This window comes from Panthera onca, chromosome C2, assembly GCF_046562875.1.
Source record: "Panthera onca isolate mPanOnc1 chromosome C2, mPanOnc1 haplotype 2, whole genome shotgun sequence".
In the NCBI taxonomy this organism is placed as follows: domain Eukaryota; kingdom Metazoa; phylum Chordata; class Mammalia; order Carnivora; family Felidae; genus Panthera; species Panthera onca.
In genome coordinates this window covers 10,896,030-11,038,563 of record NC_138347.1, presented here as the reverse complement: position 1 = coordinate 11,038,563, position 142,534 = coordinate 10,896,030, and the positions used below count along the sequence as shown (strand labels likewise).

The window sequence follows — 142,534 nt, the reverse complement described above, 5'->3', positions numbered from 1 at the left end:
TACTTTGTCACCGCAGTCCTAGTGGGCTAAGACAGTGACATACGCATGTGTCAACATGAACAGTCCTGACCTGTCTTCAACAATCACATCCTGAAAGGTCTGTAAACAACACAACGGCAGTTCGCCTCAAACTTGCGCTCTTCCTGGCCTCTCAGGGGCTGTGATGCTAGGGGGAGAATTCCAGAACGAAAACCTACAACCTGAGTGTTTATGATCTGGTGTGGGGACCAGGGTAAATGCACCCTTGTTCTATGTGCCAGACTCTGCCTGGGGACAAAGATCAGAGACCAGAGGAGGCTTGGACCAGGTGCTGGGGATGTGGAGCCACTTTGTCCTTAAGATGAGCTGGTTGAGGCACCTCGGGGGCTCGGTCGGTTAAGCGTTTGACTTTGGCTCAGGTCATGATCTCATGGTTTGTGAGTTTGAGCCCCGCATCGTGCTCTGTGCTGACAGCTCAGAGCCTGGAGCCTGCTTCGGATTCTGTATCTCCCTCTGTCTCTGTCCCTCCCCCGTTCTCTCTCTCTGTCTCTATCTCTCTCAAATAAGCATTAAGAAGAAGAAGAAGAAGAAGAAGAAGAAGAAGAAGAAGAAGAAGAAGAAAGGATGAGCTGGACTTGGTCGATGGTAGAGAAAGGGTGTCTGGGAGGCCACAAAACCCTGTGGGGCTCCAGGAGTCCCCGGACACAGACAGGAAAACCTTGGGCAGCCCCAGAGTGAAGCAGGCCTGGGGACTTATCGCCGGGGTAGATTTCCCAAGGCTTCTGCTGAGAGCTTCCTGAGGCTAAGAACTGGACATTGTGACTCCATTCATGAGGTCCGGGGGGAGGCACTGAGTCTCACTGATGTTTCTTTCCTCGCCTGTGGCCTCTGTAGGAGCTCAGCCTGGAGCTCACCCCAGAGTGAACAGTTTGTGGCCCTAAGCACATCACTGACAGTTTCAAAGATCGCTGATGCAAAGATTGAGGCAATTTATTTTAATTGGAAACCTCTAGATGCATTTCCGGCGCTGATATTCCCCAGATGACCCCGTTGGTGGACTGGAAGCTAAACAAGAAAATGTGTGTGTTTCAGAAAACCTGATGATTTGAGTTTCAGACAAGCCCCCTCCCCGAGTTCTGCATGTGTTAATGTGCAGATGAAAGGCCCCGGGTGACTTGGATCTACAGAAACTGTCAATTCTAAAAGGCCTTCTTTTGGTCTTAAAAGGTGTCCTTGAAATTACTCCCAGGTTTTGGCCCCAACTGACTTTGCAGTCAAATATAATTGGCGGAGTTTAGAGCACAGCTGTGTGGATTTTGAAGCTGCCTTTGAGAGTTCCCTGCTGGCGAGTGATCTCAATGGCGACACGTATAGAGATACCAGCCAGAGTACAAGAGGAAGGGAAATGGGGTGCCTTTTGGAAGACGGTGTCACAAGGGAGCCCAGGCAGCACAGGAACCTGGAGCTGGTTCCACGCAGCCAGGCCAGATCTGCAGGGCTCAGATTGTTCTCCTCTCCCCCGGCCCCACACCTTCCAGCACCTTCGACGAGCACCTGTCTCTGCAGATGGCTGGAGGGCTAGAGGTGTCTGTGGCCACGAGTGGAGAAAGCTAAGTGCCAGGTGGCCATAGACTTTCAATGCCACGAAGAGACCTGCTGGTGGCACGTTATTCCACACGCTGGCTTTGATGCCCTGTCAGCACCTCAGCGTCAAAGTCATCAAACTTGGACACATATTCTCTTCCCCCAGGTGGCTTTTTCTCCTGCATTCCTTGTTCCATCAATAACGCCACCAGCTTCCTGGCCACGTGCTCAGAAAGGCTGGGCTCCTCTTGCATGTGTCCCGAGTCACTGAACCGCTGTCCTGTTCCAGATCCCACCCTCCCACTCCGTCTCCTCCCTTCTAGCTCACTCCCTACTGCCTCTCTGTTGGAGACTCTCCAGCCTTCTAACTGGTTTCCTCACCTCTCATTTCTCCTCCGAGTCTACCAGTTCTCGATTTCCATATGCGTTCAAATCTTGGAGGTTTTTAACGTACTGATTCCTGGGCCCCTTCCTTAGAGACTCTGATTGTGGTTGTGGGACATGGCCTGAGGATCTGACATGTATTCTGACCTGTTCCTGAGGGATTCTGATCTAGTTGGCAGGGCACCACATTTTGAGAAGTTCTGCTTTTACCTTTTGGGCCCTGGTGGTCAGGGAAGTCTTCCTGTGGCCTGTCATGAGGCCACTCCTCAGCTCAAAACTACCTAAGGCCCCCAGTGGCTCAAGCACAACCTTCTGGGGCAGGCTTTCAGAGCCTCCCGTGTATCCACCCCCAAAAGATGTCTGGCTTCATTTCCCACTCTCCCCATGAACTATGTCATCTAACTCAGTGGATTTCAAACTTTTTAAGAGAATCAATTAGGGGCACCTGGGTGGCTCAGTTGGTTGAGGGACCAACTCTTGATTTCAGCTCAGGTGGTGATCCCAGAGTTATGGGATCAAGCCCCACGTTAAGCCCCATGTCAAGCTCCGTGCTGAAAGCGGAGCCTGCTTGGGATGCTCTCCTTCTCTCCATCTGCCCCTCTTCCCCACTCACGCTCACTCTCTTACTTTCTCTCTCCAAAAAAAAAAAAAAGAGAGAGAGAGAGAGAGAGAATCAATTAAAATGACTATGTAATTAGTGCAGAGTCAGTGTTCAATATGAAATTCTAACTCTAACCTACAAGTGGAAAAGGGACCAAAGATTTTTTTTTTTTAATTATAGAGGGCACATATGTAAAATTAGGAAAATTCAATTTTTTACTGTGTTTGGGGAAGAGAATAGTACTGGAATTCTTCAAATTTATGTGAGTAGTACTTGGGCCTCATTCTTAGGGTAGTGCAAATCTGGGGTGTAGAGTTTGGGGCCTAACTAACCCAGGCTATTTGTTTTTGTGTCTCGTGTCAACCAAGAATGTGGCGGTGAGCCAGGTGGCAGTGCAGGGCTTTGGAAAGACACTTCAAACTATTCCTTCTGCCCCCAACACTCAGGTTATGATGGGCCTCAGGCCTACGGTGGACCATTAGTAGATGACAGTGGTTAACACAGAAGCAGTTCATGGCTCCAAATTATCCTCTCAGCTTCCATTCTCTCTCAGATTCAATCTGTTCTTCATAAAATCTAGAATTAACTTCTGAATCAAGAATCTTATTGAAACACTTCCCTGCAATAGTCTTCCTTTGACTCTCCACTACCCACTGGTTTTGGGGTAGGGTCCACCCCCTAGGTGAGGCCCTTTATGGCTTCCTCATTGACCATTTCCCTCAAAAATATCCTAAATGCTACAGCCACGCAGAACTGTTTGTTCTCAACTTTGGATGCCTTCATGCCTCAGAACATCCTTTTTTCCTTCTGCGTGGAGGGTTCTTTCTTTTTCTTCTTTGCAACCATCTTCTTTTTCTTTAGTACTCAACTGAAATATAACCACCTATGAGAAGCCTTTTCAATTTCCTTCAGAGAAATTAAAATGCTTTTTCCCCTTGGCTTCTATGGTACTCCCTGTGTACCCCCACCACAGAGTTCTGTAAATAAATATTTGTGTTAATATTGCTTTCTCCCGTAAGTTAATACCTCCTCGGTATTCAGGACTTGGCCCAAATGTCATTTCTTCAAATACCTAGGTCTAAGTAAGGCTCCATTTTTTGCTAAGCTCTTTCATAGACCTGAATATTTCCTTATGGGTCCATATCTCTGTAACTTTATGTTCATGAGTGAGATTACCTGTTTAGTACCTCTCACCCCTCTAGACTATAAGCATCAAGAGGGCAGATACTGGATTTGTCAATGAATCCTCAGTAGGTATCACAGTATGGTTGGCACATAGTAGGAGCTCAATAAATAGTCTTTAATGAAAGAATGAATGGTTGAAGAGCTCCTCCTCTGGGTACCAAGGGAATTAGCAAATCCCTTCTTCTGGAGCTACCTTCCTCATTAGATGGAGTCTTTTTGGTTATAGTTTTTTAAAATAAGTTTCATCATAAAGGGTTTATTGGAAGGTTCCTTGTCATGTCGTGTGATTCAGGGAGGAGTTGAAAAGTCAACCCAAAGAAGATGGGAACTAGGCTGCCCTACTGATGTCAACCCCAGGAGTTACTAGGCCTTTCCTGCAGAACATTGCTATTAATGTGGTTAGTTTCCATCTCCTGGTGTCTGTTACCCTCATTCAAATTCCAAATTCCCAGAATAAAGAAGTTGATTGGCCCATTTAAGTGAGGGATGGGTCCTCTTCCCCAGTCAGCTCTGCAAGTTCATGCGGTATAAACAGGGCGACCAGTACACCATTTCTGGAGTTCCCAGAGAAAAGAGGGATCCCCATGAGTAAAGGACAGAGTTACTGAAGCAGGTGTTCACTTTGGTCTTCTGATTCATCTCTAATATTGTTTCTTCTCTCCTTCTCCTCACTCCCTTACGTGATGTATATTGGCGGTAGCAGAGTCCCTAGGGTACAGAACTGGAAGAAATGACCATGACGGAATGAAGGGGAAGAATGAACATCAGTTGGAGTTTGGAAACCCTCTGAACAGTGCACCTTGAGCATTACTTTCTGTGTCAGGTTAAGATAATGGTAGCTCCTATAAAACCGATACCAAGAATGTACTAGGGCTTAAACACCATAGAAACTTCTTTCTTGCTCTCCTACAATCTCACATACATTCCTGATCTGTTGGTACCTCTTTTCCAAGAAGTGACTCAGGGACCCAAGCTCCTTCCATGTTGTGGTTTGTCCATATTCAGTTTACAGAAGCTTGCCAAGGCCACTGCATATGTCGTGTCAGTGGAGTGAGAAGCGTGAGGAGAATTGGACCTGGAAATGATACCCAACACTCCCGCTCACAGTCAGTCCATGGACTAGAACTTCGTCACGTGCCACATCCAATTCCAAGGGAGGCTGGGGATTGGAGTGAGTCTGTGAGCTCCTGAAGAAAAAGAATTCAGTTTGAGAAGCTCCTAGTCCATCTGCTAACTGTTATCTGGACATGACTTTGTTTTTTCTCCTGGAGAGTGGATGAGTGTGCCTTTGTGCCTCTGTGTTCTGCAGCGTGCTACCCAGGGTCATATCAGGATGCACAGGAAGACTGGTATGTGTCGGTGTTTGGCAGTTAAGGTGTGGACCTTCTGGGGACTTGTCCAGCTACATGGTGATTTCCCTCTTTCTAGAAATTGTCCCCTTAATCTATAAGATTGGTCCCCATTTGTCTTGCTGATACTACATGACCATAATTGGTTGGCATAGGATTAGACACCCGACTGGCCAATCAAAGCCTCTCATTTGGGAATTTGAAATTAGATCAGAGACTCAATCTTGGAGGTTGGCTGTGGAGTCATCTTCATAGCAACCTCTTGGGTGAAGACCCTCAACCCCCTGTAGGGAAGGCCCTGAACGGGCTGGACCCTGGCTTTCCCATGGCAAGCTGCTCATGGCTCCCTTGCCTGGAGGGATCTCTACCATCAAAACTTTTTTTTTTTTGTCTGAGTAATTCAAATTGGTGGCTACTTCTCGCAACCAAAATAATTTTAATCAGTAAAGAAATTTAATTTTTATCTTGGACAAATCACTTTAACAGCCATGGATTTCTCTGGGTGCCTAGGTGGCTCAGTCAGTTGAGTGTCCAACTCTTGGTTTTGGCTCAGGTCATGAGCTCATGGTTCGTAGGTTCAAACCCCATGTGGGGCCCAGTGCTGGCAGCATGGAGCCTGCTTGGGATTCTCTCTCTCCCTCTCTTTCTGCCCCTCCCCTGCTCACTCTCTCTGTCTCTCTCTCAAAATAAATTATCTTTAAAAGAAAACAGCCACAGATTTCTCATTTGTAAGTTGAAGATAATTTTTATCTGCCCTGCTTATCCAGACTTTTTTTTTAATTAATTAATTAATTTTGAGAGAGCGAGGGACCACAAGCAGGGGAGGGGCAGAGAGAAGGAGAATCAGAATCCTAAGCAGCTTCTGCATCATCAGCACAGAGCCTGATACGCCACTTGAACTCATGAACCATGAGATTATGACCTGAGCCAAGACCAAGAGTTGGATGCTCAACTGACTGAGCCACCCAGGAGCCCCTCTCAGGACTTTTAAATGGAATAAACTGAAAACCCATACAAATATAAGTGGGGCTATTTGTCTATAGCAGGCAGAGTTTTAAGAGCTTTTTTCCATGTACGAAAGAGAAGGTTTTCTTTCTTTTTTAACCTTACTTTAATTGCTTTATGGTCAATTTCTCTCACATGCAGGAAATCACCATAGTTAGAGGTTTACTTTTCTTTTCTTTTGCTAGATACTTAATACTTTGATTATTTCTGACACTGAAATTACCCATGCTTTGTCTTTGCCAAACCAAAACCAATTTTTGCATTATTATTGCTGTTTGGAGCTGTATTAAAAAATGCTGTTTGAGAGTCTGAATTGGACAGTTATTCTCAACCCATCACACCCAATGTCCTCTTTTTATGCTACCTCTCATACCGCTGTACTTTTCCAGAATGAAATTATATTAGTTTGTATAACAAATGAACTGGGGGGGCTGCCATAACAAAGTATCATAGACCTCACAGCTTAAATATCAGAAAGTTTTTTCTCATAGTCCTGAAGACAGGAAGTCAAAGACCAAGATGTCAACAGGGTTGATTCCTTCTAAGGGCCTTGAGGGAAGGGTCTGTTCCAGGCCCTCTTCCTTCACGTATAGCTGGCCATCTTCTCCCTGTGTCTCTTTATATTGTCTTCCTTCTATGCATGCCTGTGTCCAAATTTCCCCTTTCAATAAGGGCACCAGTCATATTGGATTAGAACCCACCCTGATGACCTAATTATAATTTGATTCTTTCCATAAAGACCTTATTTCCAAATAAATTTGTATTCTGAGGTTCTGGAGGTTAGAACTTCAACATAGGAATTTGGATGCTTGTAGGGGGAGGTGACACAATTCAGCCCATAACAGAAATGAATCTAATCTCTGTACATGCATTGTATTATATTTTTTTATTTTTTTTAATGTTTATTTTTGAGAGAGAGAGAGAGAGCACAAGAGAGGGAGGGGCAGAGAGAGAGGGAGACAGAGGATCCAAAGTAGGCTCCATGCTGTTAGCACAGAGCCTGATGCAGGGCTCAAACCCACAAACTATGAGATCATGACCCAACCCAAAGCCAGATGCTTCACCAACGGAGCCACCCAGACACCCTGCATACATGCATTATATTTTCAATGGTCAACATAGGGGTGCCTGGGTGGCTCAGTTGGTAAGCATCCAACTCTTGGTTTTGGCTCAGGTCATGATCTCACGGTCATGGAATTGAGCCCTGTGTCAGGCTCCACACTGAGGATGGAGCCTGCTTGGGATTCTCTCTCTCCTCTCACTCTGCCCCTCCCCTGCTCACACACTCTCTTTCTAAATAAATAAATAAACATGAAAAAAATTAAATGATCAATATAATGCTCTGACTTAAAAAGATATGGGAAGTAATTTATAGCAAGATAGTATGTTTCCACAGATAAATGCTCAGGCAGGAGTAAGGTAGAAAATGTAATGCTCAAGTCAGATTCTTGGGTGTCTGCACAGCCTTTCTATGAAAGCAGCAGATAAGAATGCAGCCTGCCGCAGGTGAGCTGTGCTGGCAACTCAAATACCATGGGGCACTGTCATTGGTGACATGGTGTCCCAAATAGTGACTGACTATTTACAAAGTACAGTCTTCCCTCAATTTATATGGGAGTCTCATTCCAGGGAATTCAGCATATTTAGAACCTTGCAAGAAATACTTTGTGTTTTTTTTTATCTATGGGAAGCTCTGGTGGAACATTTGGAAGTTGGCAGGATGTGGGATAACTCTTTACTGCAGGGGACTGTCCCAGGCATTGCAGAATGTTGAGTATTCTTGGCTTCCACCAAATAAATATCAGTGGGACACCCCTGGCCATTGAGACAAAAGTACCATACAAAGTTTTACAATAGTTGACACACTGAGAACTGTGAGAGGAGAGAGAACTTCAAATAGCCCAAGGAGAGTTATTGCCAAGGTGAGGGATGAGAGGCAATGGGGTGCACCATGTGCCATGCTGAAGGAACCATGTCTGTTTCCAACCAGACACTGGCATCCCTGATCAAGAGGGGCAGGACAGAAAACATCAACCAGTGCTCTCCTATCTGTGATCTTGTATGCCTGATTGCAACTTGGAAGTCCCAACTCTTCTTTATTACAGTAGTATGTTCAGGGCCCAGCCTAGTGCTTGGCACATAGCAGGCACCCAATGTTTGCTGGGTATTGTTGAATGGCATTCTTTTTTTTTTTAAGTTTATTTATTTATTTATTTATTTAGTGTGTGTGTGTGTGTGTAAGAGAGAGAGAGAAAGAGGGAGCGAGGGAGGAGCAGAGAGAGAGGGAGAGAGGGAATCCCAAGCAGACCCCGAGCTGTCAGCACAGAACCTGACATGGGGTTCAATCTCAGGAACTGTGAGATCATGATCTGAGCCGAGATCAAGAGTCAGACGCTTAGCCAACTGAGCCACCTGGATGCCCCTGAATGCAATTCTTAAAGTAGAGTTGGATGAGTCGATGTGAGAAAATTCACATATGTATTTTATGTTTGTTCATTTACATATGCATTCGAACAGTTGTTGAACTATGAGTTGACATGGTGTTAATTCCTGGAAAAACCCACCAGCAAGAGACAGTCCCTGATTTTAGCGTGTGCAGTCTAATGAGGGAGAGAGACCCATATGCAGGTCCATTCCAATATGGCGCCAGTCAAGTGTTACATATGGTGGGAACCTGAAAAGAGGGGTGCTCCACCCAGGATGGGGTGAAGGGTGGGATAAGGGAATTCTGGTAATTATCAGGGGTGACTGAGGGTGCCCCAGGGAGTGATGTGCTGCTGGGCTACTACTTTCTTTCTCAGTAGGGACAGAAGATAGTGGGGAAATAGAAAGGGAACCCCAGTTTTGCAGATAGAAGATAGGTCATGGGATAAGGAGCTAGAGATGCCACTTGTGCCCCATTACAGGTCCTGGTCCCCCCCAAACTTCACCCCACACCTGGAATTCTCAGAGCCTCTTCACTCCAGTTACACCCTCTTTCCTCTTCTTTTGTCACTCTTCCTAACTCTGTTTTCTGGTGTAAGCTCTGCCTTGAGCAGAAGACGACAAATATATTCAAGGGTGGTGGATTCTGGGGGCTCAGTCTGGCCTAGACTTTGAAGAAACCAATCCTTTTGGAAGTAGCAACAGGCTCCTGGCCCCCCAGAACAATCCCCCAGGCCCATCTCTCTGGAGCTCCTACCCATAAAGGTGCTGTCACAATGTCCTCTACCTCTGCTGCCCATCCCCCTCCCATCTGTCCTCTCCTAACTTGTCCATGCTCCCAGCTGGGTTCACCATCATGGTGTTTTCATCCATGTCCAACCTTCTGAGAAGCAGCTCTGGATTCCGGCTAAAATATGGGGATGGAGACATGCTTAAATGAACTCCTAATGGCAACAAGAAGAATTGAATTAAACAAAAAAGCTTCTGAGTGGGGTCCAGAGCCTCAATAAAACATCTTTGTGCTGGAATTCGGAAGAAGACTTTGATGAAGGAATGATGAAGGGAACAAATGGGAAAAACGTGGTCCCTGCTCACCCTCTGTGAGTCTGAAGGCAGCGGAAACACTTCCAGGCATCATTTCTAGCCAAGGAAAGAGGCTAAGCAGTTTTCTGGAGCCAAAGACTGCCAGGAGTAATAAGAAAACCCTTTAAGTGAGCTTTCTCCATCTGTTTAGTTTCTCATGCTGAAAAAAGAAGAAAAAATATAAATAAATGATTCAGAGAAATGTCATATGCAATTACCTCCACCAGGGAAAAATAAACAAGACTTCACTTCATTAGGAAGATTCTCACATGGAAGATTCTGGTGGTCTTCCACATGATGAGCTTCCAAAGTTTGGTTGCTCAGACTCAACTTCCGCCCAAACTTGACTCCAGCAGCCAGGGTGATCCAGTGCACTGGACATCTCCCAGTCTGCTCAATCAAATTGTCCAGAGATGAAATCCAGTTGAAGGGAGTATCTGGGTAGACTGGAAGATGAGGGGTCAATAAGGCCCTGGCCTGTCAAATATGGTGGTAGGATGGTGGGAGCTTACTCTGTGAGCACTCACACCAGCCTTCCATTGTTTTTACCACCAGTTGTGCTAACCAACTGCCAATGGTGCTAACCAATGGCTTCCTTGGGATCATTGAGAGCAAATTACAGCATGGCCCTACTTGGCAAACACAGTAATGTGCCATGCCCTTGGGGCTGACTCTGCCCAACAACATCAGAACAGGAGAAAGTCAATTTGGACCTTTAACTTTAAAATTGATTTAACTTTAAAATAGCAAGAGTGTTTGCTCTTAGCCTGCAGCTAGCCTTGTAAGTCTCCAGCAGGGCCAGGAAAGCTGGTCATTCAACAATGCTCATAAAAGCAATGTCCTTCTAAAATTCTCTCTGCAGAGCACTGAGCCCAGGGTCTTATGTGCTCGGATCTTCAGTGAGCAAGATTCATAGAAGGTGAGTGGTAAGTAGAGACTGCTTCTGTACAGAGATCTCTGTCCCTACTGACATCTGAGCAGATGACCACACCCCCAGGTTTTCAGAAAAAACCAAGGCCATGTACACCAGCAACCTCAACTTTTCTGTTCCATGTATCTTGGTTTCTTGAAAGCTTTCCCTCCTTCTCCCCCCACCCCAACCCATTCTCTTTTATCTCAGAGAAAGCAAGAAGGGTGTATATCTTCATCTCTCGGCACATGAGACCCTAACCTCCGTCTTGGTCACATCTACTCCTTTCCCATTTGGAATCTTTCTCCAATAACTTATTTTACTTCTTAAATTTCTCCTTCTCTGCTGCCTTCTTCATCCTTGTCTACAAATGTCTTTGGCTTTCCTTCACACCTTAAATTTGGCTTGTCTAAAAATGCGGTTATTCTGTACTTCACAAAACCCACCCATCCTCCCAGTGGGAGACCATTCTCCCAAGCAGCTGAGACCAAACTTTGGAGTGATTTTTGATTCATCTGCCTTCCTTGTGTAACTCTTGCATTCAGTCCTTCTTTTCCATTATCACTGCAACAAACCCAGTTCAGACCCTTACTGTGTCACATTGGGCATAGAAATAAAGATGGCTGTTTCTTAAGGGTTTGTTATCTGCCGTGCACCAGGCTCCCTGCTTTATATGCATGAGCTCCCTCTTCACACCAATGTTATGAAGCACCTGCTATTATCCACTTTTTTCAAGTGGGCAAACTGAGGCTTAAGTAACTTACCCAGGGTCAGTATAGCTGACAAATGGAAGAGTCGGAATTCACAGGCAGGTCTGGTGGCCCCACAGCTTGAGTTCTGAACTGTGATGCTAGGCTCACAATTGTGGTTGACTCTTCGAAGGTCTCACAAACACACAGGGCTTCCTGTGCTTCCTCTAGTCTACCTTCTTCCTTGTTACCAGAGTGATCTCCCTAATGTGCCACTGGGAATGCGTCTTCCCCTGCTCACAATTTCTCACTGGCTCTTCACTGCCTGCAGGATACAGTCCAAACCCCTTAGCTTGATAGTCAAAGTCCCAGCCCCACCTGGAGGCTTACACCTGCCCTTATTCTCTCCTTGTAGCTCTTTTTACTGCCATCTTCTCTTGGCTCCAAAGTCCAGTGCAAATGTGACCTCCTCCATGGAACGTTTTCTGGCCACACTAACTGGAGCGGTTATTGTCTTTGCTTAAACTCACCTTGTGCTTTATTTGGGCCCCTTTCATGGTGCTCGTGATCTAGACTAATTCACAGTACCATGATTTGCATACTGCTTTATTATATTCTTGAGGTCAGGGATATGTCTGGGTTTTCAAAAAAAATTTTTTTTAAATATATTTATTTATTTTGAGAGGGAGAAAGACAATGCATGCATGTCGGGGAGGAGCAGAGACAGGGAGAGACAGAATTCCAAGCAGGCTCCGGGCTGTCAGTGCAGAGCCAGATGGAGGGCTCAAACCCACGAACCGTGCGTGAGATCATGACCTGAGCCGAGATCAAGAGTCAGAGGCTTAACTGACTGAGCCACTAAGGCACCCCATATGTCTGTTTATTTTGGCAACCCTTACAACATCTGTCAAAATGTCACACAAAGGGAAGGTATTACTTAAGGTAACACTGGCTGCTGTGATAGCTACCCCGCAAATATTGGTGGCTTGACACAATGAACATTTATTTCTGAATCTTGTAAAGTTCAGTTGACGATGAGGGGTGGGAATGGCGCTGTGCTCCACATGGTCATTCTGGGGGAAAGAGACCCCTCCATCTTCAACATGTGGCTTCCAACTTTGCTCTGGGCACTGACAGCCAGATGACAGATGTAGTAACAGAGAATAAAGGGAGAAAGATGGCAGGTGTCGGGGGTGGGGGGCGGGTTGCATGGCCCGGGCCTGGAAGTGACACATTCCATTCGCTGAAACTCAGTCTCGTGGCCATAGAAGCCATAAAGAAGATAGGAGATTAGGCATTGTGTGCTAGGAAGGAGAAGAAATGGGGTGGGACGGTAGCTATCCAGGTTATATTTGTGAAATGAATAATTAATACGTTGCTATGTATTTATCAGGGAAGTGGGTTAAGAATGATGGTCTCTAAAGCACGACACACACACTCCAGCGTGCACAAGGTGATCTATTGGGACAAGGAGAAGGATATTAGAGCATCTTTTTAAAAATCTAAAATAATAAGAAGGAACTTCAGCATCGCTGACATTCAGCCTGTGAAATGACGCTGGTGCCTCCATTTGGTCCTGGTGTCGGATCTTCCCGTGTCCCATCCAACGTGCGAGAGTCATCTTGAGGGAAGAGTAGACTTCCCCTGTATGCGCAGGCTGACAGCAGACCCTGCATTCATTCATTCATTTTAGCCCAGGGAGGTCTGACAAATGCAAATCATGTGAGCTAAGTCGAGTGGCTTTATGGCTTATATTATCTTGTTTTTAACGAAACCGGTCCTCACAAAGTGAACAAGTGGCTTTCAATGTACTTCCAGATTAATCGCCGGGTGCAGATAATACTGGTGATAAAAGCAGTGGTGAACCATTAGAAAAATGTCAAGGTTGACCCTCCGATGCAAGCCCTTTGGCGGCCACAGTATGAGGCAAAACATTGATAATCTAATCAGTTCTGGCAATGAGTGACCCCCTCCTCCGCAAATTTGAAAGGCCCACAAAAACTGCTTGAAATAGGAATTACGTCATCTACCATTAACAATGAAATCCAAGCTAAATGGATATTGTAACCGGGGTATCAACTGAAGCTCGTACGAAGCCAAAACTATGTGCGAAACATTTAAAAAACTTATTATCTGGAATATCAAGTAAATGTCTACAATTTGTTTTGAATGTTCAGAGCGATTTACTTAATCCATTGCTTTGCAAACATCACAATAAATTTAATGATAAACATTTGGAAGCCCCTAAAGCCTTATTTAAGTTTCTTATCGAATGGTCACTTTCTTATTCAATAGTAAATGGGGAAAAAAAGCTACGTACTATGGAGGAAACACTTGTGACTCCCGTTGTGGGGACAACTGCGGAACAATAATGCCCGGAACACAAACCGGCAAGCAAATGAAAATGTGTTCCTTTGTCGGCACACACGCTTGGAAGGTGCCTTGAAAACATCACTGAAGATTTAACGGAATAAGTACCGGGAGAAATTAGACAGTGTGGGAGGCTTACTCTGCAGTTGGGTTGAAGTACAGATGCTTCTAACATGTCTCAGCCTCCAGAATTCCCCAGTTCTACTCAGTAATGAAATACATCCAGGACGACTTTCTCCGTGAACGTCTAGAGAAAGGTGGCCTGGAGAAGATATTGTTAATGCGAAGTGACTTCTGTAACCAGAACAATGTTGTAGGAGACGACAGCATCAGTGTCACGCTTGATGAGGCAGCTCATTTGACCCGCATATAAAAGGAATCCCAGGGGAGCCCTATGGAGACAGATCCGAAGGTGATTTTCATTTACTACTTCCTTCACAGGCAGGCGAGCCCTAGGAAGGGGTTGTTGCTGCCTTGAAGGAAGAGTTTTAGAGGATGGCACTGATGAAGCTAATTTTCAAAACAAAATATAGCAGTTAAACACACACACACACACACACACACACACACACACAGGAGCGCCTGGGTGGCTCAGTCAGTTAAGATCATGGTCATGATCTCATGGGTTGTGAGTTCAAGCCCCGCCTCGGGCTCTGCACTGACAGTGTGGAGCCTGTTTGGGATTCTCTCTCTGCCCCTCTGCCACTCACTCTCCTTCTCTCTCTGTCAAAACAAATAGATAAAAACTTTAAAAAGCACGCAAAAAGGCTTTAAAATACGAGAGACAAGGGGCGCCTGTGGGTGGCTCAGTGGGTTGAGCATCCGACTTCCACTCAGGTCATGATCTTGAGGTTCGTGAGTTTGAGCCCTGGGTGGGGCTCTGTGCTGACAGCTCAGAGCCTGGATCTTGCTTTGGGTTCTGTGTCTCCCTCTCTCTCTGCCCCTCATCCACTCATGCTGACTCTCGCGTGCTCTCTCTCTCTCTCAAAAAAAAAAAAAAAACATTAAAAAATTAAAAAATAAAGAAATAAAATATGTGAGGTTCTTTGGACCATTCTGTAATGGAAGGGGGAGTATTATGAACATGTTTTGTATTGCACAGAGGTTACTGGTTATCTTTCATAAAATAACTTAGAAGTATTTGTACAACTTAGAGAGGAGGCATCCGGTTGCTTTGACCATAAGATTAGTGTTGCAAATTCAGGCGGTTTTCTGCAGCCTGTGGCTCTCAGTGGTTTGTTATCTGGCAGAGATTTCTGAAGCAATAAATCAACATAATCTCTAAAGGTAAAGATGATACTTTACCTTCGAGTAAGAAAGTTACCGATTCTCCAGAGTAAATCATGCTATGGAGAAAGCAGTTTGAAAACAGATGTTTGGAAATATTCCAGGACTGTGTAGTATTGTTGTTGAAAATGATGTGTTCACTATAAAAACTCCTATCTGCACATTTTTTAATAATGGAAACTTTTATTTAACCTGTTCCAAAATCTTCCAGAGGTAGTATTTCAGTGAGCTTTTAACCTGTTGGTTTAAAATATTAAAAAGCCAATGCCTTCTGTTTAGATTGCAGGAAAATTCTATTACGTCAGTTAAAACTAGTGCCATTTCAAGAAAGACGTCATGGTTGGGGGGAAGGAGGAAACAGTGAGCATCCTGACACAGTAAAGTACGAACAGACACACACACCTTCCATTTGGTTCTCTCAGATTGGAGCAGTAACTTTTTTTAGCCATGCCAGCCAGTAAAACCGTGCCTCTAAAGACGGGCTTTGTTGGCGTGCCTGGGCGGCTCAGCCAGCTGAGCACCAACTCTGGCTCAGGTCATGATCTCATGGTTCGTGAGTTCGAGCCCCACATCGGGCTCTGTGCTGACAGTACAGAGCCTACTTTGGATCCTGTATCCCCCTCTCTTTCAGCCCCTCTCCTGCTTCCTCTATTTCTCTCTCTCAAAAATAAATAAAACTTTTTTAAAAAACAGGCTTTGTTGTTTCACAAAGTATAAAGCTAAGTCTTTCAAAACTAATGAAGTATATTATTCACCTCTCTCTCATTAAAGATATATTTTTAAGTGTCCTTCACTGTTGGTCCATATTCTATGAGAGACGAAGGGCAATGCTTCATTCAGTTTCTAAAAGTCTTCTAAACATGTGACCATGACTCTTCCTGGCATCGCTCATCAGGTGACACAGGGTCACGAGCAATAGCAGTTTCTGAGTGATTGGAGGAATTCGAATGATGATTGGGGTTCAAATCGAGATAAGAAGGTGTCATTTAAAAAAAGGCACCCATTGGGGAAAAAAAACTCACTAAAGGGTAAAAAAAAAAGAAATTGCACATCCATTGGACCTTGAAAATGGTCAATTACATGCTTTGTTGAATGAATGAATTTGTATCTTGGCAAAAATAAAGACCTGGGCCCAGACTAAGGTATACCAATGGAGCAAGGGAATTTCTTTACATGTTTTCCATTTTTTACTTCTTTGTCTCATGCTTAGTCATGGTGTGTGTGTTTTAGTTCTGTATGTCAAGTCTCTCTTGTCCAATGTAGTCATGAAGGGTACTAGAAGGAGGGTAATATGATATTAGGATAACTCAATGAATTGTAGAATTTTAGATCTCAGGCAAAATTAGAAATGACCTAGCCCTGATGAGTGCTTTCCAAGATTAAATCCTTACAAGTTTTCAAAAAAAATGAAAACTAAAGATGATGTTCATGTGTGAGCAAAAAAATAAAATAAAATATAGAATAAAAAAATAAAGCCATCCATTGGAACTAGAGTGTATTGTGCTAAGCGAAATAAGTCCCTCAGAGAAAGACAGATATCATATGATTACATTCATATGTGGAATTTGAGAAACCCAACAGATGAACATAGGCAAAGGGAAGGAAAAATAAGATAAAAACAGAGGCAGGCAAACCATAAGAGACTCTTAAATACAGAGAAGAAACTGAGAGTTGCTAGAGGGGTGGTGGATGGGGGATGGGCTAGATGAACGATGGGCATTAAAGAGGGTACTTTTTAGGATGTGCACTGGGTGTTACATGTAAGCGATGAATCACTGGGTTCTACTCCTGAAGCCAAGACCACACTGTATGTTATCTAACTTGAGTTAAAAAAAAAAAAAAAAGCCATCCACTGTTTTACCTGTGCTGAATTAGCATTTGAATAATGCCTGGATTGGTAGATGAGGTGGTTAAGGGGAAAAACTCAGCAATGCCTCCTTCACCCATTCAACATTGTTTTTAATGCTTATTTATTTTTGAGAGAGAGAGAAAGAGGAAGGGACAAAGAGAGAGAGACTGAGACAGAATCCAAAGCAGACTCCAAGCTCTGAGTTGTCAGCGCAGAGCTCCACACGGGGCTCAAACTCACGAACCCTGAGATCATGACCTGAGCCAAAGTCTGTTGCTTAACTAACTGAGCCACTCAGGGGTCCCCACCCATTCAACATTTATTGGTTCTCCGCCACCTAAGCAGACACTGCAGGTACAAAGACACCTAAGTCAAGGGCCTGCCCTCAAAGAACACAGAGCCCAGGTTCCACAGGTGACTGAACTTGACAGTTATGCCACCATTCTGGCGACTAAGTGTCTTGTCTCCTCCCCATTCCCCGCCCCGGCCCCGCCTGCCTTTTCTCAGTGAAGATTCTTTGGGAAAATGGCATAACTCCATCTCTCTTCCAGTTCCTGCTGTTGTATTCTTGGTTTCCTGAGAAGAGCTAGAGAAAGTTCTGTCGTTCTAGATCTGGAAACTTTGCCCTAACTCATTGAGGATCTTCTGATACTTCAGTTAGTCCCATATGCTTTCAACCTGCATCTTTTTATAATCTGGGGATTTGTATTTCCTGGCTCTTTTGTCATTTTGCTCACAGTTCCTTATTAAAATCCCAGCCTGAAGCTGTTGACGGCTCCCTCTTATCTTTCTCTGGTAGGAAAATAGGGTGACACATTCAATTGACATTAAGGGGCATGATAATACACAACTGTGATTTATGAGCAATGACTGTGTTCTTGGTAGCGAGCTGAGCCCTTTTACACACATTATTTAGTTTTTTTTAAGGTTTATTCATTTTCCAGAGACAGAGAGACAGAGTGTGAGCGGGGGAAGGGCAGAGAGAGAGGGAGACACAGAATCCGAAACAGGCTCCAGGCTCGGAGCTGTCAGCACAGAGCCCGACACGGGGCCCGAACTCATGGACGGTGAGATCATGACCTGAGCTGAATCGGAAGTTCAACCGACTGAGCCACCCGGGTGCCCCTATATACATTATTAAATTTAATCTTCACTTTGACCTTTGGACCTCACTGGGAAAACTTCAGCTCAGAGAGTTATCTTCTAGCCCAAAATTACGCAGCTGGAAAGTCATAGCCTATGTCTGTGGGACTCCAAAACCCACAGTCTAACCACAATACTACCCCATCTTTCCTCTTCAATGACACACCAGTCTTAACATGTAACACTTACATTAGCTAAATCAGCCAACAAATACTGTCATTAAGAGGTGCTTCCAGAATTCCCTCCCATCCAACTGATGGGTCTCAGTTTTGCAATTCAAATGTTCAGGAAAATAGGCCTCAGTTTTACAAACTCTGCCCTTGACATTACTGTTAGACCCCAAGGGGCTGTGGCCCCCTCTCCATCTACTTGTTCCCATTTCCCTGTATACCCTTTGCTCTGGCCACACCAATCTATTTTCATTGCTGAGTTGGGCCACGCCACTCCTTGATGTCCAGGCTCTACAGTGGCAGAACTTGCTGTCTCTAGCACACTCCATTTTCTTCCTCACCTGTTTCTTGAACCCTTTTCATCCTCAAGACCTAGCTCAAGGGCCCTGTCCTCTCTGAGAATGTCCCAGAGACTGATTCCATCCAGTTGTCAGTACAGTGGCCCATCCTTCTCTGTGACCCCACATCTCTGTTAGAATACACTGCCCATGGTGCAGCCGCTCTGGAAAGCAGTGTGGAGGTTCCTCAGAAAATTAAAAATAGACCTACCCTATGACCCAGCAATAGCACTGCTAGGAATTTACCCAAGGGATACAGGAGTACTGATGCATAGGGGCACTTGTACCCCAATGTTTATAGCAGCACTCTCAACAATAGCCAAATTATGGAAAGAGACTAAATGTCCATCAACTGATGAATGGATAAAGAAATTGTGGTTTATATACACAATGGAATACTACGTGGCAATGAGAAAGAATGAAATATGGCCTTTTGTAGCAATGTGGATTGAACTGGAGAGTGTGATGCTAAGTGAAATAAGCCATACAGAGAAAGACAGATACCATATGGTTTCACTCTTATGTGGATCCTGAGAAACTTAACAGAAACCCATGGGGGAAGGGAAGAAAAAAAAAAAAAAAAAAAGAGGTTAGAGTGGGAGAGAGCCAAAGCATAAGAGACTGTTAAAAACTGAGAACAAACTGAGGGTTGATGGGGGGTGGGAGGGAGGGGAGGGTGGGTGATGGGTATTGAGGAGGGCACCTTTTGGGATGAGCACTGGGTGTTGTATGGAAACCAATTTGACAATAAACTTCATATATTGAAAGAAAAAAAAAAAAAAGAATACACTGCCCATCACCCTGCTATACAGAGACTGGCTGTGCCTGTTCAGCATTTCATTCCCAGTGCCTACCTAGCACGGTATCTGGGCCTGACAGGTAATCAGTGTCATTTGAATGAATGAATGGAAAGTACGAAATGGGGGCAGGGATGGAAGAATCTGGGAAGTCTCCTGGCCACCTCTGTGGCTGGAATGGCTATGTTTCCAGAACTTTGCACAAACACTCAAGTATAATTCAGCCAGCCAGGGTGAGTGGTGTGGCTTGGAAGAAGGAGAAGAAGAGGAGAGAGATCTTCCCCAAGCATCCGCCCAGTGTTGAGACCCCCCACAACTTGGCCTGGTCCCCTAAGCTCAACCCAAAGCCAGGAATTCCAGAAAACATCCTAGTCCTCTCTATGTGGCTTCAGACCAAAACAACAAGACGGTTGGTTGTTTTTAGGATCTGGGACAGTGGGAAAAAATACAGGAGAAAAGTGAGCTGATCACACACCTAAAAGTAACGGTTGCCTGGGGCAGAATGGCAAGCTCATTGCTCGTAAAGCAAAATACTGTGGGCAAGAACCACAACGGTGGGGCGCCTGGGTGGCTCAGCTGGTTAAACGTCCGACTTCGGCTCAGGTCATGATCTCACAGTTCGTGGGTTCGAGACCTGTGTTCAGCTCTGTGCTGACAGCTCAGAGCCTGGAGCCTGCTTGGGATTCTGTCTACCTCTCTCTCTGCCCCTCCCCCTCTCACATGCATTCTCTCTCTCTCTCTCTCTCTCTCTCTCTCAAAAATAAACATAAAAAAAAAAAAAAACAAGAAGTGCAGAAAGCAGGGAGTATTAGGTTCCTACTGCTGCTGTAACAAATGATCACAAACTCAGTGCTTAACACAACATCAGTGTATTGCCTTACAGTTCTGGAGTTCAAAACTCCAGAATCAGTTTCACTAGGCTAAATGTAAGGTGTTGGTAGGGCTGCATTTCTTCTGGAGGCACCAGGGGAGAATCTGTTTCCTTCCCTTTTCCAGCTTGCAAGGGCTGCCCACATTCCTAGGTTCATGGCCTCTTCTCCATCTTCAAATTGTATCAGTCCTTTTCTGCTTCTACCCTTATATATTCTCTCTCTCATTCTGATCCTTCTGCCTTTCTCTTATTAGGACCCCTTTGATTATATTGGGCCCACTGGTATTATCTTGGAGAATCTCCCCATCTTAGGATCATTCATGTAATCCCATCTGCAAATTCTCTTTACCATGTAGGTAACATTTTTGTTCCCATAGTTGCCTGGGATTAGGATGTGGACATCATCAAGGGACCATTATTTAGCCAATCACGGGGGTAGGTTCAGGAGTTTGTGTTCTAGTTCCCCAAATAACTTTTTTAACTTTTTTTTTTTTTTTTTTTTTTTTTTAGTAAAAGTAAGAACAGACTAACAAAATGAATACAGCCCTCCATATAAAAGAAAACAAATCAGGAGCTCCTGGGTGGCTCAGTTGGTTAAACCTCTGACTCTTGGTTTCAGCTCAGGTCATGATCTCACAGCTTCACGTGTTCGAGCCCCACTCTGTGCTGACAATGCGTAGCCTGCTTGGGATTCTCTCTCTCTCTCCCTCTTTCTCTGCCTGTCCCCTACTTGCGCTGTCTCTGTCTCTCTCACAGTAAATAAACTTTTAAAAAAATTTAAAAAACAAAAGAAAATATATCAGTTAAATATTTATTTTGGCTTACTTCTGAACAAAGCAGAGAAAAATTCACTTAATGTATAAATAATAAAACTAACATTGGTTGAACTGCAACTTTTCCATTGACTAGCTGTGACCTTGGGTGAGTTATTTAATTTTTCTAATCCTAGATTTTCTACTGAAACAGAAATACCGATACCTACTTTCCCCGTTAAAAAATGAGAGGTTTTATGACCATACAAAACATAAAGAATAATCCCATTCCTTCAACCCTACTATGTCTTAATTCCACTAATAAAAAAATATAAAAATGCATATCCATTTGACCCAAAAGTCAGAGATGCATACAAAAACGTAGAGGGCCTAGCCAACTTCATGACTTGGCCAGAACTACAGCAGATATACTCAGTGAGATTGAACACAAAATAGGAGCATTCTCAAGAACATTTCCTGATATTTTGGGGCACCTGGGTGGCTCAGTCAGTTAAATGTATGACTTTGGCTCAGGTCATGATCTCACAGTTTGTGAATTCAGGCTGTGCACTGTCATTGCAGAGCCTGAAGCCTGCTTTGGATTCTGTGACTCCCTCTCTCTCTGCCCCTACTCACGCTTATGCTCTCTCTCTCTCTGTCTCTGTCTCTCTGTCTGTCTCTCAAAAATAAACATTAAAAAAAAAATTTTAATAAAAAATAAAAAATTTATTTCCAGCTTTATTGAGATATAGTAGCATATAGCATCATGTAAATTTAAGGTGCACAGTGAGTCGACTTGATATACTGCAAATAATTACCACCACAGCATTAACACTTCCATCATGGCACATAATCAGCATTGCATTTTTGTGGTGAGGACATTTAAGACCTCCTCTTTTCGCAACTTTCAAGTATGTAATTATTATCTATAATCACCATGCTCTACATTCAAGTTCCAGAACTCAGACATAGTCTAACGATATAGGTTTGTGCACTCTGGCCAACATCTCCCCATTTCCCCCACCTCCAGCCCCAGGTACCAACCATTCCACTCTGTTTCTGCAGGTATGCCTCTTTTAGATTCTACATATAAGTGAGATCATACAGTATTTGTCTTTCTCTGTCTAACTTATCTCACTTAACATGATTTAGGAGTCGGTGGCTATCCACAGAGAAGACTCACGCGAACCTAGGGAGCTGGGAATGGTGAGCGTAGGTTTGCCGGCTGGAGAGGTCATGGTGGGCACGACCATATTCTGACCAAGGTTGTGAAGCACCTGGTGGAGCACGGAACTCATAGATATTTCCATTGGGGTTTGGTGGTCTCAGAAAAAGCAAATACGTCGAGGGAGGATGCCTGGGAAAGCCCATTGGCTGGCAGCCTACTGAGATCCTGACATGGTATCTCACGGAGATGCTTAAGCCCAGGACATTCCTTGCATTGTTGTTCCGATTCTTCTCTGGATCCACATTTCACATGGAGCCTATCTTCTGTGGCCTGTTACCGAGCATCTTGGTCCCCAGGGGAGACATCCGCCAACGGCAGAGGGGTGGCATTGTGGAGGAGGGTGGGCCCAGCCGTGGGCAGGCGAGAACACACATCCCCGCGTGGGCTCTGAACATTTGTCCTCCCCCTCCTGTCATCTCCTGTCACTTCGTGCCTCTCCCTTGGAGAACAGTGCTTTGTACATAGTGATTAGTCATTGTTAAATAACTGAAAGGCTTCTGGAAAAATTAGGATTTTAAAGTAATTTAGTGGAAAAATAATAAATAAACCCAATGGTTATTATTCTTTAAAGAGATGGTATGAATAAAACTCAGACTGTCAAACACTAAACATTCAGAGGAGGCCTTTCCATAGAAAGAGGGGGGGGTGACAAGGGCAGAGACAGTCGCTTATCTCCCCTGTTCACGTTCCTCTAACTCAGCCTTGACTGAGCCTTATTATCACCCAGAGAATGTTTAAAAAATACCAATGCCAGGGACGCTTCCCAGACCAATTCAGTTGGAATCTCTGGACATGAGCCAGGGCATTGAGATTTTATTTGAAAGCTCCCTGGAATCATCTAATGCCTGGTCAGTGGTGAGAACACAGATGCTTGTATTCCAGCCTCCCAGGGAATGAGCTTCCAGAATTGGATTCCCAGTCCCCAGGGGGCCACATCTCCATGATGTTTACTGCTTGGTCTAGCCCACCAGGCAGATACCCGGTCTGCCCCTGTTTCTTACCCATCAGGTCTTGTGTATCAATCAGTGCTTGAGGAACAGCCTAGAAGACTCCATATCCATGCCCAGGATGGTCAGGAGAGAGAACGGACTCCTGGTGGAGTTGTCAAAGGAGGTACCTCATTTCCCAGGGACAGGTCACCTGGCAGCTGGCCTTTCCTGGCATCAGTGATCCTTGGGAACCAGTCCCCGCGTCTGCCTGATCAGAAGGAGTTTGTACCAGGAGGCTTCTTACTCACCTAATGCTTTTCTCTTCGTCCTGTTTCCCACACTGACCATTTCCCAACCCTGTCCCAATGAGCTCTCACCCTGCATGACCCCTATACCTCTTGCAGCTGTCCTGAGCTCTGCCTTAGACAAAAAGACTCAGATTCAGATTAGCTTTCTGGATTCAGGGTTCTTCACTTCCTGGACCCGAGTTTAACTCCTTGTGTGGAGTCCTCTGACCCTGGGGGTCTGCCTGTCTTCCAGTTCTAGTTCTCTACAACCCTCTCATTCTCCCTGCTGCCCAAGCCTTGCTCATGACAATTATTTTTCTCAATTGCCTCATGCAAGGTTTCTGCGGGGAACCAAATCTGGTCCCCATAAATGTGCGGTGAGCTTTAAACAAATATTCACAGTGGCATTACAATAACAGCCACCAGATACAGCTCCAAGGGAATGGGTGGAAACTCAGAATGGATGAGAATGTGGTTTCTAGCATCAGTCTTTTAAGTGCATAAGTATCTTGGTGAGTGGTAAAAGAACCCCAGTTATTTATTTTACTTCTCCCTCAGCTCAAGTTGAAGACTTTTTGCCTATAAACCATGAAGATGTAAATTACTGTGGCCATTTTGTGGGCTTCCCTATTATAAAAACCACTTGTTTTCATGGTGGTTCCACATTATGTTATTTTGAAATTTTAGGTGAGAAACTCGATAAACTCCCAGGATTCTTTTTTAGGCAAGTGGTATTTTGCCAAGCTTGGGAACATCAGTCAGTCCCTACATTTGAGCAAACTATAGAAGGCCAATCTTGAGTGCATCTCAACGTCCACCCCTACATGTTCTTGTTGCCAGAAGCTAGAAGCTGCAGGGGGTCTGGACACCGTGTGGGGAAGGGTTTTCAAGGGAACCGGCCCTGGGAGCAAACCTTAGATTCTTGCCACTCAAAATGTGGTCCGAGGACCAGTCGCATCAGATTCACCTGCGAAACTGTTAGAAACGCAGAATCTCAGGCTCCACCCAGATCCATTCAGATCCAATCCGCAGGTTAACAAGATCCCCGGGTGGCTTGTGTGCACATGTAGGGCTTGAGAAGCAGTGTTCTCAGCCTTTTCCTGGCCCCTTCTTCCTCTCCCCCTGAATTTTACTATCCTCTGCCAAAGAAGCATTTGGTCCCAATTGCCCCTTTCACCTAAAAGCTAAGAAGACGGTAGTGATTTGATGTCACCTGGGTTTCAGGTTGTAGCCTTGTCTGCTGGGGGAGGTATCTGTGCTGAGACACCGGAAAGCGGGTGGGTGCAGGTTGGGCAGGCTTTCAGTAGGTATGCCTGGGAAGTATGTCCTTCAGCAGAGGTCATTGTCATCACGGGTGAATAAAGAAGATGTCAGCCTTCCCCTTCTAGCACCCCACATTTGTGAGAACTTTGGCATGAATCCTCTGTCCCCTGCTTGCTCCCATCCCCTGCACCCGCAATGCAGAGGAACCGGGTCAAAGTTTCTTAACTTATCAAGGCTCAGTTCCTTCTTCCCCTGTTGGTGTAGCGGGCATTACCCAAACCCTTCTTATCCCAGAATTGTTTACAACAAAACTGACTGTTCACAAAATTTGTTTCTCCACCCACTTGAATGGCTTGATATTTCCTTACTTCACTCCTTGGTAGTTCCTCTTCCAGGAGAAAGATGGTGGTGGACAGGGTGGGGAAGGGATAAAGGAAAGGTAAGTAAGACTTAGTTTGGGCTTATTTGAGAGGTTCAGATAAGTCAGCAAAAACAGTCCCCTGCACCCCAAGTGGCCCTTGTTCTTATATAGTTTGCACAATCAAGAATACCATACATGACATGGACAAAGCTTTGGGAGTTCTTCAGATTTTCTCCATGCCCACTTTACCAGTGATCAAATGAGGCAGGCACAATGGCTCTCACCTGAATGAGGGAGGGGATTTTTTTTTTAATGCCAATGCCCAGGCTCCTTACAGACCTGTTAGGTGGGATCTTTGGGGGTAAGGGCAGGCAATGATATTTCTTTTACAAGCTCCACAGATAATTCTAAGAGATGGCCAGGGCTGAGAACCTCTGGGCTAATACAATAGTCAAGAGCAATGGTTCTCAAACTTCAGTGTGCATCAGAATTGTTCAGAAGACTGTGGGCTCAAGATGTTTGCACTTTTTCTATATGGTTTTGACAACCTCTGCACCCATAACATAGGGTGTAATGTAATCACATTTTATGAGCCCCAAATCAGGACATGTGGTCATACAAGTATGGATGACTGTGGGCAGGTTGTTTGACTTCAGTTTCATCATTAAGATTATTGCCTTTCCATCACCGTAACCACAATACCAGATAACAAAGACTTCTTATTCCTCATTAATCACTTAGGAATGTTCTGTTAACCTTAATCCTTGGAATCATTATTTTTAAGGAACTTCCAATTTTTTATTAAAAAGTAAAATATATTAAGTGTGGAAAATATAGATGTGAAAGAGAAGTAAGCAAAATAAAATCATCCATCCATTAAAAAAAAAAAAAGATGTTTACGCTTTTAACAAATTCCCAGGTGATGCTCAGGCTGCTGGCCCTTGTTCTGAGACCAAGTTTGAGAACTATTGCTCAAGAGATCTAAGAGGAAATCTTAGTCATACTGCCAATTCACCATAAATATGAATAATCATTATGTCTTCTCTTTGCCTTGATGTTCTGCAACAGGGGTAGGCAAACATCTTCAAGTAAGGGCCATTTAATAAATATTTCTAGACTTGTGGGCCATACAGTCTCTGTTGTAACTACTCAACTCTGCTACTATAGCACAAAAGTAGCCATAAATGATATGTAAACAAATGGCGTGGCTGTGTTCCCTTAAAATTGTATGTAGGTGGCAGGCAGGATTTGGTCCATGGGCCAAACTGCTGACCCTTGGTCCACAGTTTTACTGCCAAGATATCGAAGTGAGGATTTTTTTTTAAGTAGTCTTTACACCCAGCACAGAGTCCAGTGTGGGGCTTGAACTCAAGACCCTGAGATCAAGACCTCAGCTGAGATCGAGTGGGGCACTTAACCAACTGAGCCACCCAGTTGCCCCTAAGTGAGGATTTTTTTTTAATTATCTGATTTGGTGTTCTTTAGGCCTTCTGAATCTGAAGGTTGATGTCTTTCATTGGTTCTGCGAAATTCATGGTTATTACCTTTTAAAATCCTGCTTTTTCCACATCATTCCTGTTACCTATTCATGCAACTCTCACCTGGTAAAGTTAGATCTTCCTCCTTCATCCTCGTCCTCTTAACCACTTTTATATTTTTTACCTGTTTCTCTGTGCTGTATCCACACTGACTTTCCATTTCTGACAGTACTTTTTGGCTCCTTATGAAACCTGCCTGATGTATTTTGATGCCTATTAATCCTCACCTTACATTCAATCCCCTTATTTATTTCTTTAAGTATTTTTACATAAACTGATGTCACATTCTCTGCTGGTATTTCCAGTAGCTGCAATCTTTGCAGGTCTGATTCTATGGTTTATGATTTCTCTTGATTTTCATTAATGGTGGCTTACTTTTTCATGAGTTTGGTGAATTTTGATCCTGAGCTCATATTTCTTAAAATCTTTCCTGTGATGATTCTTTGAGGTGTTACATTTGCTTCTTTCAGGGGCACGGGGGTAGTCCCAACATGTTATCACGTGAAATAAATTGCTGGCTTTAGAGCTAGCCAAGCAGTATGAATTTTGGCTCACTATTAGAAATTCTTGGGAGACATTTTTCTTTCCTCCTGCAACCAAAGGGTCCCTCAGAGGGGCAGGTTCTTTTGCCCTGGTTCAGTTCTTCAGCATATTGTTCTTTAGCGGTCCTGGCTTTATGTGAGGGGTCTCCCAGTCCCCTCCTCACCCTGCCTGTCCCTGGTACCTGCATGACGCATTAAAGCCTGGACTAGGTCACCAAGAAATGGCCATGCCCCCACAGTTAATCACTGCCTCCAGCATCAGTTCTCCTCTCTGGATTCGTGCTTTCTCAAGATTTCTGATCTCTTAGGAATGCCTTGTTCTGATGCTGGTTCAGCTGTGCTTTAAATATATATATATATTTTGGGCGCCTGGGTGGCGCAGTCGGTTAAGCGTCCGACTTCAGCCAGGTCACGATCTCGCGGTCAGTGAGTTCGAGCCCCGCGTCAGGCTCTGGGTTGATGGCTCGGAGCCTGGAGCCTGTTTCCGATTCTGTCTCCCTCTCTCTCTGACCCTCCCCCGTTCATGCTCTGTCTCTCTCTGTCCCCAAAAAAATAAAATAAAAAACGTTGAAAAATAAATATATATATATATTTTTTAATTAATAGCATCTCCAGCATTTTAAGCAGGCTGTTTAGTGGTGGTGTCACTGTATTACCAGAGACATCAGAGACAACTTCCTCATCTCTAAATGGAGAAACGAACAGAACCAGGACTCGATACACTTTTTTATTTTTTTATTTATTTTTTATTTTTTTTACAATTTTTTTTTAATGTTTATTTATTTTTGAGACAGAGAGAGACAGAGCATGAATGGGGGAAGGACAGAGAGAGAGAGAGGGAGACACAGAATCGGAAGCAGGCTCCAGGCTCTGAGCCATCAGCCCAGAGCCCGACTCGGGGCTCGAACTCACGGACCGCGAGATTGTGACCTGAGCTGAAGTCGGAGCTTAACCGACTGAGCCACCCAGGCGCCCCTCGATACACTTTTTTAAATGAATGAATCAGTCATTTTTATATTGTTCTCTGCATTCTTAGAGTTATACTGTCATCAGGCTACTGTGCAAGCTGAGAACAGACTAATGAAATGTTTCTCAGATTAGACCAAGTTAATAATATGAATCTATTTCATAAAAATTTTTTGAAAGGTACCGTATGGAATTTGTGGACTCATCATTTGTGGCTTTGAGTTTCCCTGTGTGATTCAGAAGGCCCACATCAGATTGCAACGTGTCCTTTTGCTGAGGCATCAATATGAACCGACTACGCCATGGGGTTTGTACTGGGGACAAATCTTTCGGCTTCATGAATGTGCCTAGATTACCCTCCCACCCACTGACAGCCTCGTCCTAGGGCAGCGTATTGACCTCCTCTCCTTGACTAACGCTACAGAGTAAGTCTTTTGAATTATAAAGCAACAAGAAGTTATTTTTGTGTATGTGAAAAATGGCCACCAAGTAAAAGCTCGACGTTTTGTAAAAGTTGGGAGGCAGTTAGACTGTGGTGCGCAAGGATGTGCAGGAAGCACTTAACTCCCGATGGAAATGTGATTCGGGAAGACGCCAGGAGCCTGTACAAATTTTCCACATTCTTGAGTTGGGGAATTCTGGAAGAAGCAAGAGTGCCATCCCATGAGGATTTCAAGTGCCTACTGCATATTAATAAATAGTTTTGTGGAAAATAAAGTCAAGCAGAAATGCTAAGTTTAAAAAGAGCCCGTACACTTTGGCATTTTCTTACCCACGATCCAGCAACCAAGCTTCCTGGTGTTTACCCGAATGAGTTGAAAACTTCTGTCCACACACAAACCTGCACATGAGTGTTTATAGCAACTTTATTCAGAAGTGCCAAAACTTGGAAATAACTAAGATGTCCTTCAGTCGGGGATTGGAGAAACTATGGTCCATGGGACAATGGAATATTATTCAGCAATAAAAAGAAATGAGCTATCAAGCCATGAAAAGACAGGGAGGAGAGTTAAATTCAGCAAATTATTATGTGAAAGAAGCCCATCTGAAAAGGCTATGGACTGTACAATTCCAACCATATGACATTCTGGAGAAGCATAACTATGGAGACTGGAAAAAAAGCAGGGGATGCCAGGGCTTGGATCAGGGAGAGAGATGAATGGGTAGAGCACAGAAGATTCTTGGGGCAGCGAAACTACTCTGTGTGATATTCTAATGGTGGATACCTGTGATGTACATTTGTCAAAACTCATAGAATGCGTAACACCAAGAGTGAACCCTAACGTAAATTATGGGCCTTGAGTGATAATGATGTGTCCCTGTTGGTTCATTGATTCTAACAAATGTGCCACTCTGGTGCCAGATTTGATAACGGGAGAGGCTGTGCATATGTAGGGACAAGGGCTACATGAAAATTCTCTGAACTTTCTGCTCAGTTTTGCTGCGAATGTAAAACTTCTCTTAAAAATAAAACTTATCAATTAAAAAAAAAAAAAAGAAAAAAAACGAGACCACAAGCCTGGGACATCGCTTCTGTGAAGGATGAGGGGGAACAAGAAGAGAACTCAGGCCATATGGCATTTCCTGCCTCCCCAAGAATGGCCAGGGTGCCTTTCTGGGAAAGCTGATGCGTTGGACAGAGATCTGCACCCCTGGGAGCGTCAGAGTGAGCAGGGAGAGGCTGGCCGGGAAGCTGGAAGATCCCACCTCTGGCCTCTCTTGAGTCTTAGTGAAAAGCAGGACCCACACACAGGCACGCACTGGCACGTGCAACAACAAATGCACAGAAGGAGACAGATCGGCAGGCATACATTGACGCACACGTGCCCGGCGTACACTTGCACGATTATGTGCGTGTGCACAGTCGGAACTCACATCTACTAAGATACACACAGACAGACGACCGAGGCAGCTTGCCATTCTGGAATGCAAGCAGTAGCCGCTGATAAACATGTTCTCTTGAGAGCCTGGGGAGTGAATTGCTCTAACACATGTCCCCTGGGAATGGAACAGCCTTCCAGAACAATCAGCCCTCCCTCCTCCATCAGTCAGCTGCAAGCGGTCGCGATCTGTCTGTATCTGAAACTCCCGGGGTGGCTTCTGGCAAGTGCCCACGTGTGTTCGTCTCAGGCTGCCTGCAGGTAGCTTTCCCACCCACGCATCCGCCATGCCCAACGTAGGTCGTAATTCAGCGCTGTCAGCCCATGACACTCACTTCCCCCATGTGACCCTGGGGGGCTTTAGGGGCAAGAACGTGCTGCCTGCAGCTGCCTGGGAGGGTCAGTGACAGGCGCGGTGAAGGAACGGAGTCATGTTGGGCCAGAGGAGTGTTGGTTCCCTTCCGGCCCCAACAGCTTCACCCTTCTAACTTGGAGCCTGACTCTGCGTGTTGCATAAGCTGCCTGAAGAGATCAGTGGTAGTTTGGGACACTTCTGCCTCGAGGCTGCACATGGGAGAAAATCTCCTAAGTGGAAACAGCCCCGTTTGCACATTGGCAGATGGAATCCAACTGAATGTGGAAAAAAGCTCAACACGGGGCTCAAACCAAACAAACAAACAAAAAAAATTAACCAAAACAACACCTTTTAAGTTTAACAAGGACTTAAAAACTATTTTGAAAAACTTCTGGTACTGAGAGACAATTTTCAAAACTTAATTTAACGCCTCTTCCCTTGAGTTAAGAAGCAGGAAGCCTTTCAGGACTTCCATTCTTTTAAAAATTCTCTACTTTTGAACACAACAGAATTAGTTTCTTATAAAATTACTCTCCCGAACTGTTTTGCAACTGTGGTAGACGGGATAATGGCCCCCCGAGGATGCTCCCTCGAACCTGTGAATGAGTTACCATACGCGGCAAAAAAGGGACTGTGCAGATGGGATTACGTTAAGGTTTTTGAGATCGCCCTGGATTATGCAGGCAGGCCCAGTGAGTTAGACAGGTCCTCCCAAGAGGGACGCTGGAGGGTCAGAATCTGAAAAGGAGATGTGAAGGCAGAATCAAAGGCTAGAGTGGTGACTGTAATGACAGAGGAAGAAGCATTAAGCCAAGGGACCCGGGTGGCCTCTAGGCACTTGAAAAGGGCACGAGAGTGAGTTCTCTTCTGTGGCCTCCAGAAGCGTGGAACACGGCCTCGCCAACACCCCTATTTCAGGATTTCTTACTTCCCACGCGGGAAGACGCTAAATTTGTTTTAAGCTCCCAAGTTTGTTTTAATTTGTTTTTGCAGCAGTAAGAAACTAATACAACGTACTGCGAGCGATCAGATCACGCCTGCTAGCCTGAGAGAGGAATGACTTGGCAAATTGATGGTTCCGCGTGAATCTTCATACGGTTTCCCCGACCGCCATCCCCCCTGTTCGGGTGAGCTCATAGTAGAATTGTTTGCGGATTTTTCACGTACTTATGCTAAGTGAAAAATACATGGTGAGAGGCTTAAATCTATCTAATTACTGACGTCTTCATACATCTTTGTTGGGGATTATCCTACAGTATTAGTGTTCTAGGGTTGCTGATACAAAGTGCCACAGACTGGGAGCTTAAACAACAGAAATCTATTTTCTCACAGGTCTAGAGGCTGGAAGCCCAAGAGAAAGGTATCTTCTGAGACCTTTCTGCTTGTCTTGCAGGTGGCCTCCTGCTTGCCGTGTCCTCGCGTGGCCTTTCCTCTGTACCTGCACATGTCTGTGTCCAAATTTCCTCTTCTTATAAGGACACCAGTAATATTGGATGAGGACCTGTCCTAAAATTACCAAAAAACAATTTGAACTTAATTACCTTTTAAGTTTATTTATTTTGAGAGAGAGAGAGAGAGAGAGAGAGAGAGAGAGAGCAGCATGAGCAGGGGAGGAGCAGAGAGAGAGGAGCGCGAGAATCCCAAGCAGGCTCTGCACTGTGAGCGCAAAGCCCGTCACGGGGCTCCATCTCGAGAACTGGGAGATCATGACCTGAGCTGAAATCAAGAGTCTGACACTTAACTCGCTGAGCCACCCAGCAGCCCCTAACTTAATTACCTTTTCACAGGCCCGATTTCTGGTCATTTCCCTAGGTACCGGGGGTTCGGGCTCCAACATATGAATCGTGGGGGAGACACATTCCAACCCGTAACCTCTATACTAGCTACAAGTGGGAGAGAGTCTGTGCCAGCAAAACAGATCAGACTGTGTAGACCACTGAAGTGACATGTCAAGACTATTCACCATAATTCCACGTTCTTTCTGCTTCGGTACACTCAAGTGTACTATGATATGAGTCGATTGGAACTGTCTCCTTTGTCACCTTCTGGCCCACAAGAATATGTTGCAGAGACCATTAAACTAAGATGAGGACAGGCCAGCTCTGGAATGGCAGAAACAATCCTAGGAAAATCTTATGGGATGGGGCAGTTGTGGGGTGGAGGGGAGGGAAGGCTGTATAAATGCAATTAAATCCCTACTTCATATCATACACTTTACACATACATCACCGGATGGATTATAGACCTAAATGTGAAAAAACACACTTCAAAAACTAATAAAGAAAATAAAGGACAACGCCTACATGATCTTAGAGTAGAGGAAACCTAAAAAAAAAAAAAAAATTTACAAAGTCCCAACAATAAAGAAAAAGATAGATTTAACTATGTCAAGTTTTAAAATTCTGTACAGAAAAAGCCTGTAGCCTTCTATTGGCCAAAGATTAAAAACAGACTAGGAGACACATTTAATAGACTAGGAATGAACATACAAAAACACAAAATAAAAAAAGTAGAAAAAATGAACCAGTTCTCTGAAAAGGAGATGTGAATGGCCAACAAATAAGGAAACAAACAAAAAAGATGTTCAAGCCCAGAGAAGGCAAAGAAACAACACAAAAGGAGACCACTTTCCATTCATTGTATTCGTAAAATTTAAGGGGGGGGGGCTATCTCAACTGTTGGCGAGGTTGTAGGAGAAATAATAAATTGTTGCTGGAAATGTGAATTGGTAAAAGCCCCGAGGAGAAAAGTTTGGTGGCAGCTAGGAAAACGTGTTTACCCTGTGTGCTAGAAATCGTGTTTTGGGATACACACGAGACAGCCTCCTGCATAGTGTCATAAGCATCTTGCACACAACAGTGTCCAGTGCAGCATGTTTTTGTAACGGCAGGGACAAAAAGCAAGTGACTGAAACATCTCCCAATACAGGAATACAGAAAATGTGGTATTCTCTATGATGAAATACCAGACAGCAATTAAAAATAATAAATAAAATTGGTCTATATCAGCCCTAGTAGATGTTACAAACAGAAGGTAGAGTGTAACAGCAAGATGCAGATTGATGGGATTTATACTTGTATGCGCTAAAGACCAAACTATACAGTGTGTGTGCACGTGTGTGTGTTTTAACAGATGCACATCTATCTAGCAATAAAACTTTTTAAAGTGATACAAGAACATTTTTGTCTCTAGAGGGATGTCAAGAAGAATAGGTGGGGAGTTACTGGTTTGGGGACGTTGGTTAATATCGCTCCTGGGCTCGCTCCTCCCCTTTCCTCCCTCCCTCCCTCCCTTCCCTTTCTTCCTTCCTTTCTTCCTTCTTTTTCTCTTCCAAAAAATTGATAAGAAGCAAATAAGACAAAAGAGCTAACATCTGTTCATTCTGAACTGTGGAAATATGGAAGTCTAAGTTACTCCTTTATTTTACTGTAACTTTTAAATCTCAGAAAGCGGAAGCCAAACCAAACAAAAAAGCCCTGGTATTTATATAAATACAATCATAAGCTATAAAACTCTACTAAAAGAAGTAAAGGAAGACTTGAACAAAAGAAGACAAGTATTCTCGTGAGTATGCTGTGTTCTACAGAGTGGGCTAACTTCCACTCTCCAACCGACTCCTCAAAGTTGGGAGGTCCCAGGGGTCTTTGAATTGGAAAGACCCGTAGTGATCATTTGGTGCCAAAGCCCCTTTTCACTTCCCTCATGAATGGTGTCCAGTCTCTTGAAATAATGTGTTAAGGGTGTCTTCTTCCAGTGCCAGTGACTAGCCCCTACTGTTCTGAAGCAAGTGGTTCCATTCATTTGTCAGCAGCTCAAACCATTAAGGAAAATGCTTTCTAACTTTGAGAAGAAATCTGTTCCTGTAGACTCCACCCCTTGGTTCCATTTCTTCCTTCTGGAGCAACAGAGCTGAAATCCAGTGCTCCTTTGACAGGAGTGTCCTTCAAAATGTGAAGACAGCTATCCTGCATTTACAAGTTTTTATACGTAAAAATATAAAGAGCTTTTGATGCAAACGCAAACGTGAGCATCACCCGGAGACGTCACCATAAAACTCCAACAGGCTGTGAAACTGAGCTTTGAAAATTCTCTTTCATAATATGGAAGAAACTAACGTGACAACACGGAGAGCTTGGCCTATCTCAGGTAGTGAATTTTTCTCTGGGCTTGGAGGCAGAGGACTCCCCACCTCCACCCCAACCCCGGGAGGGAGAAGTACATAATTGATGAGCAATCCTTATCAGACTTGAAAGGACAAAGATACAAAGGGGAACCGGATGCCTGGCTACAAACTGATACCTCAACAGACATAAGAGGAAGCTACATAATCTCCTTGTTAAGGACATTGTATATTTTATAAGAGAATAGCAATGCCTTGCCAATTTCAGTGCCAATGTGGGCTGACAGAGGGATCCGAATACTGACTTAGGAAAGTTTATCTTAAAGGTAAAGGCCTCTGGAGACACAGACCCTACTGTATTGGTGTTTATTGGTTGGCTTCTTTTTCACCAGCTTGAAAAGCGACCAATGGACAAGAAAGGCTGTTGGCATTCCAGTTTGAGAGGTTATTGGTTGATGCTGTTTGAGTTACCTGAGATGTTATGTATCACTGTGGGTAAGAGGAAAGGGGAAGGAGGGAAAGGAAGGTCAAGTTCCCACTGTTAGTAATGGAACAGGGATTCCAACTCAACCTCCTGGAACTCAAATGTTCTTCATTTTGTTGTGGTCTAAACCTCACCCCTCTCAGATTGTGAAAGCATCCATATCACTAATAAAAATATTTAATGGCTTGTATCAACCAGTCAAAACGGACTATGGGTGCTATGCCTTATGGGTACATCCTGGCTGGATATCCGCAGGCCTACAGCTCTAACCACTCAGGAGCAGAGAAGCCCTTTCCAAGGTGCTACAGCAGATAAAGCAGTATTGCTTTAAGAAAGGTAATTGGGTTGTGCTCGTCTTGTAAAAATAGTTTTATTTCACATTAGATCTCTCTGAAATTATATTTTAGATATTATGCCACTTCTTTTTACAACTTCTCTTTAGAAATCACTTCAATTTGTCTTCGAATGCAGAAGAAAATAAAGGAGGAAGGGTAAGGGAAGGGATGGCTTAATTTTTCTAAATTGCAAAGTGACTGACAAAACTTGATCCTTCTCAAAGGTCTGTGCGTGGCCCGAATGGAGAGAGGGGGGGTCTAAGCCTCCTTTAACGCTCTCTCCATAGCTCTGCCCCCTGCCCCCATAGTTCCCTCTTTGGAGAATGTTGTCTTCTTAAAACCCCACTCCCCAGCCCCACCTGTTGCCATCTTATGTCAGAGCCATTTCCTGCTCACAATCTTGCTTTCCCCCTTACCAGACTCTGTCTGCCCCTCCTTTCAGTTGTAAGTCTGTTTTCTAATCCTGACATCGAACAAGCAGGTAAATAAATCTTCAGATAGTATTTCCCAGGCAGCGTCCCTAACTTTGGGGGTGTTATGACCACCTACGATGGAAAACGATTATTTCACAACCTTTCCCTTACCACCCCTCCCCCCGCCCCAAATTGTGGTATGTTTATTTGTTTTTGACTACAGTGAATTAAAATCAGTTTTGTGTGGAAGATTTCACAACACTCGTTGACATTTTTGGAGATACAATGGAGAAAGATTGAAGACCAATGAAAACCTAACGGCCATGCAGCATCTCATGAGTTTGTGGGGCTTTTCCCCTTAGTTGTGCAAATTCAGTCCAGTGGGATATAGAAATGAGTGCTGCAGGAAAGCATTTTTCTGTTTGCCAAAAAGCAGTGGTGTTGAATGGCTTGAGAGACCACAAAATCACATTTCTCTACTCAGCACTGGGAAAAATTGTAATATGAAAGCATATTACCAATTCACATCACCTGGGTCCACTATAGCCAGAGGAAAAGAGATTCCAACCCAGTCGCTAATATGCAATGGATTATCTTGCTGTGAGTGTTTTTCTGGGTCTTTCTGTTGTCTTTTGATTCAACCACATAATTGCCTAAATTAAGCAGTGGAGAGTGCCTGGCTCCTTAGTTCTGGGTTGCTGCCCCTTGACTCGCATCGTTTAGATTAAGGAAGAGATGAAGGCAAGCAGGAAGGTTCTGGGTTGTGATTGCTGTGGACATGAACTTTAGCTTCAGTCCCCACTCTGCCCCCAGCATTTCAGGTGCAGGAGGTCTGGCTGGTTTCTCAAGAATTTCCCTGGTCTGATGCCCACTTGAGAAGCTTGCTCTCCAAAACTCAACCTCAATAATTGTAAAAACTTATTGGAAATGTTTTCAATATTTTCAAGCTGAAAATATGCCTATATATTTTAAACAACCCCAAAGGGATCGAGAATGGGAGAATGTCAGGGCTGGGTGAGAGGCAGCCTCACGCCGAAGGCCCAGGTGGGAATGTGCCAATGTTAAGTTACTGGATGAGATTTCTGAACAAGAATCAAATATTTTAGTCCTCCAGCATTTGTGGAAATTATTTTAGCAGGGAACAGCGGTGGCACCAAGACAATGATTTGTTTTCTCAAAGTCCAATTTGAGAAACCGTATGGCTCCATGTTTGACTTCTAATTAAAATTTTAATCCCTAAGATATTCTACCTGAGCTCTCAGGAGCCAAGGGATAGAGCTCCGAATTTTTTGAATGGCAGGGGGTCTTGAAGACCCAGAGAATTGCCTAGTGATAGATCAGTGATCTCCAGCCTCAAATGACTTCCACATATATAAATTGCAAGCCAGAAGGAGACACTAAGGAGAAGAACAGAAGGGTTTGTTTGGAGTGTACCACAAATAATTATAAGTTATGGGAACAGAGAAGAAAATAAGGCATGTTGATTAGAAACACCAGGATGAATTGGCATTGATTTTGCCGTACAATAGAAAATTTGTTTCAAATTTTCTTCCAACAGATGCATAGCATGGTGAGTGGGGAATTAAATTTTATTCCAGGTTCAAATTTAAGTTTGGAAATGAAATTTGGGAAGGTATGCCTTATTTCACAGAGACAAAGCAACTTTCTGAATACTCTTACATAAGGTAGCCAATAGAGAGCTGATGTGCTTTTCTAGATCTATAGGCTCAGAAAAATTGTTCTCTTGCTTTTGAGTATATGTTTAGCCTTTTTTGTTCACCGACCGACGCATTCTAATATTCTTCTCTGTGAATCTTTGCGTGTTCTGTTATAGCCTGGTTCTGACAGCAGTCTCCTAAAGAAAAAAACAACCCAGGAGTTTCAATAAAGCCCTTGCTGGTTATATGGCTATAGAATGTTAAATCATACATTCTGCTCAGTTAAGTTGCAGCTGTTAATTTTCCTTCAGGTCCTTAATAACTGGAATAAATACAGTAGTCACATACTTTATTTCTCTTTTTAAACCAAGAGTTGGTTAGCATCATCAATTCTGTACCGGTTCCTTAAAGTGGGAGTTGACAGTTTGTGGCACTTTTTCCCCCAGAGGTACAGGCCCACGTTGTCTCTTGACCAGGGAGCCCTGTCACTCAGCTGGCTATGGGTGCAGGGACAGAGCTGGCCCGTGGCAGAACTGGCAGGTGGGCATGGCCTCGGGGCTCAATCATAGGTGTTCCCCCAGCTTCTTAAGAGGAGACTGTGCCCTGAGCATGTCCTCACCCTGGGCTCCACTGGCCCTCTCCTGGAGCCACTATTTAGAAGCCACTCATACCTCACTCCATTGGCCTTCCTCTGCCCTAATCTTCAGCCCAGAATCATGTTCAGTGTCCCTGCGTCCCTGCCCCCAAGCCTCAAAAGGTCCCTGTTCGTGGGTGCCTGCTCGCGGGGTTGTGCTCGGAAATTCCTAGGTGGCTGATGAGCAACACCAGAGAGCCCCCAGAACACTGCCCACAGTGGCTCCTCCTACCCCTGGGACTCCCCTGGGCCACATTCTCAGCACATGCCTGGGCCCCACCGAGAAGACAGGGGGACCCGCTTAGAAGGTAAGCACCAAAGAGGATCATAGTCGGGCTTCCCGATGGCCATAATCCACACTCAACAAAGGGCTGGGACACCTTGGGAGAACCCCCCTCCTCTTTTCCTCCTTCCTTCCCTTCAGAGAAGAAGACCTCTTCTCCTGATCAAGGATGACCTCAGCCTGCCTTGCCATTCTCTGCTCTAGAAGCCTGGTCCTCCCTGGTGTCCTGCCCAGGGTCGTCGTCATCATCTTCCCCCTGCCCTCAGCACCATCCGTTTTCTAAGCAGCATCCTCTGTTACCTTCCCCCCCCACTCCACGGCAAAGCTGAAAACTTGTGGTTATGGGCTAGATAGAAGCACCACCACTTAAAGAAGGGGCAAGGGCTCTCGCGAGGAGATAAGGGGAAACATGGAAGAAGTGACATCGGCCAGCGGCTCTGAAGTGTCCTTAACGTGTTTGGAATTTGCCGCCAAGATGAAAAAAGAAACGATTTCAGATCAAACGCAAGACTTTTGCGGGCTGCTCCTGAAAACTAGAAGGCCTGGAAATGCCAGACCGATAGATCCACACGTCGACAGGCACCAGCTGTTCCTTTCCAGAAGGCCTTGCGCCAGGCAGACGCAACAGACGTCACCCCCTGCGCTCTTCCGTAATGTGGCCCTGCCACTCCGCCACCAAGAGACAGCGTCTAACTGCTCTCCCCCTGAATCTCACTGGCCTTGGTGATTTGCTCGAAACCAGTCGAATATAGTGGATCCGCTGAAGAGACGGCACAAGATTTCTGAAGCTGGGGAAGCTGGCGATCCGCGCCAGAGGGGAGCCGCTTCCATGCTCGGCATGTAGACATAATGCTTTGCAATCTCGTCTCCAAAAATATCACCGGCTGCCCAATCCTGATGGACAGACACCCACCCTGGCCCCTGTTTGTAGAGCTGGAGGTTCTTACGCTCAACTTAGCAGTGGTGGAGAGAAGACAGCGCCTGCTGAACTCTTTTCACTCTGTCCTCCGATCTGAGGGAGCCACCCCCAGCCCCTCTCACCTTTCGCTCTGAAAACATCCCAACCATGTGACCATGTGACCAAAACCCACCTGAAGTTCCTCAACATCCGGGAAAGCCACATTCCAGAAGACCGAGAGCCGGGCAGAGACAAAGACCCTTTGTCAATGAAGCACTTACTGACATATTTCTGAGAGATTAATTGGCATCAGAATACAAAGAGGAGCTGGGAGAAAAATGCCCTCTATAAAAGACGTATTTGAAAACGTGATTGCAAACATAGTTCACATTCATTGCAGAAAACTCAGGAAACACAGAGAAGCACAAAGAAGCAAATGAAAACCACCTCTACCCTCACACCATCCTTCTCCTTTATTTTTTATTCTTATAAATGGAACAAATAATGTTGCAAAGATCAGGTCTCATTGTAACCCCCTGTCCTGCGTAATATTATACACATTTCCTCGTGGCAATAAATGTGCACCTACAGTATAATTTTATGGATAATTTTACACATGGTATTCTATTGTGTGAATGTATCATAATTTAGATAATCATCTCCTATTGTTTGGCATTTGTTTCCAATTTTCTCCTAGTTATGAACATCCATCGTTGCCTACGTATCTTTTCACATGCCTGGGATTATTTCCCGGCTAAACGTCTAGAAATGGGATCGCTGTGTCACAGCTACAACAATTTTCTCAAGGCTTTTGTTACTTATTGTCACATTGTCCTCTAGAATCATATCCTCACCAACAGGGTATAGGCGTGCTCGTTTCACCAAACCCACACTAACCGGACAACACGTCCTCATGGTTTGGTCAATCGACAGCTGTAGCACTTTGCATTGAACAATAATATGCCAGTAGCCAAGGACAAAACACTGACAACGGTGGAGAGAACAGAAGAAATCTCTGAGGATGCAGGGTGGCTCTTTTACAGAGGAGGAAAGTGAGACCCAGAGAAGTAGGTGATTTGCCCAAAGTTATATGGGGAATCAGTGCGTGGGTCATCGACACTGGACTGGAGCGTCGTCACTGGCCTGCAGCACCATGACCAATTCTGGTCACAGTGTCAGATCGACGAGCTGACAGTTGTCCCAAGCTTACCTGATTCCCTTCGTCCCCTTCCATTTTGAAGCGTTATATTCAGTCAGCTGCTCTATGACCTTCAAACTGGACCAAGTCCGCCTCATGTTTGCTTTTCAATATGTATGCTGAGTCCGGTCAAACTTCCTGACAAGGAGGCTGGTATTGGGATCAAAAAAGGGCTAAATGGTCTGTCCCCCGAAGAACGGGGCAGGCGACGGTGTCTCCAGTTCAAGGTACATGACTAGGTGCACCCAGAGGCGGCTGGTAAGGCCGAGGGAAGCGTTGTGCGGGTGGCCTCTGTGCCCTGAGAGCCCACTGCCTCACTTCTCACAGCCAACTTGGGGGGACCGTGGCTCATGCCTGGCTCTTCAGGCATCAGCTCCTTGGATGCTCCCCTGCTGCGACCCAGTTCATGGATCTCTTCCTTCCCCTGACTTCTGTGACATCACCTATCTCTTTGGGGTTTTGTCCTACTTTTCTGTATCTATTTCAGTGTCTCTGCTTTTCCTTCTAGTCTTAAACGTGTGGCACAAATCTCAGATCACAAACTCAGAGACGTTCATTATTTTAATTTTCAAAATAACCACCTTTACATTCTATTTCAGGCTCTTAGTTTGCCACGTAGTGGAAACCGAAATGTCTGTGAACTCAGGGTCATCTCAGATCCTTCTGCTGCCCTGTTCTCCCCTTTCCCCCCGAGATTCTTATGCCGGGAGGTGGTGGGGGTGAGGGTCTGGCATCCGGTTACCACTCATCATCCTCCACACACAGTGGCACACCCCGAGGTTTCTGTCATTCCTGTCAGGTCCTTGTCCTCGGCAATGTATGTCACCACAGTGTCCTCCTAGGGCCCCCGAGCTCTGGCTCTCTCTCTCTCTCTCTCTCTCTCTCTATTACTTCTTACTCTGGGGCACACGGGGATCATCCAGCTGATGTGGATTCAGGGAAACTGACAGGGGACTGGGCCATTTGCCCCATTGACACGCCGCCCAGCTTTTGCTTCTCCAGCCCTCAGGCTTGGCATGGAGGCACCTCCTCCCTCCAGGCTTGCCCCCTTTCAGGAATGCTCACGGGGAGTGATTCTTCCTAAAGTAGAGTAGCCCCTCCCTCACTGACTCCCCATGCCTCTTATCCCATTCCACAGCCCACCTCCACCTTGGCTGGGTCAGGTTTTTAAAATCCTACCTTTGGAATGTTCCAACTGATAGACTAGAAGAAGGACCTAGTGAGCAGGAAGGAATGTCTGATACTAAAAACACCACCTCCGACACATCGTGTTGTCATCGCGCTACCTGTGGATCTACTCTCAACCCCTGACGGGGACTTGACACCCTGTCATCCCTTCCTAGATGGCCCTCAGCGGGCTCTGGTCGGCTCGTATCACTTCCGCAGAGCTCCATTCTCAGCAGTTACCCTGGGGCAATGGGGCCACCGTGCTGCAGTGTGGCCAGAACAGAATCCGCTTCTACCTCCGTTACTACCTTGTTCACCCGCCTCGAGTAAGAAGACATCTCCCACCTCCACCCTCCGCCCTTGATTCCCTAAGGTCTGCCTCACCACCCTGCCACCTCTTTCCCGGAACTTTCCCAACGACTCAGTCACACCATGGTGGCTTCCTTCTCAAGTCTAATAAGAACATCTATTGTCACTCACATCTCACGGAACACACGGCGTATGGTTTTGTGCGAGGCTGACTAGATCATGACCTTGTAAGGGGGCAGAGACTCTGCGTCTTTCTCTGTATTCCCAGGACCTAGCGCATGCTGGACACACAGTAGATATTCGTAGGACATCTTCTTAATAGATGAATTCTGTTAACAAGGTTTGAGCCTCCTCAGAAGAAGTTGTACCTTATACCTTTAGAGAACCCCAGAGCCTAAAAAGTCCATGGTGCTGAATGAGTCTCTGCACGATAGTGAGGGTGAAATAGAGAAAGGGCACAAAGGTCATCCCAGAATTGAGGAAGTATTTTTACGGAAGTCCCGTAAGTACGAATAAAACGTTCTCATCACTAAATACTCAAGCTGGCCGCATCTGAATCCTCTATATTAACTCCTTCCTTGACAGAAAATGTTATTTTGTTTATTGGGGTACCTGTAGCGTAATAACAACCATTGCACACATGTCTAAAAACAAACAACCGAATAGCAAACATGTAGTGACTACCTACTATGTGTCTAGCACTGGGCTTGGAGAAATGGAAAATGGAAAAGAAATGAAGATTGTTTCTGGAGAAGTTCTGGTCTCCCTGAGGTTACAGTCTTGTCGGGGAGTCAAGGCATACATACCCCCAAATAATAGTAGGGCAAGAACGAGGCCTCACATCAGAGACCAAAAAGAGGGTCTAGCAGTAAAGAATTAGGATGAGAAATCCCCGTAGGAATCAATCGATGCATCACAGCCATGAAGGGACTTGGTTTGGACCTTACGTGACAACGTCCGTAGTAACATGAGAGTGGCCCTGTGAACGTCCAATGGATTTGACCATAAAAAGCCACACTCAATACTACGTGTGCTTAATCTAATGCATGATTTATTAATCCCATAAGCCTATTAAATATTGTTCCTGTAAAAATCCAAACACCATTTACCCAACCAATAACATAAAACTTAGGAATTTCCAAATTAAAAAAGTCCCTGACATTTAAACATTGATTACGAACTTCTTTAATCAAATTTGCCTTATCATCCAATTAAAATCACAATTCTACCATATCGGGTTCTTTATACACTTCAAAAAACGTATATGTTATTATCATGGTGATAATGACACTTTGTTACAATTACTCTTAAAACAGTGATAAAGTGCTAGTATCATGGAGCTGTTTCTTTATTATTTTCCTACTCGTTTTTATTTTTACCCATTCCCGAGACTTCAGTGACTATACAAGATAGCAATTTCTATAGCTTCCTAAGGCGATGATAACTTATCGGAACCAAAGTCAAAATATCCTCTCAGACCTGTGAAGCCAGCAGATTCTAGGTTCTATACCAGCTGACTCTTGTTGGGATCTAGAGTATGGTTACAAGACCCAAGGAAACTCCATTCTGAATTTGCAAGCTGGGTTCCTTTGTACAATTGAGTTTCGACTTCTCTGTTTGCAGGATCTCTCTCTTTGCCATGTTGCTTCCACCCTCCACCCTCTTCCACCCCTGTTTTCTGCCCTGAGGGCCTGACCTGTATGGGCTCATGGATGGGATGGAGGAGATTCCCCCTTCTGGTTGAGTTCAGCTAGGAGGGTGCTCAACTAAGATCAGAGGCTAGCAGTGGGATGGCACCTAGTCTGAATTCCCTGGCCCCTTGCTCTAAGGTGGTCTTGGCAGGCTATGTCCCTCGCAGCTCTTCCCAAGGTGGCCTGCTCCATGTTCTGTGTTCTGGGGACCACTGCCTCCCTTGTGTGGTCAGACGGATGGAAAAGCCAAGACAGTGTCAACGCTGCACTCTTGCACCAGCCCTCAGGGTCCCGTTCGGCCAGCCCACCTCTTCGTAATGATCTCCTCCTTGAATGATCATATCTTGCCAAGCCACTTATTTCCTGTTGGGGTCCTGGCTGTGGCCTTGGTGGGGGTGGTGCTTGGATACTCTATCCAATACCCCCCTCAGGGGGGTAACTGCCTAGCTAGCCAAAGGCAGGGGCAGGAAGCGCGTCTCAGAGGAAATACACTGACTCTGCAAGGTGGCAGCCAGGTTGGTTAAAACAGTGCAGACGGCTGATTCGGGAACCGGCCCACCATGGACACCCCCAGCAGTGGGGAAACGGGATCTCCCAGCAGGGAAAGACATCCGAGATGACAAGCTTGTTCAGGGACCAAGATGATCCTCAAGGCGGGAGCTACACCTTCCAGGATTATTGTGGACAACTAGCAATAAAAACATTCGTCAAACCTCTGCCAAAGGAAGTCCTTAAACACAAATTCTTAAACACCAGGCTGTTGCTACAGCTGGATTCTCAGCAGAGCCTAGTCCTTCCTTTATTAAATTGGCATCATTACCCTTGTTGCCTGACTTCGAATGCTCGCTCAGATGAGCCGGAGATTTGCGAGGTCGTATCTGCATGATCACACGGGAGAACTGGGGCAATTATGTGGATAATTCAAGCAAGAGCCTGGCTTTGCTTAAGTTCCATAATCACCTGAAAAGCCTGTTTTTCAGAGTATCTCCAACGGCACATTCAGACAAAAACAATTTTGTTTTCTGGATGACTGCCTCAGTCTTTTGGCCCTGTGACTTTAGCCCCAGTGGAAAAGTGATATTCATCATGCTCTGGTCCTGAGCCTGTGGAATCAATAAACAAGGTGTCGCGATCGGGACCAGTAACTGGTCCAACTGTGCACAGCAGAAAAAAAAAGGGGGGGGGGACCTCCAGAGCTGTCCACTCTCCCTTAGCACAGCCCCTCTGCCCTGCTCCCCGCTCTGTGGACAGAATTCAGGCAAGGCCTAGCAAGCCAGCCTGGGGCCGGGCCCTGCCCCTCCCTCATTGCTTTTCTGGAGTAATGGTCATCACTGCAGAGATTAAGCCTTCCTTGGGCCTCATTTAAATAGCACAGGAACCTCCTCCGCGCACATCAAACTAATGAAAAGCTTGAGTCAGTGTTGGCGCGAGGCGATCGGCTACTTTGTGCACACCAGCTTGGTGGCTATTATTTGAGCTGTTAGCATGGTCAGGACAGGTGGGTGATATGATTTGGAGGATACAAGGAAGTACCCATGCACCAGGGTGCCTGGAAATCTACAGTTAGAGATGTATTTCTTTAGCTCTTCCGGTGTTTTCTACGGTTAAGAGCTTCCTCCTAGGGGTGCTTGGCTGGCTCAGCTGGTTAAGCATCTGACTTCAGCTCAGGTCATGATCTCACGGTTCTTGAGTCCAAGCCCCGCATCAGGCTCACCACTCTTCATCGAAAAGACTGCCTCAGGTCCTCTGCCCCCCCTTCTCCCTGCCCCTCCCCCACACATGCACACATGTGCTCGCCGTCTCTCTGTCTCAAAAATAAACATGAAAACAACTTTTTAGGGCCACCTGGCTGGCTCAGTGCAACTTGGGCTCCGGTCATGATCTCACGATTTGTGTGGTTTGAGCCCCACCTCGGGCTCTGTGCTGACAGCTCCGAGCCTGGAGCCTGCTTCGGATTCTGTGTCTCCCTCTCTCTCCCTGCTCCTCCCCTGCTTACATTTTCTCTCTCTCTCTCTCTCTCTCTCGCTCAAAAATAAAAATTAACAGTAAAAAAAATTTTTTTTAATTTTTAACAAGAGCTTCCTTCTAAAACATTATCTCTAAGAGGAGGGAGGTTTCCTTAGGACCGCAAATAACGGTGCAAATAACGACAGCAAATGATTATTCAGTGTTCAGACTATACTGTTTCAGCTTCACGGTCTCCCTGCGAGGGAGGTGCTGTTGTCATCCCGCATTTTACAGATGTGGAGTCCAAGGCACAGAGAGGTCCAGTAATTTGTCCCAAACCACACAGCGAGTAAGTGGAGGAGCCAGGATTGAAACTGGGCAGCCCACTAGAAGTCTATGGCATAACTGCTCCTCTTTTCTGCATCCTGGGGACAAAATTGGGTTCCCCTTCCATGGTGGCAACTCAGCAGGCAAAGCGGATGCAGCTGAGCCGGTCTGGAGAGGGTGGAGAAAGTACCGACGGAACAGAATCCAGGACGGAGAGTAAGGGGCCAGGGGCCTCAGCCGCCAATGTCAGGGTCCTCCCCAGACGGCTTGGGCTCCCTGGAGGAAGACAGCCCTTCCGGTCCAGGGTTGCCTGGGGTTGAGGAGTCTTGCTTTGCCCAAGGGCCACGCAGTTGAGTGGACACACAATAGCAAGAGGGAGACAGATACAGATGTGAGGCAGGACATGCTCAGCGGAGTCAAACTCCTTGTGACTGAGTTCTGGCTCCACTGCTTTTTAAAAGAGTGATCCCTGGGCATGCAGCTTTCCTAAGTCCAAGTGGAAGGAAGAGACGTCAGATACGGAGAGAAGTCGTTGCCAAAGACGGACAGCCATGGCTGGCATAAATGGAGACCACTCTCTTTTCACGAGCACAGCTTTCTCTACAATCCTGAGGCTGAAGTTATCTGTCAGTAGTGAGGAGAGCGTATTGTGAAAGCTGAAAAACATTAATTAGACAGGATACGGTACATTTACCTCTGCTGTTACAGCTTACCAGTTGTTTGTCCTGCCCATCTCATTGAGACAAAGAGATCTAAACTAGCTCCGTGGTGAGCTAACTTTTCAAGGCCAAAGCGTTTATAGAAAGATTGGTCCAAAAGCCACGCAGAGAATCTGTGGCTCTCGGACACTGAGGGCTAAGAGGGTCTTTTCAGTTAGAGAAATTAAGGGAGAGAAGTGGTATGTGGCCGGCATCCGAGCCAATGTTGGTTGGGAGAACTTTGGGGGAGATTCTAATTTATCAGGTTGGAAGTTTCATTTCAGAGGTGGTCAAAGTCCAGTATTTTCAAAGACAAGCAAGCTAAATGTAGATCAATGGCCAGGACTGTTGGTGAAGGATGCAACCCATCATTACATGTGGTCACAGTGTCCCCAGAAACCCTCCTACCTAACAGAAGTCTCAGTGTATAAGCCTTGCCTTTCCAGCGTATCACACAGCACAGGTATGAGAGAAGACAGACATTCCCAATAGTTAAAAAATAGTATTTCTTTGGGGAAAGGAAACAGATTGTATCAGGGCAAAATCACACGTGGCTAATTTCCTAGAGTTTGACCTAAAAGTGAATAGCTTTGTGGATACAATTCGTATAGACCTTCAACACAACTTTGTCTTCCAATGGTTACTATGGAATACTGACTTCCTGTGAAATTGGTGAGGATGTAAATTACAGTCATGAAGAAGGGATTGGTTTCGGGGTGACAAACACCAGGAATTGGGCCCCCTGGAAATGGACAACATGGTGGCCCAGAGGAGGAGGTCCCCAGGCTTGCCAACGACACTAAATCCTTTTGTGCCTAAATCATCAAAGCGATAGAGAGAGATTTCAGGAATGACGGAGAGTAAGGGGCCAGGGGCCCATAAGTAACATACAAGCACCGATTAGTCCCTCAATAACAATTTGAACATTCATAATTATTTAGCGAGCGCCTGTCTCCGACCCCTCCTCCCCATGCCTTGTCACCTGCAATCTGAACCCTTGCAAGGGTCCTACAAGACAGATATTTCTATTTATAGAATGAGAAAGGAAAGCTTGGAGACAGCTCCAGGGTCTTTGTCTTCTGACAGGATAGTAAATTGCTAGGGCTCCATACAAAATGCTATAGACCGGCTGGCTTAAAACTTCAGAAACTTGTTGCACACAGTTCTGGAGGCTAGAAGTCCAAGATCAAGGTGCCCGCAGGGCTGTTTTCCTCGGAGACCTCTCTCCTTGGCTTGGAGACAGACGGCCATCTTCTCGCTGTGTCCCCACGTGGTCTCCCTTGGTGCACGTGCACCCTTGGTGTCTCTTGGGTGCGTCCAAATGTCCTCTTCTTACAAGGAAACCAGTCAGATAGGATCAGGGCCCACCCGAAAGGCCCCATTTTAGCTTTATCACCTCTTTAAAGGCCCCATCTCCAAATACATCCTGAGATACTGGGGGTTGGGGTTCTAATACACGAATACGGGAGGGACACCATGTAGCCCAAAGCAAACAGCAACTAGGGTGAACTATGGGGAACCATGGGATTGGAGAGTGGAAGATATATTTTCATTAATGGCAGACCGTGGAGGGCGGGGGGTGTGTGTGGGGGTGGGGGGTCAGAGGGTGAGGGATAGCTCCCCAAAATAAGCTGTGAGGAGAGAGAGCACCTCTCCTCCCCTCCTTCCTACACGCCCTCCCTTCCATCTCACGTGGAGGCTGGAGTCTCTTCCACAGGTCAAAAACACCACGTTGCTGTATTCATTGTCTTCACCCTAGGGTCTAAAAGACAGAGTTGTAATAAGAGACCCGGCCACCCCCACCCCACCGCAGGGCCAAATCAGAGCGCTGGACAGCTGCTCCAAACACAACATCATTCCATAGCACATAGTTGAGGTGGGGTGTGTGGAACGGGGCTAAAGTTACTTGAATTCTTTTCGAGGCTGACATCTTTGCAACCCGAGGCACAAAAAGCCCTCTCTCTGCATTCAATTTGTAGCAAAGTAAACAATTTGTAGCAAGTAAACAGGGTGCTCATTGTGTTGGTGTTCTGCGGCCTGAGCTCCAAAGAGGCCTTTTGTTTTAAAGGATTATTTTAAAATTCTTCCTTAGCTGTAAAAAGTTATTTTAAAAACCTTTTCCCAGACACCCCCATACCTCTCCTAAAAAAAAAAAAAAAAAAAAAAAAAATCAAAAAACAAAAAACAAAAAACAACCCACCTACATTTATGAATAACAAGGAATGGTCCTCTGTGGCCCTGACTTCTAGTCCGGCCAAGTCCACGGGGTTTGTGGGGGGCTTTGAGGTGCAGGCGGGCTGTGAGGGAAGAGGAGGAAGCGTGATGACAGGGACAGCGTCCGCGGGAACAGATGAGCTCCTGCCGTGTCTGATATTCCTTGGGAATGATTTGGAGGAGGACGCAGGGTGGTGGTGGCTTTGCACAAACCCAGGGGGCGTCATTCGCCCTGGCAAAGCTGAGTCATTTGTCTCACCTGCAGGGTGACTGGAACCCCTGCAGGGGAGTAAAATCGAGGTACACGGGGGCCCAGCCCGAGTACTATCACACCGTCAGTATGATCCCAAGTGCCCCCATGGGCACCGTGAGAGTGACCCCTTGTGGCCAGTCCCCCAGGCCCGGTGGACCCCGTGGTCAGCCTTTCCGGAGGCGGCGCCAGGCTGCTCCACAGGGGCGCTGCAGCACCTATCGGGTCCCCCCATCTCCATAAACAGGCCTCGCTACCTCACAAGAAGCTTCCGCCGGCCCACGGCCCGTGGGCCGGTCCAGATCGAAGGAAGATCCAAGTCACCTAAGTCATGTCCCTCCTTGCACAGGGGCCATGCTAATCTTCCCTGTGCTTTTCCAATTTCAGTATATGTGTCGCCAAAGGGAGCAGTCGTGTCCCTCCTTATGGAGAGAAGGGAACCGAGACCGAGAGAGAGAGGCCAGTGTCCAAGGCCCCGCAGGAAGTGAAGGGAAGAGCTGGGTGAGTGTCCCTCCCTCCTCCCTCCGCCAAAGCCTCCTCACTGTGACCCCTGCCTTCTCTGCTGTCAGCTAATTCCTCAGTTTCCACGGTGAGAACAGGGACCCTCTGTCCGAAGGCATTCGCTCCCATTACAATAGAAATACGTTAATACCCTGTTTCAGACCCATTCTTAGGAGCAGATTTGGCAGGTGAGAAGGTGAGACCCTAAGCTGTTCTGGGTGGTGTGCCCCTCCCCCCCGCCAGGAAGACAGGCAAGAAGCAGGGGGAGGACAGAGAGGGGCCCAAGACAAGTTTGCACACTACACAATATTGCCTCCATCTGGCCTCGCTTGGATGGTCTGAATGATTTTGATATTATCCAGAAGACTGAGGATGCTGACCAAAGACTTCTCCAGATGCTCAGAAGTTGTGCTTCCAAGCATAATTCTTGGCTCTCCGAGAACCACAAGTAATTGATGACACCCCCCGCCTTTTCCACATCCTATTCTTTCCAGCTCCCGAACAGATAGATTTTCTTGTTTGTAGACTCATTCATTCCAGGCTTTGCGGTAATCTCAGAGTTGACAAACGCAAAGGCAGTGTGGTCGCATTCATCTGCGGTCACCTGGTCCTCATTAGGGCCATCGGAGGAGGCCAGGGACTGGTTTTGTGATTAGCGATTCCTCCTCCACGCCGGCCTGAGAGCTCTCAGCAGCCTTTTGTTGTTTGCATGGAGGCCTTGGAGAGCTCTGCCAGGCTCGGCTCAACATTTTCCACATGACTGATGGCATTCAAAGCTTTGCAATCCCAACAGGCAAATTTCTCGACTGGCTTTGTTTCTCGTTGGTTCAGGTTGGAATAAGAAGGCTCTTTCTGCCAGGAATGTCAGTGTGTGGTTGAGAAGTTGGCATTTTTCTATAAGGAGGCAGGGAAGCCAATTGGTAAGTGCCTGGGTGCCCGGGTGCCCGGGTGCCTCGTGCCAACAGTCAGAAAGGTTATTTCAGTATTTCTCATTCTTAGTGGGGCAGAGACGGCGTGTCCTAGGGACACGGTGGGCCCACAGAGGAGGGTCTTCCTGGGGGGGGGCTCATGCCGTCGTGAGCCAAGCTGTCGCAAAGCTCTGCTTCGTGTGTTTTCCTAAGGCCACGAGGGGGCTGGGTTTGGGGCGGGGTGGAGGGCGCTCTGGATTTGTCTTCCATTTCTGCAGCTGTGAGAATGGCTTGGCCTCTGCCAAAGCCTTTTGTTCCATTTTTCTCTTGCTTCATTGGGACATTTCCGGAACCAAATATATCCAACTAGTCCTCAGCTTCAGGAGGTAATTGAATATCCAAATGCTGATCCTTCCATTGTCCAATGACCAGAACCAGCTGAAACACCCAATTTTGCAAAGCATTAAGCTCCAGTCTTTTCCCTCATTATCTCTTCCAATTATCACGTCTTCACATCTTTTTCTTATTGAGGTGTGTGAGGCCCACATGAATTCTGAGAATTCTTATATTAAATTCCATTCTTCGGGCATACAGATCTCTTCCTCTTAGGGTGTTTTGTCCCACTGTACTTTGACATGGATTCCAAAGTCTGCATCCTACCGAAGACAGACTATTGTAATTATTATTTTGAAACGGACACATTTCTCAGCTCTTGGATCTGGGCCTGAAGATAAACACGGGTACTCAGGGGCCTTGAAACCCACACTGTCAGCGTGCTGATCCTTGCAGGCCTGTTAGATCAGTGCCAGACTAAACATAAAGCTGGCGCTCCCTCCCCAGGCCAACACTTTGGGGCTTTTGTCAACTGGGCAGGAGTGCAAATCCTTGAAGATTCTCTCCATGGAAAGCTTATTTCTTTATGTCCTTTGGCTCGGACCTTGGCTGGGGTTGGCCACGTGGCCTTGAGCTGCCCTGGGATGCCTTGACATTTCCTCATTTGGGCCTCTGGGGTCTTTGCCCTAACTAAGATGCATATCTCGGGGGGCGGGAAGGAGGGGTGACCGTGCTCTTGTTTCTTGGCCTCTGGAATTGAGAAGAAGCTTTGGGGTAAGGAAGGGTCCCAAGCTCCAGGCCGTGCCCAGTTCCTGACCAGACAGGTGGAAGGGGAATCAGAGAGGCAGGTTGTGGAGGGGTGATGGCAAACAAGCGGGGAGTGTGAGTTTACTGCCTTGTGCTAAAGGTGCATCTGATGTTACTTGGGAGTCACTGAGCACCTGGGAAGCTGCACCCCTTTACCTAGTCTGGGACCTCCAGATAGGCAAACTCATCAGCTCCGCAGACACATTGGTGATTGGAAACCCGACTGTGTCCGATATGGTGATATTCCTGCCTCACTGAGTATCATTTACAACCCTCCTGAGCTGCCCCTGGCAGATCCTGGCGGTGCAGGTCAGTGCCCTGGGTGGTGGTCCTCCACGGTTCTTCTGATAGAGACTACCTCTCTAGTCCTCCCTGATGCTCCTCCTGCTGACTTCCCTTAAAGTTCCTATATCCCCATCTCACTCTCCTGACCAGAGAAGACGTGGGGAGAACCTTCCTCTTCAGGGAGGTTCTCCCCTCTTGAGTTCTTAATCTCCTCTCTTGCCCCCCCCGGGTGACAACTGCTTCCCGGTGGCCTGTCTCTGGGGACTGTTTTCCATTGCCTTTCAAATATAGAATGTGTTCCTGAAATAAGGGAATCCCAACACACATTGTGACTGGGATGATGTGGAAGGCAGGTGCAAGGAGAAAGGAAAGGAGCTGGGATGGGTGGGGGAAGGCCAAGTCACCCATCTTGTCTCAGAAGAACCTCGGCTAGGTTCCATGCCATCCTGAGGTTGTCATGGAAACCACAGGGCTATAGAGTCAGACCATCTTCCTTTGGTGGCGGGGGGTGGTGGTCCCAGTCAGGCTGATGGGGGAAATGTGCATGATGTTTTGTGATGTCACCATTCACCCAGACAACAGCCAAGAGCAAAGGCCCAGAGGCCTCACCTTACGCTCCAAGCATGGGAACCATGCTCATTTACCTTTGCATGTCAATGTCAAGCACAGTTTCAGGCTCAAAGTAAAGACCCAAGAAGTGCTTGATGGTCTGAAGGAGCTCGGGCTGCCCAGGACCCAGATGTGAGAGGCAGAACCAGAGAAACAAGACAATAAGGCACTGGGTCCAGGGTCATGCCTGTCTTTAGACATTGGGTCAAGAGGGCCCCTAGAAAAATGAGAATCATTAGAATCCCATTCATATATTTTTCTTTGTCAATTTTGAAATAGGGAGTACTCATATTTACTAGTGAAACACCATGAAGATGTAGAAAGAAACAGCTCTACCTCCCTTCGTAACCCTTCCTCCTCTCTCATCTTGGTAAGCAGTTTTCTTTGCTCTTGGAATTCTAAGATTTCACCAAGTTACATCTAGGTGTGTGTCTTTACAAAAAAAAAAATAACCCTGTCTGGGACTTGGCCCTTTCCATCTACAGCCTTAAATCTTGTATCAGACCATGGAGATTTTCTTCTGTTATTTGCTTAAATATTACTTCTCCATCTGTTCTTCTCTTTCCCCCTCCATCTCTCCTTCTGACACTCCTCTTATCTGAACATCCTATCTCCTGTTTTGTCCCTCTAAATCCCTTGCTATTTCCTCCTGTTTTCCAAATCTTTGTGTTTTCATATTATGAGCTCCTTCTTCCACTTGGTCCCGTGGACCTTGAGCTCACTGATAAGCAGTGATTGTCCTCCTTTCAGTTATTTCCCACGTTTTAAAAATAAAACATAGGGGCTCCTGGGTGGCTCAGTCAGTTGTGTGTCTGACTTTGGCTCGGGTCATGATCTCGCAGTTCGTGAGTTCGAGCTCCGTGTTGGGCTCTGTGCTGACAGCTCAGAGCCTGGAGCCTGCTTCAGATTCTCTGTCTCCCCCTCTCTCAGCCCTTCCTCTGCTTTCTCTCTCTCTCTCTCTCTCTCTCAAAAACAAATAAACTTAAAAATTTTTTTTAATAAAAATAATTTTCTTTTAGTTCCAGGAAGTCCTTTTCTTAGACTCTGTGTCCTCTTGAGAATTCTCACTACCTATTCATTCAAACCCCTTTGGTCTGTCCTGCTCCAACAGGGACCTCTTGGGCTGAAGGCTGCATCTTTCTCCCCCTTATCCCAGATCCTTAAGTGTTCCTGATTTTGTAGTCTACCAGCAGGCAGATCAAGGTGAACACATTTGTCAAGCAGTGGCAAAACCAGCAGGCAATGAAAGGTTCAGCAGTTTCTGCTCTCAGGAGTCAACAGTATACCAACTGGTCAACCATTTCTCTGTAGATCTGAGCAGGGTGTCCTCTCTTTGAGCTCCTGGGATCAAGTTCCCATCTTTTTTTTTTTTTTTTAATTTTTTTTTTTTAACGTTTATTTATTTTTGAGACAGGGAGAGACAGAGCATGAACGGGGGAGGGTCAGAGAGAGAGGGAGACACAGAATCCGAAACAGGCTCCAGGCTCTGAGCAGTCAGCACAGAGCCCGACGCGGGGCTCGAACTCACGGACCGTGAGATCATGACCTGAGCCGAAGTCGGACACTCAACCGACTGAGCCACCCAGGCGCCCCTCAAGTTCCCATCTTAAAGAAGATGGAGGGTTGGGAATTATGAACACAGGTGGGAGAATTAGCTTCAAAGAGGAGGGAAATATTCCTTCTTCTGACCTACAAGACTGGCAGAGAAAGAATATGAGTATAGACCCTATACCTTTGTCATTTTGTGGGCACTAAGTTATGGGAGTTCATGGTCAATGATGGAGATGGGCTTGGGTAGCCATTTGAATGCTTCCTCTAATTCAAAAAGAAATAGCCACTGAGCTATTGCCTTCAACCTCCCAAGGCTTCTATTTGTCATGGTCAAGTCAGGCAGTTTGTGGCTTGAGTATCCCTTCCATGTCTTACACTGTTAGGCGCTCTGAGGAGTGAAAGAGAGTCAGAAGGTAGAGTTCCCACCCCAACATGCTTCCCTGTCCTTCAAGGACCTATTTGGTTGCCACGTTCTGATGGGCCACCAGGTCTTTGGGTCTTCAGGAGGAGATTCCCAAGGGGGCAGCTCTTCTACACAAACTTGGTGGTGCAGGGTGGCTCGGCAGGAAGGCACAAGGCTATAGCTTTCCTGAGAAGTCCTTGGTTTTCCTGTCTGTGGTGAAGGTAAGACTCAGGAGGAGCCCAGTTCTGGTTGGGGTAAGGTGGGATCCCTGAGAGGAAGGCCCAGGGGAAGTCACAGCCAGACCTCAAAGGGGAGTCCGTGTCACCAGGAGCGGGTACCTCTGATGGAGCCAAGAAGACTGACCACATGACCACAGTCTTTGGCCGCCATTTCCAGTCTGCCGAGGCTCAGCCAGCAGACAAGGGATATGGCCCAGGCGTCCCGAGGAGGCAGAAGTCACCACACCAAGAATGCTGAGATGTCCCCTCTGCCTTGAGGTTATAAAACCGCCACCACATCATACTCTCAGAGACCATGACCACCTTGGGGTCAGGGAAGAGAAATCACAGAGACTTAGAACTGGGGTTTACTTATTTGTTTATTTTCTAAAAAGACTGAGCATAAGTGGGAGGACTTTTTAGATTTAGGATCTAGATAATAAAGCAGATCAGATTAGAGATTAAGCTTTTCCCTTAACCGGCAGTGAAGATGAAAAGGAAGACAAATAAGTTTTAGACAACATAATGGAACTAGTTTTATTCCCCACACATCCAGGTTATATAGGGAATTTGGAAACACACACACACACACACACACACACACACGCTCACATACTTTCATGTCTTTTGATTCTTTTTTTCTGACCCCATTGGTTAGATGACCTAAAATTTGTAGGAGAAACCACAAAAAGGCAAACAACCCCACTAAAAAAAATGAGTAAAGGACTTGGATAGACATTTCTCCAAAGAAGATATACAAATGGCCACAAAGCTCATGAAAAGATGCTCAATATCATTAGTTACCAGAGAAATGAAAATCAAACTCACAATGAGAAACCATTTCACACCCACTAGGATGGCCAGATCTTTAAGAAAGGGAAAATAGCAAGTGTTGTTGAGACTATGGTCAAACTAGAACCCACATACACTGCTGATGGGAGAGCCACTGTGGAAAACAGTGTGTAATTTCCCAATACATTAAACATAGAATTACCATCTGACCCAACCCATTCTGCTTCTGGGTGCATGCCCCCCAAAACTGCAAACAGGGTTTCAAACGAACACTTGATCACAAGTACTCATAGCATTTTTCACAATATTTTTCACAACATTTTTCACAATAGCCAAAATTTGAAAGAACCCAAATGCTCATCAAGAGATGACTAGATCAACAAAATATGGTCTATCCATACCATGGAATGTTCTTTAGCCATAAAAAGAATGAAGTACTGATACATGTTACAACATGGATGAACCTAGAAAACATAATGCTAAATGGAAGAAACCAGACAGACAACCACATATTGTATGATTCTGTTTATTTGAAGTGTCCAGAATTGGCAAATCCATAGACCCAGCAAGCAGATTAGTGGTTGTTAGAGGCTGTTAGGGAGGGAGAAAAGCAGAGGGGCTGCTCAGTGGGTACAGGGCTTCCATTTGGGGTTATGGAAAGTTCTGGAACTGGATCATGGTGATGATTGCACATTATAAAGATACTTAATGCCACTGAATTGACAACACTTCAAAATAGTAAAATTTGTGTTATGTGTATTTTACCACAACTTTTAAAGATCCTTAGGAGAGGGGCATCTGGATGGCTTCATCAGTTAAGCCTCCAACTTTGGCTCAAGTCATGATCTCACGGTTTGTATGTTTGAGCCCCGCATCGGGCTCTGTGCTGACAATGTGGAGCCTGCCTGGGATTCTCTCTCTCTCTCCCTCTCTCTCTCCGCCCCTCCCCCACTTGTTCTCTCTCTCTCTCTCTCTCTCTCTCTCTCTCTCTCTCTCAAAAATAAATAAACTTAAAATAAAATCCATAAGATGAAATGTCTTGGCTGGAATATTTACCCCATATTGATAAAGCTTGTATCCTTTGGATGCTTGCTGCATGTTAGGGTTTTGTGTGGACCCTCTCATTGGGTCCTCATAGCAATCCTAGGAGCTGGTGTCATTATTCCCATTTGCAGGGGAAGGACACAAGCTTACAGAGCTAAAGTGACTGACCAAATCCCAAGGAACGTGACTCAGGATCCCAGCGGTGAGGTGAGAAAGAGCGAGGGGCTGTGAAGTTCTCCGATCTCCTGAGGGCATCGGGTAAGAGTTCGGGACGCACACCAACTTTCGATAGTAGAGGAAGATGCTCCCCATATCATCGGGGTGAGGCGCGGGAGGCACTGTTGTAATCACTTAAAGCTTTGGTCTCTGACGAATGGCAAAACAGGGATGGGAAAGGGCATCTAGGAGGAGACACCTTCCCAAAGCCTGTTGGAAGGAAGCCCAAAGTCACAAGGACAATCGTCCATGGAGGAGGAACTGGTGTTCCCTGGATTGTGACTTAGGGGCCTCCTCCATGGAGAATGTGGGCCCGACTCGAGAGATGCCACTTTTTCAGGGTTTCCCCAGCCCTGGAGGCTGGAGTCCTCTCTCACCAGTGCTACACATCAGTTCCTACAAAAAAGGGCCCAAGAAGACCTGCTGAAAAAGAGCAGTGGGGTGACACATGGCGGGGAGGGGGGGGCACCGTGCATGAGCAGCTGTCTCCTAAAGGACTTTAGGATGACGGCCAGCTCTGTCCCTGCTACAAACTGGTGGCAAAAAGTCCAGTCGAAGGACAAGCTTCAAGTGTGGGTGTGATGAGCAGAAAGGGTGTGCTCTTGGCATTGGCTACCCCACCGCTGGGCCGCCGTGCCTGGGTCCCCAGTGAAATCCCATACAGTGTTCCCCTCCCCGAGGATCACCGGTCAGAGCCAGCTCTTTGGAGAGCGGTGATAAGGATTCTCTGTTTGGGCAGTAATTGGCATCAAAGCCACGGTCTGTCATAGGACATCGCTTGACTCCTGTCCTTGCGAAAAAAACTTTCTGATGAGATTATCGCTTGGGCTTCTTCTGAGTTACTAAAATAGAAGTGGCAAATACTTTCAATCGCTCATGCCAACCCCTATTAATTGTAATGGCTTCCCGGGGTGAAGTGTGGAGAAGGATTCTGAGCTCACGTCTAAGACTCAGGAGAAAAGATAACCACTCTTGATTAGTGATGTCTGCAATGGGCAGATAACAGGTACAGGAGTGGAGGTGGCTGGTTCCTATACTGTGGGCATCGCTGCTCTTGAATGATGACGGCTCGGCCGTGGGCTGGGATGAACACCCTCGCTGTCATCGGGATTCACGGAAAGAAGTCCAAGGGCATTCATGCCCTAGAAAATCTCCGGAGGTGATGATCACTCTCTTCCATCCTGGGGGTGGAAAATAAACCTCCCGGAAAGACTCCTTTCTTCTCCATTATTTTGCGCTCCCGAGAAGGGCAGCGGGTCAAGGGCTATTTCCTCCGCTTCCCCCAAGGAGCGAACTGATTGTTGGCCAGAGGGGCCTCTTTCTCCAAGGCTGTTCTGGAACTCTTATTTGCCCAGGGCAGCTGCAGCCACACAGTTTGTTTCTCGTCATGGAAAGCTGAAGCTTCTCAGAGCCCAAGCTAAATACTGGCTGCGGCAGAACATCCAGTTTTTTTCATGAGCCCCCGGTGAATTGAAACCCAGAAGCCAGAGGCACACCTGCCAATTATTACAGTTAATTCTGTGCAGGCTTGACTCAGGAACCAAGACAGAGAGTTCTGTTTGCTGCTGGGGGTGCGCGGGGCGGGCGGGAGCGGCCGTGGCCATGGGCTGTGAATACCCCCTGTGTGTGCCCAAGCTGGTCCTGGCAGCCACGGTGGCCTCCCTCGCACCGGGAGTCTGGCATCCAAGTGGGACTTCAGTGGGGCCTCCTCCCCTTGACTCTGCATCTGCAATCAGAGATGGTAACTGTCAAGAACTTTTCTTCCTCCTGCTGTATGCCCCAGCCACCCACCTTCCCCTTAAGAACTCGGCGAAGAACACTTCTGTTTATTTTTTTCCGACGAGAAGGAGAAAGAGACACTCAGCTTGAAACCGTGGGGTTTTTCTGTTGACTTTTCTCCCCTGACGCGTTGCCTCCTAAGATCCTGTCGATCTGGCCAGAGAACAGTCACCCTTTGTGCCCTAGAAGCTCCTTGGGTGGTGGGCCACCGGTCAAGTTCTAGCTTGGTCTTGCCTGCCTCGGGGGGGGGGGGGGGGGGCTTGATTCTGACTGCTCAAGGCTCTCCTAAATTTCCCCAGGCCTCCTTTGTCTGATCAACTGATTCGTCCGTTCATTGGTTCATTGGTTTCTAGTGAGGCAGGTAACTGGGCTGGGCGTTGGGAAGACCGTGGAGAAGAAGCCAGATTTACTGTTCTCCAGGGTCGAGTGAGAAAGTAGACGGTAAGTTATAATTACACGGTAATTGAGTACTGTCATAGTAATGCTAGGAGGGGATACACAGGGAGCTGTGGCCAGAGTCCTAGGGATAGAATCCAGCGCTGTTCCTCAAGAGGGGGGTGAGTGCACGTAAGACATTATAGCAGCACCTGGTGTGTGGTGCAAACATATCAGAAAGGGACTTAATCTAGACTGGGGGAAGGTGCCATCAAGGACATTGTCCCCAACTTCCTTGGCATCTGAGGGGAGACCAGAAGGGCGAGTGGGAGGAGTCAGAGGGTAGATCTAGGCAAGCGGGACCGCAGGTCTCAGGAGAAGAAAGAGCGTGTAAAGGGCGCCGGGCTCCTTCCAAAGCTGAGAAGACTAGAGAGGCTGGAGCAGGAAGAGCCGCGGGGAGCCCGGCTCGGGTGACCACATGCAGCCCGGAAGCCACGTGGACGGGAGCCTCCTTCTTTGGGGCTCAGGGAGTCCGTGGGGGTGATTAGCAGCAGGCGTGGCACCCCCATTCCTGCTCTCGTCCCATGGCCCTGGATGTTGTCTTCCTGTTCCTCAGAAAGACCAGTCATGGGCCAACTTGATGGCCCACGTTGGACACTATGCTGGGGCCAAGATGGTGATAAGCGGCGGGTGGACCCAGCGGTGGGTGACTTCAGTGTCCAGAGGAGGGAGCCGTCACCTCTTCCAGCTAGGCAGGGGCCCCGGGGGCACGTCTGGAGGGGACACTTGCATTGCTTCTAGAACAACAAGCCTGCCAGTCGTAAAAAGTGGGGGGCAGAGCGGCGAAGGGCGTGGTCAGCGGAGGGAATGTTTCACCGAGCTGCACGTCCACTGACCCTACAACATTCAGGCCTCTTTAGTGATCCGGGCACTGGAACCGCATGTCGGTATGAAACCTCTCCTGGTGGTGCAGGAGCGGGGGGCTTCATTCCAAACATTGTGCTGGAAAAGGACGTAGCCGGGAGGGGGCAGGGTTGGGCTGGTCCCTCTCGGATGAAAACCTCCATCCTCTGTGACTGGCAGCGACAAAGGATGCTGGGTCATGACTTCTCTGGCTCTCCCATGCAACTTAGATGTGCCCTCCCGGGGAGATTTCTCCACCAGAAAACTGATCTACTAAACCTCATACCTGCCGGGGTCCAAGGGGCCCCTGTGCCCCGTGCTCCCCTCTGGCCTTGGCTGCAGCAAATGTCGCCTCACCGTGGCCCAGCTCCCCGAGCCACCTTAATCACACGGTATAAGCATCTATTTTAGTTACACAAACAGAGTTGTCTACATTTGGATCCCGGGGCTGGCTGCAGGAATTTGTAAACAGCATGGTGTACGCGTCTCGAAGCAACTTGCCAGGACGCACTCTTTCCCACTGCCTGTTGTCCAGTTTTCCCTTTTATAGAGAGTCTGGCTGGGAAAGAGAGACAGAACTTATTTGGGAATAGAGGACAATCTCTCCGGCAAATTCCTTTCTCCCACTCTTTCAACCACTACCTCCTTTTCTGAAATTTTGAGGTCTGGTGCAAAATTAAGACTGCTCTTGAGTTCTGGGTTCCTCCTCAATGCTAGCTTCTCAAAAATATAAATCTAAACTCCACGGAAAACAAACTTGGGGAGAGTTTACTCCCAGAAGGGTAGCCAGGAATTTTGAATTCGAGGCAGGTTCTAAAAACGACTGGACACTGCTGTCCCTATCATAGCCAAGACCCCATATGACATCGTGACGTCCCTCTTCAGCTCCAAGCAGGGGCTCGTAAGGTTCCAAACTAATGACATTCTTGGAACCGCAAAGAAGCGGTAGCCTCGAGGGGGAGAGGGGCATTCCTTTTTCTTTTTTTTTTTCCAATTTTCATTTAATAACGATTAATGAAGCATCTGTTTGGATTAGATGCTACATCCGGCACGGGGAGCCTTAGAAGGTACACGACACAAACCCTTGGCATCAAAACCCAGCAAAGGTGGGATGTCAGGACTCGTTTTGATAGACCTGGGATGGCAGAGGGAGTTGAGGTTGACTTAGTACGCATCTGCTGAATGAATGAATGAGTGAATGAATGAATGATAGGTCTGTGCTGGAGAAGGAAGCCCTCTACAGTGACTGAAGTCAAATCTTCATCTGAAACTCAACGCAAGGTAACTTTCGCTCAAACTTAAAGCTAGGGTCACAAACTGTCCCGCCTTGCCTGGGATCGAGGCGATTCCCAGGATGCAGAATGCAAAAGAATTCCCAGACAAACTCGGTACAAGTTGGGCCGCTGGTTGTAACTTCAGAGAAAAGAGAACTAGGTGGTAACCACAACCACAGATCTGTTTTAACTTCATCTCCGCAGAGAACTGCAAAGCAAATTCATGGCTTCTTATCATGCAAAATGCAGGAAGGGTCTGGAACAGTTATCTGCTTCTCAAGAACATCCATATATGGAAAAGTTGAAGTTAGAGTACCCCGCAATTTTAAACAGTTGATGTTCAGTGAAAAGGTTCTATACTCTACCTAGATGTCGCATTTCTTTGCTTTTTGCTGTCAAGGGCAACCCTTTTAGAAACGCGAGCAGATGTTAATATTTAATGATTTGATTTCTAAGAAAGCAAGGGATGTCTGCTATTTAAAAAGAAAAAAAGAGTTTAATGTGCCAGCAATGCTATAGTTGAGCCGGAGGCATGCACGGTGATAGGATAGTATGAGAATCAGCGGAGAAAGCTTCTGTGAAAAGTCTGGCTGGTCCGCGCCGCGGGAAAAGCTCAGCGTTGGCGCCACCTGGTGTCCGCTTTGCGAGTTTTAGGTATAAAACCCCGGGAGAGGCACACTGCTCGTTTTAATGCTCAGAAAATGACAGGAAGGGCCGCTGTGGTCACCCCAGTCTTGTATGTATGTTGTACCAGGCGCAGCTGTGTAAAACAACGACCTATACCTTGGTCCTTTATTCTAAAGCCTTTGAGTCCGAGATCATGACTTTCCCAGCCATTTTTCCTTATCTGTCAGATGGGGCTCACTGTTAGCAGCCTTGCAGATTGGGGTAAAGACCAGAGGCATGGGACACAGAGTGCCTCGCACACGGCCTGGCACACAGTACGTTCTCAATAAATGCATAGCTCAGCCAGCAGCAATGGGTGTCGACATGATTGCTGGGCAGGAGGCCGGGTGAGCCTGGGAAAGTTGGCCAGGGGCTGTGACTTCAGATTGTATTTGAACTTTGGTGCTGGTAGCAATTTCCTGAGGGAAGACAGTGCATTAAGTGCAGTGTGAGAATCAGACAATGCAGCTGGAGCGTGGTTTCTTCAATGGCAACAAAGCACGAGGTCAAATTTCCCGGGCAAGACGTGCCCCTGAGGCTTGCATAAGGCTCTTAGGTCCTGCCCCACCTTTGACAAGTTTCCAGAGATGTCACAGAGCAGAGACAGCTCTGCCTGCCACTGGGAGACAGGGCAGGTAGTGACAATAACGGAAGGATTGCACTAAGGGGGAAGGGATGGTCAGGTCCCTCCTCAGCATCTCGTTCCTTCCTGTGTAGAATCAATGGGCTGGACTGCATCATCTTTAAAGCCTCGTATAGCACGAATCTTCTAGAGTCCTAGGGGTTCCCACCCGTGAATCCAAAACACGGAGGTTTGCTGGCTGGCGAGGAGACGGAGCACCTAGAATTTCCGCGCGTTGCAGGTCGGCACGTAAAACGGCACAGCCTCCCCGGAAACTAATTTGGCAGTTTCTTATCAAACTAAACACACATCTGTGACCTGACCCAGCAAGTGCACCCTTGAATGCCTATCCCAGAGAAATGAACATGTAACATTCACACCCAAATCTGTATGTCGATGTTCATAACAGCTCTGTTCACAATTGCAAGAAACTGAGAACAACTCAAATACCCTTCAGCAGATGAGTGGTTGAACATCTGTTTACTGGAGTATTATTCAGCAGCTAACACTGACATACACATGCACGGATCTCACGGCATCATGCTCAGTGGGCAAAGAGCCAGTCTCAAAAGGTTATAAACTGTATAGTCCCAGTGTAGAGCATTCTAGAAGTGACAGATTCATAAAGAAGGCAACCAGGGAATAAGGATAGGAGTAGGGGTGTGAGTAGGTGAGGAGTAGGGGTGTAGGGGGGTGAACGTAAAGGGCATGTAAAAGTTAGTTCCTCGATGGTGATGGGGCAGTTCTCCCCCTCATTGTGGTGCCGGTTCCATGAATCTAGAGGTCAGATGAAGTTGCATCAAATTATACACACGCACAGATGAGTCCAGGTAAAAACAGTGAAAATCTGAATTCAGTCTGTGGGCTAGATAACAGCACCATATCAGTGTCAGTTTCCTGTTTTGTTTTGTTTTGTTTTAATATTTATTTTTGAGAGAGAGAGAGAACCCAGGCAGGGAAGGGGCAGAGAGAGAGAGGGAGACAGAGAATCCCAGGCAGGCTCCGGGCTGTCAGCACAGAGACCAACGCGAGACCCCAGTTCACAAACCGTGAGATCGTCACCCGAGCCGAAGTCAGACGCTCAATCGACTGAGGCACCCAGGCGCCCCAGGTTTCCTGGTTTTGATAATATATTATAGTCATGCACGATGTCACCACTGGAGGAAGCTGGGTGAAGGGTACGTGGGACTCAACATTTTTGCAACTTCCTCTGAGTCTATCCTGATTTCGAAATAAAAATTAAAAAGAAATACATAGACTGGTTGCATGTAAGCGAGGAATTGCTAAATTCCACTGCCGACACCATCATTACACTATGTGTTAACGAACTTGAATTTAAATCAAATCAAATAAAAAAGAATGGTTGTATCCACCACCCTCTAAAATAAAAATCAAGGGGCCCCTGGGTGGCTCAGTCGGTTAAGCGTCCGACTTCAGCCCGGGTCACGATCTCGCGGTCCGTGAGTTCGAGCCCCGCGTCGGGCTCTGGGCTGATGGCTCAGAGCCTGGAGCCTGCTTCCGATTCTGTCTCCCTCTCTCTCTGCCCCTCCCCCGTTCATGCTCTGTCTCTCTCTGTCTCAAAAATAATAAATAAACGTTAAAAAATTAAAAATAAAATAAAATAAAATAAAATAAAATTAAATTAAATTAAAATTAAAAAAGAAATAAACCCAGAGCCTTGCCAAGGGCTCTTGGCAGTTAGGGCCGGCAGGGAAGAGGGCTCCTCCCACCCAGGCTGTTTTTATCAGCTGCACACAACTGAACACCTTTGGACTTAGTGGCTTTATGAGTCACGTACGCTTGAATAGTGCTGTGGGGACACAGTGTGGCTGTTTTGAACACCGCAGCCTCTGGTTTACATTTTGTTTCTCTAGCCCTAGCAGAGGGGAACCGATTATAAACACCCTGTCTATCAAGCTTGAAAGACCGTAAAATAGAAAGCGGTCATCAGGGGGGCGCCTGGGTGGCTCAGTCGGTTAAGTGTCCGACTTCGGCTCAGGTCATGATCTCACGGTCCAGGAGTTCGAGCCCCGCGCTGGGCTCTGTGCTGACGGCTCAGAGCCTGGAGCCTGTTTCGGATTCTGTGCCTCCTCTCTGTGCCTTGTTCATGCTCTGTCTCTCTCTGTCTCAAAAATAAAAACGTTAAAAAAAAAAAAGTTAGAAAGTCATCAGGAATTCTCCAGAGCTGGACAGCAGGTGCCCCTGAGCCCTCCCTTTCCTGGATGAGTGGTAAAGCTGTGCTTTCTGCTTGAGGTTGCTAACCAGAAGCAGAAACTTCCATTTTTAATTTTATTCTGTTGTGGTAGGAACATTTTGCATGAGATCTACCCTATCACTGATCTTTAAGTGCACAATACAGCATTGTTGACTCCAGGTACAATGTGAGACAGCAGATCCCTGGACATTTTTCATCTTGCTCTGCTGAAACTTCATGCCTGTCGGGTAGTAACTCCCCATTTCTACCTCCCTCCGGTGCCCGGCAACCACCTTTCCGCTCTCTGATTTTCTGAATTGACTCTTTTAGGCATTTCATAGAAGTGGAAACAGGCAGTGTTTGGTTTTTCTGTGACTGGCTTATTTCACTCAGCGTAACGTCCTCAAGGTTGATTCGGGTTGTCACGTAACAGAGAATTTTCCTCTTCTTTTTTTTTTTTTTAATTTTTTTTTTTTAATGTTTTATTTATTTTTGAGACAGGGAGAGACAGAGCATGAACAGGGGAGGGTCAGAGAGAGGGAGACATAGAATCTGAAACAGGCTCCAGGCTCTGAGCTGTCAGCACAGAGCCCGACGCGGGGCTCGAACTCACGGACCGCGAGATCATGACCTGAGCCGAAGTCGGCCGCCCAACCGACTGAGCCACCCAGGCGCCCCAAGAATTTTCCTCTTCTTAAAGGCTGGCTAATATTCCATTGTGTGTGTGTCGAGCACATTTTCTTCATCCGTCTATCTGTTGATGGACTCCTAGGCTGTTTCTGCATCTTGGCTATTGTAAATAGTGCTGCAGTGAACGTGGGGAAGCAGGTATCTCTCTGAGATCCTGATTTCAATCCTTTGGGGTAAGTCTCCAGAACTGGGATTGCTGGATCATATGGCAAGTCTAGTTTTAAATTTTTAGAAGACCGTTAGGTGTAACAACTGTACCAGGCTGCCTTTCCACCATCAGTGTGCAAGGGTTCCAATCCTTCCACATCTTGGCCAACATGTGTCTTTGGATGTTTTGATAGTGGCCATCCTGACAGGTCTGAGGTGAAGCAAGTTCTTGAAGCTACCACACTTTGGAACCCACCAAAGCCCTGGGGATGGTTTTCCCCGACAGGCAAGGAATCGTGGGTTTGTTCTAAATGTGCAAGGAGACATTTCTTGGAAGAGACTTATTAAGGGAACAGTGCTTGGGTTTAACACATGTCCCCCCACTGAGGCCGACCCTGAGTGTGTCAGGAGGGCAGGAGAGCTGGGAGTCTGTGGGGTGGTTGTTCCCAAGGGAGTGTCGGGTAGGGGGTGGGGGCCGTGGGAGGGGAGGGTCTCTTCTTGTTCTGCGGACTCTCCAGCCCCAGGCTTCTGTCTTGGAATTAGACACAGAAGCTCCAGGGAAAACGCACTCAACTCAGTGCCCACGTGAAGGGCTTGGGAATGAGGAGAGACGTCGCCAATGACCCATCTGGAAAGAATTTTGTTGGGCGCACAAACAGGACCTGGGTTCTCAGCAAACATAGGCCTGATTCTTGGCAAAACCAAAAAGAAGACCCCTTCCTCTGTCTCTTTCTCCACATCGGTCTGTTTTCCCCTACAAGGGCCCATGGGCCTTCCACAGCTCCTGGGAGCGAAGCCCCCATGGCTGTCCCTCGAACTCCAGGCCTCCCCTCTCACCTTTCCATCTAGTTTTAACTCCCACAAACGCTCATGCTGAGGCTTCTTCTTTGTTTGCTTGGATTCTCTTCCTCATTGAAAATCATCTTTGTGTAGTAACTGTAGTATAATGGTATAAAGTGTCGTTTCACTCCAGATTAATGCCCTAGGTAAAAATGCCACGGGCGATTCTGGGGTGACATATAACTCTCATACGTTCCATGCTGCCTTCATTTCCCCGAAGAGAAATTGCAGACAATGCCCTGCCATTGGGCCCCTGACATCTGCCTCTGTGTCTTTGGCTCCGCGTGCTTTGCTGAAGTTCAATCCTGTCAAGGAAAATAGAGCACGAAGAAGCTGAGGGGTCCTCTGGCTTTCCATTGCGAAGTAGCCCCCCTGTTTCTTGGTGGCCAGATTCTCACCCCCAGACGCACAAAGCCAGCAAAGTTGGGGGAGCACCTTGGGTGAAGGCGCCATCTGAAAAGGATACACTTTAACAAAGCCCAGTTTGGTCTTTCCAAAGAAGCATCTCACAAGCATCCTGTCTCCTTCGTTGCTAAACAAAAGAAGCCCCAACACGGTTGGGAAGTGAAGTTCTTGGTGAAGACATAAATGTTGGAAATGGTCAAGCTTGTGTTCGACTTCAAGAAGGGGGAACATTTGAGAAAGTCCTCAGTCAGACTGAGTCACTGCTCCAGAACCATTGTCACCTCTTTGAGAATCTGAAGCTGGGCACAGAGAAATCAGTTGCTCTGTAAGCAGCTGCACAAAAGCACCAGTGGTGTCTCAGCACAGCCAGGTCCAACTTTTAACAAAACCCCTTATGTTCGTGCTAAAACCATCAAAGGAAGTTTCCTGTTTTATGTCCCATTTGGAAACTTCAAGGATCGTGAGTGCTTTTGAAATGATGCAAAGTTTCCCTTCCAGGTATCTTTCTGATTGGAAGCATGATCTTGGTACCTTGTAAATCGATGGGGTTGTTTGTTTCATCAGCGCCGGACTCTAGAATTGCCGTCTTTTCCGGGAGTTTGGGAAACGTTGAGAGCTTCTGTTCAGCCAGACTCAGAAAAAAGCAATACAGACCAAGTGCGTGCTGTCATGGAGCTCAAGGTCTAGGAGAGACAAGAAAAGTAAACAGCCAGCAATAAAATAGGGTGGCTTCAGAATTCAAAGATGCCATGAACAAAGGATGCAGGCTGTGCACAGACTCCATGCCCGCTCTGAGTGGTGTCCTCCTTTTCTGTACTGCCCGACCTATGCTACAGTATGCGGGAGCCTTGCACAACTCGGACAATAAATAATGCTACGTGGAAAATAAAACAGGGGGAGTGGTGACTAGGGTGGATGTCAGTATTACAGATTGGGACGGCAGGAGAAAACCTGTCTGAGAAGATGTCATTTGAAGTGAAGAAGTGAGCTGTGTTAAGATCTGCAGGAAGAACATTCCAGGCAGAGAGAACAGCCGATGCAAAGGTGCTATGGCAGGCTGAGTAATGCCCCCTCAAAGGCATCTACACCCTAATCCCCGGAACCTGTGAATATGTTACCTTACGTGGTAAAAGGGACTCTGCCGTTGTCATTGACTTGGTGGTCCTGAGATGAGAAAATTATCCTGGATTGCCTGGGTAGGCCAAATACGATAACGAAGTCCTTAGAAGAGGAAGGCAGGAGGGTCAATCAGAGGGAAGAAGATATGATGGTGGAAGCAGAGGTTGGCATGATATGAGGAAGGGCCACCACCCCTGCCACGGAATTAGGGCAGCCTCTAGAGGAAACGAGTTCTCCCTTCAGAGTCTCCAGAAGGAAGCACTCTACCTTCACTTTGGACTTCTGACTTCCAGAACTTTAAGATAATAAATTTGTGTTGTTTTAAGTCACTAAGTTTGTGGTAATTTACTATACCCATAGTGTGAAACTAATACAGATGCTATAGCAGAAATAAGAAGAAGAGGGAAGCCAGGATCAAACTACAAAAGGAAGAAGAGGTCAGAGAGGGGACCAGGCATTCTGGACTTTATTCTGAAGATGATGGGAAAGCAGTAGGGAGGTTTATACAGAGAACAGCATGTTCTGATTTATGTTTCTAAAAGATCACCCTGCTCACTCCTGGGGAAGTGGATGAATGGGGACAATGAATGGAAAGCTGAAGACAGTGGCCAAGACATGACACTGTTCAGCCCTGAGCCAAGGCTGACTTGGGATGTGTTTTGAGGTGTCAAATTAAAACACAAAACCACTAGAGAAGAAACAAACAAAGCTGAGTTTTTGCTTTCCCGGCATAGGAAACAAGTTTAAAGAACTTGTCTGTGCAGAAATGGGAAGAAGTAGGCTCAGGGCAACAGGGAGAAAGTACAACAAAAAAGGGCAAGATGCTGAGAACAGGTGTCTGGATGGCTTAGGAAATGGATGGTGATTCTTCTTTGCATTTGGCCCTTATGCCAGTTAACAGCACAAAAGTCCCAGCATGTTTTTTCAAAGAGGTTGGGATGGGTTGCTAAGGTTCTGGTGGGTTCAGTGTCACTGAGTAGGCAAATTCATACATCCAGGCTCAAGAGTGTTCTTTGATGGGAGGCAGCCAACAGTATTTGCTAATGGATTGGATGTGGGAGTGTTGGTTTACAATTCTCCTTGGAGCTTCTCTGGTATAACCTGAAACCAATCCCTCTACTCAGAGGGCAAGGAGGGAACAAAGAAAGAGGCGGCTCCAGGTTGGTAGGTGGCAGTTTTAAAGTTCCAGAGGGAACATACATATGAGCCTTCCCTTAGGTGGCATCAAGGTGAGTAGATCCCTGCACCTACTTGCCAGATCTTAAAAGTTTATAAAGAGGCCTTAATTGGGTCTAGACACATGTACTGTGCAGGTGTTCTCAACACCCCATCACTATCTCAAGGCCATGTCTTTGGAGCAGCCCCTGGGAACAGGAAAGGAGAGCAGAACCCACATTCCAAGGACAGGGTGGGGAACAAGGAGCCCCCCTGTGCCCCAGTCCAGCTCACAGGTCAGTTGGTGGTCATACCTTTTCGATGACCTTTCCCAACAGGGAGGTGAGGAGAAGAGAGGAATCAACACCAATTCTTAGCATTTGGGCTTAAGAAACTGATGGAGCATTGGGAGGAGCAGATTTGGTGGAAGAATTAAAAGTTCTGCTTGGACCTTGAGGTTGAGATTCCCATTAGACATCCACGTGGAAATGTCAAGCAAGCATTTGGATATTCGAGTCTGAAGTTCAGAGGAGTGGACTGGTCAGGGGATATAAATTTACAAGTGAACTACATAACCATGGATGTTTAAGAAATCAACTTTATTGTGGTATAGCTTACACAAAATTATATGTACATTTTAAAAAATGTTTATGTGTTTATCTTGAGAGCAAGAGAGAGTGTGAGTGGGGGAGGGGCAGAGAGAGGCAAAAAGAGGGCTCAGCACGGAGCCCAACACGGGACTTGAATTTGCGAGCCTTGAGATCATGACCTGAGTCATGGTCAAGAGTCAGATGTTTAACTCACTGAACCACCCAGGGGCTTCTACATGTACCCATCTTAAGGGTACAGTTCAACGAATTTTGACAAATGTGTATACCCTGTAACTACCACCAAAATCAACGTATTGAACAATTCAGTTACCCCATAAAGCTCTCTCTGTATCTTTTGCAGTCAGTCTTCCTCTTACCTGGCCCCAGGAAACAACTGATCTGCTTTCTATGACTATAGATTACTTTTTCCCTTTCTAGAATTTCTAGAAATGGAATCATACAGTACAGCTTTTTTGTGTGTCTGACTTCCTTTGTTCAGGTAATGTTTTCGAGATTTATCCATGTTGTTGCACGCATCACTGGTTTGTTCCTTTTTATTGTTGAACAATTTTCGGTTGTATAGATATACCACAATTTGTTTACCTATTTATCTATTGAGGGATATTTGCGTTATTCCCAGTTTTTAGCTATTATGAGTAAAGCTGCTATGAACATTCACTTGTCTTTGTGTGGACATACTTTTTTCCATTTATCTTGGATAAATACATAGAAATGGGATTGTTAAACCCATGTGGTAACTTCCTAAGAAAGTGGCAAACTATTTCCAAGTGGTTGGACCATTTTATGTACCCACCAGCAATGTATGAAAGTTCCAGTTACTCCACATTCTCATCAACACTTGGGGTTGTCGGTTCTTTAAAAAGGACTCTAGCCGTTCTAAATTAACAACACAGGAAACAACAGATGTTGGTGAACATGCAGAGAAAGGGGAATACTTTTACACCATTGGTGGGAATGCAAACTGGTTCAGCCACTCTGGAAAGCAGTATGCAGTTTCCTCAAAAAGTTAAAAATAGAACTACCCTACAACCCAGCAATTGCACTATCCAAAGGATACAAAAATACAGATCCAAGGGGGAACATGCACCCCAGTGTTTATAGCAATGTTATCAACAATAACCAAACTATGGAAAGAGCCCAAATGTCTGTCAACTGATGAGTGGATAAAGCTGTGTTTTATATATGGAATGGAATATCAGTCAGTCTTCAAAAAGAATGAAATCTTGCCATTTGCAATCACATGGATGGAGTTTAGTATCATGCTAAGGGAAATAGGTCAGTCAGAGAAAGACAAACACCATATGATTTCACTCACACGTGGAATTTAAGAAAAAAAAAAAACAGATGAACATATAGGAAGAAAAAAAAGAAAAAGAGAGAGGGAAGCAAACCATTAAAGACTCTTAACTCCAGAGAACAAACTGAGGGTTGCTGGGGGGGAAGGGGTGGAGGATGGGTTAAATGAGTGATGGGTCTTAAGGAAGGCACTTGGTATGATGATCACTGGGTGTTTGTATGCAAGTGATGAATCACTAAATTCTACTTCTTAAACCAATATTTCACTACATGTTAACTAACTAGAATCTAAATAAAAAATCGAAACAAAAAACAAACAAAAAAAGGGACGCTAGCCGTTCTAGTAGGTGTGTAGAGCCATCTCACTGTGGTTGTAAATTAATTTCCCTAATGAGTAATGATGTTGAGCCATCGAGGGGTATAGAAAGAGATTCAAAGATAGCAAAAATGAAAACAATGAAATCATAATTTATTCCTTGAAAACCAAAACTTGTAGAGGAGAGAGTTAATTATAGCTCATTACTTGGGTCCTCAGAGAACAATATTTCTGTTACCACAGAAGCTCAGAATCTGAAGTTGGATTTATCCCTAAATTATGGTGTACTGGGAGGGTGTGGAAAAGGGGAAAGGATATAGACTTAGACTTACCTACCATAACAGGAGGTCAGTAGATAAAGCCTGTACAGGATATCTCCTAGCAGGATTGCCTTGAGGCAGACGGGCACTAACTGATTTGAAATTCTCCAAAGACAATTACCCAACTTTCTGCATTCCCCATTACTTGTCTTTAGCAGTTGTGTTCCACTTAAGGAAGCCTTTTGGTTTGTATCATAGTGGTGCCCTAAAAACAGTACTAGTAGCTTGGAAGGCAGGCTCAATTCTGAACCAAGTCTTCCATTGTTCTTACCTTTTGAAGGAGTTTGGGGTTTGTTAGTGCTGGATGTGCAACTGAATGACATCCAATTTTAAATCCAAAAGCAACCTCAACTCCCTGGGCTTTAAAAAACATATGCCATATGTAGGCAGAGGAGCTCTGTAAAGGTGTGGGTTGCAATTTGACTCTCAAAGAGAACATTTGCTTTTATGTACCTTGCTTTCTGGCAGATACCGTTTTACTCTCCTGTTGGGGACAATACAGAGTGAATTTATTAAGAGTCTTTTGCAGAAGCCAAGGTGGCTGAAGCCTGTCAGGGGGAGGCATGAAACATCTCTTCCTATTTTCATCTTCAGCCTACAGCTGATACTTGGGTCATATTTACACTCCGCTTCTGCATCCATTTTGTCAGGACCACATCTCATTCCAGTTGTGTGAATTGTGTACCAGGCCCTGAGTAAGAGCTATCTAAAAATAAACCACTAAGGAGCTATTCTTCACATCGTGCTAGAATGTTCTTTTCCTTGGTGAGGCGCAGTTAAGCTCTGCTTCTCACTGCCATGTCCTCTTGCTTATTTCTCTTAAAAATAACAGTAAAAGCTAATACATTAAACATTTCCTATCTTACTATGTATCAGGTTCTGTCCTTGGCGCTTTACGCTCATGATCTCATTTAATTTCTAGGACAACCCAGTGAGGCAGGAACTTTTATTCTCTCCATTTGACAGATGAAGAATCCAGAGATCAGGAACGCTAAGTAATTTTCTCACTTCGTTTCTCAGCCTCCAAAGCCAAGCTCTCAGCCTCTATGATGTCTTGCCTTCCAGTTCTGCCTCAAACTATGGAAGTGTAGACTTGCACAGTTTTGATTCCCCTCGCCTTTGCACTAAGAGAATTCAAGACACAAGTTAAGTGGCCAAGGCTGGCTTAGGAGTGAGCGAGAGATTGGTCTCTGTTCCTTGTTGCCACCAGCAGGTGGCACAGTTGCTCTGGTGGAATTTCCCTGGGAGCCATTTTGAAAGGCGTCCGTTTCTATGGAGACACTTTCAGCCCCAAAGAACCATCAAACCATTTTTTTCTAGTTGAGGTTGCCTAATCGTGTTCATTGAAGACAGTCTAGGTAGACAAACGGTGTTGTGAGAAGCTGGTGAACAGTTACAGAGATCTTTATATTTCTTTAGATCACACCTACTATGTTAACTACTACAATTTGTGGATAATTCTATATCCTAGCCATCTTCCTCTTGCCACCCAGTGCCTTTCAAGCCACATTGCTCAGAGCACCATTTGATGAGAAGATTCAGTTGTAAAACAAAGTTAATCTTACTTTGCACAGCTATGTGACAGAGGAATGGGCAACCTCATGACCTTCAAGTGATTTAGTGGTGTATCACTACCACATCCACCATTCAGGGTTAGATTCTAATCCTGGCTCTGCTTCTGTGTCATCCTGAGATGACCTTGGCCTCTCTGTGCCTGGATTCCTTAGCTGTAAATCTCAGCGTACCATTACATTGGGTTGTGACAATGATTGCATGAGACTCCTACAATTAAAGCATTTGAGAAGGGCCTGGCACATGGTAACTCTCAGAAGGTGTTAGCTCTTGCCAAGCCCCACTCTGTCCAATTTCAAGGATAGAGAAGGATCTTTTGATAAGTAGAGAGTGTTTAGTTCTTTTGAAGTCTTTACATACTTTACTGGACTTGCTTCTGTGTCCTTGGTATTATACCTTTATTGTGGCCAGCTTCCAATCTACAAGATAACGATGTTGCTCTAAAGTCACTTGAAAACTGTCTCCAAGAGGGGTATTTAAACAAAATTAGGTTCATGAGGAGGTGGTCAGGATAGGGGTGCTTGTCTGGAAGCATACTGGCCTTCCGCTCCAACCATACCCACCCAAAGCTCACCATGTTTATGTCACCTCTCTGGGATGCTCTCCCTGGGCACAAGTCCTGTGGGGAACAGCGCGGACCACGAAGCCTTTTCCTGAGGACGGTGGCTCACTGTGCCCAGGCAGTGTCCTGGGTGAAGCTGTCATCCAGCGGCCCGAGGGAGAGACATGTACTGCCCCTACCCAATGGCAGATTCCAAGCAGGCACACCCCATCAGGCACCAAGGTCACTTCCCAACTGCCGGTGGGTATTTAACTTTCCACATGAGATTAGATTAAACATTTGGGTTCATAAACGCCTAGATTGCAGATTGCAGCTTACAAAGGCTTGGTCAGCCACGAGCTGAAAGTGCCCGGCAGGCTGAGATTTATGCATGGTCCCCGAGAACTTGCCAACACCAGCCAGGAAGTTCAGAGCCGCCTGGCTTTGTAGTAGGGGGTTTCCTACCGCTCAAGCACTGCCTAGGTAAGCTTCTATTGCAAATTCTTTATTGTTTCAGAAATTAAGTAACAAAGCAATCTATTTCCTTTTTCAAGAAATTTATAAAAGGAGCTATTTTCCTGTTATAAGATGGCCTTTCCTTCCTTCTTTGTTCTCTGTCTCTCTGTTCTTCTCTTCCTTCTTCCTCTCCTCCTCCTTCTTCTTTTTCTCACCCTCCTCCTCACTCTTCTTCTCCTTGGTATTGTTTTCCTCCCTCATTTCTTCATAATTGGAGGAGAATTTTGAAAGCGTTTTTATGGAATGTTCATGGTAAATGCAAGTAATCATATCTTTTTCTATTCTTGGTATAAAAATGAAAGACTTCCCTGCCTTTCCAGGCCCCCGTGATGCTAATGAGCCACCATCTTTTAAGAAAAGATGAACTTTTAAGAGACGAGAACTTCAGGTTTGGGGATCAAAGGGGTGTTACTTTCCTCACAGTGTCCAGACTGTCTTTGTTGTGAATTACACACCCCTCTGACAAGCGCAGCTGGAGTTAGGGGGTCCTTATGTGTCCTGAAGATAGGGCACAACTAATTGGGTGTGTGTGAGCAGAAACCATGGTCTTAGTCTCATTTCTTTTACCCAGCTGAGCTGCCCAGTCAGAGCTGATTGAAATGGGGCATTGTTGGAATGTGCGACCTCTGCTAGGGCACAGTGGGTCCTGGGCGCTAGCTAGCCTGCGTGATTTGGGTTTCAAGTGCCAGCACAGTGGTCGACATGCAAGCCCTGTGACCCTGGACAGATGATCTAAGCTCTGTGGGCTATAGTTACTGCACCTGCCAAATGAGCAGGCCAGCCTAAATAATCTCTAGGGCCCCATCCTGGCTTTTGAGCAAGGACTACTTATTGAAAATGGCTGAAAATATAGGTCCGCATATGTTAGGTTGAACCACATGAAATTGCCAATATTGACCGGATTTCACCTATAGAAATGGCACTTTCATATGATCGAACAGAACATAAATAACAGTCCTCTCATTGCTAAATACCTATTATCGTATTCTACTTAGAGGAGGGATAATATGTATACCAAATACGCTCAATGTCTATCAGTTAGGTAGTTGTTCTGGGTATCATAAATTTAAACCTATTTGAACGTTCTAGCTCCATGTCCATCAAGAAAATTGCTTTCACCTACTGATTGGCTTTCCCCTCGCTTAGGGAAGAGACAATGGATTGTTCAGCCATGTCTCCAACAGTGTTCAAAATGCGAATCCCCCTTGGACCCAATTTTGTCAGCCTGGCTGGGGACCAGGCACTTTATCTATCTGGGCCCTTTTCACTCTAAGATTAAGTCTTATCAAGAAGCACCTCCTGATGTGTTCTCTGCCACAAGCCTTTGTCCATGTCAGCAGACTGAACAAATAATCAGTAGTGTTGGCTCCAGCAGGCTGGAGAACGCTGCCGTGCTCACGCCTCAAACCCAAACAGCTCCAGCGGAATCCAGCACTGACATCCCTCAACTCAAAGATATTTTGCTGCAGAGGTACTCGGTTGGGCTTTAGGGAGTTCCCGGAGATTGAATGTAGAGTATGTGCACATGTATACTTTTGGGGAGAAGAATAAAGTCAAATCCCTTCCTTTCCTGCAAGTAAGTTGAGAATCACCCTTTCTAGCAGTTTCTAGTGGGAATCCACAGTACACTAGAGAGGAGCATTCATTCATTCACCAAACATTTAGTAAAGATCTATGATGCACCAACCACCATGTAGGGCCCTGGGATTCAAAGATGAACAGAATGGGGGCACCTGGGTGGCTCAGTCAGTTGGGCGTCCAACTCCTGGTTTCAGCTCAGGTCATGATCTCATGGGTTCGTGGGATCGAGCCCCACGTCCACGTGAAGCCTGCTTGGGATTCTCTCTCTCCCTCTCTCTTTGCACCCTTTGCTCAAAATAAATAAACTTTAAAAAAAAAAAAAAAAAGCAAAGGTGACTAAAATGACTGATCCTTGCCCTTCAGCAGCTCAAGCTGTCATGTAATTATGATCCAAATCACCTAAGCATCCCTGCAAAATGGAGGCAATTATCTCAGTGTCATAGACAGTGCTCACATGCACGAGCACACAATAAATGGGTAATGGAAAACAAGCAGACAGACACGTGACAGTTTGCAGAAGAAGCACAGAAAGGGATCTCCAACACAGAGATCTGGGGAAGAGCTTGTGGGTGAGGCGGCCACTGATGGGGTTTTCTCAACTACAAGAGCATACTGCCATTTTTTTTTACATTTATTCATTTTTTTTTTTTAACGTTTATTTATTTTTGAGACAGAGAGAGATGTAGCATGAACAGGGGAGGGGCAGAGAGAGAGGGGGACACAGAATCCGAAACAGGCTCCAGGCTCTGAGCAGTCAGCACAGAGCCCGACGCAGGGCTTGAACTCACGGGCCGCGAGATCATGACCTGAGCCGAAGTCGGACGCCCAACCGACCAAGCCACCCAGGCGCCCCTACATTTATTCATTTTTGAGAGACAGACAGAGCACAAGTGGGGGAGGGGCAGAGAGAGGGAGACACTGAATCCAAAGCAGGCTCCAGGTTCCGAGCTGTCAGCACAGAGCCTGACGCGGGGCTCGAACTCACAAACTGTGAGATCATGACCTGAGCCGAAGTCGGACGCTTAACTGACTGAGCCACCCAGGTGCCCCAGCATACCGCCATTTTTACAGGCGAGCCTGGAGATACTCAGCTCCTCTGTCTTACAGAAATTGTATTTCTTTCTTCCTCTGCAGGGCAATTCAGGGATGATCATTCAGAAGACCAAGGTTACTTCAGTGACCTCTCCCCTGTCCTTTGGGCTCCATTTCCCCTTCCCCTCAATACTTACTTAAAGTGCCCCATTCCCATTTTACCTGTGGAATCTTGAGGCTTCCCTTGAGGCACCCTGTCCTGGATGGCTTTGCTAAGAAAGCACCAAAACATAGGTCTCCTGTGTCCCCATTCTCTCAGAGCCCTGAAAACACAGGGGACTATTAAGCCCTCTTATGAGTCAGGGGTTGGTCTAGATTTTTCACAGGTGGTGCGCCATAGCTTTGCTGAAAACGTTCGCAAAACGATATTGACAGTGAGCATGCCCTACCCTACTGCATTTCCCATTTAAGACCTCGGGGCGCCTGGGCGGCTCAGTCGGTTAAGCATCAGACTTCAGCTCAGGTCACGATCTCACAGTTTGTGGGTTCAAGCCCTGCGTGGGGCTGTGTGCCGACAGCTCAGAGCCCGGACCCTGCTTCAGATCCTCTGTCCCTCTCTCTCCTCCCCCCTCCCCCCCCACTCGTGCTCTGTTTTGCTCTCTCTCTCAAAAATAGGTAAACATTAACAAAAATTGTTTTTGAATATTTATTGAAAGAAAAAGACTAGGACCTTTATGTCCTCCACTCAGAGGCGTTCACTGGTGGAATTTCCAGGCACAGCAGCAGAGTCCACAAAGGAGATAAACGGGAGGCAGGGTGGACAGAGGAGCTCAGAGCACTTGGGAACTTGCAATGCTACCACCTCTCTGGGGGAAACTCAGATACAAGGGAAGGCCTTGGGTGCTCAGAGCATACTAGAGTTCCTCCAAAAAAAGGGCTGTCCAAAAAGCAAAAATAACTGGAATAATTCCAATCTTAATTTTTTTTCTTAATGTTTATTTATTTATTTTTGAGAGAGAGAGAGAGAGAGAGAGCATAAGTGGGGGAGAGACAGAGAGAGAGAGGGAGGGAGGCACAGAACCTGAAGCAGGCTCCAGGTTCTGAGCCATCAGCACAGAGCCCAACGCGGGGCTCGAACCCATGAAGTGTGAGATCGTGACCTCAGCCGAAGGGAGGCACTCAACTGACTGAGCCACCCAGGCACCTCAGTAATAATTCCAATCTTGATAGCACCTTAGAAAGAACCCTGCAGGGGACTGACTTCTCTGCCTGGAAGAGGGTTCCCCTTCCCCTTGCTGGTTGTCTGCTGCCCTGGGTTTGCTCAGCACCCTCCCCGATACCCAATTGCTCCCATCATTCATCTCGGTGACTTCCACACCCCTCCACCAGCCCTTCACTTTGTACACGTAGCTCTTCTGGTTCTTCTTGTCTCTATCTTCTCTCCATTCTTCAATTTGGCTTTGCAAAAGAAAACTGAATTCTCTCTAGAAGGTGCAGTAGGGGGACTATATAAGCTGGAAAAATCACAGTTTTCTTTATTGGATGAAGATGCCGAGAAAAGTTGGCAGAGGGGCGCCTGGGGGCCTCAGTCGGTCCGACTTCGGCTCAGGTCATGAGCTCACGGCTCCGTGAGTTCGAACCCCGCATCGGGCTCTGTGCTGACAGCTCCGATTCCGGAGCCTGCTTCGGATTCTGTGTCTCCCTCTCTTTCTGCTGCTCCCCCCACCTCTCTCTCTCTCTCTCTCTAAATGAATACACATAAACCTCCCACCAGAGGAGCAGATCTTGTCTCTGTAAGGGTCAGGGGGCCTGTGGCGACATCTTGGGTAAGATTAAAACCAGCCTCGCTGCACTCTCTCACAGTGAGTTGTCAGTAACTCTCACTGAGCGAAATGTTGGGAAAGCATCAGAGAAAGACCTGGAGCTCCACTCGGGCCCCTCCCTCAGGTAGGGAGGTCTGCAACATCTCACCTTATAAGAGGAAAGGAAAGACATGTTGAAGACAGTGGGCGTTGTTTCCGGAAGGGCCTTTGGCAAACCCACTGCTCGGGCTCTTACTGCCTGGGTGAACCTGTAGGTAGGTCCTGGCTAGTCACCAATTCACCTCCTGTCTACATTCTGCCCACTTCTGCTCCCCTCCCCCCACCCCCGCATTCTCCATCCCCGAACCACGTTCAGCTCTCCGAGTCCCTTCTCACCTTGTCCATACCGCTCGCCAGCCTTTGGGCTTCTCGTGGCTGTTTGTCTGCAGTGCTCCTGCCACACCGAGCTGCCACAGGCAGAAACCTCCCCCTCACCATCTCGGCCCTGCCGACGCCCCGCCTGTGCCTGGCACATTAACTTATTCACTGAGCATCCACTGGGTGCCTTCGATGTGTCAGGCTCTGTGGTGACGTTCGCTACACCAAGGTAGGCAAAGGCGATACGAGCCCTGTGTCACAGAGATGGCAGTTGAGCAGGAAAGGCGACACCGTGAGCCAATCATCACACACAAACACCAGCGGCACACACATAGTCAGCACAGATGGTGAAGAAAGCTTTGGAAAAAAAATAAAAATAAAAAGATGCTGTTGGAGAAAAGTGGTGGTGGTAGGGGGTGATTTAGAGCGGGGCCAGGGGGTTTTCTCAGAAGTGACAGTTAAGCTGGGGCCCAAAGGGTAAGGAGGTAGCAGAGGGAAGAGAAAGGAAAAGTTATTCCAGGTCGAGGGGAAGAGAATGTGCAAATGCCCCGACGCGGGAGAACGTTTATTGACTTGGAGGTACGAACGACCAGTCATCACGAGGGTGGAGTGACTGGGGAGGTAGTTGGGGGCCAGCTCAGGCCAAGCCAGGTAAACCCCACTAGGGAACTGGGGTTTTATGTTAAGTGGGACAGGAAGGTATTGAGTCATATTAAAAGCAAGGGGATATGATCTTGTTTTTTCTTTTTTTTTTAAACGTTTGTTTCTTCATTATTTATTTACTTAGAGAAGGAGAGGCAGAGAGGGAGGTAGAGAGAGAATCCCAAGCAGGCCCCACGCTGTCAGCGCAAGAGCCCGACAGGGGCTTGAACCCATGAACCATGAGATCACGACCTAAGCAGAAATCAAGAGCTGGACGCTTAACCAACTGAGCGCCGCCCCCCCCCCCCCCCCCCCCCCCCCGCCAAGGTGCTCCTGATCCCACTTCCTTCTTAAAAAGAGCATCGTGGCTGCGGTGCAGGGCAGGGAGGGACAGATATGCCCCAGGAGACTGTTTGGGGGGGGGGGGGGTTGCACCGCATGGTGTCATCCAGGTGAGAGGTGTTGGTGGCTGGACAGCGCCAGTGAGGATGGAGAGGGGAGCCGGACTTGGGGAATACGAATGATCTCTCAGGTCGTCGCGTTGTGCCACTTACCTAAGATGTTTCTTTCCAATGTGGACAGACACACTCCGCCCTGGGGCCTACTTGGAAAAAGCCCACAGCGGAGACAAAGGGGATGGAGGAGACTGCAAGGTCAATGCCCCTTGCAATCCTCTGCCCCATAATTCTCTGCACACACGGATCAGACGTGAGTCATTGCTTCATTCAGCTGATGTCTGTTGGACGCCTGTTATGAACGACGCATTATGCTAGGCATCGTGAGGCGACTGGTCTTTTTAAAAACAAAGTAGGGTGAGGTGCTTGACGAGAATTTGGAACGTGAACAAAGTATAAAGCGTGGGTGGGGGGGGATGTTAAGTATACTACCCACTGTTAACATTTTGAACTCGTCATTTCCAGTCTTTTTTCCATTTTCATTTGTATGTTTATACTTATTTACATATGTAAGTTGGGGTACTATATACGGTTTTATGTCCTCCAGCCAGCTTTTTAAAAAGTGTTTATTTTGAGAGAGAGAGAGAGAGAGAGAGATACAAAGCGAACAGGGGAGAGGCAGACAGAGAGAATCTCAAGCAGGTTCTGCACCTCCAGCACGGAGCCCGACGCGGGGCTTGAACTCCTGAACCGTGAGATCATGACCCGAGCGGAAATTAAGAGTTAGACACTTAACCGACTGAGCCACCCAGGCGCCCTCCCATCAGACTTCTGTCGGAAGGTGTCACGCATGCAAAAAACACATAAACTGCATATGCAAGGCTTAAAGAATAATTTTCAAAAAATATGCACTCGATCAATCACCAGCCAGGTAAAGAAGAAATTATATTACCCCCCCCCTTTGTATTCACCCCTCTTTATCCCTTAAAGTAGGAAAATGCAGAAAGAATCAGTGTTCTTAACCTTGGTCATCCGTTTCATTATTTAAATTGCAGCAGGAGGGAGACATGCCGGCTCTGTCCAATCTGACACAGACGCTGGAAGATGCCTTCAGAAGGATTTTTATCACTTATATGGACAACTGGCGCAGGAACACGACAGCTGAGCAAGAGACCCTGCAAGCCAAGCTTGATGCTGAGAACTTCTACTATGTCATCTTGTACCTCATGGTGATGATCAGCATGTTCTCCTTCATCATTGTCGCCATCCTGGTGAGCACGGTGAAATCCAAGCGACGAGAGCACTCCAACGACCCCTACCACCAGTACATCGTGGAAGATTGGCAAGAGAAGTACAAGAGTCAAATTTTGAATCTAGAAGAATCAAAGACCACCATCCACGAGAACCTCGGGGCAGCAGGGTTCCACCTGGCTCCTTGATGAGGAGGAAAGGCGTCAAGCCCACAGAGGATAACTGGATGTGAAGAGACGCCTGTGCCGTGGAGCAAATCCAAGTTGTCACTGCTTAGACGACACTAAGCTCCTTGCTTTCTGTTGAGAATTTTCACGGAGATCCTGTGGCGACTCAACTAAGACGACAATGGTAATCTCAGTGTGATTTAGACTTGCTCACCAGAGCCGTGTTTTATGCTGAAGATCCCTTTTACTTTCTGTGCAACATAAATGTCACTTTAGTCAATGTCAAATTTGACACATTTTGTCGAGTGAGTGGAAATAAAGTCAAATTTGAAGGACAGCGCCTGTGTGCTAGCGGCGAGGGCGCGGGGGAGGAGGGGGAGGCAGGTACCACCAAGTCACTGAACTGTCTTCCTCATGAAACAGTATTTCGTATGTGATGAATTCGCTCTATAAATAACCCAGATGTATTGCGCAGAGGCTGTGGTTCAAAAATGTGTCACCTGCTCACTGGCTTGACATCAGAGCGTTTATTTATTCATTCATGAATGTCAAGTCTGAAGTGATGAATGAACAGAATCACCAGGTGACTTTATGTATATTGTTTTCCCGGCATCTGGCTTACTGGGAAGTCTGTCGACAGAACAAACATTTCACGAGGGCAAATCGCCCACAACAGAGACATAGCATCTTTAAGAAGTGCCCAGTGCAACAGAAACATATTTTTAAATTAACATTTAAAGTTTTATGGAAAACTAACCCTTTAAAGTTCTTGTTATTATAGAAAAGGATAATGAAAAGTTGTAACATCACTTTGTAAATAGCATATTCTTTTCAGTCACTTGATTTTCTTCCATTTACAATGATTTTCATTTGTGTTTCAAGAGACTAACGGTACAGAAGGTGTCTGAATTACTGATGTCTGTTGAAAAAGCTAGACACTTCACTCCATCTAGACATTGCATTAGAGATGCAATCCACACATTAGGTGATTTCATCTACTAATTAAGCCAAGCGATATTTAACACCTATCTATCTACTCAGGCCACTGGTGTAGACCCCAGGAGTGTAGAGATGATTGCGACTCCCTGAGCTGGAGTGACCCGCTCATTAGAGCGAGTCAGGTACGTAAACCTCATGATGACAACTTGACAGGTTATAAGGGAGATCAACACAGAGTGGGCAGAGCTAGAGCGGGGACAGGATGGGGACCTAACTCGGGTTAAGGTGTATTCTCTCAGAGTAGCTGAGAGGAGGAAGTCAAAGCCAAGACGGGTGTATGGGGTTATTGCTTCGTACCTCCCAGCTTCCCTCTCTTCTTCCCTATCTCCCCATCTTCTCAGCTAAGGCACAGCAATTGTCAGTAGGGCCTCAAGTCTCAGGACTCTAGGGGCGCCTGGGTGGCTCAGTCGGTTAAGCATCCAGCTCTTGATTTTGGCTCAGGTCATGATCTCAAGGTTCGTGAGTTCGAGCCCCACGTTGGGCTTCCCACTGACAGTATGGAGCCTGCTTGGGATTCTCTGTCTCCCTCTCTCTGCCCCTCCCCGGCTCATGCACACTCACTCTCTCTCGTTCTCTCTCTTTCAAGGTAAAATAAATGAACATTAAAAAATAACAAATAGGGGCACCTGGGTGGCTCAGTTGGTTAAAGCGTCCCACGTCAGCTCAGGTCACGATCTCGTGGTCCATGAGTTCGAGCCCCGCATTGGGCTCAGTGCTGACAGCTCAGAGCCTGGAACCTGCTTCAGATTCTGCGTCTCCCCGTCTCTCTGCCCCTCCTCTGCTCTCTCTCTCTCTCTTTCTCTCAAAAATAAACATTTAAAATAATAAATAAATTAATTAATTAAATAAATAAATAAAATAGAGAGATGATAAGTAAATCAAATCTTAAAAAGAAAAAAGTCTCGGGGCGCCTGGGTGGCTCAGTCGGTTAAGCGTCTGACTTCAGCTCAGGTCACGATCTCACGGTCCGTGAGTTCGAGCCCCGCGTCGGCTCTGGGCTGACAGCTCAGAGCCTGGAGCCTGCTTCCGATTCTGTGTCTCCCTCTCTCTCTGCTCCTCCCCCGTTCATGCTCTGTCTCTCTCTGTCTCAAAAATAAATAAACGTTAAAAAAATGTTAAAAAAAAACAAAGAAAAGAAAAAAAGTCTCAAGGTTCCAAGACAAAATTCAAAAAAAGAATCCCTTCTTCAAGGCTTGTAGGATGTCTTCTGTTGCCTACAAGGATTATCTCTCCAGAGGGAGGTGTCTACGAGGTATTTGTTCCTTAGAAACAAATGTGCAATTATGCTAACATAAGCATTACAACAGTATCATGAAAATCCACTGATACTCACGTGTGACCAGAGTGGCCTCCTGCCTCAAATCATTAATCCAGAAACGCTATCGCACACAGAACGTTCATCCCGGTGTGCCCAGAGAAGCGGCCCCGGCTACCAAACCCTGGCCTTGGGCCGGGATCCAGACAGAGACCCAAGGTTTCTACCAGGTGACAAAGACCATCTCCTTCACTAACCTCTGGTCAGTCTCTTCCGAGCCAGCAAGCAGGTCTCGGCCTTGGCCTGTAAATACTGTAGAGACTTGGTACAAGTGATTTCGTCCCCCTCTTCACACTAAGAGACTTGAACATACACTACCACAGCTACTAACAGCTCAAGGCCTCATCCCTAAGAGGACCCCAGCTCCATTTAGAGTGTGTGCCTGAGAAAACTCAACAGGCTGCTGGGAAAATTCACTGTTGGTTCCAGCCCAAACCTGGAGATTGGCAGATCAGCTCCCTGAATCCCCTCTGAGAGCAGTTAGAAAATGTGGAATTAGAAATCTTTTCTCTCCTGGGGCGCTTGGGTGGCTCAGTCGGTTAAGCGGCCGACTTCAGCTCAGGTCACGATCTTGCAGTCCGTGAGTTCGAGCCCCGCATCGGGTTCTGGGCTGATGGCTCAGAGCCTGGAGCCTGCTTCAGATTCTGTGTCTCCCTCTCTCTCTGCCCCTCCCCCATTCATGCTCTGTCTCTGTCTCAAAAATAAATTAAAAAAAAAAAAAAAAAGTTAAAAAATTTAAAAAAAAAAAATTAAAAAAAAAAAAAAAAGAAATCTTTTCTCTCCTGCTTTGAGATACAAATCTTTTACCAGCCAGCACGGCCTTGTCTCTTTGAAACGCCAACACTCAAGGAGGGAACCCTTCCCACCCGGTGGGTACCTTGCTCGAACGTGCACCACTCTCTCTGGTCATAAAGACAGAAGCTTCTCTTTCGGGTAAGTCAAATCAGACCCACTAATGCCCTGGTTTTTGTAAATTTCCACTTCCCTGATTCTGCTCAACTGACCCCACTCCCCCACTCTCCCCCCCCCAGTTCCCGCTCCATAAATCCAAGTTGACTTTGGTTCATACTGGACCCTCTTCTCTGTTGCAACAGTTCCTGAAGGAAGTCTATCCTTCATGCTTTAACTAGTGTCTGGCTTCATCTTGGACACAGGAAACCAAATTGAGGGAAAGAAATTTAGATTTCTGGAAGAAAGTGCATTTTATTATCATCACTGAAAGGATAGCTGGTGACACAGATGGCTATCAGCCAGCTTTCCTTTTGGGGGATGGGCGAAATGCCCAATCTTCAGAAGCATGTTGGGTAGAGAGCTGTTGGAACCCACTTCGACATTAATCCCCCAAATCCTAGGCTTTCCACTTTCAACTCGGCAACGAAAGATGCCCCTTCAAACAACTTGTTTTTCTTTTCTACCCCGTTCGCTGTTAGAGCTCCAGCTGCTTGGATTCCTGGCTCCATATGACCTGAGCCCCTCTTAACTTCTTACAAGAGTTCAGAAGTGGTCCGAAAACGAGCCCATGGGAGTTGCTGCCCCTACAGTCTACATCCAGACTACTGAGAGTCAGGGTCCCAGCTCCGGCACTTGCGGGCTTTAAGACCCTGGACAAATTAATCTCTCTGTGCCTCCCTTTCCTCATGTGCGAATTAGTTGTATGATGTCCGGGTATAGGCTCGTTACGAGACTTCAGCGAGACAAGAAGCCTAGTTTTGTTACTTTCTATAGGAAAACTTCGCTGGTCAGCCGAACCAAACCCTCCACCCCTCACTTTGTCCTGTCCTCTGCAGGCCTAACACCTTGTGCGTCATCACCACAAAATGTCATAATGGCATTTGGAGTCAGACCTCCTCCTGGGTTCGAAATCTAAATTCTGTCCCTGCAATTCGCGGGTGTTGTTCTTGCGCCAGCCGCTTACTCTCCCCTTGCTCGGCTCCTTAATCCACAGAAGGGTGAGCCGAGCACGGAGAAAGAGCTCCGTGCACCTTCCCTGGGGTCACCCTTGCATTTATTTGGGGTCCGGCTTGCGCGCTCCCGCGGGGCCGGGGCTGAGCGTGCCCGAGCGCGTACTTCGCGTCTGGTGAACGAAGGAAGCTGGGACCCCGGTACCCGGGCTACCGCTCTCCCAAAGAAAAACGCACGCATTTTGTCAGAGATGAACGCTATATTTGGAAACCTCTGGGGACCCAAGGGTCCTCAGTCGCAGACAGCAGCGGGTAGTAGCCAGAGGAAACGGGACGCCCAGCCCTGCGGCCGTCGACCTCCCCCAGCTCCGGTAAGGTCACAACGGGAACCCGGGTTCCGGAGCACCGTGTCCGGCCGTGCCAATCGTGACCCCTGACCCCTGCGCAGTCCCCAGGAGTCCGGTGCGGAGCGTCCCACTGCGCCTGCGTACCGGGCGTACGCCCGCGAATGCCGCCCGGGTCCATTGCGCCGGCGCGCGGAGCGGTGCATGTCGGGACGTGTAGTCTCCCCGCCGCCTTGAGCGAGTGACCGTTCCTGTGCAGGAGCCTCCGCGGCCTGGAGCTGTAAGTGGGTGACATCCGGTCAGCGGGATCCTGACCCGAAGCCCGACAGCTTTTGGGGGGCGCTGGGGAGTCCGGTGGTCGGCCCCGCGTTTGCTGTTCTGTCAGGGATGCCCGCCAGCCGGCCCCCCTGCCGCGCGGCGCTGGCTTCCCGGGTGGGACCGGGAGGGTGACGGCCGCCGCGGCCCCACCCGCGGAGCGCCCCGGCCTGGCTCTGTAGTCCCGGCGCCGCGGAATCCGCGGATCCGGCGCCGGGGGCGCTGTGTTTAGGCCGGCACGAGGTCCGGACGGGGCCCAGAGTTGTTCCGGACGGAGGGTTTGGAGGGATGAGCGAATATTCCGGACACCCTGTTATGTGGATGGGTGGGGGAAGCGACGGCCGCCGTTGGCCCTCATCCCCGGGTCTCAGCGGGTTAGGTGTTACTCCCCAAGGGTCGGTTATGGAGGAGCCGAGATCCAGCCTCTCTGGCCCTGGGAACCGCAGGTGACCTGGTAGTGGGGCTCAGAGGTCGACGGAGTGATGCCCAGGGTTCACCTGCAACTCCCTCCCCTCGCACCACCCAACTTCTAATGATTGGGTGAAGAGCTGGGGTGAAAAGGGCAGAGACCGGGAATGCGAACATGTTCCGAAACGTTCTGACACGGCCTAATTAGCGGCTGGAATGAGCGTAGGTAGCAGGAGACTGACCACCCTGGAGTTTGCTGGGTGTGCCAAGAAGAAAACGTAGATTCTGGACAGTATTTTGTCCAGATGGCTTTCATTGTCCTAACCTGAATAAACGGAGAGCTTTTCTGGTTTTTAGGATAAATCTGGCAAAGGAAAACAAAAATGATAGAAGCAAAGGCTTCTATCTGAGCCACTGTTATTTTTCAGATTTAAGTTAGCTTGAATGGTGCATAGTTCAAGTCTAAAACCTCCTGCACTTCACAGTTTTTATGCCTCAACAGTGTCCACACCTTGTTGGCTTCTGCAGTTCGGCCCTCAGATACCAGCTGCCTTCTGTGGCTAATATTGCATCAGACATACATATGGCAGTGGAGCTAATAGCCTGCTGATATTTTTAGCTGTCTCAGTTCTCATTTGCTGAAGTCCTGCCAGGTGCTACAAAAGTTAGAGTTAGAGCATGCAATTGAAGCTAGAAGAGGAAAGTTATCATTTGGAGGCAGCAGGTAGGAATGAGCTGGACTGATCAGCCCTCTTGTCTCCCACCCGCTCACTGCATCACTCCCACTACTTTTTTTTTGCAGGTTGACTTTAAATATGTTTCCTTCTAAAGAGCTTGAATTTCATCACCCTAGGTATGAAGCTGAGGCAACTGCCAGTAAATTTTCATAGTCAGATTGTGTGATATCAGAGAAAATGGGGACTTAACGAATTCCAGAGTTGCAGCGTTGTTCCTTGGATTCCGATTTTTAAAATGAGAACATTTTGGTTCAGAGAGGTTAATGGCTTGCCCCGGGTCACATGCCTGCCATTGGTGCCACCAAGAATAGAGTCCAGCTCTCCAGTTCTCTTGGTCCCTGCTATCTTGCATTGATTGCATTTTGCTCTGGTTGCCTCTTGTTTATGGTTCTTAAGCTTGGCATGTCCATTAGCAGAAGGAGAGATATTTATCATAACACTAATGGTTGATATTTATTGAAATGTTTTCCATGTACTGAGCACTGTGCTTAGTGTTTATAATCCAATCTCTGAAGAATTTACAAATGAGCGACGCGGGGCTCAGAGAGGCCAAGTGAGTTGTCCAAGGTCACACCAGTAGTAAATGTAATATTTGGTTGCCAGAGGGCCAGACCGTTGGGTGTTCTTTTTTTAAGTCAACACTCTTTTTTTTTTTTTTTTTTTTAATTCATTTTCTTAAATAATCCCTACACCCAGTGTGAGGCTCTAACTCACAATTCCGAGATCAAGAGTCACATGCTTTACCAACTGAGCCAGCCAGGCACCCCATGGGGTGTTCTTTTTAATTTCCTCTCATAAGCTTTTTGGACCTATTTGTTGCCCTTGACCTTGGGAATCAATATCTTACGTTAATCCATTAATTCTTACATTAATTCTTGTAATTAATTACATTAATACATTAATATGACCGCAGAAAATAAAGAACAGCCAAACTTACCTACTGTATTTGTACACAGCTCCGTTAGAGCAAGAGTTGTAAAAATAAAATTTACATAACCTTAAACATTGTTCAATTACAACATGGCTAAGCCCTGAGATTATCAGAGATTACTGAAAGTGAAAATTCTAGCAACAGGTCATAGGAATGTGTTTCTCCAGTGCAAGTCAGAATCTCCTGCTACTTGAGGACAAACAGGCCATTTATCCATGAAGAAAATGAGCACCTTCAATCACGTCATCCCATTTAAAGAGATTTATGGTGTACGTTCCTATCATGAACTTATCTGGCTTTGAAAGAAGTCATGGGGAAAACTCGGTTATCTTGTGCCAACCACCAGCCTGTTTTCCAGATACTATGACCTTGAATCGATGAGGTATGAATTTTCTATACTTACATGCTTTTGTAAGTAAAAGTTTTAATAAAACACTTTCCCCGAAGTTCATTTTAGTATCCCCATTCTAAAGGCCTGACCTTTTCTTGTGCCTTTTCTCCATTCTAAGTACATTTAAAGGCAAGCATCCCCATGATTTTTGAATTTGCAAAGCTTTCTGCCTATATCAGGGTAAGACTCTGGAGCCACATTGGATGGGTTCAAATCCCAGTCCCTGTGCGACCCTGGACGCGTTACATAAACTTTGTTGCCTCATCTCTGACACAGAACAATAAATCTCTCTCCGGAGCTCGTGTGAAAACTAAATGAGTTTGCACAGCTAATGTGCCGTAGTGCAGCCAGGCACCGTGACGTGAAGCTCTGAGTCTACTGTAAGTTGCCAAATTTCAGAAAAAAGTCAGGGCCCTAGAGCCCATCTGGTTGACACCCCCTTTCTTCATTTACAGATGGGACCAAGGCCCCGGGAGGGAAGTCACTTACCAGAGTGCGTGGGTTCTTCATCCAGAACTCAAGTCTTCTGACTCTTGGGGTACGTGCCGTAGCATAAGAATAATGACATACAAGGCCTTGGAGCAGATGCTGTGCTCCAGCTGTGTCCCCTGACCTGTCATTTCCTGCTGCTTCCTCACATTTTAGATGAGATTCTAGATAGGAATTACTTCCTGAGGACAGTTTTTTTGCGTATCATTTATTCCCCTCCAGATATTTTTTAAACACCAAGATGAGCTTAACACTCAGAGGACTTGAAAAAAGAGAGGCACTCATCCGCCGGCCAGCTCTTTGCTCAGGACAGGAGGTGGGTGGAGAAGACTTGGGAGCTCTTCTGTCCACAGATGCGTGGCGGGGGGGGAGCACCTGTCCCCTCAGGCACAACACTGCCACCGCTGCTCGAGGCTGTGCCCCCAGCCCAGGCAAAAAACAGCCACGGAGACCTTTCTGCTCACCAAGAGCCAAGCCCGTCTTCCTCCCTGAGCCGGGCCATCTGCTTTCCACCAGGCTCTGGGTCCCCTGCTGGGGGCCCCCCCAAACCCTCCTCTCTGTGGGGCTTGCTGTCTTTGCTCCTGTGCCCTTTCTCTCCATCAAAGGGAAGGCTTCCTAAGGTGGACTGATCTGGAAAACCCAAAGTGACCTGTTTCTTCTCTCCCCCCCCAGAACAGCAAGACCTGACCTCCCAGTTCCTCTCTCCATGTGCTTGTCTGAGCAGGCCCACGTCGACCAGGAGTGACTTCGCAATTGGCCCAGCATGAACTGGAAGGTGAGTATGCTTTTAATTTATACGTTGTGGCTTGGTTTTTTTCTTTCTCCTCATTGTAAAAAGTGAGAGTAGGGGGCACCAGGGTGGCTCAGTTGGTTAAGCATCCGATTTCAGCTCAGGTCATGATCTCGCAGCTCGTGAGTTTGAACCCCGTGTCGGGCTCTGTGCTGACAGCTCGGAGCCTGGAGCCTGCTTCGGATTCTGTGTCTCCCTCTCTCTGCCCCTCTCCCGCTCATGCTCTGTCTCTCTCTCTCTCTCTCTCTCTCTCCCCCCCCCCAAAAATAAACATTAAAAAAAAAACTTTTTTTTTTTAAATTGAGAGTAACAGTGCTGTAGAGGTGGGTTGATTAAAAAGAAAAAAAATGAATTAAAGCAGGAATCATAATACTATTTAATATTTAATTTTAAGTTAAAACATATAAAAGTTCATTTAGTCACCAGACTTTTGGAGGGGGGTTAGGCCCTTTCTTTGAGTGGGGGTACACTGACTTCAGATCTGCCTCACTTTTCTTGCAAAAACCATGCCTGTAAAGTTTTACCTACAGTTTCATATTTTGGTTTCTTTCAAGTGGGTTACTATGTTATGAAACAACCTACGTACAAAATCTTTCCAGATTTTTATCTCGTCTTCCCTAATCTTTTACATTTGTGTTGCCAACAGCACTGTTTTTTTTTTTTCAACTCAAACTCGAAAATGCATTGAAAGCGTTTGATTTACTTCTCATGGAAACAAGTTTTTTCTCTATAAAATATAGCCATATTTCACTAAGTGTTGTGTTTACAAAAATTACCTATGATAACATCAAGTTCAACTTAAACTAGTTGGGGAATAAACATAGCTGTCCTCTGCAGAACAGATTCAGCAGATGAGAGCACAGGGCCAAGGGCAGAAGTCTGCGGGGCATTCAGCGGGCTGCGGGCAGCAGCCAGCAGGTTTTACAGAGGGAAGGAGAATCATCGCATCAAATCCCCAAAGTGGGTGGGGTGTGGTAGCTGTTGGTTTAGAGAGCAGCCACTAAAATAGATCATATTGTAGATTCTTTGAAAGTATGATATCCAGCAAAAATCGTGTTGTCTTCACCGTCTAGAGATGGCTACTATTAACAGTTTTGGTGTGTTTTCTTCTAGTGTTTTGTCCGTATTTGTAAGTGTAGCGTGTGTGTTTTCAAACTTAGGATCTCACTGTGTATTTTTGCAATTATGAGCATTTGCTTGTTCAAAACATCCACCAGCTTTCCATTGCAAGGCTCCCTGGGAAGGTGTGGAAACAGGACCAGGGGGGCTAGGAGATAGAGAACCCCTCTGCTTCCCCAGCTCTTTGGGGCAAAGGTTTGGGGGGACCATGCAGAAGGACGGACCATGGGGACTTTTCTCCAGGACAAGCCTGGTTGAATTTAAGAGGCAGAGTGAGGACTTCTTGAAGGGGTTGAAAATGTTGGAGCGTTTGTTTAGCAAATATTGGGATTCCAGAACTCACCGTGGAAAGGCTGGGAAGGAAAGACGAGGCAGCAAGGAGATACAAGGGGAAGAAGCAGAAAACGGCGTGGGGTGGGATTTAGGGAAGGGCCTGTCCTCTCTGTGGTGGCCACAGTCAGTGGGGACAAGAGGCAGTAACTGGTACTGAAGGCTTGCTGAGGACTTGTTAAAACACAGACGGTGTTAAAACACACACCCCCCAAAGTTCCTGATCACTTAGTCTGGGGCTACCACTGGTCTAAGGCAGGCCGCAGAGAACGTTTTTAATCGTAGAATGATGGACAACCCACTTGACCACCCAGGCCAATCCTGCTGGTGACAGAAGGCGTTCTTTCTTATGTCAGGGACAGAATCTGCCCAAACCTTTCGGACTTCGAGCAGACACATAGCTCTGTGGCTGCCTGGGAACCACCTCATGTTTAAGAGGGGGCCCTTCCCTGTACTGTCGGGAAGAAGTGGCCTCTCTTCGCACCCTGACTGCATGAGGCTCTGGAAGGCAGCAGGATTATGTAGCCCGCGGTACATCCTGTCGGCTTCCCTTTCTGGCTCAGGGGGCCTGTGGCATCAGTGACAGTCAGTACTGCGCATTAGCGACAGTATTTGCTAATTATTCAAAAAATGAGCCACTCTCATTACACGAGATTTGGGGATTTATTTTAAAAAATTGGTATGGGGCGCCTGGGTGGCTCAGTCGGTTAAGCATCCGACTTCGGCTCAGGTCGTGATCTCTGAGTACGTGAGCTCGAGCCTCGCGTTGGGCCCGCTGGTCTCCGTGCAGAACTTGCTTGGGATTCTCACTGTCTCCTCTCTTGCTGCCCCTCTCCCACTCCTACTTTCTCTCTCTCTCTCAAAATAAATAAATAGACCTAAAAAAACTTTTAAAAATTGGTATAGATCTCGCCCACTCCCACAATATTTTATTCACTTACCCCCTTGAAGGTTGGTTGGTTTTGAGACCGAGACAGGGAGAGCCTGGGCGGCTCAGTTGGTTAAAGAGGCTGACTCTTGATTTTGACTCAGGTTACGATCTCATGGTTCATGAGATTGAGCCCTGCATTGGGCTCTTCACTGAGTGTGGAGTCTGTTTGGGTTTCTCTCTCCCTCTCTCTCTCTGACCATCCCCCTCCCTCAAAATAAATAAACTCTAAAAAAGTTAAATAAAATGAGGGGTTTGTTAGAAAGAAATCAAAGGCAGACATTTAGCACAACTGAAGCTCAGTCCCCCAGAGGGGCAGGAGTGCAGCCCTGAAACCCTTTGCTTTAAGCCTGGGGAAGGGGGGCCCCTGACCTCTGCTGCCGCCTCTCTGCCCCCCTTCCCGGTCCTGAAACCCCTGCCTCGCGCTGCCTCCTCTCCACTACCTTTAGAAAGAAAGTAAGTACCCACACCACTTGCCTCTGTCCATTTGTTGATGTATTCCCAATTCAGTGTATTTTCTAACTTCCCGTTGAGCTCTACATTTCCCGTCACTGAGCCGTTTGATGTTTAGATCACAGGGAACCATGAGCTGTGATGTGGGCTCCGTCATAGTAGGACTCGGGCCGTGGAGATGGGGAGAACTGGAGGGGTGACTTTCCCATGTGGATTAGTGCTCTGTTGGCCTAGATCAACCCCATGAACATCAAAGGGGGTTTCCGCCTCTGAACTGCTTGATTTTTGCCGCCAAGGAGGTAAAATAAAAGCACATTTAACGCTTTTTTTCTTTCATAGCTGGTTTGTAAACGTGGCGTCCAGCCTCATCTCGACTGAGAACCTTCAAGAAAATACAGGAATTAGAGGGCTACTGGGGGGAGGTAGTGGAGGTTAGCTCTAAGTCTGAGTGAGGCAGACCCGCGTTCCAAGCTGCTTATATTTGTCACGATGGAAAGTTTCACTTTTGCAAGGTGTTCAGTTTCTTCTCCTGTTGCTCGAGTGGTCTTTCTCAGTGCGTATGTTGTATTTATTCTTTGCTGTGAAAATGACTTTGTGCTTGGACACTGTTACCCAGCTGCTCAGTGTTCTTGGGTTCTGACTGTTCTGGTTAAATTAAAACAATTGAAATATTTGGATTCCTCCTTTGGATGTCCGTTCTCTTCCTGCTGTACCACCTTGCCGTCGTCCTCAAATATCCGTAAGTAGCCTGTTAAATCATTTCAGAGGTAGTGATTGCAGTCGGCTTTAGTAAATTCAGTAGCCCAGACGTCGTTTGTTTGTGTAATTTCATAGTAAAATTGGTGAGCGTGGGGAGCGGATGATGTGTCTTACAGTGTAGTGATAAAGAGAGCTCAGGTTTTGGAGCGGTCTGAGCTCGGTCGGACCCTCACCGTTCCAGACTTTACACTTTCTCAGCCATAAAATTAGGACAGTCTGTCTGCCTCCCGGGGACAGGAGCCGGGAGCCCGCCTGCTATGGGAGGAACCTGTAGGGGAGGCCCGTAGCGCCCAGTGAGCTCCCTGTAGGCCTCACTGACGCCACGACATCTAAGCGTGAAATCTGTATCTAGGTCTAAGCCTAAAGAATTGTAATAAAATTGTGCGAACACGTATGTACATAATTTATGATTTCATTAAGTCCGTTTCCTCGAAACTCGGGAAGCAGGGGAAAGAAGACCGGCATCGAGGTTAGACTATTTCATTCTGACTCTGGCCTCATCGTGAATCGGCTGTGTGACGCAGGCCTCTCCCCGACCATGAGCTTCACTCTCCTTGTTTGTAAGGCAAACAAGTGGTAGATTTAAGTCGTGCTTAAAATCCCTCCCGGCCCTCCCGCTCTGTGAGCATATTGTTCCCGGCTAGCTGAAGTTTTCACGGACTCATTCTGTTAGAAGGAGAGACAAATGTGCTTCCTGTAGTAGAATCTAGTAGGACCTCCTTATATGGGAATTGCGTATAATAAGTTATGTTTGGCAGTTTACTGATTTCACTGGAATAAATCCTCCCTAATTAATCCTCTAGAATAAGTGACCACTCAACTAAAGCACACCTTTATTCGGGAAGGAGTTTTTACTCACGCGAAAAGCTCACAATTATCATTCAGGTCACGCTAACCGTGTTTATGAAACAAGTATAGTGTTTCCCTTGAGATACTGTTGCTCTATGTGCACTAACATCGTAACGTACCTACTAGTACAGACAGTAATTCAAATCCATCATTATTCCCCGGACGCCATTGTGGCCCACGGGTCAGAACTTACCCTCTAACCGGAAACTATGGGAACAGTTAATGAGTAGCTCAGTTTTCATGTTTTGAATTTTACTGTATTTTTATATTTATTGAAGCGCCGATGCTGATGAGTGGCTACAACCAAGAGGAAATCGTAGCCTCCTAGGATCGGAGAATCTAGAGACGGGGTCTGGCCCACCTCCCTTGAGGAGGCAGAAGCTTAGAAGTCAAGTGCCTGACCCAGGTCTCGTGGTCAGTCGGTGGCAGAGCAGAGCTATAGCCCGGGCCCCCCTGCGCCCCCCCCCCACCCCAGCTCCGGCTGCTTTCACTGGACCGCAGTGCCTCCTGGGCAGCAGGGGCCGGGGTGACCGGCCCAGGGCCTGGTCCAGTCGTGGGAGACCACAGTTACGTCTGCGGCCCGTGGGTGGTTCGCGCACGAAGCCAGCAGCAAGGGGGCGGTGGAGGGCGGAGGGAAAACTAGACCGCGTCTGTCCTGGTCGCCGGCGTAGCCCCAGCAGCTGGCCTAGTGCCTGTTATGTGACAGGTGTGCGGTAAAGGTTTGCTAAACGAGGGAATGTAACAGAAATGTTCCTTCTCAATCATAGTACATCTAGAATGCTTGCTTTCTTCTTTAAGGTCCTTGAACACATGCCCTTGCTGCTGTATATCTTGGCAGCAAAAACCTTAATTCTCTGCCTGGCGTTTGCTGGAGTCAAAATCTACCAACGGAAAAGATTAGAAGCAAAACTGGAAGCTGAAAAAAAGAAGCAGTCAGAGAAGAAAGATAACTAGAGGGAAAAGTCAAAGGTACGGGGACTTTGCTCGCGCAAAATTTACAGCGGGCCGGGGTGGGCCAAGGCACAGACGTGGGGGTCAGAGAACCCCTCCTGCCTCCAGTCTGAAGGCCGCGTGAGACCCACCTGCTGTCTGATGGGGGGCATCTGCGGGAGGGGAGGCGTGCAGATCCCGGCCCCCTGCACCCTGGGTGCAGATGAGCTAGGTTGTGCCCGCCTCTGCTCGAAGCCTGGGCGCTGCTCCCTTATCCAGGCAGCGGGGCTGAGCAGGTGTTGGGTCGCAGAACTCTTGAGAATTTCCTGAGAGCCGTGGACCTTCTCCCAGCAGAAGCACGCATAGTAGAAACACCTACAGTTGCACATCAAATTGCAGACGGGGGCGGGGAGGAGGTGGGGTCACAGGTCTGTGGAGACCCATGCCCGTACCTAAGATGAACAAACCCTGCTCGATCTTCAGGAGAAAGTCTGACTCCCAGGAATGGCATAGAAATCCCTTCCCGATGTGTTCTTGCCCCTCCAGTGCTCACTCCCCACACTTCTGCAGGCCACTCCTTGACCGTGGGAGACTTTCCGGCCCCTTGGCCTTGGCTTGTTAGTCCCAGAGGGTCCTTCCCAACAACCTCTTCATGTAAGCGTGAAGTCTTACTCGTCGCGGTAGCCCTGGGCCTGTCACAGCACCCAAGAGGTGCCCAGAGCACATCTGTTGAGTTAAGGCACCAGGAAGTAGTTCTGAAACGCCCACCACAGAGTGAACAGACGATGATCAGCACCTCCCTTAGTTCTGGTGTGTGATCTGATTTCTTCCATTTATCAGGTTGAATTCTGTGCTGCTCTGAAAATTTGAGGATTCAACTACGGTGACAGATTTCTAGATCAGCGGTCCCCAAACTTGGCTCCTGATCAGAATTGTTGAAAGTGCAGATTTCCAGGCCCCAACCCCCGAGAGATTCCATTACGTGGGTGTAGACATCTGTTCTTTTGAAAAACCATTAAGGGATTCTTCTTTCTTTTTTTTCTTTCTTAACATACGTAGGTGTATTTTTTATTTAAATTTTAGTTAGTTAACATGCATTTAAATTTTAGTTAGTTAACACAGCCCTTTCAGCAACGTGTCGCTCTAGGAGCCACTGGGCCAGCGATCTCCTAACCCCTCTCCACCCGGAGATACCATGCTTCTGTAAATAGGAATTCCCATAGAGGATTTTTAAAAACCTTTTTTAATGTTGATTTATTTATTTTGAGGGAGAGAGAGAGAGCAGGAGAGGGGCAGAGAAAAAGAGGGAGAGAGAGACTCCCAAGCAGGCTCCGAGCTGTCAGCACAGAGCCTAACACGGGGCTCAATCCCACAAACTGTGAAATCATGACCTGAGCAAAAATCAGCCTCGGATGCTTAACCAGTTGTGCCACCCAGGTGCCTCCCGTAGAGGATCTTTAGGCCTGTGGAGGTGTAGGGGCGCCTGGGTGGCTCTGTCGGTTGAGCGTCAGCCTTCAGCTCGGGTCACAATCTCGCACTCCGTGAGTTCAAGCCCCGCGTCGGGCTCTGTGCTGACAGCGGAGCCTGGAGCCTGCTTCGGATTCTGGGTCTCCCTCTCTCTCTGCCCCACCCCCGCCCACACTCTCTCTCTCTCTCTTATTATAAATAAATAAATGTTAAAAGAAAAAAGTTTGGACCTGTGGAGGTTAATGGCACACGACTAGTAATCGTAGCAACACTTACTGAATGACTGTTGTGTGGCTAGCATTTTGCTCAGCATTTCTCAGCTGGCCGGCTTATTGCTTCTGCTCATAGCTCTGCGGGGCCCGTTCAGACTGAGAAAGGGCTGGCCCTCTGCCTCGTGAAGAGCAGAGTCAGGATCGAACCCAGGTCAGACACGGGCCCACCGGGCCTCACCCCGGCTGCATCCCCTTCCCGAGTGCAGGGACGTGCACTGAGAGACTGTGAAGCACAGTGGCTCTCCGGTCCTCACCCCGGGCCCAGAATCCCGTCCTCTGTCATTGCCCCCCACGCCGTCCCTGGCCAGAACCTTGGTTTTTTTGGAAACGGTGTTTTACTGGCTGAAACCCAGGAGTGGGCAACTGGGGTGAGGAAAGAGGGAGCATTGCAAAACTAAAACCATCAAGGGAGGGCAGTTCTCTTTGAAATGTGTGGTAGGTTGAATTTCTGTCTCAGGCAGAGTCTAATTTTTTTTAATGTTTTATTTATTTTTGAGAGCAAGAGAGACAGAGCACGAGCAGGGGGAGGGGCAGAGAGAGAGGGAGACCCAGAATCCGAAGCAGGCTCCAGGCTCCGAGCTGTCAGCACGGAGCCCGATGCGGGACTCGAACTCACAGACCGTGAGATCATGACCTGAGCCGACTGAGCCACCCCGACGCCCCCAGAGCCCTCATTTTGCGTTAGACCAAGAAGAAGGAGGAAAGATGGGATGTGGGGCCACGAGCGCTTCCCTCCCACCGGCACCCGCAGAGGCCTCGGGGCGCGGGGGCTGCCGCGAGACTGACGCTTCATTTTCCTGCCAGCCTCGAACCTGCTTTTAAACCAGGGCAGAAAACCGGGATGTTGAAAATAACATTCTTTTAATAGATAAACTTGCGGTGGTTTCTGTTTGTTACGTTGAACCGGCTGAGCGCCAGGGTCAGCGCTGAGCAGGTCAAACCTCCGTCGGTGTTCAATCAGACATTTCATACCCACCCTTTTTGTCTTCCTTTCTAGAGTTTGTGATTTAAATGTCAGCCTGAGTGGACCCCAGCTGAGAAGGAAGCGGAGACCCTTACTGAATGGGGTGTCGGAGGATAGACTCCCAACCTATAGGTTTAACTTAAAATTGTATGCATTTTTTTATGCCCTTGAAAGAACCAGTATTTTGTTTACTGAAATAAAATACCTTTGTAAAAACGTTGTCTCTGTCTCTGGAATAAGCCAGAGCATTTGTGTCTCACGCAGACACACACCGCCCCCCACCCCCACCCCCCACCCCCCGCCCGGTGTTGTGAGGGGAGGGAGTTTTGCCAACCTGCACCCCTCCCGGCCTTTCTTGGGATCGCAGGTGCTCTTGACCCAGGACCGGGGGGAGGGAGAAGTGGCGTCTGCTCCGGGGGTGGGAGCCTCGGCCACCCGCCCTCCCCGGCTCTCCGGCCCTCTGCTGTGCTGCCCTCCCGCACGCTGCCCTGCTCCGGCCCGCCTCCGGCCGTGTTTCCGTTGTTGGGGTGGAGGGAGGCCGCACCCCACTTGCCCAAGCCACATTAGCGCCTCTGCTGACCCAGGAGGGTCCTCGTGGGGAGGGCTGCAGGGTGAGACCCATCGTCCACACTGGGCGGGAGTCTAGGAAGAACTCGCGTCCCCGAGTCCTGCTGTGACAGAGTTAGAAGAGCGGGGTGTACACGGTCCTCTCCCCCCCCCCCCACCCCCACCCCGTGTGCTTGTTGGGATTTGCGATAAGAGACGAAGGGGAGGGATGAACCAGGGAGCCTTTCAGGTTTGAGAGAAGTGATCCTAAGATTTTTTGACTCAGCACCTCACAGACGGAGATCTCTGCCAAAAGATTCACGATGTCTCACTTCCCTCGATTAGAGAGCGGATCAGGGATGAGAAAGCAGTAACCAAAGCCATACATCTGGGGGAAGGTTTGGTGCCGTTGCTGGTGGCCACGTGGAACATTTGCATGGGTGTGTAATCGACCCTTGAGCCACGGAGGTTTGAACCACAGGGCTCCACTTGTACGTGGGTTTTCTCCATAAATACAGTGCTGTCAATGTATTTTGCTTATGGTTTTAACGGGTTTTTTCCCTAGCTTGCTTGAAGAACACATTATATTTTCCCTTTCCTTCCCCTATGGTCTTCTGTTAAGTTTCTCGGATTGCACATGTGAGTGAAATCATACGATATTTGTCTTTCTCTGACTGACTTATTTCACGTAGCAGAATACCCTCCAGTGAAAATTAAGCCACAAACAGAGAGGAAGGCAAACCATAAGAGACTCTTACACACAGAGAACACACTGAGGGTTGATGGGGGTGGGGGGGGGGTGGGGGGACAGGGAAAATGGGAGACGGGCATTAAGGAGGGCACTTGTTGGGATGAGCACTGGGTGTCGTATGTAAGAGATGAATCCTAGGAATCTACTCCCGAAGCCAAGACTGCACTGTATACACTGTATATCAGCTAACTTGACAATAAATTATTCAAAAATAAAATTGGAAGAAACCATTTTTAAAATTCATGGTCAGAAATGACATGTAACCATTTGCAGAATAAGAGCTGATATGAAAGATGAAGAGAAAAGAACCCATTGTATAATACATACACAACAGACGTGTTAATCAGCTGTTTATGTCCATCAGTAAGACTTTTTGGTCAACGATAGGCTATTAAGTTTTACGAAGAATACAGGTGAATTTTTGACTACGCAGGGGACTGTCATCCTTAACCCCTGCATTCAAAGAGCAGCTGTGTATTAATGGGTGTCCAGCCCACTCTGGCCCCGGTTGACAGAACTTCGAATTTTAAACCAGAGAGGTAAAAGGAATTCTATCGTTCTTAAATTTTACTGTGGTTACTGGATGCTCTTAGCCACAATTTAGGAAGCAGCATTGACATAGGATCAAATTCTAGGTACAGAATTGGTTCTGACCCAACAAGCTACAAATCCCCAGAGCCCATGTGGCCTGGGTCTCGTGGAGCACAAACAGACCCAGAACAGAAGTGGAATGCCCTAGGATTTCTGCGCCCTGGTCCCCACGTTCCCCGAGTTCCTCAGGTGGGGTCCAGAACTGACCCTGGGCCACGGCCAACCCTCCTGCCTTTGTCGCGGTGCCCTCTCCAGCCTGGCAGGCGACCCACCCACCCTGGCCTGGGACCTCTGTCTCTGCTTCCTTCCCTCTCTGCAGGTCTAGGGCATCCCTGGCTTCCAGCACACGGGGTACCTCTGGGTACCTTTCCTCCCACGTGCACCCCCTGCTGGCTGCCTCGTCAATCCTAGGAGGGGGGCTGTACCCTTTTCCCGGAGAGTCAATCTGCCCAACCAGATGATCCACGTTTATTTTAAACAGGTGCTTTCCTAGGGGACTGACAACTGGGGAATTTGTGGAACATGGGGTTATCTTGGAAAATTTGGTAGAGGGTGACCTAAGGATTGAACTGCTTAAACCATTAACCACACACAAAGTCGGTAGATGTATTGTTTGAGTTTAAATAATTGGCGGGATGCAGGCTGTGCGTGGATGAATGTAGGTGGACAGAGAGATCGGTGCAGCCCACAGCCAGGACCCCAGCCGGTCTGCGGCAATCCAGCAGCAGCTCTCTGACCTTAACTGTGAGTGGATCCACAAGAAGACCGCCCCCGGGCAGCCGGAAGAGGTTTCTGAGAGCGAAAACTGAAACCTATTCTCTCCCCCCAGGGGAGCTCCGGGACCCCTTACACAGATCCCATTTAATCTTATTAGACTTGTCCTAACCCCTCTCTATTGGTTTCAAGCTGATAACATATCGGAAGCAGAAATGAAAAGGCTGTTCGCAGGAGAAATGCCTCGGCACGAAAGAGGTGGTCTTTGTGAAGCGGACCGAGCCTGAGAAGTCACTGTACCATCACCTAGTGCCAGACGACACAGTGGCCGACGGCCCCACACCGGGACCACCGCACGTTATGACTTTACGTTCACAAGGATGACCTTAGTCACTAAGAAAAGGTTCAACTACTTTGCTTATCGAGGCAGAGAGGCAGAGACATATATGATGTATTTCAGGAACTGAATAGTTCAAACGAAAATATCTTGAGTGTGTTAAAAAGCATTACCTCTCCCCCGAAGAGTATCCAAATTCTCATCTCTGGGGAAACATAGCTGCCTAAGTGATTCAGTCTCGACGATCTCTCTCTCTCTCTCTCTTTAATATTTATTTTTGAGATAGCACAAGCGGGGGGAGGGCAGAGGGGGACAGAGGATGCAAAGCGGGCTCTGCACTGACAGCAATGAGCCCGATGCGGGGCTCGAACTCAGGAACCGGGAAATCACGACCTGAGACCAACTGGGACGCTCCGCTGACTTCATCGGACCCCCGGGTGCCCTAGTCCCGATGGTTTCTAGATGCCTGGGCCTTGATAGCAGGATGTCTCGCCTGACTTGATCACGTGGATGTTCCTCGACATCGCCTCTTGGGCGCCGGTCCCCGGTCGCCCCTGTGTGGGAGCGAAGCCGGGAGATAATGGAGAGAGTCTGGAGGGAAACAAGAATGCAGGATGGGTTCTCCAACGTGAGCACACACGAGAGGCAGTTTCAAATGCAGATTCCTGGGGTGCCTGGGGGACTCAGTTAAGCGTCCGACTTCGGCTCAGGTCATGATCTCAGGTTCGTGGGTTCGAGCCCTGCATTGGGCTCTGTGCTGACAGCTCAGAACCTGGAGGCTGCTTCCAATTCTGCGTCTCCCTCTCTCTCTGCCCCTCCCCAACTCACACTCCATCTTTCTCTCTCTCTCTCTCGAAAATAAATAAGCATTTAAAAAATAAGAATAATTAAATTAAATTAAAAATAAAACCTTTAAAAAATATATTAGAGGGGCGCCTGGGTGGCTCAGTCGGTTAAGCTTCCAACTCTTGGTTTTGGCTCAGGTCATGATCTCACGGTTTCATGAGTTCGAGCCCCGCATCGGGCTCCTGTAGAATTGTCCTGTGATCCCCAACTTTGCAGCAGGCTGAGTACCTCCCGGGAGGGGAGAGGAACCTCGGTAGCCTTGGGGGAAGGCAGGATGGACGGAAAAGTTTTTCTGAAAGGGGGAAGCTTGAGCTCCATCAGGGCTGAAGGAGACAGAGGAAGGGGGACCGGCTGTGCGAGGAAGCAGGGAGGGCCCGAGGAGGGGGGTCATCTGGGGACCAGGCACTGAAGGCCTTGGAAGCCAGGACGGTGGCCTCAGTTTCCCCTCCGGCTTGGCACAAGGCCTTCTGCTCCCAACGTGGGAGGGGTGCTGCGTGCAGCGGGGAGAGCCCCCTGTGTCTTGCCCGTGAGGGGCCAGACTCCACAATCCCTTCTCCCTCTGCCTTCTCCCCTCGGACGGAGGCACCCTCCTCCCTGTTCCCCCGTGGCCTCTGTGGTGTCTCCCTGCTTCCGGGGCCCCAGCGGCTCAGCTGAGCTGGGAGAGGGGGCTGAGCTGCCAGCCGTCCGAGGAGCTGATCGAGGCAACAGGCTCCAAATGGAAGAGTTAAGCCTTTAACCACTTACTCTGAGGGTACCAGATGGCACCAGCAAGAGTCTAAAGTGAGGAGGAAGGGCCGGCCTGCCCCGTTCTGTTCCCAACCCCCCCGTGCACCTGCCAGGGGTCAGGTGGATCCGCCCAGACAGAGAGCTGCTCCCTAAACAAAGGCTCTGGTGGTTTCAGGGCCCCCCGGGGTGTGGGTGGGAGGCCAGAGGGAAGGTCCTGGAGTGGAGAAGTCAGAGCGGGGCGAAGTGTCCCCAAGCCTTCCCCTTCCCCGCGAGGAGCCTGGAGACCCCACCGGGGGAGCCCAGAATGAAGGCGCCAGGCTGGGGGTGCAGATGTGTGACCTGTCAGTGCTCCCCCCACCGCCCCCCGCCTCCCGCCTCTGGAATACTGATACAGTGGCTTGTTCAGCAGCTGTTTGGGACAATGAGGATGGAACCATGTTAGGACAGTGGAAGGACTCTGGGTTCTTGATGACCATGGATCCATCGTATTAGCCCTGAGCTGCCACCTTGGCACTTCTTGATTTTTCTGTGGTGGAGGTGGGGTACCTTCTTTTAAAAAAATTTGTTTTGTGTTTATTTTTTGAGAGAGAGAGAGAGAATGCCTGAGCAAGGGAGGAGCAGAGAGAGAGAGAGAGACAGGGAGAGAGAGAATCCCAAGCAGGCTCCGTGCTGCCAGCACAGAGCCCAGTGCAGAGCTCGATCCCATGAACCGGGAGATCATGACCTGAGCCAAAATCAAGAGCCAGACACTTAACTGACTGAGCCACCCAGGAGCTCCCCGGGGTGCCTTCTCTGTTAAATCTCTGTGGGTTAGGTCTCCACTACTCACAGCATGACCTAATCCTAACCAACCCACGAAGCCTGCTAGAGACGGGCGCGAAGGTTACTTGAGAAGACGTGCATTCTGCCTGACCTTCCTGTCACTACAGGTGTCCCTAAGGGAGTCAGTTACCGCCTAGACTTGTCTTCATGGGCAGATGAGCTTAAGGATCACTGCCCTGCCTATATATAGGGTGACCGTCTAAACTGAGTGAGGTCAAGTACGTGAAAATGGTTTGTATGTCTAAAACGATCACACATGGAAGGAGTCTGCACCTCCTGGGTAGGCCTTGGACCTTCCTCGGGTGGACGAGGCAGGATCCACTGGGCTCCAGCTCCATTTGCCTATTTGCTTTTGGGCTCATTTTAGGACAGACCGTTCCAACACACCACCTCCTTGGGAGTCACCATGGTCCATGGAGACAGAGCGGGGATGTGGTTGTGGGTGACGGTGAGGGCCGAAGAGGAAGGGATACCTCACCAGCCGACCTCTTAGCGAGACAGCAGCTCCTCTGACCTCATGAAGTCTCTTCCATAGGACTCGTCCACACACGCAGGGTTGCTGTGCCTCGTTACCTTACTGTTTGTTTCATTCAGGCGTAGCACGCGATTGGTCTCGAAGAGTCCTGGCTATGCTCACCATCCTCCTGTCCTCCCCATCAGAAGAAACCTCTTATTACCATCAGCTGCCTAACCCATCACAGAGGGTCTTAAAAGAAATGCCAGAGAACAAAGTTCCTTTGATCAAAGTATCTTCAGATGCGTCTACTCTCGTTATGCCCTGGTGATGAAAAGCAGCAGGAATGTTCCCCAAAGAGTGAAAAGGAAATGAGGTCAGCAACATCAGGTCTAACCGTGGGCATCCTTGCCGGCCCTCAGCTTGGACTATAATAACAGGAGCTTCAGTTGATGGGGCACTCAGGAGGTGCCAGACATGGCTTGCGCTAAGAGTTTTAAAGCCCTCAACCCTAGTTGACTAATGAGTTAACTGAGCTTCAGGGAAGTGAAGTAACTTGTCCAAAGTCCCCTGGTTCATAAGCTGGAAACTTGAGATTCCACCTAGGTCTATCCGACTCCCAAAGCCCAGCGTACTTTCCATGACTTTCTGCTGGAAGTTTCCACGCTTGGTATTACGCAGCATTTCTTAATTATGCATCCAGTATTATGTAACTAAGTTGCACATTAAAGGGGGTCCTTTTGATGTCTCTGGTTATACTGACGTCTCTTTCCCCTAAGTGCCTTCCTAATGATGAAACCAGGTCTCAAGGGAAGAGGACCCCAAACTCATCTTATTAGATCATTGTGGTATTCAAACAAAAATAGCGTCCGTTGGTTTATCTTGTTTGAGAACCTTAAAAGTCTTCCATGTTTCCCCTCTCACTGCAAAATAATGTGTTTTTGCAAGGCATCCTGCCTCTTGCTCAATTTTGTGTTGAAATATCTTTTTGTTGTGGGTGTCCACTTGGAGGCGGCTGCTTTGTCAGCTGGTGTCGCCTGGTGTCGCCATGTTGTGGGAGGGAAAAAAACGCCAAATACTCCGGGAACAAAGCCAAAAATGGTGGTTAGCCCTGTGGGCTTTAGACTCTGACTTCAAAACATCTCCGTCTCCTCACCTGTAAAGTGGGGAAATGGTAGAACCTACCTGATGGGGTCATTATGGGATTAAATGAATGCCCAGTAGTAGAGAGGCAGCGTGAATAATGGCTGTGCACGTGATCTTTGGATTTGAATTTTTAAAATTTTTTTATGTTTATTTATTTTTGAGAGAAAGAGAGAGAGAGCACGAGCAGGGCACTTGGCAGAGAGAGAGGGAGACGCAGACTCCGAAGCAGGTTCCAGGCTCCGAGCTGTCAGCACGGACCCCGACGCGGGGCTCGAACACAGGAACCATGAGATCATGACCTGAGCTGAGGTCGGATGCTTAACCGACTGAGCCACCCAGGTGCCCGTGAACTCTTCATTTAAATCTTCACTCCTCCACCCCAGAGCAAGTTACATGATCTCTTGATTCTTGGAGGATTCTTGGATTAACGGGTTCCACAGACTCCTGTTCACTTCACCTGTTCACCCACCAACTCCCAGCTGAATCAATCCCTGTTACAGCTTTCCAGGTGCTTTATGGGACAACCAACTTACCTTGGAGCATCTGGATGGGTTTTCACCTCCTTGGAACCTCCTTGTCTCTCACTCACCCTCCGACGCCTTTTTTTCGAGCAATGGGAAGCAAAAAGCCTGTTTAGCCACTGTCTGGACCACATCTCCTACTGATGGCAAACTGGTTCCCTGTAGATTATATTGGTGGCTCAAGCTGGTTGGCACACTATTTCAACCTTTTTGTGACCGCACACTTGGTTCTTTTTCTTTCTGACCTAAAAGTTTCGACCACACAACCTTTAGCTCTGACCACCCCTGCTCCCCATCAAGCTCCTTTGGGCTTAGTTGTAATCCTCCCACTGACCAGCCCTCAAGATGGCCTTAACAAGATGGGAGTCGAGATCCCTAATTCACCAACAAGCTTTAATGGAACCTCCAGTAAACCTACAGCACTTTGCCAACACTCTTAGAAACCTCAGTCCTCACAGCATCCCTGTGAGGTCGTTGTTGAAGTATCTTTGGCTGCAGTGGTCCAGAGTCGAGCCCAGCAGAGTTGGTAACGACTGCCCGTAGCATGGTCCCAACCGCTTGTTAGAGGAATCACCCTTAAGAAAATTTACCAAGATAGTAGTTTTCCCATCTCCGCACTTTGTTGGTTAGGGTTTTCCATTTGCTTGGGTTTATCCTTTCAATCCCTTTGCTAATTAAATCTCTGACAAGTATGTACTGGTAAGAATAGACACTGTCAATGTACTGAAAGCAAAACTCCTTTCTGTTATTGATGATAAACCATTTCAAAGAAGACCAGGCTGAGTCTAAAGCGTTTAGGTAATTGTAAAGGGAAGGCAGAGAGAGTAGTTCGTGGCCACAGGACTTGGCTACCTCCGGGCAACACACAAGGCTCGTTAGGTTAATGACCGATGGGGCATGGATCTGGGCCTCTGGCTCTTTGTCTTCCTCTGGCTTCTTCTTGTCTTGCTGCCTTCTCTCTTTGACCACAATGGCGCACTTCCCGTAGGCCTTCCTCGCCACATCACAGAACTCAGAGAAGAGGCTGTCTTCCTGTTTGATGCATACCTCATCTCTAAGGAACGTCCGGTACTTCCAAGGCACCCATCCTTGACTACCACCAGCATGCACGATACACCAAGTTGGAGTTTGCATGAAACACCCGTCACTGAAATCTTCTCCGGTGACAAGACTCTCGGCAATATTGGTTTCTCCAAAATATATGGTCTTAAATCCATCATTTTGCAGTGTTTTCAGCGTTTTCAAATATTGGAGGCATCGCTTCCTCTTGATGTTATCGAATGGATTTCTGGTAATGATGTTTCTTAAAAGAGGGTTTGCAAAGTGAGGCATGGTGTCTTCTCAAGGGTTTTTAAAAGCCTGCATGTCTCCATCTGTGCAGCTTTGGCAAGAGTGACGTGATGACCTCACAAAGGGCTTTCTTACAGCGAGGCCAGTCACATAGATACACTGTGGATTTCAAAGCACCGCGAAACACATACTGAGAACAATTTTCTTCTGGCTTATATGATATGGGAACGGGAAATGCGAACCACGAAAAAATGTTTCTTTGACATCGCTTCTGCCATGGTCTGGGGCAGAGATTGGCAATCGTAAGAGTTTGCTAGAGCTGTTGTAACAACATACCAAAGACTGGCCAGCTTAACCAACAAAGTTATTTTCTCATGTTCCCAGAGGCTGGAAGTCCAAGATCAAAGTGTCAGCAGGTTTGGTTTCCTCTGAGGTCTCTCTCCGGGGCTGGTAGATGGCCACTGTCTCACTGTGTCCTCACATGGCCTTTCTTCTGTGTGCGTGCATGTCTCTGGCCTAATTTCTTTATGATCTTTAGGATTTCTTTATGTTGGATTAGGACCCACCCATGTGACCTCATTTTACTTTAATCACCTCTTTAAAGACCCTCTTTCCAAACATAGTCACATTCTGAGGTACTGGGGATGGTTAGGGCTTTGACACATAATTTGCGGGACGGAGGGACACAATCCTAACCACAACAGTCCTTTAACGGTGATGAGCCAAATTTATGACGCCTTTCCGATGGGTTCATGAGGACAAAGAGGAATATTTACATTCATTCATCCATTCCAAATGTATTTATTGAGCACCTACTAAGCACCGGGCATTGTGTCAGGAGCCAGTGGTACAGCGATGACATGTCCAGTGAGACCTGCCCATGGGTGTGGGTTAGTCTGCGTATGCATGGAGTTCACAGGTGGAAGAGGAAGGTATGGCAAATAGTACAAAAGAGTCAGTCTGCAAGCCTATCTTTCATTGGCTGCCAGTTCTTGAGTGAATTCAGTAACCCATCTGGAAAGCACTTTTGATTTATACACTCAAGGCAAAAGGACACTTTGCTTTAAATGCTAGCGGCCTCTTCAACTGCCTTTGTATTTTCTTGTTCCCTTCCTTAGAGCTAAAGATGTTTCCTAAATGTGCAAAATAGATTCCCTCAAATGACAATGTGGACGAGATGATTTGTCAGGTCCTTCACTCAGTTGCTGAACAGATGAGTGTTTCTCTTCCACCAGGGTTTTCTTGGGACTCAAGCTTAGGCAACCCTAGACAGTAAGATTATGCCAGCCTAGTAAAGTTAACACGAAGCGTGTGCTCTCTGGACAGCCTCTCAGAGACCAGGATCAGGGAGTTTGGGTTGGTAATTAGCCTGTGACCATTTTCTCTTTGGATTTTTCCAAAAAAAAAGTGGGGACTGTTTTTCAGACCAAATTTGATAGGAATTCCAAATATGTGGAACAGGAATGTGGCTGCTGTGGCTGAAATAATGGTGGTCCCAGAGTCACCCTGTTCAACCACCCTCTCTCTCCCCTGTCCCAAGGTACCTTGTGCCCTGAAACAGCAGTGTGAGAGCACTATATAAAGCAATGAGGTCGATTCCAAGACAATTCTTTGCTTTTTTCATCCAATGTTTAGTTATGGATATGAGAAACACGTTCAGAAGTATAGAAGAGAATGTATCATATGTTATCTTCTGTGTAAATATACATGTATGAGTAAATGATAAATAGATATGCACATTTACTTGTATTTTCAAGTAGGATAAACAGAGGATGAACCAAATATAAATTAAAATTGCTTACCTATAAGTGGAGGGATAGAACAGGAGGGACAAAAAAGCAGGAGACATTGGCTTTTTCGAATGTATCTTGTTTCATAGTTTTAACCAGAAAATGTAGACATTTTACATTTTTTACAAACGAAAGGAAAAAAAGAAAAAGAAAACAAAGGATCTCGAAAATATGCAAATAAAGCTGAAACTAACGAACCTAACTGCTTCTCCTGTCAGTAACAGCAGCAACAACAAAATCACTAATCCCAGCAGCAATGTATACTTCTCTCTAAATATGAGGCTGTAATCTGACATGGGTTCATCGCTGTGTTTCCTAAATTTCACATCTGAGTGAAATCATATGATATTTGTCTTTCTCTGACTGACTTATTTCACTTAGCGTAATACATTCCAGTTCCATCCACGTTGTTGCAACGATTAGAGGAATTGGAGGTCCTCTCGTTCTAGGGGAAGGAAATGTACAAGATGAGTTTGGGACATCTTGTCCAGCCTAAAAGCAAAGAAACCATCAGAGACTACTAGGTTCTGTGGGAAGAACCCAAGAGTCAATTTGAAAGGTTCCCATGGGCTAAAATGGAAGAGTTTGAACATCAACCATTGAAGAAATAAATGATGACTCCAAGAAATTGAAGCAGAACGAAGGTATGAAAATCTCTGAGTTCAAAACAGCAACAACAAATCAGACACACCAATTAAAAAAATACTCAAAAAACCTGCTAGTTGCCCGGAGGTGGTATTGGAGGGCCCCACAGCACTATTTCGCCTATTAATAAATAGAAGAATCAAGCACTTATCTGGACTTTTCTTGTGTTGATTCCATTCCAGAGCGGGAAAGGCCAGGATGGCGTGTCCAAGCAGATGTCACTCCAAGGTGGCGGGTGTGAATGTGGCCCCGCTGGGCAGGCAATGGGAGTAAAGTAAATCTGAGCACTGGGGTTGTGTGCAGGGGCTCTGGTACTGGATAAACCTAGGATTAAATCTTAGCTCCACCCCCAGTAGCCTCAGCTTCTCTCTGTAAAATGGGGAGAACACCTATCTCAGAGTACTGAATCAAGGACGTAGGAGGTAGCAAACATAATCTACTGGCATGGAGCTTTATAAATGGCTGCTTGTTATTGTTGAGACAGACTGGCTGAGAAGACAGACCATAAGAGAGCTTGGCAGTGACTGATGAGAAGAAAAAAAAGTCATGGAGGGAAGTCAAGGAGAAGAAAAGGAAGGAAAAGTTAAAAAAAAAAAAAATCAAGGCTGAGGACCAATATTGAAATGAACTAGATTGTCTACCCTGTTGCAAAAAAGGAAAATATCCCCTTCTTCTCTTCCTTCCCTCCCTCCACCTTCCTTCCTTCCTTCCTCCCTCCCTTCCTTCCTTCCTTCCTTCCTTCCTTCCTTCCTTCTTTCCTTCCTGTTTCTCTTTTTTTCTCTCAACTTCATCAATAAATCTTGAATGCTTCCAGGTTCCAGGCAGTATAATCTTGGAAAGACTGGAGTCTCCTGAGGTCCCCTCAAGGAAGGCGCCATCTTGTGGGAGAAAAGAGTCAACAAAGAGTCTCAGTAAAAGGAGATGGGCCTTGGTTGGGGAGGAAAATTCTAGAAACGGGGTCTCATGGGAAGGAGACCTTTCAAGGAGGAGATGGAACAAGCCAGTTGTGGAAACCTGGGGACGGCAGTGGTGAAGAGCTTGTATTTCAGCTGAGATAAATCCTTTAAGGAGTTCCTAACCTCTTTCCTCAAGGCTTGACATGGGGACTGTCACAGAGTTGCTGAGGAAGGGGTAAGTTACAAAGGAGCCCAGAGAATGTGTGGCCAATGGCGGTTCTAGAGGGGACTGCAGCCAGCGAATTCGAAGGTTTCTCTATCGAGGGGGACGATTGGATTAAAGAAAGACACGAAGATGTCTTTGCAAAACAGAGGAGGGGTGGAGGGACCAATGGCTATTTAGGAGGCACACCCTTTGTTTATACCTCCTCTGGACACTTCCTGCTTGCTAAGCAGTCTCTTAATTAAATCTCTATCCCTACTTGGGAGATGAGAGTACTTCCTGGTATTTCAGGATATGGGAAGCTCTAGAGGGTTGGGAAGGGGGTTGGCTGTGGAAGAAGGGGAGGATCTGTTAACCTGTCAGAATCAAAATTAAAAAAATGTTTTTCTCATTACCTTCTCTAAAAATGTTTATTTAAATCCAAGTTAGTGTAATAATGGTTTCAGGAATAGAATTTAGCGATTCATCACTTACATATAACACCCAGTGCTCATCCCAACAAGTGCCCTCCTTAATGCCCATCAACTATTTAACCCATTCCCCCACCCAACACCTCTCCAGCAACCCTCGGTTTCTATCCTGTAGTTAAGAGTTTCTTATTGCCTCCTTTTCTGTTTTTATCTTATTTTTCCTTCCCTTCCCCTGTGTTCATCTGTTGTGTTTCTTAAATTTCACATATGAGTGAAATTATATATTTGTCTTTCTCTGACTGACTTATTCCACTTAGCATAATATGTTCTAGTTCCATCCATGTTGTTGCAAATGGCAAGATTTCATTCTTTTTGATTGCCAAGTAATATATTCCAATACACACACACTTACACACACACACACACCATATCTTCTTCATCCATTCATCAGTCAATGGACATTTGAGCTCTTCCATACTTTGGCTATTGTCCATAGTGCTGCTATAAACATTGGGGATCATGTGCCCCTTCAAAACAGCACTCCTGTAAATACCTGGTAATGCAATTGCTGGGTTATAAAGTAGCTTTATTTTTAATTTTTGGAGGAAACTCCATACTGTTTTTCAGAGTGGCTGCACCAGTTTGCATTCCCACCACTAATGTAAAACTGTTCCCCTTTCTCCACATCCTCACCAACATCTGTTGTTTCTTGAGTTGTTAATTTTAGCCATTCGAACAGGTGTGAGCTGGTATCTCATTGTAATTTGGATTTGTATTTCCCTGATGATGAGTGATGTTGAGCATCTTTTCATGTGTCTGTTAGCCATCTGGGTATCTTCTTTGGAAAAGTGTTCCATTGATCTATGTGTCTGTTTTTGTGCCAGTACCATACGGTCTTAATGGTTACAGCTTTGTAATACGGCTTGAAATCTGGAATTGTGATGCCTCCAGCTTTCTTTTTTAACATTATTTTGGCTATTCAGGGTCTTTTCTGGTTCCATACAAAGTTTGGAATTATTTGTTCTCGCTCCGTGAAGAACGCTGGTGTTATTTTGATAGGGATTGTGTGGAATGTATAGATTGCTTGGGGGTAGTGTTGACATTTTAACAATATTTGTCCTTCTGATCCATCAGCATGGAATGTTTTTCCATTTCTTTGTGTCTTCTTCAATTTCTTTCATAAGCTTTCTATAGTGTTCAACATACAGATCTTTTATTTCTTTGGTTGGGTTTATTCCTAGGTATTTTATGGTTTTCAGTGCAATTGTAAATGGGATCAATCCTTGATTTCTCTTTCTGCTCCTTCATTGTTGGTGTATAAGAATGCAACTGATTTCTGTCCATTGATTTTATGTCCTGTGATTGCTGAATTCATGTATCGGTTCTTGAAGGTTTTTGTTTTTGGGGTTTTTTTTTAACGTTTAATTATTTTTGAGACAGAGAGAGACAGAGCATGAACAGGGGAGGGGCAGAGAGAGAGGGAGACACAGAATCTGAAACAGGCTCCAGGCTCTGAGCACAGAGACCGATGCGGGGCTCGAACCTACGGACTGCGAGATCATGACCTGAGCCGAAGTCGGACGCTCAACCGACCAAGCCACCCAGGCGCCCCGGTTCTTGAAGTTTTTTGATAGAAACTTTGGGGTTTTCCACGTAATCGTAGAAAGAGTACCATGTCATCTGAGAAGAATGAAAGTTTGACTTCTTCCTTGCCAATTTGGATGCCTTTTTCTTCTTTTTGTTGTCCGATTGCTGAGGCTAGGACTTCCAACCCCATATTGTACAACAGTGGTGAGAGTGGACATCCCTGTCGTGTTCCTAACCTCAGGGGGAAAGCTCTCAGATCTTCCCCATTGAGGATGATATTAGTTGTGGGTCTTTCTTATATGGCCTTTATGATCTTGAGGTATGTTCCTACTATACCTCCTTTCTTCAGGGTCTTTAGCAAGAAATGATGCTGTACTTTGTCAAATGCTTTTTCTGCCTCTATTGAGAGGATCATGTGCTTCTTTTCTTTTATTAATGTGATGTATCGCATTGATTGATTTGCAGATATTGGACCTAACTCCACAGCCCAGGAGTAAATACCACTTGATTGTGATGAATAATTCTTTTAACATTTTGTTGGATTCGGTTTGCAGTATCTTGAAAATCGTTGCATCCATGTTCATCAAGAAGACTGGTCTGTAGTTCTCCTCTTTAGTGGGGTCTTTGTCTGGTTTTGAAATCCCATTATGCTTTAAGTTAGAAACACAAAGCTTAGGTGTTGTAGATAATGATTTTTATTAAACCATAACACTTCACTCACCGGAGGGAATGCTGTTGGAATTGTTTTGTGTCATCCAGGCCCAGATTTCACCTGGATTTAGGAGTGTAGATACAGATCCTTAAAAAGGTGTCTGATTTTTTTTTTTAATGTGTTACATACTATAGTCTTTAACTTGCTTTTGTAAACCTAACAATAAATCACAGATGTTTTCCCATGTTAATACTGGAAAACCTCATTCTTTGTAATGGTTGCATTGTATTCCATTGTTTGGATGTGCCACACACTATTTGATGAATGCCCAACTTTGCAGTTACTTAGGTTGTTTCCAATAATTGTTTCACCGTTTGCTATTTCAAATAATGTTATGATGAACATCTCCTCGTAGTTATGAAGGTATAATGTAGATACACACATCTGTAGAGGGGTGGGAAGAGGAGGGGTCAAAAGCTATGCATGGTTTCAATATTGGTAGATGTTGCCAAATCATCCACTAAAATGTTTGTGCCAGTTTGTACTTCACAGATTGTTACCACCACTTGATGGTAACACTTGATTAGTAATCAAGGTAATCAAGGTAATCACTTGATTAGTGATCTGTAATCTCTGACGATCTGATAGGAAAACATGACACTTCCCTGTTTTAACATCATTAATTATAAGTAAATCTGGCAAAATATAATTAGAAAACAATGACGAGGAATTTGCTAGACAATGCACAAATTTAGATGCCCTTGGGGGTTAATTTCAGAGAGGACATGATGGCGGGGGTGGGGGCGGGGGCTGTGTTTGGAGGAAGCCAGCCAAAGGACGAGTCATGGCATCCTGAGAGGCCAGACCCAGGTGGCTCCCAGTGGGCTGACCGCCAGGCCTTGGAGATGACTGGGGACGGGGTTCTGGAGTCTGAGAGTGATCGATCAACAGAGGGACGAAATGACAACCCACGGCAGCCCTTGCAGAGACACCTTCGGCACCCCACCCTCACCCGCTTAGGGGGAGGCCTAGCCGGCCTCTGGGCAGGGCCAGGAAGTAGCCTGCCCTGGCACCCAGGAGTGGCCTGGACTCAAGCAAATCATTGCCCCACACGCAGCCAGAGAAACTCCAAGAACCTTTCATTTTTCCTCCTTCCCTTAATTCTGGACCTTCTCTGCTTCCCCTCCTTGGCTGAGACCTGGGAGAGAGAACATGGCCTCTCTAGGGTCACCTCCCACTTTGGAGATTTTGGAGGGTGATGGAAGGATCACCAGGGTCCACCAGGATGGGTCTGTGCCCATGATGACTTCTAAGCAACAATATAATACCCGCCCAGGAGAGGAGGTAGAACCCTGTCAGCCCCAGAAGCACCCCCACACTTCTTCCCAATCACAGACTTCTCCCTCAGTCCTAAGAATAACTACCCTCTGCTTTTCTAGAAAATATTTCTGTAGTTCTTTCTTCTCTACTGCTCGGGTAACCAGGTGCCTTTTAAAGGCACGTTTATGTATTTAAATCAATGACACTGGACTCAGGCATTGTTGGGGCTCCCTTCCCATTCCCAAGGCCAAGGCCAGAGCAGTGGCAGGGCACTGAGGACACCCTTCCATGCTGCTCACTACGGGCACCCCAAGAGGTGCCCAGGTCCAGTTCTTGTGGGCGCCTCACCTGGGCCCTGGGGGGTCTCGCTGGGGCTAAGAGCCTCTAGGTGTGCCCCAAAGCCACACTCCGGGAGGCCCAGTCACTTTCAGAGGGACCCAGAACAAGTAAGTCGAGGACCCCCCAGAACCCCAACCGAAGAGCTTCTGTCCAAAGCTGTGCTTAGGGATGGCTCTGCCCCATTCTCTCCCCACGGTGGCCCTGCCCTCCCCGCCTCTGCAGGACATGTAGCGCAGTCACCCCATGCACAGGTGGAGGACCTGCCCTCAGGCTTTTGGCCTGGCACCTTGAACCTCCCAGGAGACACAGAGCCTGGCACCCCTCCCCCCACAACAGGAAAAAGAGCTGAGCACGAACCCAGCTTCACAAGTCACAACTGAACTTGCCACCGTACGTGTGTGAGCCCGTGTGTGTCCAACCTCCGCATCCTCCCCAAACTTGCCAGTGGGAAAATACTCTCAGCGAAACACGTCTGTCACGTGAGGTCACAAAGCCCCTGCTAGGTCAGCGATCGGTCGTAATGATGACATTTGTGAGCACTTAGTGCTGGCAATGGCCCAGCTCCTCTACACACAGCACCCTGCTCAAGCCTCACTGCACCCATGGAGTTGGAAGGATTCTTGTTCCATTTTCAGGACAAGTTGTTCAGGAAGAGAGGGCAAAGGGGCCCCTTCTCCTTGCCTTGCCAACCAAGAGAAGAATCCGTGGTTGCCTCTTTTTCTACAGAATGGATTCTTAAAAAACAAACCAGGGATGCCTGGGTGGCTCAGTGGGTTAAGTGTCTGCCTTCAGCTCGGGTCATGATCTCACGGTTTGTGAGTTCAAGCCCCGCATTGGGCTCTGTGCTGATGGCTCAGAGCCTGGTGCCTGTTTGGATTCTATGTCTCCATCTCTCTCTGCCCCTTCCCTGCTCGCTCGTGTGTGTGTGTGTGTGTGTGTGTGTGTGTGTGTGTGTGTTCTCTTTCTTTCTCTCTCTCAAAAGTAAATAAACTTTAAAAAAATTTTTTCAAAAACACAAAAAACAAAAACACCTTCTAATGTACTTTATAGAGCTAAGGAGAGTTGACCGGGACCAAGGGGGCTTCTCCTATTCCTTGACCTTCTCCAAAGCTTCTTTTTCCTCTCATGTAACATGAAAAGATTGGGCAAGGCAAAGGCTGCATTTCATTTGCCCTAAAATTCGCCCTTGTGGAACAAGAAAGATGTGTGTGAGTGTGGATGTGTGTGTGTGTGTGTGTGTGTGAGTGTACGTGGGTTTTAAACACCTGGGACCCAACGGAGGACACCTGTCTCCAGGTGTGCTTCCTGGTTCTCTGCTCAGAGTGACAGTGCTCATGGAGCATGCCTTCCTCAGGCCTGGCCCAGAGTGGCCCTCCTCCCTAGGCACTCCTCCCATGGCCCTCTTCCCGCATTATTCCCAGCTCCCACTGCTGGGAAAGAGCCGGAACCATTAGTCAGGGTAACTACTGAGGCAAACTCCCATCTCTGGCTTCTCCGAGGGCCCTCACCTGGCAGACGAGAACGAGCCCACAGAGTTTCAAACTCCTTCTGGGGTCTGCCTGGTGCTCAATGGGGTGCATGGAGGAATCTTCTGGGGGAGCTTACAGAGTTGTCTATGTCTGGCCCCCAAGCTCAGAGGTTCTGATGGAATTGGTCTAGGGTGAGGCCTGGGCATCATCAAGATTTTTCAAGTATCTGCATGATTTTCAAGCGAAACCAAGGTGAGAATCCCTATCTTAGAACAAGTTTTAATGAGGCCCTGGGGTGGGGGTCGGGGGTGCAGAACAGTAGAGCTGGCCGGGCTAGTTTTGAAAGGAACACGGACATATGTTTACATAGCATATAAACCGAAAACCATTTTTATGACTTTTTAATATAGAAATGTTTGTTTTCTATAAATGCAGAAGAGAAAAAGTAGGAGATGGGTTTGGGCTTCTCCTTTCTCCCTCTAGTGGCCTGAGGAATCCCATGGAACATGATGTCTTCGTCCATTCCAGCTGCTGTGACAAGTTACCAGAGACTGGAGGCCTTAAACAGAAAACATTTATTTCTCGTGGCTCTGGAGGCTGGCAAGTTAAAGATCAAGGTGCCAGTAGATCCCGTGTCTGTTGATAGGCCCACCCTTGGTTTGCAGATGACCGTGTTCTCGTTATATCCCCACGTGGGGGAGAGTGGAGAGAGGCAAGCTTCCCTTGTCTTCTTATGAGGGCAGTAATCCCATCACACGGTCTCCGTCCTCATGGCCCCGTTATCCTTCCCAAGGCTCCACCTCCTAACACGATCACAATGGGGTTTGGGATTTCAACGTGAACTTTGGAGGGCACCTTCAGTCCAGAGCACATGGCTTGAGAACTCCATGTCTGCATCAACTCCGTGGTATCTGTTAGTACTGTTTCCTGGACTTTGGCTCTTGGCCTTCCAGACACATGGTAGGTAAGAGGCCGCTTCCCCACCACCTTGTGGTTGGAAGCAGCCATTGGTTGATTCTCGCCAATGAGTGGTGGGTGGAAGTAATGAATATCCCTTCAGGCTGGAGCATTTAATCGTCTAGGTGAGACCCTCAGAGCTCATTCCTTCGACACGAGACCGGCAATGTTTCAGAGAGGGACGGTGCCGGAAACCCGGGTCTCAGAGTAAGGGACGTAATAACCCGGAACAGAGCGAGACAGGAATAAACCTCAACCAAACTAGTAGCCTTCCCAGTCCTTACCTTGAATGAAAATGAAAGTGGATTGTGGACAAAGACTTAGTAGAAACATCACATGGACGTCTGAATCCGATAAACCTCGCTTTGATCTCTTGCCAGGTGAGTGACATAGACAGGTTTTTTCCACGTCTCTGAGCCTCAGCTCCCTAAGAGTTACCCCCCTTATGGAGTTTATGAGGAGACCGTCTGGGCTGGTGTATGTCAGAGCACCTAGCATTTGGTAGTGTTCATGTAATGTTAGTTTTCTTCTCTTGCTATTGTGCCTTTAACGGGTACATGGTTGTGCACCCTGCTTGTATTTTCCCTACCCCCCTTTTTAAAAAACTTTTTCTTATTTTTATAATTTTTTTAATGTTTATTTATTCTTGAGAGAGAGAGAGAGAGGGCAGGGGAGGGGCAGAGAGAGAGGGAGACACAGAAGCGGGCTCCAGACTCTGAGCTGTCAGCACAGACTTGACTTGAACAGACTCGAACGGGGCTCAGACTCATGAACTGCGAGATCATGACCTGAGCCGAAGTCAGATGCCTAACCTACCGAGCCACCCAGGTGCCCCTTCCTACCTGCTTTTTGACAGTACTGTGAGTTTGGTTCATGTGTTCGGCCATGTCCCAAGAAGCTCCGGACTTTTCTGGAGGAAGCCACGCCAACTCCTGCTCCAGACTCAAGGCAATCTGTACATTCTGCTCCCCACTGATGCGTGGTTTGGGATGTGCTGTGACTTAAGCAGCACCCCCCACCCCCCAATAAATCTCAGGATTCTTGCTCGGACTTTTGCACCCTCGGACTTCAAGAGAGCTCTAACCTTGCTTCCTTGCATCTCTCTTTCCCTAGGAACAGATCTGTCCTCTGTCCTTTGTGCAAAAAGCCTCACCAACACCTGTTCAAACACATCCAGCCCCAGCGGGGGACGCAGCCTGGGCTCCTGCCGGGACCCCCACTTGTTTTCTGCTAATTAAACTTCCTGATATAACTGTACTAAATGGGTTTACAAAGCAGGGGGTGTGGGATAAAGGGCCCTGCCTGGTTTAGACAGGCAGCCGCTCCCCCCCTCCCCAACCTTTGGACTAATAAAGGGACACGCGTGAATGTGCTTGTCTGGGCTTTGGTGACAGCTTGGGGCAGAAGGCTCGAGATAATCAGGGTTAGTAACAACAGCAGGGAGAACCTAACTTGGGGGCAGATAGCTCAGCATCTGCCTGGCAAATACTAATTACAATAATAATACTCTCTGAAGAACTTCAGGCTTTGTGTGCATGGGAGAGCAACCAGAAATCTACGACATCAAAACGACATGGCCTAATTTAACATTTATGACTTTTATTGAAGACTCATCAACATAATCCTGCTTGTTGGTTTCACTTCATTAAATTTTCCAGTGTGTCAAACTATATGGCTATATAGCCAGTGCTGACGGTGGATGACATAAATCTCTTTTTCTGCCCTGACTTGAGGTTTATTGATCAATTTTTCCGTTGTGTTGCAACATAATCGTCCCAAATTACCAACACTTTGCCCATGCTTTTCTTACAAAGAGTGTGCGGACTGTCGAAGACTTGTCTTCTGTCATGCACCGATGTGGTCATCTCACCAGGTCTTGGAGGAGGACTCTAATTTGGGGGGGAAGGGGGGGGTCCATATGCCACGAAGAAACCTAAGAGAGACCATGATGCCTTCTGAAAGTGATCCGCACAGAATCTGTCCCTCTGGAGGGGCATTTCTTACATGCCAGGTCTGCGATGGGTGACCCTTCTCCTGGAGCCTTCCTTTGCATCATCCTCCCCTGCCCCCCACTTTCTCTGGCCAGGGTTACCTGCCCCTTCTCTGCTCCCAAAGATCCCAGTTTACCTCCAGCTTTGCTCATATTGGTTTGCCCTGTGTGGTCCCTTAACACTCGGCCTTCTCCAGGAGACTGTGTTTCTCTGTCTTGCTGGTCCCAGCACAGTGCCCGGGCCTTTGCATGCCTGCCAGATAAGCAACATGTATTTGGTCTGTGCCTCGTACCTAGCACAGAGCTTCAAAAACCAGTGGAAGGTCCTGAGTGGGAACATTTTATTATTCATAACAAGCCCCTTTCGACTGTACCTGAGTCTATGCTAATAAGGTGACCTTGGTGGGCCCTGAGACAGCAGGATGGGTGCTGGCTGCCATAGGAACCACCGGTGTGATTAGGAGGTTGGAACTTTCCGTCCCACGCCCAACCTCCAAGGAGGAGAGAAGGGCTGGCGATTGGATTAAATCACCAGTGGCCACTGATTTAATCAATGCCGCCGACCTAATGAAGCCTGCATAACATCTCCTAAAAATGGGATTCAGAAAGCTTTTGAGTTGCTGAACACATGGAGGTGCCTGGGAAGGTGGTGCCGCCCAGAGAGCTTGAAAGCTTCACGCCCTTTCCCCCCATCCCCTGACCCGTGGAGATCTTCCATCTGGAACTCCCCGAGTTGTATCCTTGAGAGTAAACTGGTAATCTAGTCAGTAAAATCTTTTCCTGAGTTCTGTTCAAGCCGAGGGAGAAGTAAGGGAGATGATTCGTTTTCAGAAATACTAGATAAAAGCTGTGCTAATTAACAGTGGGTTCCCCCATAATGGAGTCCCAAACCCTTAGACACTTCACTTCCTGGTTCTTCTTCCCCTCTCCGTTTCACGGGCTTATTGTCATGGGCTTTGCAATGAGCATATGCCAAAGAACCAAGGGAGGAGGGACCGAAAGTCTCTGTGTCCCTCAGGGAATGTACATTTGTTCCAATCAGACTACTTTTTGCCTTATAGGGGCACAGGCAACTTCCGGGTAAGGAAGTGCTCAGCCAATGAGGAACCAGGGGAGGGACTTACCTCTGTAGTGCTCAGCCAATGAAGAACCAGGGGAGGGACTTGCATGCTAGGAGATAAATTGTCTGCTGTAACTGCCCGGAGTGTGCCTGTTCGTCAGACACCTGCTCTTGCAAGAACGTTGGTTAAAGCCTGGCTTCACTGTGCTCCAAGTCTCCATGTCCCTCCTTTGATTGGGTCTGTGGGCTTATTTCTCACACTGTTCGAGAAAATTACTGAACCTAAGGAGGTTGTTAAGGGAACCCCTGATTTGGAGCCAGTTGGTCACACGGGTAACAATTAGGAACTTGAGACTGGCATCTGGAGTGGGGGCCATCCTGTGGGACTGAGCTTTCAGCCTGTGGGGTCTGTACTAACTCTGGGCAGTTAGTGTCAGAATGGAATTGAATTGTAGGACACACAACCTAGAGGCTGGAGAACTGGAGAACTGGTTGTTGGTGTGGAGATCCCACACATTTGGTGTCACAAGAGAGCAGCACATAGCTCAGGGCCCCTAAAGTGTGTCTGGAGAATCACATGACCTCAGGACAAGAATTACGTGCACTGGGCTGATGTAAAGTGCTACTTTGATAAGGCTGCTTCGGAAAGATGAGGTTGGGGGGGGGTGGGCACCTGGGTGGCTCAGCCGGTTAAGCATCCAACTTCAGCTCAGGTGGTGATCTCACAGTTTGTGGGTTCAAGCCCCGAGTCAGGCTCTATGCTGACAGCTCAGAGCGTGGAGCCTGCTTCGGATTCTGCGTCTCCCTCTCTCTCTGCCCCTCCCCCACTCGTGCTCTGTCTCTGTCTCTCAAAAATATATAAACATTAAAAAAAAGAAAAGAAAAGAAAAATGAGGTTGAGAGCAGAAAAGAGAGGGAGGGAAAGAAAAAGTGGGTTATAGGCTGTTATCTGGGAAGCATCCTCAATACAAGTAAATATGTGGTTTGTTTTCCTTCCTGACCTCTGAGCGCTTGCCATCACCCTTTTTATAGTTAATTATGTGCTGTCCGATGGCACCTCTTGCTTAACGTATGTATTGGGCTAAAGTAAACCTTGTGTCTTTTACATCCTCCGGGCTGTGAGCCACCAAAACCAAAGCAGTCTTAGGCTTTGTGTAGCAAAGTGTGTGCACCACGCAGGTATTGGGTACATACGAATTTATTGGTTGATTTAACTCGAGTTATAGTAAACGCAGAACAAGTGAAAGGCTCACAATCCTGCGGGCTCTGTCTCTTGCTCTCTTTGACTGATGTTTCGTTGTAATGGATCACACCCCACACTGAGCATTAGTCTCTCACCAGGCTCAGTGAAAGAAGTGGCCCATTATCTACGCTGCAGATTATATTAAAAGCTTCCCGTAACTTCAGGGTCCAGAAGCCTGTTAGACTTCGTTTCGTCTGCCACTGCTCAAGCTTGCTTGGCCGCGAACGTTCATTCTTTAACCTAGACCTTGTGTCATTCTGGAAGCAATCAGGAGACAGAAGCCACACAATGAGGTATGGATGTTTAAGGTACAGAATTCCTAACTGAAACAGAGGAGATGCTAAAAAGATGTAAAGACAACTCTAAAACTCTAAAGAGAACTCTAAAGTTGCGCCGGGGCTAAAGAAGAGTGCCCAGGGAAGGACAAACTTGGAGGAGGGTCCCCTTCTCGAGGCTGGGGTTCGGACCTTGATGGAGGAATGAGGCCACTGGACAGAGAAGTTCCCAGGGCCGCCTGGGCCTGGGCTGGGCTACGATCTCCGAGCAACAGGAAGTGATACCCCAGGCTTCGGAGAGCCGAGGCTGCTGGGCAGGCACAGGGGAGCCCGGCACCGCCATCTGTGTGAGGCCCAGAGGGTTGTTTCCCGCGGCCTTTCTGATGCAGGCACCATGGTGCTCCATAGCCCAGGCCAGACTCTACCTGCCAGTGAGCGGGCTCCTGTGAACTCTGAGCTCCCTCTAGCACAAAGGACTCACCTGTACCCTGTGCTAAGAGACTTGACCAAACTGGCTTTCACCCACACTAGGCTGTGTCCGGAAAGGTGACCCCAGCCCCATGCTGAGTCTTTGCTCAAGAAAACACAGTGTCGCAAGACGACAAAATACGCATTGTCCCGACAGTGTGCACCTTGTGCACAACCCAGCTTGCCAAACCGTTTTCAGTAATCCTCCACCTACCCTCTTCTGGAATCTTCCACGTCTACATAGCTCCAGTCCCTTTTTGTTCCTTATCTGCTCTCACCTTTGTCTCAGCTGGAGTGGAGCTCAGTCTATACTGGCGTCTCCCTCCCCTAGGGCAGTCATCTGAATACAATCCGTCCTGCCACCCTAAGCGTCCAGTTCTTCTCTTCCTTTGACGCTGTCTTAGCTCGGACTATCATTAACGAAATCCGATAGAATGGGGGCTTAGACAACCGATGTTTATTTCTCATGGTTCTGAAGACTGGGAGTCCAAGATCAAGATGCCGGCAGATTCCGTGTCCGGTGAAGGCTCTTCCCGGTTTGCCACCTTATTGCTTCACCCAGCAGAAAGGGAGAGCTCTGGTGTCTCTCTTCAGATAGGGCCCCTAATCCCATCATGGGGGCCCCAGCCTCATGACCTCATCTAAAACTAGTACCTTTCAAAGATCTCACCTCTAAATACCATTACGATGGAGATGAGGGACTTAGCCTATAAATTGGGGGGACACAAATGTTCAGTCCCTAGAACACTATCAACGCCCTTACATGCCGTCCCCTATCCTTGGCTGGCTATTATCATAGCTTCCATCACAGGTGACTCTGCACCCGCCTGCCAGTGAGCGGGTCCCTACACCCCAATCCTTTCCGTGAGCCTGTCCACCAGCGTTGGCCCTCCTGTGCCCTGGGAAATGGCTTCCTGCTGCCCAGAGACTGTGGCCCAGCTCAGGCCCAGGCAACCCAACAAACGTTTCCACCTTCCAGTGGCTACAACCATGGCTTTGCCAACGGGTCCTGAACCCCAGCTTTGGGGAGGGGACCTCCTTCCAAGTCTGTCCTTTCCTGGACACTCTCCCTCAGCCCTAGGGTATGTTTTAGAGTTCTTTCTATATTTTAATACTTTCTTACCATAATTGGATCATTCTTTTTGTGAAATTAAGTGTTGGGGTGCTTGTGCGGCTCAGTTGGTTGGGTGTCTGACTTCGGCCCAGGTCATGATCTCGAGGTTCATGAGTTCGGGCCCCGCGTCGGGCCCTGTGCTGACAGCTCAGAGCCTGGAGCCTGCTTCGGATTCTGTGTCTCCCTCTCTCTCTGCCCCTCCCCCACTCACACTCTGCCTCTGTCTCTCTCAAAAATAAGTAAACATAAAAAAAAAGTTTTTAAGTATTTATTTATTTATTCAGAGAAAGAGAGAGACAGAACAAGCAGGAGAGGGGCAGAGAGAGAGGAGACAGAATCCCAAGCAGGCTATGCACTGTCAGTGTAGAGCCTGATACAAGGGCTCAAACTCACAAACAATGAGATCATGACCTGAGCCAAAACCAAGAGCCAGACACTTAGCGGACTGAGCCACCCAGGCACACAGGCACCAAGGTGCCCCTAGTATTGATATTTTTTAAAAGCACATCTTTAGGAGGCTGGGCCAGGGGAGAAGGTTTTCTGGAAGAAATATAGGAGCTGGTTTGAAGGCAGACAAATGAATGGGACATATTGGCAGAAAGGAAGCCACCAGGGCCAAAGCTGGACAATTGCCCAGCCCCTGCAGTTGCTATAAAGACCCAAGTGAGATCGAAAGATAAATGTACTTTCTAAACACACAGAGAGATTGTAAACAGTAATAATCCAACTTCCTTTGCTTGCTGGAACTACAGTAAAATCTGGGTTGGCGAGCACAATTCATTCTGGAAACAGGCTTGTCATCCAAAGCACTTGTATATCCAAGGGAATTCCAAGAACCATTGGCTCGGTTGTGATCATGTGATCACTCGGCATCACATACTACTCATATTGTAAGGTATCACTTGTTTATCAAGTTAAAATCTATCAGAAATGCTTGCTCGTCTTGCGGAACACTCACAGAACAAGTTGCTTGCAGTCCAAGGTTTTACTGGTACTTCGTTCCTTGAGAACAACGAATGGGCTTCTTCAAATTCCATGCTCACTCTCTTTTGTCTGGAGACTGGACATTCCCACCAGAAGAAAGTGGCGGGTGAAAATTGTTAGGACCTGTTGTTCCCAATGAAATAGCTCTCGTTATAAGGAACTGAACTGACCCCCTAGTGTATGCATCTTTCATTCATTCAGCAAATATTTATTGTGTGTTTTGCAAGGACCCGGAAATGTCACAGTTATTCTTGTCTTTATTCTTAAGTTCTTATTGTCCTTCTGTTAAAATAACATTCTCCTGGGTCAGCGGAGGAAGCAGACTGCAGACCAAAAGTTGCAGTATTACGTGAGAAGTGCTCTAACAGAGGGACCTAGCTTTCAGGAGCCTCCTTCAAGCACCCACCTCCACCCTTCCCTCTCTCTTGCACCCACCCTACAGCGATTTGGTTGAATCGGATACCAGCCTCCCCAAGACTTCGGTTAGTGCTTGACGTTCAGCTGAAACTAACCCAAAACTGAAATTAGAACACAGCACTTTTGGGGCGCCTGGGTGGCTCGGTCCGTTAAGCATCCAACTAGGTTTCAGCTCAGATCTTGATCTTGCAGTTTGTGAGTTCGAGCCCTGCATCAGGCTCTGTGCTGACAGCGTGGAGCCTGCTTGGGATTCTCTAGCTCCCCTCCCTCTCTGACCCTCCCCTGCTCACCGCTCAGTCTCTCTCATGTTTAAATAAATGTTAAAAACGAAAACACAGGGGCGCCTGGGTGGCTCAGTCGGTTGAGCGTCTGACTTCAGCTCGGGTCATGATCTCACAGCTCGTGAGTTCGAGCCCGGCGTCGGGCTCTGTGCTGACGGTTCGGAGCCTGCAGCCTGTTTTGGATTCTGTGCCTCCCTCTCTCTCTGCCCCAACCCACTCACATTCTGTCTCTCTCTCTGTCTCTTTCAAAAATAAATAAACATCAAAAAAAAAAAATTTAAAAAAATAAATACATAAATAAAATAAAATAAAAAACGAAAACACACAGCACTTTTGCCCCAACATCTCATATCTGCTAGCTGCTTCAGTTCACCTGCACCAGACCAGACACATCGCTGCGCCCCTTCGCTGTTTCCCAGATCACTCACTTCAAGCATTTATTTATTTGTTTGTAAAGATTTTATTTTATTTTTTTTAAGTAATCTCTACACCCAGTGTGGGGCTTCGGCCCCCAGATCAAGGTTTCACACACTGCGGCCACCAAGTGAGCATCCAGGCGCCCCCTCGCTTCAAGCCTTTATTTCATGAGTTTCCTGACACTGTAGATAAGGGCGGGGGCGGGGGGGCCGGGTGCTGGCGGGTAAGTCACCCCAAGGACATTTCTCAAGGTATCCTGCCATCCTGCTGGGTCCCTAACCTACTCCCGCCTCTTTTTCTTTTCCCTTTCTCCTGAGAAGCTACTTCTTCTCCTTATCTCCTGTAGAATAGTTCCACCCACGTTCCTGAGCCCCTGGGGTCTCCCTTCCTGCACCAAACACTTGGCAAACAAACGCGGTTCCCAACCTTGGAGAGATTCTGTTAAATGCAAATTTCTCGTTGACCCGTCCAAGTGTTTGCCAAGTGCTGCAGCCCCTGGGGGAGCCACCAACTCTGCCTTAGGTCAAGAAGGTTTCACAGGAGGGGATACCTGAGCAACGCTCTTTTTATTGGCATTTTCTCCATAGATTTTATGGCCCTCAGGCCACGTGAGGGAGCACATGACTCGGCCTCAGCCAATCAGAACTCAATTCCTTGAGCCCACCCTCAGTGATTGGTCTAAGGAGTAGGCACCTGCCGCACCTGACCCAATGCAATAGTCCCCTCTGCCGTTTGAAATGTGAGCGGGGTCCCGAGAGGCAGCACGGAAGGTGAGTCACTTTCTGGGAGGACCCTGGAGAAAAGGTTCTCCGACTGGGGCATGTGAGTGAGGGCTTCAGGCAGACTAATGTCTCTCTCTCCTGAGGCCTGGATAAACTGCTATCCTTTTGATTCTGGGAGCTGCCTCAGTTGCCTTCCCACAGATCCCTCTTTGGGGGGGGGGGGGGGAGGGCATGAGTTAGCTAGAGTGGGTTTCTATTGTTGCCAAGAGAAGAACTCTAACTGAAGAATGAATTGACGTTCTTCTGCCCTCGTAGAAATCTAGACAATCAGATTCAGTTATGAGAATCAGAGCCACCAGCCACTCTAGGAAGAGCTAACACATGTTTAGTCTTTAATCTGTTTTTAAATCCTCTTTAAAAATGTCGTGGTAATTCTATCACGCCAGACAAATGAAAACGAAGCTGAGCCTATAAGAATTTTAGTTAGGATAGATGTGTTCCAAACACCCGTGAAAGCTCTGATAACCTACCTGGATTTGATTTCGTACAAATCGTGGTACCGTCAGCCACAAGTCCCCAGAAGAGCCATTCCTGGAAACTATTAACCCAGATACATTCTGCATTGATTTTAACTAGTTTCCATTTCAGAGGAAGGCCTTTATCTGACCCGATCTCCTAATCTGGAGTAACTTACTATAGGGACAAAGAAAGAAAAAGTGTCTGGAATGTTGGGAATCAGCTTGCTCTATTTCTGTCTCCACCAGAGTTGGCGGAATGTACAAAATCTCTTCCCCACTTGCTGGACTGAACACTCACACCGTGGTGCTGGCGCCTTTCCCACTGGTCCACCTACGTGTGGTTGGCCAAGATAGTGGTTGATTACTCCGACCCTGAGCATTTTAGATTTAAGGGATTTTGCATAAAACATTCATAATAATTGGGGCGCCTGGGTGGCTCAGTCGCTTAAGCGTCCGACTTCCGCCCAGGTCATGATCTCACGGTTCGTGAGTTCGAGCCCCGCATCAGGCTCTGTGCTGACAGCTCAGAGCCTGGAGCCTGCTTCGGACTCTGTGTCTCCCTCTCTCTCTCTCTGCACCTCCCCAGCTCATGCTCGCATTCTGTCTCTGTCAAAAATAAATAAAAACTTAAAAAAAAATCTCAAAAATATTCATAATAATTGTTTCCCACCAATCTTGCTTAAAATAGAGACTATATAGATGTAGTTTTCATCCAAGAACACATCTCCCATGCAAATTCCCAGACCAGCTCCCCAGAAAGCAGGTGAATTTGGATCAAGCAACAGTCAGGTGGCCTGAGAAAATGTTCTTGGACCTCATGTAACTAACTATGTTTGGATGTGACTTTTGCTTCTTAGGAAATACGTTAGGAACTGGTCCCTGACCACACGTCTAACATGATAAGCCCTCCTTGGGGTTTCCATGGAGGTTTATTGACCAAGTCAAGGGTTGGGAACTAAATGGAACAGAATCTCATCGAATGCTCCTTGAGAGGTCAGCCAGTGCGAAATCCTACAAGTGACCATTGCACTGTCCTAAGAGGCATGTTAAATCTATGTTTTCCCTAAAATACAAAAATCCTAGAAATATAAAAACCTTCGTGAAAGGAGTGATCCCAACTTACCATATCACTTTGCTCCTCTTTTCAAATTCTCCTTCAAGGCCCACTTCCTTCAGGATATTATTTATCCAGTGGTATCATATAGGATATTTTTGGTTGAGGGGGTCACAAAGCTTAATAAAGGAAATTTCTTGGCTCACGAACTAAAACAGCCCTGTGGCGGTGCAGGCTTTGAGTACAGTCTGGTTGGGACTCTAGTCTCTGTGATTTTCTTAGTTCTCTATGTTCGTTTTTGCCCTCAAACTGGCTTTTCTGATATTGGAAAAATGGCTTCAGCGATTGCAGGCTCAGATCTGCATTTAATGCCATCCTGAGCAAGACAGAACTTTTGGGTCCCAGAATCCCCCTTTAAAATCTATCCAGTCATTCTGACTGGGTAAGCTTACTTAGGTCATGAGTTCACCTAATCAGTGAAGCCAGGACGTGGAAAGCACTGATTGGATCAACCTAGGTCTCTTATTTCAGGCCTTGAACTGGGAGTAGTTTCAGCTTCCTTAGTGCTCCATGAATCTCCAAATGCAAATTAGGAGCAGTTGGGTTAAGGAAGGGGGAAATGCATGCTGGGGAAGCAACCAACAGGAGAAGAGTGTATCTTCAAATCCACTGGAGTTCTGACCTTGACTCCCATTTTAAGGCATTCCATGCTCGTAGTCACTATGGATTATATATTTTTCTGTCTATATTTCTTAATCCTGTTTTATCGTGCCCTATAAGCATCTCAAACATATGGATGATGCCCGGCCCTAACAATATAAACGAGCCAACGCTTTTGTTGGATAACCTGTGAGGTGATGATGTGGAAAATATTCTAAAAAAAAAAAAACAAAAAAAAAACACTTGGAAGTCTATATCCCCCTCTAAAAACAAAAGCTTGGGGTTTAATTCTGACCTTTATGAAATTGTGGGGCTGATTGCAGACCACTGTCTGCAGACAGGGAGAAAAGAATTCATTTGTAGTCCAGGGACTGTCTCCAAGAGCTGAATTGTATAAACTTCACAGACATTGGTACAAAATATAATTTATCACTCTGCCTGCTGAAAGTCACTTGCAGAAGTTTAGCTAATCACGGTCTCTCTAAATTAATCCGTCACCTAGGCAAGGTCTTATTTCTTTTAAAAAAAAAAAAATTTTTTAACGTTTATTTATCCTTGAGACAGAGAGAGACAGAGCAGGAACGGGGGTGGGGCAGAGAGAGAGGGAGACACAGAATCGGAAGCAGGCTCCAGGCTCTGAGCCATCAGTCCAGAGCCCGACGCGGGGCTCGAACTCACGGACCGTGAGATCGTGACCTGAGCCGAAGTCGGAGACTCAACCGACTGAGCCACCCAGGCGCCCCAAGGTCTTATTTCTTTTTAGGCAGAGACAAGTCTATAAGTAACAGGTATTTATAAAAACATTTGAGTACATCATGTGATGCCTAAAACGACAAAACCCAAAAGTAACTGTTTTGCCTACATGGAAAATTTGAATCTGATGGACTTGACTCAGCGTTCAGGTCATCAACTGTTACGCAGATGGATCCTCTTAATAGAAGGTAATGTAGCCATTGTTTACGGACTAATTGCCAGCTTACTGGTTGTTTCCTTCTCCACAAGAGTATAACCACCACCATCCCCCGTAACATCAACCACCACCAACACCATCATCACCATCAACATCAACCACTACCAACAACACCAACAGGCATCAACCATCACGACCGTCACCACCGACACCAATGCCACCATCAGCATCAACCACCATCGCCACTATGAACACAAGGCTTATATTTGACATATGTACTTTACTTGGAAAAATATGCTCATATGCGTGATGCCATTAGCTCTTACCCGCTTTGTAAGATTGGCAAAACAGACATCATCATTCTCATTTTGTCTGTGTGGGAGCTAAGTTCCAGAGAGGCGAGGTGGTGTGTTGAAGGACGCCAAAGTGGTCAAGAATCAAACCCAGACTAGAGTTTGATGCCTCCACCTCCAAAACTAATGCTTTTTTTCAGTGGATCACACACCCTCAGTGAAAATGAAGGACTTCTGACTAACGTCTGCTATTAACAACCTTGGTTCTATATTCTAGTGAGAACCTCTAGAACGAATGGCTCTTTGAAACCATCTATCCCACTGCCACGTGTTCCAGGTAAGAGCCACAAGTCGCTCAAAGTTCATGTGCTCCTCTGGAAGTTTAACTTTAATCCAGGGTGCCTGACTCCAAATTGAGCCTTCTTTCCATGACAAGAGTGCACCTTCACATACACCCTCGGGAATCTCCTAGATTCTCTGAGGACACTAGATGCTCCATGTCCTTCTCTGGGACACAGGCTCTTCCAGTGATGGGTATGACCGGAGCCACTGCCTCTGCTGTCTCGTCTCAAAGTGCCACAAAGCCTGAGAAGGAAACAGGACGCTGGCTTTTGGCCATGCTCCCATTGGCGTAAGTGCCCCAGTAATGTTCCTCTAGCTCCACTCAAGGACTTGACCCCTCTATCAAGGTTCCAGGTAGACTCGAGGCTTCTCCCCCTTGCATGAAAGTTGGGCCTCTTCTGTGGAGGTCTGTTTGCCTTGACTTTCAAGGGATCCCTTGGATTTCAGTTTGGCACCCACTGTTTTTACATTTTGGTTCCAGGCTGGCCTGGTTGGACTGCAGGACAGCTCTGTTGCTAAAGGTCAGTGCAGAGCATTTGGCCACCTTGCTTTGGAGATTTTTCTTTTTGAGTTCGGAGGTCAAATTTGAGTAGTAGATATCTTCCAAGGATTTATCATTCTTTCTGAGGATGTTGCTGGCCAATCGGAAGAGGAAAATCACTCCGTAGATGCCAATGATGGTGAGAATGTACCAGGCAGCGCTGGTCCCATCTGGAAGTTTCAGGGCCCTGGTGGAGTTGGTGCCATTCTTCCCCTCCATGTGGTCCCTCAGCAGGTAGCCTAGGCCAATGCTCGCCTGGGTTGGGTTGGGGGCTCCCTGAGGAGTCCACTTGATTACTGAGAAACAGAGAGATCCAGATGAGACCCAGAATCCTGGGCTGAGGGCTGCCTGGCCAAGCCTATGAGAGTGTGATGCTCACATCAGTGGGAAACATGGGGCTGCCTAAAGGGGCTCTCTCTGTTGAATGGGCAGGAGCCTGACAACATATATATCAATATATTTTTAAAAATCAAAAGGGTTCGAAAACACCAAGTTCTTAAATGGGAGATGCAACATTGTACAGATATCAATTGCCCCTAAAGTAATCTATGCAGCAAACGTAACTGCAATAAAAATATCAGTAGAATTTCTTTGCGAAATAGACAAACTATAAATATTGAAAACATCAGCTCTCAAGACTAATTGGGAAATATCTGAGAGCGCCCAATCCTAGACCACCAGGGAGGGAAACATCTGAAAACAATGAGTGGTGAGTGGAAATTAGCCTAGCCAGAAATTTAAAAGGAGCCAGCCAGAAAAATAATTTACTTTTTTTTTGCATTGAATGAGTGCTTTATTTGCCCACAGCCCAGCTGCCATGGCTTAACTGGGCTTTGCAAAGGGCATGGGGGCTCTTCAGAACCAGGTGCAAGTCTCCCTAAAAAGTCCCCCCATAAAACTACAATAGCTGCTGATACACAGACAAGCAGAATAATGGAACAGAGTGAAAATACAATCAACAGGCTAGGAATGCAAATTTGGTAGACAGTAAAAAAAATTTTTTTAACGTTTATTTATTTTTGAGAGAGACAGAGACAGAGTGTGAGCAGGAGGAGGGGCAGAGAGAGAGGGAGACACAGAATCCGAAGCAGGCTCCAGGTTCTGAGCTGTCAGCACAGAGCCCAATGCGGGGTTCGAACTCACAAACACGCTAGATTATGACCTGAGCTGAAGTCGGACGCCCAGCCGACGAGGCCACCCAGGCACCGTGAATTTGGTAGATAGTAAAGAGGCATTTCTGATGAGGCAGGAAAAGTCGGATTATTCAATAAGGAGCATTAGAGCAATATACAGCACTGAATGTACCTCTCTCACCGTAGGTTCAAAAAACAGTCCAGATCAATCAAAGATTTTAACATAAAAAAAGAAACAATTTAAAGTACTAGAAATATCATGGTAGATTTTGTTCCTTTGGTATTGCGGTGTGGGATATCCCTTTCTAAGTACAACGTGAAAATTCAGAAGGAAAAAAAAAGCAGGAAGAAAATTTTAAATTCAACTACATAGGAAACTTTAAAGTTATGGCATACTATAAAATCCAAAGACAAATGGAAAACTAGAGGAAAACTGCAATTTTATCATGAAATTTCTTAAATTAAAAAAAATGGGGGGGGCACCTGGGTGGCTCAGTCTGTTAAGTGGTCATCTTCAGCTCAGGTCATGATCTCCCGGTTTGTGAGTTCAAGCCCCGCATCAGGCTCTCTGCTGTCAGTACAGAGCCTAGTTCAGATCCTCTGTCTCCCTTCTCTCTGACCCTCCCCCCACTCACTCGCTCTTTCTCAAAAAATAAAAAAAAACATTTAAAAAGTACTTTTTTTTATGGGGCCCCTGGGTGGCTCAGTCAGTTAAGCATCCGACTTGGGCTCAGGTCATGATCTCACAGCTTGTGAGTTCGAGCCCCGCATCAGGCTCTGTGCTGACAGCTGGGAGCCTGGAGCCTGCTTCGGATTCTGTGTCTCCCCTTCTCTCTGCCCTTCCCCCACTTGCACTCCCTCTCTCTCTGTCTCTCAAAAATAAATATTTTTTAAAATTAAAAAAAAATACTTTTTTTGGGGGGGCGCCTGGGTGGCTCAGTCGGTTGGGCCTCCAACTTCGGCTCAGGTCACGATCTCGCAGTCCGTGAGTTCGAGCCCCGCGTCGGGCTCTGTGCTGACAGCTCAGAGCCTGGAGCCTGTTTCCAATTCTGTGTCTCCTCTCTCTCTGCCCCTCCCCCATTCATGCTCTGTCTCTCTCTGTCTCAAAAATGAATAAACGTTAAAAAAAAAAATTAAAAAAAATACTTTTTAGAGAGAGAGAGAGAGAGCAGGGGACTGGCAGAGGGAGAGAAAGAGAAAATCTTAAGCAGGTTCCATGCTCTGTGCAGAGCCTGATGCAGGGCTCAATCCCATGACCCTAGGATTATGACTTGAGCCGAAATCAAGAGTCAGACGCTCCCAAATGAGCCCCCCCAACCAAAGGTGCCCCATCACTAAATTTCTTAATAGCCTTCAGTCTTACTAGAAAAGTCCAAAGCCTCAGTCGAAAAACATGCATAGGGGCGTGGGCAATTAGGTGATGGAAAATCAAGGGGATCTGGAACATAAAAAAAGTCTTCTCAGTCTTCCTCATAATAAGGTAAATGCAAATGAAAACCACATCAAGGTAACATTTTCTGATCTATAAAGTTTGAAAACGAATGTTTCAGAATATACTTTCAGGCATTTGCTCAATGCTGGAAAGCGTGTAAGTTCATACAACCAATATGGAAGGAAGGCACAGTCAGGATATCTATCGACATTACAAATGCACTTACCTTTGACCAAGCGGCTGTCCCTGTAGGATTTTATCCTAAGATATGCTGGAAAACGTCCACAATAATGATGTTTAAACATCGCTTGTGATGATCAATGCTTAGGAACAGCCTGAATAACGTCAATTGGGGGATAGTTTAACACCTTTTGGAAAGTCCATGATGTGGAATACGATAGAGCCATAAAAAGTAATAGAGTTTTTTTTTTTGGGGGGGGGGTACTAAATATTAATATATGAAAAAGTAAGCTGGGGCATCTGGGTGGCTCAGTCGGTTGAGCGTCTGACTCCGGCTCAGGTCATGATCTCACAGAAGGGCGAGTTCGAGCCCCGCGTCGGGCTCTGTGCTGACAGCTCAGAGCCTGGAGCCTGCTTCGGATTCTGAGTCTCCTCTCTCTCTGCCCCTCCCCTGCTCATGCTCTGTCTCTCTCTGTCTCAAAAAATAAATATAAACATTAAAAAAAATTTAGAAAAAGTAAGCTAACCATGTTGCAGTATATAATCCTATGCATAAAAGAGGGGAGGATATTTTATTTGCTTGAAGCTCATATATGCATAAAATATCCCTGGGAGAATACACAAGAAATTGTACCTGTGGAGGCACTTGGGGAAGAGTATGGGGGATGAGATGTACTTCTCATGAGTGCCCTCTCGTACATTTTGTACCATGTGTATTTATCTTCAAAAAGGAGTTAATTTAAAAAGGAAAGGGTACAAGTGGGCACTTCTCCGGTTTCCGTGGTGAGGTGCCCCTGGGTAATGACACCGTGTGCCCTTCCAAGACCAGAAGATTAAAATCTTAATTGCTGTTTAATTCAAAACTGTTTTCTCTCCTAGGAGAGCCAGTGCAAATGGAATGAAAGCCACAGAAGTAGGACATAAAAAGGGGAGACATTTTCTCATTGAACTTGACCAGCTCAAATCCCCATTTCTTGCCCTGTGTGAACACAGACGTATTCAGATGGGTCATAGGATAAATCCCACAGACACATTATGAGCTCAGAACTCTACTGTGAGTTGTTAGAGAAGGATGTGATGTGTTCAAATACATAGAAAGTACACCCAACCAAGAACTACGGGACATTTAAATTATTTTAAAAGTAGTCCATTTCCACATGAAGGAAACTCACAACCTTAATTATTGCAGTCCACTGTTCTTCACTTTTCTTTAAAAAAAATAAAATAAAGGGCGCCTGGGTGGCTCATTCAGTTGAACCTCCGACTTCGGCTCGGGTCATGATCTCACGGTTCATGAGTTCAAGTCCCGCGTCGGGCTCCGTGCTGACAGCTCGGAGCCTGGAGCCTGCTTCCGATTCTGTGTCTCCCTCTCTCTCTCTCTCTCTCTCTCTCTCTCTCTCTGCCCCTCCCCCACTCACACTCTGTCTCTGTCTCTCAAAAATAAATACGTGTTAAAAAAATTAAAAAATAAATAAAAATAAATAAGAATGAGCTGGTTGTATCTTAATGGATAAGCACATCCTGTAAAAAGGCAAACCTTTCTGTCTGTGCCATTTTGCACTTCCCATTTCATGCTGTGAAACAGAGCAGTCATTCTAGAACAGCCCATCCGTGCACTGAAGCAGAATACTCACATTCCACGAGGTGGTCTGTTCCTTGACTCCTGGGGAGGCGGGTTTAAACAGCGGCCGTGGAAAGAGAAGACAGAATGAGAACTCTTCCCTGCAAGATCCAACTGACGTCTGGCCGCACGGAGGTTCCTGAGCAGGGAGTAACATGATACCTGGAGAATTTTAGGGCAATACCAAGTAGAAACTTAGCAGAGAAGAGCTGGACTCATTTTCTCTCCTTTACTTAATCAGGAGATCGAGATCTGTCTGTCTCCTGTTGGCTCAGAACACAAAGTACTTCCTGGCTTAAGCTTGTTGAGAAGGCCTAATGCAACGGAGTGTTTAAAAACAATGCTGGTACCAAGGAGTCTCCAGCTCTCCCTGAGGCTGGCTCACCAGCTTATAGCCTGGATGGTTCCTGAATTCCCCTGTTCTGCACCTGTCGCAGGTGTGGCAGACGGTCAGGTGTGGCAGTGGCCTATTGTCGCAGGGTCAGGAAACTCCATGGTCAAGAGTCACCAGCTTCCTCTTGGACTGTCTCCCGGATGAGGAAACCCAGACAGGAAGACACAGGCATGGGGGTGGGGGGTGCGGGGACATAGCTGAGGGACCTGGGTTCCCCCTCAGGGATCGGTGGGCAGTGGGATGACAGGTCAAGCTGTGAAGAGTGGTGCTTCCTTTTCCCACACCCGTGAGTCACAGCCCACACTGGAATCAGAGTAAATTTAACCAGAAAGTGCTAGAACAGTAAGAGTCTGGGAGGAAAAAAAAAAAAAAAGCAGGGAGCTTTGGTAGGGTCTGTGCAGCCACTGTTCCCAGCCCTACTCCTGAATCCTCGCTAATAAGATCAGCACCTGCCAAACATGTAAGGGTTGTTGGCTTTTAAGATGTCATTTGGTCAAACTTCCATCGGGGGGGACGAGATAAGCAAATTATAAAACAGACCACAAGGTCCGGCAATTCCACTCTTGGGTCAGTATCTAGGAGAGACGGGAACAAACACCTGGACAAAAACTTGCGTTTGGATGTTCACAGCAGGATTACTCGTAATAGCTAAAAAGTGGCAGCAGTCCAAATGTCTATCCACTGATGACTGGGGAGTAAAATGCAGTCTATCCATACGATGGAATATTATTTGACAGTGAAAAGGAGCGAAGTACGGCCACGTGTTGCCACGTGGATGGACCTTGAAAACATTACAAGTGGAAGGCTCCAGTTACAAAGAACAATACATTGTATGGTTCCACGTGCATGAAATGTCCAGAACAGACTGATCTATAAAGGCAGAAAGTAGATTAGTGGTCGCCATGGGCTGGGGTGGGGGTTGTGGGATGATAACTACGGGGTCAAGGGTTTCTTTTAGGGATGACAAAGGGTGCTAAATTAATTGTGGTGCTGGTTGCACAACTCTTCTGCGAATATACTAAAAGCTACTGGATTGTACGCTGTAAGTGGGTGACCTTTGTGGGATCTGAATTCTATTTCAATAACGTAACACGGGTATAATGCAATGGAATACTCTGCAGCTGTGACAAAGAAATGCGGAAGCTGTTTGTGTACCGATGTGTAAAGTTCCCCAACGTGTACTGTGGAATGAAAAAAGCAAAGAAGAGGGTATTGTCACCCTTTCTAAAAAAGTAGGGAAATCATATAGATCTAGTTGGCTTCTTTTGGCATCGGAAAGCTTTAAGGATGGCTGGAGACGGTAAGAACGGGAGTTATTTGGAAAAGAAGAGAATTGGGTAGATGGAGAACAGGAGTGGGGGTAGAATTCTCACTGTATTTTTTTTTTTTTTATGTATATAAAGAAATTTAACCGTGTCTGTGTGCTCCCTATTCAGTAACACACACATCCATTACTTAGATGGAAATCTTCGTCACCATTCTATTTGGGCTCCTGTGGTCTCTCTGTAGGGGGACGGCTGGACCGTGGTTCTTCCGGTTGTGCCACGCAGACAGGGATTTCCCACACCGACCAGCTGAGGTAAGAAGAAGGGGCCAGAAGGGGTCCCTGGATGACAAAAGGCAAGGGCGGATCAGGGTCAGAAGTCAGGACGCTGGTCCCAGCTGTGCGCTCGCCCTGTGATCCTGGGCAATTCCTTTCCCAGCGTGATTAACAGTTGCCTCACCTGTAAGGGGGGGGAGCAGTGGGATCCGGTCCCGTCTGGTTCCATGCAGGAAGGAAGCCTGGGGAGGCAGGGGAGGGGGAGGCGTGGGGAGGAGCCGCTTCTGTGGAGGTGTCTGAATGGGAGGGCTGTCAAGGCCAGCCGCCTCAGGGCAGGGAGGGCGGGCCTGGGCGGCTGGCGCCTCCGGAGTTGGAGGCTTCAAGGAGTATGTCATCTGTGAGGTCAGAAGGTTTCCGCATTCAGCTCAGCAGGATGATGGCACGGGATGCGGGGCTCACTAAGCTCCAGAAAAATGGGGGAGGCCAAAAAAGGGGGCCTTTGGTCTCAACCACACTCTACAAGGGGTACTAGCTAAGGTTAGGGCATAGCTCTGTACTGGGTGCTCTCGGCCTGGTTTCTGCCTCTCTAATCCTGTGAGGCAGGAGTGTTATTCCCCCTTAAGGAGGGGGTGATGCTCTTTCAGGCTCAGAGAAGTGACTTGCCCAGTGTCGCACAGCTCACAGGCGCCAGGGGTGTGATGTCTGAAACCAAAGGCGTTCTCGTTCCACGCCCTGAATGTCATTTCCGAGCTGGACCCAGAGCCCCACCAATCCTCCCAGTCGCTTGCCCTACAGGTTGAACTGCAGGTTGTCATTGCTGAGGCATATCCATGACCTTGAAACCCTTCCCGTTGGCCAAAGTGGAACCGTGACGTTAAAAGTCAGGACAGTGGGGGTGCCTGGGTGGCTCAGTCGGTTGAGCGTCCGACTTCAGCTCAGGTCACGATCTCACGGTCTGTGAGTTCGAACCCCACGTCGGGCTCTGGGCTGATGGCTCAGAGCCTGGAGCCTGCTTCCGATTCTGTGTCTCCCTCTCTCTCTCTGCCCCTCCCCCGTTCATGCTCTGTCTCTGTCTCAAAAATAAATAAACGTTAAAAAAATATATAAAAATAAATAAAAAATAAAAAAATAAAAGACAGGACAGTGGATCTCCTCCAGCTGAAGGTAAGTAACTCAAGGTGGAAGGAGGAGGACCCTAGGGTGCTGGCCATAATCTGTTCCATGGATTTGATCAGTTTGGGGCTCTTCATAGCATCATACACTTGGGCCACATTCAGTTTTCTGCATGCATGTTACATTTCGATGTAAACCTCACCCTGTGTCTTTAACACAGAAAGCCTTGAGAGACTATGGGAAAATAAAGTGGAAGGCTTATATAGAAAATTCAAACGCTATTTTAAAAATCTTTTTTCAATGTCTATTCATTTTTGAGAGACACAGCATGCGTGGGGAAGGGGCAGAGAAAGAGGGGGACACAGAATCCGAAACAGGCTCCAGGTTCCGAGCTGACAGCACAGAGCCCGATGCGGGGCTGGAACTCACGAACCATGAGATCACGACCCGAGCCAAAGTTGGACTCAACCGACTGAGCCACCCAGGTGCCCCTACAAATGCTATTTTAAAAAAAGAATTCTACACTCTGTCATGGCCGTGGCCACATGGCATCATCTAATGAAAGTGTTCTGTGCCTGGGGTTGAAGAGGTGGTCAAGATCATGGTCACAGGGGCTGGGCAGCTGCCTGCCTTAGTATGCCGTGTGGATGACGCCAACTCTGTCATTCCCAAATGCTTACATAACAGTGAAATGGAACAAGTTGTACCACCACGAGGGCCAAGAATTTTCTTCCTATTTGTGTATGTCTCTTTAGACCTTCTGGTTCAGTCTAGACAAAATGCAATCAAACAAAGCCATTCACCTGGTAAATACTGGTCTGAGCTAAAGTTCTGGGAGAAAGGACCCCAACACCTTCTGGTTCCTTTGACATTAGAGACCAAATTCTCCCAGATAGCCGTGGCTTATTTATTTCCTTCCTTCCTTCCTTCCTTCCTTCCTTCCTTCCTTCCTTCCTTCCCTCTTTCACTCCCTCCCTCTTTCTTTTCCTCCCTTTCTTTATCTCTTCATCTTTCTTTCTTTCTTTCTTTCTTCCTTTCTTCCTTTCTTTCCATCCATCCATTAGTCATTTCTTTCTTTCTTTCTCTCCCTCCCTCCCTCTTCTTTTCTTTTCTCTACTGAAGAACCAGTCAGCTTAGAAGATGTCTAAGTTGGAAGCAAAGGTAGCAATAGTGTGGCTTTGATTAGCCAGAAAAACAAGAAGAAGAAAAAAAAGGATAGAAACAAGTGCCTTTACATTTCAGGATGTCAGAACTGGCATTTTAAAAAAACGTCAATAAACAAATGCTCATAAGCACATTCGGCATTCTTTCTAAGGAGTATTTCTAGGGGAGGGAGACTTCACCAGCCAATTCTGACTCCTTGCAGTGCAAGAGGACATTAAAAATGACAATTCAGGAGTCCTGTGGAGAACAACCCAACTTCCTCCCTGCCCTGCCCCAGACAAAGGGCACTTGCAAGCTCTTCTGGCCGGGAGCACAGATTCCAGATGTTTCCCGCTTTGCAGGGGGTACAAACTTCCAGAGGACATTTAAAAGATGTTTTGCATGTTTTAAAAATCTTTAACCTATATGTCATTTTTGCCTTTCCTTTTTTTTTTAAAGTTTTTTATTTTTGCTTATTTTTGAGAGAGAGAGAGAGAGAGAAGGGGCAAAGAAAGAGGGAAAGAGAATGCCAAGCAGGATCGGCACTGTCAGTGCAGAGCCTAACGCTGGACTTGATCTGATGAACCAGCTGTGAGATCATATGACCTAAGCGGAAACCAAGAGCGGGACGCTTAACCAACTGAGCACCCTGACCCAAGCACCCTGCCTTTCCTTTGTAATGCCATTCATCGTCTTCTCCACCGTTGAAGGACATTTCATGTCACCTCGCGTCTCCAGGGAGGTGCCGAGGAAGGCTCCCAGCCCTTGGAATCCGAGGTGCCAGGTTCTAGCTGGGACTTCCTCACGTGCCCACTGCGGGACTGTGGTCAAGTCACTTCACCACCCCAAACCTCAACTTTTAAACAAAGGGTAATAAATTGTGGTGACGTTAACTATTTCATAAATCCCAGGGGCGAATACAGCCACACCTCGTGTCTTCTCCCACTGAACTCCCTGGGCCCTCGATGCCTGGTTAGCAGGAAGCCCTACATTTATCACCCTCTTAAGGCCTCCAGGTTGACCGGGACTCGCTGGGATTTCGCCCAGAGGGGGTGGGGAGGGCAGCCCAAGGCAGAGGGCCGCGTGAGTCATCCAACGCTGCTGTTGCCTCCAGGGGCCACACGGGGCCGCCGTTGAGCACTGCCTCGGGGAGAGGGCTTCAAAGTTGGCAAGAGACAGAGCAGGAGCCCTGCACGCTTGACCTGTTGCTCTCACGGCCACCGCAGAACAGACCAATGAGACTGCCCCCTCCCCGAGGGAGGTCGGACAGCACAGTCAACCAGGCTCAGGAGTGGAAGCCGACGAACGGGGCAGAAACCAGCCCAGCTGCCATTTCCCGCCACAGTTCTGCCCCCTGCAGGCCTGAGCTGGAAGAGCAGGGGAGCCTCAACCCTAAAGATTGAGTTCAGAATTTTGACTGTGACCCGAGACGGCACGCCTGAAATTATTGAATGAAGTCCCCTTTCCCCCACCTGACATGACGATGCGGGCCGGGAAAGATCGAACCCCACATGACAGAGCCCACAGAGCAAAACTAAAGAAATGGTGGGAACACAGATAAAGCGTTATTGTTACCTCAAATGAGTCTTCTCTGTCGTGATGATGCTACTACCACCGGGACGCTCTGGGGTGCAGAGCCAAAGCTAGACCAGAGTTAGAGAAAGGGAGACTTTCCAGGTTCAAGTAGGCAAGACAGAGGCAGGGTAGAGCTGGTCTAAGGGGCTGGATCCGAGGGGGCAGGTCCATTTCTGGCTTCCGCTTCTACCTCCCTTTGCACCTTGGCCTCGTTTGCTCCTGCAGCAGAGGAGTTTTCTCCATGTCCTGTAAACACAGAAGACAACTTTTTTCAAGGCCCACGGAATTTTCACATGCATAAAATACCTGCCTCGCAGAGTACCTGTAAAGGGCAACTTAGAACATTTCGAAAGGGCAATTTAGAACATTCTCTACTACCAATTATTAAAATAGAGATCGGTTTTTAAATTGAAAAAAAAAAAAAAAACCAACAACACATAAGGCTTGTTATGTGGAAATCACAGCCTAAAGCATTCTTGGGTCAAAAAAAAATCAAAACTGCAAGTAAAATATTATCTAGAAAATGAATTCAAAACAGTACATAGTTAAACCTAAGTACTAAAACTAGTTTAATTAACAAGAAAAAAATAATAAAAATAGATTTACTAAGAAATGAGGAAAGGACAATCTTCTCAACAAAGGGCACTGGGACAACTGGATGTTCCTTTGCAAAACTAAACAAACACACACACAAACTGAGACCCTTACCGCACACCATGTAAAACATTGACTCAAAATGGATCATTTGGGACAATCTCAGTGTAAAACCTAAAACTATAAACCTTACAGACAAACACATAAAAGAAAATTATGACACTGGATTAAGAAAAGATTTCTTGGGGCACCTGGGTGGCTCAGTCGGTTAGGCATCCGACTTCAGCTCAGGTCATGATCTCACGGTCTGTGAGTTCAAGCCCCAAGTTGGGCTCTGTGCTGACAGCTCAGAGCCTGGAGCCTGCTTTGGATTTTGTGTCTCCCTCTCTCTCTGACCCTCCCCCGTTCATGCTGTCTCTCTGTCTCAGAAATTAAATGAACATCAAAAAAAAAAAATTTTTTTTTGAAAAGAAAGAAAAGATTTCTTAGATGTAACATCAATAGCACAATTCATAAAAGAAAAAAAAAAACCCTGATAAATTGGTCTTCATAAAAATGGGAAACTTGATCTTCAAAAGACCTTATGAAGAAAATGCAAAGAAAAGCCACACAGACTGGGAGCTAATATTTGCAAATCAGATATCTGATAAAGGACTTGCCTCTAGAATAGATGAAAAATCTTATGATTTAATAATAAGAGCACGAACAACTCAATTTGAAGTAGAAAAAGGATTTGAACAGACATTTCGCCAAAGAAGATACACAAACAGCTAATAAGCACATGAAAAGATCCTCAACATCATTAGTTACTAAGGGAATACAAATGAAAACCCAATGATCTATCACTACACATCCATTAAAATGGCTCTAATTTAAAAAGTGGCCATGATGTTGAATGTTGGCAAGGCTGTGGAGAAACAGGAACTCTCCTACATTGCTGATTGGAATGTTGAAAGGTACAGCCCTCTGGAAACAGTTCAGTAGTTTCTTTCAAGGTTGAGCCTATGCATATCATATAACTTAGCAATTTCACTCCTGGGTATGTACTGAGAAAAAAAAAAAAAAAAAAAATATATATATATATATATATATCTCCACACAAAAACTTGTATGTAAATATTCATATCAACACCATTCATAATAGCCCCAAATTGGAATCGGTCAAAATGTTCATCAACTGGTCCGTGGAAACACAAAGTGCTATGTCCTTGCAGAGGACTACTATGCAGCATAAACATGGATGAACTTCGTAAGGATTATGCCGAGTGAAAGAAGCCAGACACAGTGAAAGAAGCCAGAAGGCAACATATCGTATGACTCTATTTATGTGAAATTCCTGGGAAAGGCAAAAAAAAAAAAAAAAAAAGAAGACAGAAGCAAATTGGTGGTTGCACGGGGCCAGAGGAGGGAGCAGGAACTGATACAAACAGGAGGGGGAAATTTGGGGGCTGAGGGAAATGCTCGCAAACTGTCAATGGGTAGATTTTACGATACGTAACTTATATCGCAATCAAGCTGCTTTAAATGTTAAATTCAGTACCTAATTCCAGATGTTTCGATAAGAATAACAACATAAGCCCAAAGAAGGCTGGGAGAAAAAAAATTAAAAAGGAGAAGAGCAGAATTTAGAAGCTAGAAAAACAATAACGCTAAGAGTTGGTTCCTTAAAGAATAAATAAATAAATAAATAAATAAATAAATAAGATGAGAAACAATTAGTTACCCTAATAAAGAAATAGAGGAGGGGCACCTGGGTGGCTCAGTCAGTTAAGAGTCCAATTCTTGATCTCAGCTCA

General features: G+C 46.9%; 4 protein-coding genes, 3 long non-coding RNA genes and 1 other non-coding gene across 11 annotated transcripts; 3 read left to right on the top strand and 5 right to left on the bottom strand.

The window, feature by feature from the left end:
• Positions 1 to 47,415: 47,415 nt before the first annotated feature.
• On the bottom strand, positions 47,416 to 48,879 carry LOC132683966 (uncharacterized). Its single transcript, XR_009612489.3, has 2 exons — positions 48,486 to 48,879; positions 47,416 to 48,043 (listed from the first exon to the last, which is right to left on the bottom strand). It is a non-coding gene; the product is annotated as an uncharacterized LOC132683966 (long non-coding RNA).
• Positions 48,880 to 49,008: 129 nt separating this feature from the next.
• Positions 49,009 to 81,357, top strand: KCNE2 (potassium voltage-gated channel subfamily E regulatory subunit 2). Its single transcript, XM_078452810.2, has 2 exons — positions 49,009 to 49,246; positions 80,639 to 81,357. Exons 1-2 carry the CDS (start codon positions 49,100 to 49,102, stop codon positions 81,020 to 81,022), a joined length of 531 nt encoding a protein of 176 aa, XP_078308936.2. The 5' UTR covers positions 49,009 to 49,099; the 3' UTR covers positions 81,023 to 81,357.
• LOC132684446 (U6 spliceosomal RNA) lies at positions 49,050 to 49,154 on the bottom strand. Its single transcript, XR_009612667.2, has one exon. It is a non-coding gene; the product is annotated as a U6 spliceosomal RNA (small nuclear RNA).
• A 4,371-nt stretch (positions 81,358 to 85,728) lies between the features above and the next one.
• Positions 85,729 to 97,908, top strand: SMIM11 (small integral membrane protein 11). Of its 4 annotated transcripts, XM_060640442.3 has the most exons (6): positions 85,729 to 85,840; positions 88,798 to 88,880; positions 89,054 to 89,147; positions 89,504 to 89,606; positions 94,858 to 95,028; positions 97,726 to 97,908. In XM_060640442.3, exons 4-5 carry the CDS (start codon positions 89,595 to 89,597, stop codon positions 95,011 to 95,013), a joined length of 168 nt encoding a protein of 55 aa, XP_060496425.1. In that variant the 5' UTR covers positions 85,729 to 85,840; positions 88,798 to 88,880; positions 89,054 to 89,147; positions 89,504 to 89,594; the 3' UTR covers positions 95,014 to 95,028; positions 97,726 to 97,908. The 4 variants fall into 4 exon arrangements, with proteins under 4 accessions (XP_060496425.1, XP_060496427.1, XP_060496423.1 ...); XM_060640444.3 differs by lacking the exon at positions 89,054 to 89,147 and having other exon boundaries at positions 89,509 to 89,606; XM_060640440.3 differs by lacking the exon at positions 89,054 to 89,147.
• Positions 97,909 to 105,518: 7,610 nt separating this feature from the next.
• Positions 105,519 to 106,757, bottom strand: CC2H21orf140 (chromosome C2 C21orf140 homolog). Its single transcript, XM_060640439.3, has one exon. It carries the CDS (start codon positions 106,476 to 106,478, stop codon positions 105,723 to 105,725), a length of 756 nt encoding a protein of 251 aa, XP_060496422.3. The 5' UTR covers positions 106,479 to 106,757; the 3' UTR covers positions 105,519 to 105,722.
• A 4,516-nt stretch (positions 106,758 to 111,273) lies between these two features.
• On the top strand, positions 111,274 to 112,712 carry LOC144617392 (uncharacterized). The gene is made up of 2 exons (XR_013557835.2): positions 111,274 to 111,791; positions 112,024 to 112,712. It is a non-coding gene; the product is annotated as an uncharacterized LOC144617392 (long non-coding RNA).
• Positions 112,713 to 112,889: 177 nt separating this feature from the next.
• LOC132683969 (uncharacterized) lies at positions 112,890 to 115,226 on the bottom strand. The gene is made up of 2 exons (XR_009612492.2): positions 114,656 to 115,226; positions 112,890 to 113,083 (listed from the first exon to the last, which is right to left on the bottom strand). It is a non-coding gene; the product is annotated as an uncharacterized LOC132683969 (long non-coding RNA).
• A 13,219-nt stretch (positions 115,227 to 128,445) lies between these two features.
• Positions 128,446 to 130,832, bottom strand: SMIM34 (small integral membrane protein 34). The gene is made up of 2 exons (XM_078432562.2): positions 130,819 to 130,832; positions 128,446 to 130,371 (listed from the first exon to the last, which is right to left on the bottom strand). The coding sequence occupies exons 1-2, from the start codon at positions 130,830 to 130,832 to the stop codon at positions 129,897 to 129,899; spliced, it is 489 nt and encodes a 162-aa protein (XP_078288688.2). The 3' UTR covers positions 128,446 to 129,896.
• Positions 130,833 to 142,534: the final 11,702 nt, after the last annotated feature.

Coding starts and splice junctions, on each gene's coding strand:
- KCNE2 (XM_078452810.2), top strand. CDS start 49,100: ATGCTAATCTTCCCTGTGCTTTTCCAATTTCAGTATATGTGTCGCCAA. Junction 49,247..80,638: donor GAAGTGAAGGGAAGAGCTGG/GTGAGTGTCCCT, acceptor TTTAAATTGCAG/CAGGAGGGAGACATGCCGGC.
- CC2H21orf140 (XM_060640439.3), bottom strand. CDS start 106,478: ATGCCTCACTTTGCAAACCCTCTTTTAAGAAACATCATTACCAGAAAT.